The 144,179-nt window shown below is 39.3% G+C and overlaps 1 protein-coding gene across 3 annotated transcripts; it reads right to left on the reverse strand.

Moving 5' to 3' along the window:
- Window positions 1-1,374: 1,374 nt before the first annotated feature.
- SLC25A13 (solute carrier family 25 member 13) lies at window positions 1,375-101,475 on the reverse strand. Of its 3 annotated transcripts, XM_061468531.1 has the most exons (19): window positions 101,372-101,455; window positions 99,142-99,156; window positions 77,226-77,279; window positions 73,443-73,585; window positions 67,046-67,161; window positions 51,415-51,554; window positions 44,737-44,883; window positions 43,046-43,184; window positions 42,127-42,220; window positions 41,869-41,953; window positions 39,629-39,713; window positions 39,021-39,179; window positions 32,078-32,130; window positions 30,953-31,033; window positions 18,556-18,696; window positions 7,540-7,678; window positions 3,668-3,826; window positions 3,498-3,588; window positions 1,375-2,592 (listed from the first exon to the last, which is right to left on the reverse strand). In XM_061468531.1, the coding sequence occupies exons 1-19, from the start codon at window positions 101,381-101,383 to the stop codon at window positions 2,403-2,405; spliced, it is 2,043 nt and encodes a 680-aa protein (XP_061324515.1). In that variant the 5' UTR covers window positions 101,384-101,455; the 3' UTR covers window positions 1,375-2,402. The 3 variants fall into 3 exon arrangements, with proteins under 3 accessions (XP_061324515.1, XP_061324517.1, XP_061324516.1); XM_061468533.1 differs by lacking the exon at window positions 99,142-99,156 and having other exon boundaries at window positions 101,372-101,475; XM_061468532.1 differs by lacking the exons at window positions 99,142-99,156; window positions 101,372-101,455 and adding an exon at window positions 95,342-95,383.
- Window positions 101,476-144,179: the final 42,704 nt, after the last annotated feature.

Below are 144,179 nucleotides of genomic sequence, written 5' to 3' on the forward strand. Positions count from 1 at the left end.
ACTGAGCTCTGATTTCTTTTGTCAAACACAAGCAACAGTCTTTATCACACAAGCCAAGAAGTTGTGCAAGTCTGACAATAACCCAGCTCCAGTCCCTGTCCTGTTGGTGGCTGCGAGGCGCCAGCTGCGCTGCAGTCCGGCAGCATTGGAGAGTGCTCTGGCCAGGATGGCCGGTGTCCTGCTCTGACTGGGAGGGAGCAGCTGCTGTTGAACCTATGCTCATGGCCAGGAACCTCCTGTCTCAGGACAGGGAGGATGTGCGGCATCCCCAGATGTGCGGCACAGCACTCTCATGTCTTCCCTGAGCTGCTGACTTTCCACAGAAACCCCTGACAAGGCACATTAGGCAAAAGTGAGGGAAGAAGTGTAAAACCAGCTCTTAAATAGCCTGAAATCTCAGGTGTCACGCACAGGCATCTCCCAGTCAGAAAGTTTAACTTTTATGACAAGCCAAAACCAAAAATCTGACAGTTAATTCTGGAGTAATACAAGGGTCAGCTTTTTTCCCCCATTTCTGAAATGAAGGAGCTGTCATCTGGGGAGATTCAGATATACTGGGCTGGGAAGTAGAAGCCAGCATCTGTCAGAGCCTGGCACAGCCTCTGCACACTGGCTTAGACAGACCCAAGATGCAGCTGCAGGCAGATGTCATCTTCTCCCCTCGCACTCATGTACTGCAGATGCTAGTCCTGCCACAATTCCATTTCACTTGTAACTTTAAAATGCAAATCGGCCCAAGAGAATCATTTTCATGATGAGACAAACACAAATAGAGGAACAGAGTGATTTCCACTTCAGTATTTCTATAAGTCATAGTACAACAACTCGACACCGCATACCTCACTCATTCTTCTGCAAAGACGCTGCGTCTATCCACTCCCTCAGTTTATAGTCACTGTTGAAGGCACCCACCACTCACCCCAAGAAGACAAGCAAGATCAAATTCTTCCTGGTCGTAAGAGGTATCCGAGGAGACACCCAGCAGTGTTTTCAACTGACCAGGTAGTCAGACTCTTCGTAACACATCAACCTCCCCCCAGAAGTAAAGGTCACAGAGTCACAGAATTGTTAAGGCTGGAACAGACCTCTGGAGATCATCTATTCAACCCCCTGCCAAGCAGGGTCAACATATCACACCTTAGCCCAATCCTGGCTTTTGACTGAGGAGAGGTTTCTTTTTTTCAGTGTCACCTACACCAACAGATGTCTTTTCTACAGAGGGGAACTCGGGAATTTGTTCTCAAGCTGCAGGTGTTTTTGTAGGCTACATGTTCCAAACATTAACTTCATCTTAACCTAACTTTGTAATTGAAGTTGAACAAGACATTTGATGTACTATGCTATTTCTGTAACAGAATACCTACCATGTGTGCATCTGTTTGAAAGGTTTATTTCTATCTTCATAAATACATAATTTTCTAAACACTGTGCAAGGCACCAAAAAATTAAGTAAAATCTTTTCTGTTAGAGTATTTTAATCTCTTTAAACTCAATGAAGTAAATAAGAATCTGAAACCACCTATTTGCCAATTACAAGCCAGCAGTTAAGGCAGGTACCATTGATACAGTGCATGAATTTTCTATTGCAGTTATTTAAACAAGCAGCGTTTTACTATAGAAGTGCATATACAAACTGAATTCCAAACACCAGCAACCCAAGATAGGCACCTAGTTATGAAATTTCCTTGTACGTGTAGTAGAATGCCAAAAGTTCTGCCATAAAGTGCAAAGACTATGGAGAATAACACTTTCTTTTGAGCATTTTGATACCAGTAACATAATACAACGGCTAAACATTTATAAATGTGGTTTCCATTACAAAAACATGTTCCACATAAAAGCTTCATAATACAATCCAGAAACAGACCTTGTGCGTGTACATATTTGAAAAGTCAAAGCTGTACTGGCATACTTAGGTACCGGGTATATATTTGCTGACCTCTACAGACACACACTGAGTTTATCACTGATTTCCATGTACAGTTGAAACCATTCCACTCTGAGCACCGTGATATCCACTGAGTTCTTCCATCTGAGTGATGATGTGCGACATCCGCCCTGGTGATCTGCAGTGGAGCACTGTCTATAAAATGATCTGGTTCACAGCTCTCACCCAGCCCTCCCTAGCAAACAGAACCTAAAATTAGTGTCTTCCCAATGCAAGCACATGTCAGATGTGGACAAATACATTCATGGTCCCAAACTTAAAACAACTGGTAAGAATTTCACAGTGATCTGGTTAAGGAAGCACAAAGACAAATGATTACATTTCAGATGAAAATTATCTTAAAACTCAAATGAAGCTAAACTGTTACATGATGAGAAGCTAAAGGAATAAAGTATTTACCAATTAGAAAAGTGGCTCTTTCCCAACTAATAACAAAAAACCTACGGCAATAAACTTAGGGTCCTACTGCTGCAGCAGCCTTTGAGGTAGGTGGTGATGGCTTAAATCGAGGTAGGTAAAGTCCAAACTTGTTTTCAATCCCTGCAAAAGTGGCAACTGCCAATTTATAACCACCAACATGGTCAGGGTTAGGAGCAGGGAGCGTGATCCTAGATTTAGGAACTGGCTCTGATCCAGCTGGTTTTCTGCAAAATAGTAAAAATAATAAATTAATTTCCGTGGAGTAAAATCAGTGCCCACAAAAAATCTCCTCCATAAACTAAGCTGAATGGGACATCTGAGTGTACCTCCCAGTAAGTAATTAAATTAAATGCTAAAATGCAATGAGAAATACCCTGGTTTAAAACCTTTCATTACAATTAGGCACCTTCATGTTGATCGAGTATGGTCAGATCTAGGTAAAATTTGTACTGCATTAAGCAAAAGTGCAATGTAGGGGAGCAGGGGTTTGTACGTCTCTGCTGCAGTGCACAACCAATCCAGGAACCCAGTAGAGTTTAAGTAATTTTTGTGGTGGCTTTCAAATTACCGTCCCCAAAGATTCATAAATGGCCTGAAGCTGCTCTCGGGATCACACTGAACAGCAATATCATCAACAAAGACAGGAAGCAGAACTGAAGCTCCAGTAAACAGGTTTTGGTCTTGATAACACCTGTAGACTTTTTTGGATCTCAAATGCCCTGCCTAATGAGGGGCACAGCTCCTCCCCCAAACTAATGAGGACTAATGCAGAGCATATCCTGACCTGGCAGGCATCACAAAGGAAGTAGGGAAAAATTGCCAGCTTATGTTTCCCCTGCAGTTAAATCCTCAGCCCATTATTTAGCCTCTCACTGTCTCTGTTTACACTAGTACAGGTCCTCAACTTGAAATGGTGACGTAAAACACCGCAATGTTTTGCTGTGAAGCATGTACTGGAATATCATCCTCACCTCCACAAGTGTAGTGGCTTAAACAGTATTTACAAAGCCTTTGCCACATGTCCTCTGTAATAGCAAGACCCTGACTTTGACAAGCTGAGGAGCACCAAGACTCACAGTACCAAGCACAGCCTCAGGGTACCAGGCAGATTCAGACACCACATACTTACACTCCTCCGAAGTCCACATAAAACCATCTCTGCAGTAGCTCATAAGTCACCAGAGTTACACCAAACTGAGGAGAAGATCGAAACACACGAGCTTGAAAGAAAATAAAAGAGGTCCTCAGTGACAAAACCCACAACTGGAAATCCCTTTGTAACCAAAGCTCTTTACACACCTCCTGCTCCTTTCCACAGAGCCTTCGGACCTTCCTCTCGAAGAATCTTGGCAAAGCAGTCCACCACGCCGCTGTAGGTAGTCTGTCCTGCCCGGGCAGCCACCTGCAGTCTTGTTTTGATGACGTCTGCAGGGGTCACCAGGGAGGCTGCCGGCATACCTGCACAACACAGAAACCATCAGCGGGCATTCACCGACTTGCCACATACGCTACACGTCATTCACCCAGGGGTATCCCTGCCTTTCATTCTTATGTCAGGAGAATCCAGCCACACTGAGTTAAGCAGAAGCTGAGAAGGAGAACGAGCAACAAGAGGCAGTCACTGTGGATGTGGCTTCATCCAAAAGGAGCTTCTCCTAAAGGAACAGCCATATCTATCACATGCTTCCTGCCGAGCTGGGAGGCACTGGCTGGGTTTTTCAGTGCTAACCATAAACTTGCATAGTCAATAAGCACAAAGTTTTTGGAGGTGAGGTCGATCTTCCCCTTTCCTTTTCATGCCTCTCTGTGGCTTCCGGCATTCCGGCTGCACACTGTGCTAGAATTGCCTGCGCACACACACACATACCCCAACCCCTCACACAGCAATGTCACCGAGAACCAGATAATGCTGTGCATGCTCAGCAAGGCATGAGAGCGAAGGTTTAAAGAAAGGGTCATTCTTCTCATTAGGCATGGCAGACTGCTCGGCTGCAAAGCCACAGCTCAGATTCTCAGCAGAACACTTGGAGGAAGATTTAAATTTACACTGGCAGATAATCAACTGACAGCAAGAAAATACAAAATTGCCAATGGGTGGTATTTCTAAAACCATCTCTAGCCCAACAGGGGCTGCCCATGTTTAGAACTGAAAAAAAAGAAGCCAAAAGAAAAAATAAAGCACCAGGACTGTACCCAGAAGACACTGTCTCTTATGGTTTTATTACTTTTCCATTCTGCATCTGTTCCAAACCAACTTGGTCAGATGTAGATGCATAAATCTTCTTTGCTCTTTTTTTTTTTTAGTCTTAATAATTCTGTACCAATGTCTGTCCAAACCAGCATGGTCTGGCTTCAAGCACCAGAGCACCCTTCCTGCAGGCTGCTCTGAGAAATGTAAGCGTGTGCAGATCAACAAATAAGAACTCCTCCCCCTCCTCTCCCGGACCCCCCAAAATAACTCACATGCTGAACTTGCACAGCGGTCAGCCTGGCAGGCAAGTGCTAAAACCTGGCAAAGGTTTCTGAACTCCAGAAACACTGAAATTCCCTTCTGCTTAGCCTTACCCACACCAGGATACTGGTTGACTCTTCAATTTAAAGCCGGACTTTTGTCCTTCAAAAGCCAACCGGTGTTTTCAAGGAAAACCAAAGGACACACTTAGAAACTATTCTGTTCACTACATGTTGACTTTCGTCTCCTTATTCCTCATTCCTTATTACTGAGGATACGTTGCAGTTAAAAATGTTTTAATTCCTATTTTTAGGAGCTACGTGTACGGAAGACTTTACAGACCAACAGGAATTTACAGGTCACTGCCATGAGAAGCTTAGAATCACAGTAAGAAAAATGGCAGAGCAGGAGCTGACAATAAAAAAGAAGAGCAAGGGGAGGAAGTTAATGGAGGCAATAGGAAGATACAGCGAATCAATGAGAGATCCTGTAGCTGATGTTAGAATCACCTCAGAAAATGCCGTGTCACAATAGGTTGAGACATCCAGCTAACAGTGGGAAACCAGAAGCTAGATGACATGCATGTTGTATGTGTCCTTAACAGCAATGAAAAGGAAGAAAATACACTCAACACAAGCAACGCCCACTGGCAGAGGATGCAGGTGCACATCTGAGCACGGCCAGCTTGAATATCCCAGCAGCAGGGGCTGTGGAAAGGAGGAGTTTCCCACGCCCAGACAGAGCTCACGCACACCTCTGAAGTCCATTGACCAGGCGAGATCCTCGGCCAGAGCAAAGACATCAGCCCAGGGACCAAGCCAGCGTTTCAGAGGTGATGAGGCTTTTGGTTCATCTTCCCCTTGACTTTCTCGTGACCAAACAACGCACACATACACCCCCACCATGCTTCACTTGTACCCAATAAAATAAATTCCTTGGTTTTGTAAACAGTACGATGAGTTTTGTATCTTTAACACTGTAATTTGTTCATGAGAGTTAACCTCGGATGGGATTCACAGGAAGCACTGGATAAAATTCACATTAGAGCTAGTTTGGTAAGCCATATCAGCAACAATAAAGACTGCTTCTGTGCCTGAACTTCAAAGGGATGGTTATCTCAGTCTGCAATCACCTGACAATGGCTAGAAAGAGAAAAATAGGAAAATCTAAGAAATGACTTGGCTTAAAAATGCCATCTTATGTTTCAAGTCTGTAAATATGATCTGAAGTTCAAAAATAGTTTTGTTCCATTAAAATGGGTGAGAAATAAGCTGGCTCTAAGCTCCTGTTGGGGGCTTGGAGGCTGGCTCTGGTTTGGGGTGGGGGAGGGGACAGGACAAGGGGTTTTTAGGCAGCAGTCTTTGAACACGGTTGGTTTTCCTAGCGTCAGGTCGATTCCTCTGGACTATGAGCTACTGAATACAGAGTTCTGTGCTTCAACAACACAAACCAACTGACCTTAGCTCTATTCTAAGCCCTGATACTGGCTATAAAAGGCCCCTGCTCCTTAAGAGACACAGCCCTGTGTATCTTGCCCACTAGCAGTTTCCCCCGGGAGAAGAAAGCTTAAATCAAATGAGAACACATAACTCAAACATCTCTCTATGCTGGATTTATGCCACTCCATCATTTTCCTCATCTGGCAGGTCACAGCAGCCTGTCAAGGGATCATGCTGGAGAACTCAGCTGCTGCTTGGAGAGACCAAGCAGCCCCCAAAGAACACAATAGAAATACCTGCAGATGGGACCCTCCTGCTTGCTACACGCTCCCACAAGGGTCCTGATGCACAAATTTTTCAATCCCATTTGCTTCCTAAGGGGAAAACCATGGGCACAGCAGGAGCAGGACTCTCAAGCTGCACATTCCAGAAGGCAGCTACCAAATGGTGGTCCCCTTTGGGAGCAGCAGCTGGGTGCCATGCCAGGAAGCATCTATGCAGCAGATGCAAAGTCAAGAAAAGGGTACAAAGAGTGTCTGTGTCTTTTCCCTTAGGCTCTGGTGCACTCAAGTTAAATGCATCTGTGACAAGTTAAGCATGATTTTGCTCTCCTATCTGCTGTGTAGCAAACTAAACCAAGTAAGTGCTCAAGATCACACTGGTACCTTTGTCGCATCTGAGTATGCCAGGACTCAGCAACCCGTGGCACAGCAGAAATGTTTTCAAGCTTCTCTGTTTTAGTATTTAAAAAACTGGTAAGGGTAAAATTCTCACGAAACCAAGTAATTGCATGGGATACTGTAGGTAGCAAGTAACTGTCATCATTTTGTCACGTTATGTCATGTACTCAGAGAGCTGTACTGCTAGCATGGCTTTTAGACTCCATGCACCAAAATTCAAGATTCCTTTGATCAAAGAATTTCACAAATGCCATGATTTTATTTATAAACCTTTTGAAAAAAACTTTCACATGTCAGTCAGACATAGCCAAAACCAGCACAGTAGCTTCATGAGGAACGATGTTATATGATAGCAAAACATCAGCACTTACATCTTTCCCTTTCTTTTGACTCCTGAATGTTATGATTATACCAGGATCTGACAGTATATTTTTAACCTCAGCTCAATCTACAGCATGGAAGCTTGCTGCTATTTGAGCACAAGATTGCAAAATTCAGTACAACTGCATATAGTTCTGAGCTTTTCCAAGTTCTCACTGCTGTAACTATTGCACTGCAGGTGCAATACAGTGCCATGCAGAAAAAAATTTGGGCACTTACCAGCTATTGATCCAGCCAAGAGCAGATTTCCAGGGCTAACCCTCCCATCTTCATTTGCAAATGAAGCTTTCAAATGAGCATAACAAGGGAAGTAAATGGCAGAGAAGGGGATATCACGCAAAAAACACGCCTTAGCACCCTGCGTTGAAAAAGAGGACAAGTTTGGAGAATGATTAAATTTAACACAGTAAACTGAGTATCAGAGAACAGAGCAATATTGCAATTTTTTGTTTTGTTGCAAAGGGCTTATAGAAAAAGCAATTTATCCTCTCAAAATTTTGAGAGATTCATGTATTTCACCCTCTTGAGGAAAGCCTGTGTATTGTTTCTTGGTTCAGTAATTTCTGTCATTGTATTTATCTTGTCTACTTGTTCTCCCTCACTCCCTAGTATTGTAGTTATTTGCTGGTAACAGAGAAAATGTCATGTGTCGGAGTAAACTCTGATAACACCTTTGCAGAGTGTTAAATAGCTGACACTGCAGGCATGCACCTGTAGTGGACGTTCAGGATGTGTCTGAAGTAGACTGAGCCACAGGACAGGTCTGTCCCCTTTCATTCCCACTTACAATAAATACTTCAGGGAAAATAGCGCCCTGTCCATGTATTTACACAGGCATTGCAATTGAAAATGCAACAAGTATTGTAGGAAAGAGGGAAGCAAGAGAGAGGAGGGCCATAACACTAACCCTTTCATAGAACACTAACAGGATCGTTTACTTGTGATTTTTAAATTACAAGTTATCTGGGATACAGTTTGTTTCAAGCAAGTTTCAGCTCTTACTGTTAAATTTGCCTTACTACCAATTTGTCTAAGTGGTAGAAACAGCCAGTAATGTTACAAGTAATACAGCTGGTCTCAAGTCTAAGAGGGTTGCAAACTGGCAAGGGAAGTTTTGGGGTCGTAGCAAACCATCAGCTGATTTCCAAGCAGGGAGAAAAGCAGAAAAGCCACTGGGGAAGGTCAACCAAAACAAAATACCAGAAAATATCCATGCTCCAACAGCAGAAGGGACTTGCAGTCTACCCTTCCTCAATGTGGTGATCCAGAGGACACCAGAGCCTGAGCACGCCAGGACTGAGACCAGCAGGAAGGCCCAAACAGGAGGTGGCTTTGGAAAATGGGTAAAATCGTTCAAGCTTGAGAAAGAAATGATTCATGAATGAGCCTAAGCCTCTTCTCTTTGAAGCACGGTGAAACTGCTTGAGGTTCATCCACAGCCCTCCTGGGGTGCCCTCGTTACTGTACTTTTCTTGCACACAGGTCTAAAGGGGCATGGCTCAGTGCCAAACATTTCACAGGGGACATACTAATAGCCACAGAATTCAATTAGATCTTATGATATGCCTGGATGTATCTGGAAGCCTAGCTTGTACTATAATACCAGTTTAAACATAGAGCTTATCCAAGTTGGATGCTGGTTATCAAGCAAAGACACAAGAGCTGCAAGGTGCCAGAAAAACTGCCTTTCAGCGAAGCAAGGCAGGGGTGGGCGAGCAGGATATGTGACAGGAAAACCAGGTCTTGCCAGACAGCTCTCAAGAGATGCTAATAAGCACACTCTGCAGTCAGAGAATGCCTCTGAGGAAATACAGATTTATCAAAAACCAGCCATTAGATCTTCTAGTCAGACCTTCCGTGTGTCACAGAGTCAGTCACCCAACATGCTGAGCACAACCTGCCCTGCTCCAGCCCCGGCTGCTCTTCACTGCGCTTCCCGACTTATTTCTTGACATTTTCAGATGGAGAACTGACTGCCTCCCCTGACAGTCTGTTCGGAGGTTAATGAGTCCTGCTGTTCAGACCCTTTGCCTTGTGGCTCTGCTGGATTTGTCTGATGTATGCTGCCAGTTGCTGGTTCTCATTATGTCTTTCTAGATACACTAAGGAAAATGCCATAAAGGAACTCAAAGCGCTGCTGCTGCAGCCGCTCTGCTATGTACCCACGCCAAATGCGGTTATCAGCCACAGGACAAAGCGATGCTGGGCTGGATTCTCTTCTCAAAATTACCTGCAAAGCCCATACACTTTATCTGGAGGGCACACAGAACGTGAATCTTTTGTATTCACCAGAGACACGAGAATTCTGGCCTCTCCTGCCCAACAGAAACCCATTTTACAGTTTACCTTTAACCTTCACATAAAAAGAGAAGACTAGGGTTTAACTGAATTCTGCATGAAAAAAAAAACACTTTTGAATGATCAAATGTCTGCACTGTATTCACCTCGCAGAAAAATAATGAAACTCACTAACGAAACATTCACAGACCAACATGGTTTCTTCAAAGATATATTTTTAGAGTATGCTTTCACTCAGAGCAAATCTCCTCACTGCCTTTGCCCTCAGGACACATTACTTTTATTTTCTTTGCAATGCTGTCATTAAACACTGAGCACATTTTTTTTCCTCTGCATTTTTTTCATACTCTGAAATATCTTAACATAGTTAAAATAACTTACAGGAATCAGCAAACTCCAAATGCAAGCAACTCTTAACTCGAGCCAAGCTACTACTATTCTTCCCCCTTCATTAAAAGGCTCTTTTTCATGGGCAGAAATGGCATATTCTTAATATCACCAATAATATATGTTCAAGCACACAGAGAGGGAGGGATGTCCATCAACTTAGTTGGCTCAGTGTAAACAAAACCTGGATCAAAACTTGGATCCACTTTAATAATAACCCAGCTTGGCTCCCGTCCAGCATCGCAACAGTCTAAAGTTTCCCCCCATCGTTCCGTTTAAAGTCTGGGAAAGCATGTTTAAAAGCAGGCCTCATTTAACTTCAAGTTAATCATCCGCAACCAGCCTAGGCCAATTAGGAAGGCTTAGGGAGATTGGCCACAGTATCTTGAAAAGCAAAAGAAACATTTATTTTACTTCTCGCACCTTTTTGATGTGGACAACGTGCTGAAAGCCAAAAGGAGTTTTAATCAGTCCCCAGAAAGCTGTAAGGATCATCCGCCCCACGTTTATTCTGGCAGCCAAGGTGCAGACCTGCCAGGCATGAAATTGTTGGGAGATCCTACACACCGTGACATGCGCCTCCCTCACACAACAGCCAGTTGGCTCCCATCTTCAATCTCTTTAATAACCTTAAAGCTCTTAATCTCGGATAGTATCTCACTGAATAAACCAATGGAGGGAAAAAAAACCCTGATTGTCAACGATTCTGATAAATAAACCCAAGTCAGTGCCGGGGCAGGTTCTTTAGCATGCTAATTCCTGCTTATACCAGCTCTACCTGCAAATAAGGCTCTAAACAAACTATTTCTACTACAAGGGGAAGGTAATTATACTGACAAAGGCACCTCTGTGTCGGGTTGGGCAGAAGGAGCCGGCAGGTCTGGGAGACGCAGGCTTAACCTAGTCTCCTGCAGTGAATGCACATTGTCTAGTGCAGGGGGAAAAATGCCAGACTGAGGGGACCTAGCAGCATTCAAGACAACAGTGGTGCACCTTGTCTGAGAGGGTTATTTAATGCTTCTGGCACCTGTACTTACAGCCACCCCCTTTTTCTCCTTTACAGGTTTAGAATTTATTTGGCATGTATAATTGTTATTTTGATCCTATAGCTACAAACAATAGGCAGCATGTCATTTCTTGATCATTTTGCATTCTTCTTGGGTTTTACTACAGACTCAACCCTTTGGAATCAGAGCCCTAACAGCACCTAACAGGTTTTGTAACAGTCAGTCAAATATTACTGGCATTTGCTTTCAAGGGCTGTAATTTTTTATACTGTAAAATGACATTGCCTTTAAAGCTGCTATAGGGTTTTATTCAACTATATTTATACCAACCAAAATATGAAACTGATTTAGCGTATCAAGTTAGAGGAATAAACTGCCTGATTTTAAATGCTGCGCCAGAAACTCAGACTCAGTTTGCAGATAAAAAATACTGCACTTCCTAGCTGAAAGGCCCTTTTTCTCGGTTTTCAAAGAAAATTTCTGAAGAGCAGGTTCTCACATATGAGAACAGTCACAAATAGTCACAGTGGATGCAAATTAATGCAACCCAAACCTTTTACTAGTGCATTTCCTATGTTTATCATCCTGCTGTAAGCCCACAACTTCAAGAGGTGAAATACCTCAGCTGTTATCAATGCTCGGTATACATCCTGTCACCAGAGATTACACCTTCCAGGTCAACACACCAGAAGCGCGTTTATGAAGGTGTCAAACAAATGAAGAGACTTTTGGAAGCTTTTCCACTAGTTTTGGAAATGCAAATTGTGTTGGCAATATCAGCCACAGCACAAATCTGAGCTAAATACCTTCTAGCGATTGTAATCATTACTACAACCAACATATCCTTGTATCCTTTCCCTGAAGTATCATATACTAATGTATTATTTACCTTCTTCTTGGGATCACACAGTAACTTTGTTGTGCAAAATTATGCTCTGGCACTGTCTGTTATACTGTAAAGCACTATTCAGAATGATTACTTATAGAAGGATTAACATTTTATTAAACACTTTATGGCAGATATTTTATGGATATGAGTTTCTATGAGGTACAAAATAAGTAGCTGTACTTAGAGTACATATTTACATTAGCACTTTAAAGATGTCTTTCAAAACCAACACAATATAAATTCAACTGTCTTTAACGGGACTTTACGCATATTACTCTGTAAGACAGGCAGGAGACAGAAAATGTATTAGCTTATCTTGTACAATTACTTCAACATTCAACTGTGACCAGAAACTAAACGAAACATATTAAAACCACTGAAAACCAGAAATGTATCTTTTCCCATTTGTGCCAACACAAATGACATTTTGCATTAGGTTAAATTGTATTTTCCCTGCCTGGGATATGTTGTTTCTCTATTTTTAAGAATAGCTGTCATCTACAGAACATCTGTAGCTAAAGAAGAATTTACTAGTCTTAAGCTTGCATGCACTGGTGCTTTCACAGCAACAATTACTGGCAGAAAGACGACAAATAGAGGAAACAAATTCCTTCTGCAAAAGTGCTGGTTTGTGCCTCCCCAAAGAAGCAGCTGGGGCTTGAGAAGTACAGTGTTTTAAAATACTTATTTACACAAGTAGTTCAGAATTTTTGACAAAGGCTGAAAAAAAATATTTGCTTTCTAGCTTTAAAGAACTACAGGGGTTCCAGCCAGCAGTTAGCTTAACGAGCTGTACGTGTCAAATCATTTTATTGCTGGAATTCACATGTATTTCATTTCTAAGCTGCAGATCATTACAGAATTGCCAGTATCTGAACACCCAGTGAAGGGACAGTGAGTCTAGGAGGAAGCTCTGACTTTTAATTGTTGTGCTTACTATGACCCTTCTGTTTCTCCGGACCTACTGGTCTTTAGTTCTTGGTGGGGAAGGAAGAGAATCTAAACTATCTGACCTAGACCTCTATGCATCGTGATAGCAATTTTCCCCTAAATAAATACTCTTTGAGATAAAGAGGTACACCAAGGTAACACTGATCTTCAAGGACAGCCTCCTCAAAGCACTAGGATGTTCCAATTCACTGCGCAGAAAACTGAGCAACCATGTCAAAAGGCCAGCATGGATGAACAAGAAACTCATGATTGAGCTCAAATGCGGAAAATAAAAAGGAAGAAAAGGTGGGCATGGCCTACGCAAGAGAAATACAGAACCACTGCCTGGGCATGCAGCAATTGAGTTAAAAAAGCCAAGGGTCACCTGGAGCTTGACCCAGTAAGGGATGGAAAGGGGGAGTAGAAGGGGCTTCTGTAAGCACATGAGCAGCAAAAGGACAACTAAATAAATTGTGAGGCTGTTGCTCCATGGGGGCAGGAAATCACTTTTGCCTTGCTTTTTACTAGTAAAATCTGCCCTCAGGCCTCTCAGCTCCATGAGCTTACCAGAAAAGTCTGCAGGAGCACAGCATTACCTATAGACAGAGCACTTAAGCCATGTGCACATAGACAATCTGTGAGACCAGAACATATACCTTCAGTGAAGCTCAGATAGCTGGCTGATGTCATTGTGAGGCTGTTATTACCTTCAAAAGGTCGTCTCCCAAGGGGGTTCTGATGACTGGAAAAACATCACACCCATCTTGAAGAAGAGCAAGAAGGAAGATCTGGGAAACTAGAAGCAGTTTGGGCACACCTATGTCCCTAGGAGCTTTATGGAGCAAATGCTCCTGGAAGCCATTTCCAAGCATATGAAGGGCAAGAGATAGGTAAGGAAGAGCCTATATGGATTTACCAAATTGCAGCTGACCACCCTGTTTGCCAGACTTGTGGATGAGAGTTCAGCAATGGATGTTGTACACCTTGACTACAAGAAAGGATTCTGAGATTGCACATGAGCTGGACTCTCAGATTAGTGGATGATACTGCACTGGGAGAGTAGATAGTGTGCTATAGGGCAGGGCTGCTACTCAGAGACGTCTGCACAGGATGGAGAAACAGGTTGACAAGAACATCATTAAATTCAAATCAGCTAATGCAAAGTCCTGCATCTGGATTGGAAAGGCCCCTTGCAACAATACAGGCTGAGGCTGAGTGATCATCAGGTCTGCAAGTAGAGTGGAACACAGAGCAGAGATCTATCTCGGCAGAGTACTACTGTTTTGTGTCACTAGCACAATTAGAGCAATACGTTAACATGCCAATGAATGACTCAAATATTAATCTCACTAATTCAAAGGGGCATCAAAATTATGCAAGCCAGCTTCTCAGTGAACATCAAAGAGCTACTCATTTGGACTAGAATACCAGGATAATTATGATCATAATCAATAAAAGATTCATTCAGCTGGATGCAAAAAGGGTTTACACAGCATTTCCTTTTTTAATTTGTTGGCATGAGACAAGATTTATTTGTCTGTGCCTTGGTTTTCTCCGTTAATGCAAGACAGGAACACTGAAATTACCTATATAGGGTTGTGGGGGCATTTTATTTTAAAATCCACAGAAAGTGCTTCATAGGTGGAAATTAATGCAAAATATAAGAACTCAAACAAGCAGTGGACCTTGTTAAGACATGCAGGAATTTGCCTCATGAAGCTAAGATCGACATATGCAATTCTTTGCGTCTTCTGGCTGCAGTTATAGTTAATGAAAATGCATTCTTCCTCACTGACTACTTGCGGATTTTCACCTGAATTTCAACATTAAAGATTCACAGGAACTAAGCAGAGCATGCCAGGCTGATCTATGGTGCTAAGAACAGCCGTCATGATGATTTATTTGTGAACTGTGGAAAGAAAATTTTCACTGCAGTCCTTGCAAAACTGTAAGTGAAACAACACAAAAGCAGAGTGAGAGAAACAGAAAAGCCAGTGTGCCACAGACTGCATGACTAATCCTGATCTAAGAGGTTTGTAACTTACCAATACAGGAGTAAACTCACATTGATGAGCAAGGGAAACACTTAAGCCCTACTATGAGCTTGCAGACTGACTGGTAATGTTCTCATTCATCACAAAAAAAGAGCTGCTTAAAAATATCTGTATTTTAAAAAATTATCATTATGGTAATATTAGTCACAAGGTCACATTACATTTTCTGAGCTCCACTCCATCTTCCTGTTAAATATGTGATATCCCTCCACTGATTCTATCTCTGTAATAATGCTATTTTCTCTGCTTCTGGCAGTACAGACAAATCACTGATCTTTGCTCAACCATTATGTTGAGGGAATCCCTTTTCTTCCCATCTCAGAGCAAGATCTTTAAGGAAATTCTGTAAGCAACAGAGGATCCTGTCCCTCTCATATTATCCTGCCCTACTCAGCCTCATCTAGACAGTGGCCATCCTCATCTTTTCCAGGGACACAGCACTACAGGCACTCAATATCCGTTAATCCAGTCATGAGAAGTTAATTATTTGGCTAGTCATTGGTGGAAACTGCTATACAAACCTTCAGTCAACCCTTCCTACAGCAGTTTTACATGGATTTTTAAGAAGTCAAGTGAAAAAGGAGGAACATTATGGAATTGAAGAAAAACTTATAGAGTAGTTAAGGTTTTGTTGGTTTTGTTTTCAACCACAAAAGAAATAAAAAAAAAAAAAATCAGGCCATACCAAACAGAAAAATAGAAAACAGAAAATTTTGTTATCAACTATTAAATTAAATATTGATTTACATTTTTTTAAAAACAATTTAAGGAAAACTTAGGGAAAAAAAGGCATCCATTTATTTCAAATGAAAATTACTGAATTGAAACATCTAGAATTTTGCTTTCAACACTTGCAAAAGTAAATCAGTTGGTCCAAAATCATGGCTAAAATAGGCCAGTGTTTAAACAGCTGGACTACTCACATGAAGAACCATTAAGCCTATAAATGCCAAGATTCACAAATAAAACTGTTTTCTAAAACAAGTACCTATTCTTGTTCTTATGCAGCAGCATGTCTTACTTAGATCTACTAAAGCAAGTACATTCAGGGCTTGAGAGACAAGCCTGTGTCCTGAGACACAAAAGACAAAGCTAAAACAAAGATTAAAGATGCAAATGAGAGCTGTTCGTGTTAAGAGTGAACAGCATGAAAAGCACTGAGATAAGACACAAAATCCTCATTCCTGTTTTATGGTTTTAAACCTATGACTCACTATGAGTAAAAGCATTCCAATGTACCAAGAGATTTCAGTTCTCATTAGTAGAACATTTATTATTATTTGATGCTCACTTGATCATTATGCTCACTTAATTTACTAGAAGCACCACCAGAGATGGTAGCACATACCAAACCTAGTTTTGCCTGAAATTCGTTTCAGACCATTGACTCCTCTGGGTAGCCTTTACTGGTGTTGGTGACTTTTATGCAATCAGTTATTCATCCCTGCCTAGCCTTACCAGCACCACCAGCTTCACCACAAGCATTCAGGAGAGGACTGTCTTTGTGCTAACGCTGCTGCTCCACAAGCATCTCAGGGGAGCACAAAACTTTATTTCTGATACAGACTGATGAGTTTGCCATGCTATGAAGCCATTCCTCCCTTTGCCTGGGTACAACCATCCTGAGGAGCTACAGAGTGAGTTCAAAATAAGCCATAATGAAGAGGAGTCTTTAGTTTTAATGAGTTTCTTGTTACAAATCATTATGTGACTGCACCAACTCTCTTGCTGGCATATGGGAAAGGGAGTAGATAGGATTGCCATTTGCAATTGGGCACAAGCCTTCTGACATTGCCTGTGTTGTGCTGCGTGGATGACTGTGACTGCCAGGTTAAATTCTCTAGTTTTGTCAAATCAGTCAAGTTTTTGTAGGCAATGAATCCAAACTGAACATAAAAAAGGACATGTACACAAAGAGCAGGGTGGAGGGGTGAGAGGCACACAGAGACAACAGAAGAGTAAAACCAAAACGAAACCTTTCTGTGGCTTTTCTTGTGGAGGTAAATGGACTTAATGAATGAACCAAACCGTGTAGCATGTGAATAAATAACTGCCTGTTTCAATGCAACACATTGCTGTAACCAGCTCCTGTTCAGCTATATTCCTTACAAATACTCACTGAGTTTCTACTCTACGAAACAGAAATAATTCATAATATAATCCAAGACATGAATGCCATTTAAAAATGGAAAACTGTAGCAAGTTCTGCTCAGCCACCAAGAGCAGTTATTCATGGGGGGAAACAAATCTAAAAAATGCTAACTTTAGTAAACTAGTTCATCAAGCTTTCTTATTTTATGTTCCATTTTTACTGGCCCAAGTAAAAATCAGTAGCTGCCCTCCACTCCTGCACAGCCTCAGGGATGCAGACTGTTTACCATATCCATGTTTTCAGTTGTAAATGTTGACCTGATCAACACTATAATGCCATTTACCAGGAGTTTACACAATAGCATCAGCTTCAGTAAAACACCTAAAAAATTAGCAAGTCAATTTAAAGGGAAAACCAACTCCTCATTAAATCCTATTCAGACCTGCAAGTTCTCTCCAGGCCAAAAGATACATACATCTACTTGTGAGTAGGCTTCCTCTTTGTAATGTTAACAGAACAATTCAAAAGGACTGGATGCTTAAAAATGGAGATGGAATTTCAATATTGTGGAGGAGAGGGATGAAACTTATTTGGTGTTTTTTGAAGAATCTTCAATTTACAGATGCACTGGTGTAAATAAGAAATAGAGGAATACTGACTGCTGCACTGAAAATACTGACACAAACAAGTGATGTGAAAGCTTCCTCCCAAGAAGCAGGCTGCAGAACGTGGACGAACACCACATGGTACTCTGCAGTATATGGCATTTATTATAGTTTTTGCTTCAATACTGCATGTAATGGCTATCTCAGACTACTCCAAGACTTTTCATACTCCCCTGTATCTTGTCTCCTTCATCTCAAAGTACAAGGCAGTACGTTAATCCTTTAAATTACCTGCAGCATGCATCTTATTAAACAGAAGATGTTTCTAATCCTGCTGCAGCCATTAAACCTAACTTTATTTCTACATATTTATGTATCTATGTGAGGACAGTAATGTAGAAAGCAGAATTGTAGAGTTTGTAGTATATATTCATAAAAGCAGCTTTTTCTGATATTATTTGTGGCAATATTCTTCTAAAGTAACAAGAAGCAGCTTGCTTTAGGAGTTTATTTTTATGCGGGGCTCCCACTGTCTGTATTTCTTCATTACTACTGTGCTGCAATTAATTCCCATCACCAAATTAACAATGACATCTGGGAAAACTGCTGAACCAAACACATAAGAGAAAAAGCACAGCTCCAAAACTGTAAGCTCTATATCATGAAGCAGATGAAAAATACGTTTATTTTTACACCAGGCAGAATATCAGAATTGCCAAACTAATCCTCAGAGAACAATACTTACACCTGCTGCAGTGAGAAAAGAAATCATAGTAAGATTCACAAAAAATCACATGCTTAAAACCAGACATTTTCTTCCCTCAGAAATGAAAACTGAAGATACAATTAGGCAGAATTTTTTTAAAGTACAATTATGTCCATCTATGAAAGTTTGTGAGAACAATGAAATGATACTTTGATTTGAAATATTCAGAATTAGCTTTTAGTTCATATATATACATAAAATCCATACCTTGTAGAGACCAAAGAAGCCTAAGTCCCGTAATACACTGAGGGCACTAACTCGTGGACCAGTAGTAATTTCTCCAGCCACCTGTAATCGAATCTTGACAATTTCCAGGGGATTGGTAAAGATCACTTGAGAACCTCCAGCCTGAAATAGAAGTGGAAGGCAATACATTAATGTGCGACATTATTCGTAGCCTACATCCTGGTACATTTAAGAGAAGACATTTTAAATCCTGCTGTAGTTGGTTAAGCTATTAGCAGACAGAAGTTTTAGTGTATTAGAGGTTGATGAACTGCAGTTCACCCCCACCATGAGATGACTGGTCAGGGAAAACAGAGAGGAAGCAGGTGTGACACCCAGGACAGTCAGCCACTGCGGGACACTGCAGTACATAAGACAGACACCAGGTCAACTCTTGCTGCAAGAATACATTCACCAAGACAAAGTTACACAATCCTGACAAGCCAAGAACACTGTAAAGCAAGTAACAAAGTGAAAGGCAAAATTAGTAACTTAGTAAAGAAACTGAGATGTGCATGCCAGTACACAGAAAGTGAAAACATACTATTGAAGAGCAAAAGTCTGGCAGAAGCGTTTTTAATTTCGGCATGACTTCATAAAACAAAGAACACATGGATTCCAAAGACCAGAACGTCAGATATACTGTACCTTTTTAAAAACCCAACCCCAGTTCAGTGCCATTAAATGCTGTCTGATTCAAGAGTCTGAGCTCATCATTATTTGTGCACCAGGTAATAAAGAAAAGAAGGTCTACAGACTGAAGGATTGTATTAATCAAGAACCACTAAATGTTGTTAATGTGTCAGTCTCCATTTGTTGGGAAGACATCATTCAATCAATTTTGAAAGTTACACCTAAAACACAACAGTGGCAATCATTTCAGACTCCCCACCAGTTCCCATAAGGTATATCTCACAATATGTAATACACGGCATAACTTTTCTGCTCCACTAACAGATCCCGAGTTAAAAATTTAAAACAAGGAAAAAAGGTAACATAAAAGTTACCTAAGTGTATTCAAAACATACTCATTCAAACATCATCTGGCCCAAATTCAACAGACTGTCATTCTAACTTCTCTTAATTTCTTAATTACGTGGCCCAACAGCTATGCCCTTCTCTAGGTTCTGAAATCACACAAACTATTCAAAGGGCAACCCTCACCCTCCCCACCACAAAACAGTGAGGTTTTATCTAGAAGGTAATGACTAAAATGAAACGAGTTGCATGTAAAAGCACTTGCATCTAGCCATGTCTAGTATGTAAGCACTATGTGCACATCTTTTTTAAATTATCCAAATGTTCAAAGAATTAATCATAGCTCAGATTAACTATCATTCAAAATCAAAAATATGTGCAGTAATATGGTTTAAATGATATGCTGAAGAAACAGCAAATCGCACGAACAACTATTCCTGCCTACCACTTAGACTGAGCATACACAGTGTGGTTACAAATTAAAGTCTTTACATAACCCCCAAAATATCCCAAATGTTTCCTATTTTGACCAGAAAAAGCATGCTCTTGTGTAACTCAACTGGGTTTGACTTTCAAATTGGCATAATTTAATTTAACTGCTTTTACCAAACCAGAATTCTGGTACGTATAAAACTGCTATTCTTGTTGCCATCAGAAATTAGACTGATAAATTATTTGGCACATATGCTGACTTTAGTTTTGAACTGAAACTGAAACATATTAAGCAAGCATTCAAAATAAAAACTTGTTTCTTTCACTTCTCCTTATGGTGAATTACAAATGCCTATAAAATAAACATTTTGCTCTATATAATACAAATATTAAGCATTCACACGTCATCACACATATTCTCCTCTTAAAAGGAAAAAATCCCAATTGCAGGTGATAATGTTCATTTGCAAGTTTGCTATACCAGAGCCCTCCTCCGAAACACACTTCTTACAAGGTACTACCAAGTGATCTATGTTAGAACAAATAAACTACTTTTCCTCAGTATGATATTCTTGAAGTTCATTGTGCCATGACTCCATGGGAAGTGTTCCTTCAATTTTCACTACGGGAAAACCATATTAAAATTTAAAAGATGACAACAAAATTAAGTTTAATGTATTATTATTACTGTTACTATTATTAATATTAATGCACCAGAACACTGAGCAATTTAAAAATCTATTAAAATGGTTTTTAACATTTAAATCTATAAAAATGTTTAAGTGAATGCCATATTTAAAGAATGGAAATAGAAACATCTATCTGATTTTAGAGAATAAAGGCAAATAATTTCTGAATTCAAACAGTACTTCAGGTGCTAGCACATATAAATGCTTATGTCTACATACCCAACCTGGCCACATCAACACTTGCAGCATTAGGTGTTTGTGGCTCTGGGTAAATCATACAAGACTTCCTCTTGAAAAATGCAGATGCTATTATTTACCTACTTTATACAATCAAGCTTGCTGCATTCAAATTTTTAAAACGCCTGAGACCTGCATGCACCAGGCATTACTAGAAAGGCGGCCAGTTTTGCTGCCCACAAAGAAGTTTTGAAGAAAGACACTGGAAATTTCCAATGAAGTCTTTCCATGGAACTGTCCAGGTGTTACTGCGGAACTCCCTCAACAACCTTAGTCATCCTCTGAGTTTGATCAAAGATATACTCCAAAAATCAAATTGTGAATAACTGAAAGCGATGAGCCAGACAATACCTGACAGAGGGTCTCAGTAGGAGGGTTTCTACCACCTGCCTGCTTTGTGATGGGACAAGAAAGCAACTTTATCAGCCCGTGCAAAGGCAGTTCTAGCAGTAACAAGTATAGTTGCCTGGTGGGGAGCTTTTATCACTCTATTATTTAACCATCTGCGCTGGTAACTGCAGCTCCTTACTCTTAAAATGGGGGGGGAAGCAAACCAGAGATGGCTACTATACTCTCTAATGAAATGATTTCTTGCTTATCTAGTACTGGTAACTCCTATTGTGTTACTCATCATCATAGCATCCAAGTGTCTCATAAATATTAATAGTATTTCCTCCCAGTGCTCCTGTGAGGAAAGTACAATGCCTCTGGTTTTACAAGAAGGGGATTTGAAGTAAAGGGGTTAATTGTACACCCAGTGCACATGTCCCCCTAGCTGAAACACACACAACTTTTAAGAGTCTCATGATATCCTGATCTCCAAATCAGTAGCTTGAATCACAACAGCATAGCTTCTCCCTTTTTTCTGAGTATTCGCATAGTGAATGCAATGAAAGAAACCTCATCAACCTATCTTTTTTCCAGCCTGTTCAAGGTGCTGGTATAAATGTTACTGAAAGAAACAGACAAACCATCATCAGCACATCATACCATCCTGCTCATTCATTCTATCTGGCCAAAAGATGACTTTTGCAGCTGAAAGTGTATCTCATTTTAGAATCCTGAAATATGCTCCCGAAGGTCTGAATTTAAAAACTACTCTTTCTGGCCAGAATAAACAGTGTAAGTTGAGGCTGCTCAAGCTTAATGATTACTCCACTAAGTGTCACAAAAATCAACTTTGTCAACTGTTTAATACAGATAGTTTCCAGTAACAGCAATTTTTGTATACTTTAGCTACAAACCCAAACAGCCTCAAACCTAAATCCCGTATCATCTCTTCCAATCATTTTTTAAGGAAACAAATGATCTGGCTATAAAAGCAAATCTATTACTTTTCAGTTATCATCATGTGATTAAAATAAAAACTGCAATTTTGAGCTATTTATAGGAATAGATACCTAGAGGTACTGCAGAGATAATTATTTGTAAGGGCCCACAAAGGGCTCGTATGATTCTGAAAGAATTTAACATTTGACCTAATCACAAGCACTTATGTCCTTGTTTGATATAAAACAAGAAAACAAATGGGAAACACCTCTGTCATCCAAAAACTCCTCATAGACACACAGCTAGAAACGGGCATACCTGTAAGAGTTCAATGTGCTTTAACAAATGAACAGCTGGCAATGCACCCACCCACTTGAATTTTTAAAACCAAGCTGGGTTGTTTGGATTTTTTCCTCATTTTCGCAGTTCTTCAACTCTGCACTTGGTATGATATCACCCAACACCTCTCGATGGCAGTATAGTCTTGTACAGTAATACAGTACTATCACATGCCTCCTAATTTCGTACTTTACTGAACGGAAGGGAGAAGTAGAAATCATTGAGGTGGCTTTTTCTTTTCTTTTTTTTTTTTTTGTCCATGGGGAAATAAAACCCACTCTGTAGTGAAAAAAAAACAAACAAACCCCTAGTTTAGTAACAACCACTTAACAACACTCCAGTTTAAGAACTCAGAATGTTTTCTGTTTCTTCATGTGTTCAAATAATTTTGTAACAAACTTTACTGGAAAATAAACAAATTTTCACCCACCCACCCCCCCCCACATTACACTAAGACACAAAAATTCCTGTTCTTTTTAATGTAACGACATTTTGTGCACTTACGAGATTAGATACGTAATGAGTGTACCAGACCCAGCTCTCCCAAGGCTTTCACAACTCCATTTGAAAGCTTCAGTGCAGGTTCTAAAGACAATACAGCTTGTAATTCAGGAAGAAAATTCTGTGTTTTCCATCCCAGAAGAGAGTACTACATTCTTTTCCTTTCACCATTATTGTCCATCAGATGTTCTTGTGCTTTTAATTAACCTTATTACCTACTTCAAATCAAAGCCTTTTTCCTGTTCTCAGCTAAGAGAATTTAGGGTCAGCCTAGATCTCTCTTCTCCATCCCATCCAACTTGTCACACATCACCTTTTAAGGTTTCATGGATGGAGAAAGGATTACTACTGCTGTTAGAGTGTTAATATTTCCCAACAATATCACCCAGGGATAGCCATTATGGCAACCATTAAAATACATAAGCAACGTATTACACAATTATCCAAAATCAACCTCTGCAAAAGAAACTGTCCACAGTGCCTTGGTTACTCATTCAATTTACAAAAAGCCAAGCAGGTGCAAGTTTCAAAATTTTTAGTCAACTCTTTATCACGTTCAGTCATTATACACTGTCCCAGGCCTTTACTCCTTGCCAGTTGCAGCTTGTTTACCTGTGCATTTGCTAGCATCCATTAATCCTAATTGAAGTCAAGGTTCCTTAAGTGCTAAGCACTGTGCAGACACAAAGTATTGTTCCATGTCATAAAAAAAAAAAATAAAAAAAATCTAAACGAAAAATGCAAAAATAAAAGAATTACCATCCTCACTGTGTAATAAAGGGCAACTTACAAACAGGACTATTCAGTGATTTACCACAAAATCACATGCTAACTCTACAACAGAACAAGGCTTAGAAGCCAGATTTATGGAGTGCCACTGCAGTGCTTTAAACTACCTCTGAAAGTCTTGATGTGTGTATGGCAAAAGATCCCAAGAGCATCAGATGAATTATGCTGAGCTGCTGCCTGTTACCACGAGAGCTACCGAGTAACAGACATCTGTCCAAAGTGACTGTTTTACAGATTTCAAAGGTGACAACCTCAATTATGTGGCACTGCACGTCAAGGGCAAAGCATACTGGGTTCTCAGAAGCTTGATTCTATATTACCTTTTTTTCCAAATAAAGCCAGGCTTCAAAAATCCAGACAAGCCATCTCGTGCTATTTTGTGTTGTCTCATCTACGTTCATATCAATACAGGATTCTGGTAATGCTCTTTAGCAATGGGAGTTCATATAGTAAATACCTTTTCTTCAGATCACAAGGAGATTTCCTGAGCCCTCAATCATCTGCTTTTCACTACCCTGACCAGGCTAGCACAGAAACAGCTTTCATGCTGCTCAGGCAGAACTGTGGTTTTCTCCAGCTAATCTCTTTTGCCTTCCGAGGACAGGCTTCTCTTGGTCTGCCTAAGGTTTTACTTTGGGCAGTGAATGCTACTAGAATCGCAGAGTCCTGTTAGTGTCCAAGTATACATAAAATTCAAAGCAAGCTCCCTCAAATGTTCATGTAAATGTGCTCATAAATAGAACTGCAATTAGTCTGAACAGGAGTATATTCCTGCTACTGCTTCAGACAGGTTTCCAAGACTCAGATACAAGTTTTGACGATTGTCCTGCAACAGTGTATTAATGACCTGGCTAAACAGAAACAAACACCAGTATGGTTTGGTTATAAGCATTGACCAAGTTTGCAGTGGGAAAAAAATTAAAACTGTGGATTTCATATTTTCCACGTTAAAGGTAATTCAGTTCTCAGAAGCCTAGCCAAAAAATCAAAGTGGAGCCTACTTGATTGGCATTATAAAAGCAATTAAGTTGCAGACCTGTCAAATATGTTAACGTTTGGCTCTGTCTGCTCTACTTGTCTATTTTGACTAGTTGTAGAATCATTTAATGATTTACAGACCTTTCAAGTCTTAAGGCATGGTAGCTGTATTAAAACTGTGGCCCATTATTTCTTGATCACATCATAAATTACTGTGACATCATAAATATCTTCCCTTTTCTCACAGAAAGCTAGATTGTAATTCCTGATTTGAGTTTGAAGCTTTGTTTTTTTGGATTGTTTTTTTTTTTAACCTGCACTGGTAAGCACTAAAATACTTTATTGCCAGTAAAAGAAAGGGTAATAGGAGAAAGGGATGCGTAATAAAACATAATTATTAAAACAAATATATGTTTTATACTGTAATGTATACAACTATAAAATTTTGCAGTCGTTATTTCTAATAGGGAAAACAAAGAATAGATTTCAAATGGAAAGACTATTAAGTATGTCTGTTGGAAAAAAAATGGACTTTAAGAGCTCAGAATTGTTCGGTTCTTCAAACAGAAACATATCAACCTAAACCTACTCATCGCCATTTAGTTTGAAAAATTCTCCCTCCCCCCCCCCCCCCCCCCCATCTCTCATTTTTCAGGGGAGAAAGAAAGGAAAAGGAAACAAAAGGGGAAAGTACCTCTAATTTGTTATGGGAGAACACCTTTGGAAAAAATTAAAATGAAAAAGAAAAATTCAAAATAGAGTGAAATCATGTTCTGCACAACTCCTCACTGCTTTCAGGAAAGGCCAGTTTAAACAGGTATGACTGGTGAAAATTTCAGCAAACTATTTTTTAAAACATCCAAACCTGCAAGGAAATATGGGGTGAGGTCAAAGAAAAGCAGGAACTCTACACCAGGAACTTCCCCACCCTTTGGTACAACCTCTTGGAAGGGCTATCATGTTACTGTATGTTGCTTTCCAAAACTTCACTATAAGGTTTAAATCGAAGATTAGCTGAAAATTAATCAGAGACAATGAAAACAGAGCAGTGCTGAAGTACTACAGGCTTGGAAACGTGAAGTCAAATCTAAGTCCAGATCTAGCCTGGGATTTTTGTGACAAAAGTTTACAATTAGTTTAAAGTATTTTCAGTATGTTAAAAATAGCTATGATTACAGTGGTTCAGAAGACTACACTGTAAAAATGACTAATTAATTATAGTATATTCAGTTACATTATAGTAATTATATTAAACAGACTTTAAATCTAATTAATTTATTTAACAACATCTATTTTATGTAAAAAGAAAATAGCCTTAAATTTAATCAAGGAAAAAAACGTATTAGGAGCTTTTGAACTTTTCCTCAAACAAGAAATGTGAATGTTGGGCTTTTACACATGCAGGAAGAATTCTCCTTGAAAGTAATGGAAGTTAGATTCCCTGACTACAGGGAGAACAGACCTCTGAGAATAAATCTGTTAAGTGTTCAAAAGATGTATGCATTTGCTTTCAAATATAATATGAGCAATCATCAAGACGACCATCATTACTTAACTATCTCAATAAACTATACCAAAACTTTTCTTTCTGATAGCAACTGTTACTTTTTTCTTTTTTTTTTTTCCCAGATACACCTGCATTGATTCCACCCCCCCCACCCACCCCCCACCCCCACCCCCCCCCCAACGCTCAGTTTCACTTTCCCTACTGCTTCGCCTCCCTTGCCAAACAGAACAGAATTTTCTTACATTTAGGTTTCTGAATAATGAAAACAAGAATGACACCTTCAGTCTCCTTTAGTCTACAACTTCGAAATGTCTGCACTTTTGCAAGAGATGTAAGAAGTATGGGAACTGCAGTCCATACACCCTCTACCTGTATTTTAATGCCAGAGAGAAAATGCAGCTCAGATGTGGACTTATCTTTATTACTTTATGAAACATAAATGTTGTAAGTAGCTCAATAGAACTGTTTGCACTGGATCAGTTATTTGGCACAATTGATCTGGAATTTCACATCATATTCCTTTGTAAAAATTAATTCTGGACAGGATTTTGCACCTTCTAGATGAACTCAATCTTAACCATATCTAAATTTTCTGTTCCATAGCAGGGTTGAGGTTGTCCAAGCTGATCCAATATGTTTTAACTTTATTATGATTACTATAAAGTCTCCAGAAATATGCCTAAAATTGCCTTGACAATTCAAATAAAAGCAGATCTGTACAGGGTCTGTAATTGTACTGTGCTACATGATTTAAACTGGCTAATAGTGAGCACACACTGAGCATCTGGGAAGAAAAGGACTGTGTATGCTCGGAAAGGGGAGGGAAAATACAAGGAAAGGTTAATAAACCAAAACGGTTTTCTCTCTTCTTGCTGAAAATAAAGCCTTTGATTTACCTATAGAATTGTATTAATATATGCAGACAGGGCAAAATACCATATAGCTATTTCTTTTAGTCACACTGTAATACTTCCTCTGGTTTCCTTTGTATTTGGTGTTTTATGATCACTCTTTATTTTGCATTTTTGCATCTCTTTCCCTGTTAACTTCCAGACACACAACGTTCTCTTTTCAATTAAATGTGAAGCTGTTTTATTTAAGGAACTAAGCAACATGACCATCTCACCTAAAAGCTTAGTGTTAAAGGCAACACATCAAAACCCTAAAAATAACATTTATGTCACTTTTACAAACAGAGTTTACAATTTGTTAATATAGCTCAAAATAAAAAGAATAATGGCCACTGCTGTATCAAAAAAGAAAAAAAAAATCAGGTTATTTTTAACAGAAGCTTTCTGTGAATTAAGTTTAAAAGAAGCAAGCAGCTAAACTCAGTATGACTAGTGACTGTTTTGTATTTACAATATAAAAAAATAAAAAGACCATGAAGAAAGGTTACAGAAACCTCAAGATTATTACCACTGTACAAGAAAATGTTTCAAGTTGTACTTACAGCTTACCCAAGAGCATCCTTTTATTAAGGAATCCGTGAAGATAAGTTAACAGCATTAGCAGAAATCAAACCTAGCACATTTGTGCACTTTTTCATTAAAGGAGGTTAAGTCAGATTTGTGGTTTAGACACTCGGCAGATCCCAGGTCTACAGCATCATTACGTTATGTCTTGGAACTGAAGCTTTTTAGTAGTCTAATAATAAGAAGAACTATATAGGATTCGCATGAGTGATGAGAAACCTAAATGCCCAGCAGAGACCAAAGTTCATGGTGGGTGTCAGGCATTGTGCAAATCGGGAAGTTATATATATATTTATGGGTAACAAATACCACAGTCACTAGGAAAATTTCTTACAAAGGGGATAGAAACTGTGAGTTAGTAATTTACATAGCAACCCTCCTTAAGAGTCTGGATAAAAATATAAAGGTTACACCTTAAATTATATTCAGGGGGGTCTTCAAAAAAATAAATCTCAACCAATCTATCACTTTCATCTTTATATAATAAAAAGCTATGAAACAGGCTGTTAACTGAACTAAGTGCCAAAAGGTCAGGAAGTAAAAGATCTATTTTCTTCTTTTCTTCTTTTTTTTTTTTTTTTTTTGAGGAGAGAAAACAGTTTACAAAACAGAAAAAGGCTTGTTCAATGAAACAATCAGCTTTAGTTACAAGTGCAAAAGTCAGCCATGTGTACTAATTCTCAGTAATTATGATGCAAAGCTAACTCCTTGGGGACTTAAAAGTCAACGCCTGGCAGTGGTTGGGCAAACAGTGGAGTGGAGCTACACAGGTGAAACTGACCCCTTCAAAGCCCTTTGTGTTACTGAACAACCCAAACCATCCAAGTATCTGCTTGTTCTCCCTTTCTTAGGTATTAACACTATGCTGTACTCACAGGACTGGTATTTAAAACATTAAAATCTAGCGCACATCCCAGCACACAGCCCTTGCATAAGCAATGATACACTCCAAGGAAACAGAATCGCACAAGGAAAATTTAACATCTGTGTTTCTAACACAATCACAGCTGAGAATAAGACGTGGAGAGCAGAAAGGTGATAGGGCAGGTGTCTTTTACGAAATTCATCTTAGTTGGCTGCCCCTTTTTAGACTCTAACACATCATGCACTCCTGTCTTCTTGCCTCCCACACATGCGATTACCACATCGTGAAATGAGGTAAAAATCCAAGACTGAAAATTCTCAAAAGCATTCAACGGTGTCCTTATTGTTTCCACGGTGAAATTGCAGGTTTCATGTTGGCTTAAACAGGGACAAGAAGTTAGGCCAATACAAGGCTGAAAGCTATAGGAAAATGCATGTCTTTCATGCATGTATTTACACCATGAGAGAAAAATTCACTCCAAAACATTCGGCACCACTTGTAATGGGAGTCTCTGTTGCTAGTCTGAATTGGGTTTAAAATTACAAAAAAAACCCCAAACCACCAAAATTCACAACAAAAAAAAACCAAACAAACAACCCCCAAAAAAACCAAAGACCACCTGCAGAAAAGACAAGTTGCAACCTATCTACCTGGCACTAGACTATGCCCTTAAGTGGAACACTGCAGTTAAAAGAAAACTCAGGGCATTCTGCCACCGCACGTCTACTGCTACAACTTTATGCAGCATCTCGTTGTTAACATATATATTTCAAATACCAAATAGGACAAGCCAACATTTACAGCACATTTAAAATATGTCTCAAACCACCTATCTCTTAAAGCAGACTCTTAGTTTACAATGAACTACTGGCAAAAAGCTTGCTGCAGCATTCTCATGAATGACAGCTCTCTGTAAAGAGTGCTTTTCGTACTGCATTAAAAAATTCACAGCAGTCTGTAAAATAAAAACTCTAGATCAAATGACATTTTAAATGAAAATTTTGCTGAATTCTCTATGGCTGCTATGTTCATAAGACATTTTATTAGTGTAAGGGGCAAACACTTTTTACTCTGCAAGCGCTTTATTGCATTTTTCCTTCATTTACAACATGCTTTTTATTTAGGGCTTTAGAGACCCACATTCTTCTCTCCCTCCCCTTCTTTTTTTTTCTCCCCTGAATGCTCCTAAAGTTACAGAACAAGGGGATCCTACCTGGCAGTCTACAACAGGTCAGTGATCAAACAGAAGGAGCAGTGAGACAGCAGCCAAATCCTGCCCCATCTCCTGAGAATTACAGAAAGCCAGGGCTTCTCAGCCTGCAAGGCAACCAAGCCACTGCACCCTGAGGCTCAGATAATCGTAGTACGTGCTCTGCAAGCACAGACAGCACAAGTCTCCGCACCTACTGAGGTTAAGACACAAGCATTTGTTTTTAAGTTGCTGCTCACTGTAGTTTCTAACATAGGTAGAAGCTGCTTGAAAATGTGAGCTCATCAGTCTTATGACAGCAGAAACAAAGATAGATTGAAAATATACCAACATTGCTCTGCCCCAGTGATCAAAGCCAGTTTAAATAAACAGTGTTCTTTATCTGTAAAGTGCACTGGTCTTTGAACAACTATTCATTTTACCCAAAGTATTTACATTTGCTTGAACAAAATCAATACACCAGATAAAGTAAGCTGTAATATGAACAGACAGAACTAGACCAAACTGTGAAGTATTATCACTTACCCAGTAGTATGCCAGTTGTTCATTAAGATACTACTTTGTGCAAGCAAAACACTCTTAAAAACTTAGTGGGTTTTAAATACAGCCTACATTCAGGAATGCATGATGTACTGAGTTAAGATTACACAGCCTACGTCTGCTACGAACTCAAAGAAGCATGAGTAGTTTTTGCCATTTCAAAAATCCAGTATCACTGCAAAAAGTGGAAATTAGTGAGTGCAATAACATATCAGGAAAGAAGTGACGTGGCAGAGTGGGTGCCACAAAGCAGTAAGTAATGATTAACTTCTGGAAAGGTTAGCATGAATCCTCTTTAGGCCATAAGCTACAGCCAACATGAATAAAGACATTCTTTAAGGAAACAACTCTAAGCTGTGAGAATTATATAGCACAGTTAAAAGGCACGATGCACAGAAACATTTACCCTTTCATCAAGCATGGCTGGCCTATCTAGGAAAGAACTGAGATGCTCTAGAAGAGTCTGCTCTTGAACAGGATCTGTGGTTAAACAGAAGCCTTAGTCCACATAGTTTATCTTACACTCAGCACTTTCATGAATCTCAGATGAAGGAAATGAAAGATACTTACACAGCCACCAGCAAGAATTTCTGCAGCCAGTGGGACAGAGCCATCTTTAGTCATGAACTTATCTCTCACAAAATCATTAACCTTTAAAAAAACAAACATTTATGAAAGCTGATAAATTAAAAGGTTGGAGAAAACACTCATTAGCTGCAAATTCTGTGCAACTGAAAATGCAAATACATCCATGAAGCTTCCAAACTCATACGCCAAACATATCTTAGATCTTAAATGAAATACTGTAAAGCTATGTTTTTCTTTTTAACAAAGATTTGCATCTTAATTATAAATATTTACTATTGAAAAAAGACACCAATCACTAATTAAATAAAATCATTATATAAAAATTAATGATAAAATCGGATTATAGAAAAGCTCACTGTGTTTACAAATTTAAATGCAATTTCAAATTGGTATCAGAATGTTCAATAATAAATTTTAACACAACAGTAATTAAATTAGTAGTATTAAGTACCTTTCTTTTTTTTAAATACATACTCCTAGCATTGGTGAATACTAGCTTACAGGCTAATAAAAAATACACTAAAATGGGTTATAAGAAATTCTTCAGTGCCTTAAAATCATTCAAGAAATTGCAGAATTACAGAAGTAAAACATTTAGGGGGAAAAAAAATGCATGCAACAAGTTCCTTTCTTACTGACATTTCACTACATGCTTATAGTATATCCTGTTGTGCTAAAATTAAACATACAGGACCACATGGAGATACAAAACCAAAAGTTCTCCAAGTCCAATTAATAATTATTCATTTTTGCTAAGAAGTGAAACCAAAGCCTGCACTACTTACAAACAAGCAGATGAGCTGAACAAGTTGAATAAGCTTGTTAAATTTCGGAGTGAGTCCAAAAATAAGTTTTCTATAAGATTCTTAAAATGCATTTGTATATATATATTTGCACATGAATTGTATGCCATTTTTGATGTTCACAAGTCAGACATAAACAGTTGCTTTGTGTTTTTTGCAATTAAGTTTGTATCAAGCAAAAATGATGGAATACACTCTGCTATGTTGCTGACACATTAAGGATAAAAATTGTTAACGTGGTAATTGCAATTAGGTACACTTTACAATGTGGAGAAATGTGAAAACCATCTATTTGCAAACTTACAGTAAGTTTTATGGCCTTCTCTGGTGCTACTCCTAACAGCTGCGGTAACAGACCTGTAACACGGAAACAGAAAATTCAATACATTAAGCAACTTGGTATTAACTAAACAAATCGACAAATAAATGTAGAGATCAGCACCTAGAAATGGGCAATTTTTACAGCAATTTTGTGTTATTAAATTTAATGAGAGTACTTAAACATTCCATTTTGAGAACCAACTTTGTGCTACTACTTCAGGTGCTACTGATGCCTGTATGTATTTGTTTCGGTTTTTAAAGCTTTTTTAAATCATAATATCAGTTCACTTTATGCCTAAACACTAATACAGATTTGCCAACTTTGTTACAGTATTCTGTCATAAACTAACATTTATTTTCTGCTTTATCACACAAAAATTAAGACTTTCTTATTAATTTTGTGAGATACATGATGACTCCAAAAATCACAAGTCTAATAACTTTTTCTGGTAAAAGCAATGGCATTAGATGGCAGGACCCAAAGGGACTGTAATCCAAATAATGCAAAACATTCAAACATGTGTGACTGAACTCTTGAAGTCTTTGCCCAGCTAACTTACTAGTTCTTAAACAAAGGAAATTATGCTGCTTTCTTCCCAGGTATGGAATTTCCTATTTGATTTTGTTAGCAGTGATGCACTACAGAACTGGAAGTAGCAGGAATCTGACTGTCGGCTTCACTTGCTTGAAGTGAACAGTGTGAACTGTCAGTATTTCGTAAACTTTTGGATGCCACAGCTTTAAAGTATGCAAAGCTTACAAACTATCTGGGGCTTGAATGGTGTTGCAGGCATTCATCAGCATAATGAAATTAGGACACCATTCGGAAATGCAAGAAAATCACCGCAGCTATTCCTGGTGCAGACCCCCTTTGTTTTAGTAGCTCAGGCAGTACATTTGGGTGCTTCCTACAAAGCCTGACATTTTTACCTCTCCACAGTTTTATTTTTTGGGGAAAAACAATATTTAAGGTTCCAACTCTAAAAGCTAACTTGCCAAAATGGCATTTTCCCAAAGAGCTCAGTTCAGAATAACAAAGGCAAAACTGTACGTGCACTGTGTACGTGTATTCCTCCATCCTGCTACCATCCATCAGCTTTACTGGTTACTACTGATGCTTTTAATAAGGAAATCATGTTGGAGAATAGCACCATTTGGCTTGCGGTAGCAGGAGGGCCAGCCCTATTTATATATTAACGCCTCTAAAATTTTGCACCTGTACTAGCATTTTTGGTTTTCAAGCTTCAAAAAGAGTAATACAGCTGATGTACATACACAGAACTAACATTTACCCAAGACAACTATGTTGCATTGTGATCATATGGCTGAATATTCAAAGAAAAGAATAAAGTAACACAAAGTTCATACACAGTTGCTCAAAATAAACAAACAAAAAGAATCCGCAGAGTAAGTTAAATTGCAAAATTTTAATTTCTTAAGCCATTTTAGCTCACAGATGACTTGAATCCAGACTTCAATGAAAAACTATTAAGACAGAACTGTGTAACTAAATACATTTTCTGCAGCACTAAGACAATACAAGGATATACAATGAGTAGGATTTTTCCAGTTTTAGCCTTATACAGGCAAAATTATCTTTCTCACTGCTATGATATTTACATCTTGCCATAAGACATCTGGCTTTGTATAATTAGAGACTGATACATAGATTTTATACAGATAATTTATATATATATATATGTATATATACAGACACTATGGCTAATGAATCTGTATCTTCAGGGATTAAAAAACCCATTCCATTTACAAGTGCACTACCTGATCCTAAGCCTAATGCAGTAGAATTAGAGCAGGTCTGTAAGCAGGTAAGTAATTTCAAGGAACCTGGAGATCATTAATTTAAAATCCCATATATAAACATATTACTAAACCTAAGCTATACATAACATGACTTTGAAGTTATATCAAATAAATTACAGAAAAAGACATTTTAAAATATCAAGATATAAAATTATAAAAATAGTCCAGTTGAAGCTCTGTATGAACCTGCAGTTTTGGAAGCAACATAAGCAGGACAAATCAGTTCATTAACACTAGACTGACCTGAAGATGGCCTTTTTACTAGTTTTCATTTTTCAGCTGCTAAGACACTGCATTTGTAAAGATACATATAAAACTGCAGGAAAACCACGTTTATCTTGGCACAAGTTATTTTTTTCCCATCTGGTCCATTCCTTTTGCACTCAAATCTGAATGGGACAACTCAAAACTTTCCATAAAACTTCAATGTAGAAAAGAAAGATTAAATAGAATAGGTAGAAGTTAAAACCCCATTGATTTTTTTTTAAATTATAAAATCAAAACCCAACTGAACAACCAAAAACCCAGAGCAATTTCCTCTTTGACTCTACTTCATACACAATTTTATAGTACAGAAGTGCTTTGTAAGTTTAATTGCAGATAATGCTCTATACGTCTACTGCAAGATAGCATACAGTATTCTAAAAAAGGCAACATTAATTTTAATACTACATTTTAAAGCCTTGCCAAACACCAGCTAGGCCTTCTGCCTCCAGAAGCTTAGGAAGGTAGAGGGACTTTGTTTGCTCTCATACCTATGTAATAAAGCTTTTTGCAAGTGGTACCGGTGCATTTTATATGTTATGACCACCAGAACTAAATTCTTTTTTCTTTACTGTTTTGATGGAAGCCCTGAAACACTGTTGAAAGATGTCTGAACATGATAAAGATGATAAGTTTTGGAAGAAAGAAAGCACATAAGGGGACACATAGGAAAATGTCATTTTCCTTTTGGGGTTATCCTGACACTCTGGGAATTTTCAGTGTTACTGTGCATTAGCAGATCAGCAATATGACACACACAGAGATGTAGGACAGGCTTCGAAATGTCTGATAGTGTCTTAAAAATGTATGCCTCTTACAACATCAGAGAATAACATTTTGTACATAGGCATCCTGCTACTATAGTACATTGCAAACATGTTATTCAACCCATTTTTATACATCCAAGGCTTTTCAGTAGCAATTACCATGTACCTCTTCATAGCTGACATATTGTTGCAGTTATAGAACTCTATGGAAAAGTAAAGGTATATGTGAGAGAGAGCACCAAGAGCTGCATTCAGTTTGCAATGTCATACAAGTTACGTGCTGAAAGCAGGCTAATACATGGTGAACATACACGCAATAGCTCCTCCAGCCCAGCTGTAGCCATGGCACCAAGAAAAAAAAAGAAATCTTATCTAGCCAAAGTATTTTTTCAGATGTGTAACAGTGAAATTTCAGTTTCACACTGTGTAACAGATGTGTCTGAAGGAGTTGTTCTCAGTCTAGGTAAAATATTTCAAACCATGTGAACACCTGATAGAAAGGAGGTAGTGGAATACTGCCAAATTTTTCTCTTACAGGATTCACACAAGAGACTGGACAACTATCGTCAGGTGCCATTCAAGCACAGCACTCTCAGACTGGAAATCAGGTATTTCTTGAAGATTTTCTGCTTTGACAGAACTCTGGGTAGGAGTAAGCTCCATTCTACAAAAATGGTACTTCATTGCATAGTTCTGGAGGAAAGTTTCTGCCACTGTCTTGTTGTATCATTAGCATGGGAGTGCATCTGTAATAATGAAAAGCTGGATGATGAATGAATGATTAAAATCTAAGATTAGATGGCATCTGGAGTCACTGCAGTGCTAGAAGAACAATTGGAAGATATAAAATGAGCAAGTTCCTCAATAGTTAATGATCACAGATGACAGTCTTCTACAGCATTTCCTGTGTTTCCCATCCTCTAGGAGAGTGACATTAACAACATGACTACTGAGCAATTTAATGAGCTGTATTTTATGTCTGGTACTTGCATTTCTCACAAAATTTCTATCCAGTATAGACGAAATAATCTCTATTAGAGGCACTGCTTAAGACTGTGAAGCATTTAGTGACTTGTCAGGTGGACTTCTGATTAAAGTAACAAATGTAGGTGACCTTATCAGTCAAAAGAGATGTTGACAAATCACAACTTCCAAAATTGTTTTTTATATTTGCATATATGTAAATACCTGTGAGTTTCTAAGTATGTATTTCAGGTATAAATGTAGACGCAACAGTAAATTACAGGTATATAAGATGAGTATTCTTTTCAGCCATGCTGAGAAACAGACAAATGAAAAATTTATCTCAGATGTACAGTCTTAAAAAAATAAATCCAAGAACACAGCATTCCAATAATGAACAATTATAAAGATTCTACAGAGGCTTATATCATGTTTATTTTATTGGTTGTTTTTTTTAAATCAAAGTATCTTTTCAATGGAAACACTGACTACCCTTAGAACCAAACTGACACTAAACAAAATTTAGTGCTCTCTTTATATCCACAAGATGGTGTAATTTATCCTTATCTGAGAAGGTGGTTGAGAACACGGTGGTTTTGCCCTTTTCAAGTTTGGAATAAAATAATAATACAAAAAAGAAAAATCGGTTCACTTCACTGGATGGAAATACGTGCCTTGCATTAAAATATCATCTGAAATGGCTGAGTTCAGAGCAGGGTTTATAATTTCTGCTTGCTTTCTTGCAGTGTATCATGACAAAGAGACCACTGCTCCAAATGTTTCTACTGTATTTTTTTTAAAGGTTTTACATTACTGTTCAGCTAAGCAGGAGAACTCTTACTAGCCCCTCCTCCAGCGGTGACAAAACCCCACATTTACTTAACTCTGAACACACCACAGTGTAAGAAAGAGTATCAGTTACCCGTGAGCAGAAAAAATTAATGTACTCTGTAGTTTGCCTTACCTAGTGTAACATTTAAGACCAGAATGAAATGATTCTTGCAATTAGATTTACTACATTAAACTGGGTCAAGTAAACTAGTCGATAAAATGTTCCTTTCAGATTTTCTTATCCTCTGAAGCTTAACCAGAAACCTTCATTCTGCACTCAGTTGCTCAGCCTTCTCCAACGTCATCTCCTTAGAGAGCAAGCAACAGTTCGGATTTACAGAACTGCACAGAGGAAACTCCACATTTTTAAGGAGTTTTTCTTATTTGACGCTTTAAAAAGAGAAGCTAAATCAGGGTGCCCTTTAAGTAGAGAATCTGCAGAAACACAGGTCTCAATTTGCCTCTGAAATGATGGTATTCTATGCTGTTATGCGATTTCTACTACATAATCCAGAAATTAGATTATTGCCCTGGGTTTAGAAGTTCAGTTCCACCAAGCTGTCTGAGTTTTCACTATGCAGTACTCCTTGGAAGACTGAAAAGCAGTAAAGGGGATTGGGAACAGAAGGACATGCTATACCGATGAAGGTTCCTAAAGGTCCCCCAATTTAGACATGAAAAAAATCCCTCCAAAAACATGACAAGCAAATGGAATTAAGAATATGCATTTAAGACTACTCCGAGAGGTTTTTTTTTCCAGGTGAAAAAATTACTGTTTCAGAGGTTCAATATGACAAAAGAAGCTAACAGCGGAATTCTGCATATTTATTCTTTCAGGATCCCTGAAGAAGCAGACATGCTTTTGCAGGGAATAAATTTCATTCTATAACTGTGACTTCTTATGATTCTGATTGTATAGATCTTTACAGAATAGAAACCATGTCAACACTCCTTATCAAATTATTACTCAAAAAATTGCCTCAAACTCAGTCAATAATAACAGAGCCTTCCCATCTCCAATAATGATGAAATAATTACAGTCTGTATTTTGCAGAGAAGCTATTTAGGCAACCTCTAGTAACTCAGGTCATATGTTAAAGAATGCACATCTATCACACTACTTTGTTTTAATGCTGTTTCACACAGTCTTAACTTTTTTTTTTTTTTGAGGTGCACATAGCTTTGCCAGATCATAACAACATTTCACTGAAATCCTACATTCTCAACTGCTTTCAGCAATTTATTTCTCCCATTACAATATTCTGATTTTCAAAAGTTAAGTAAAGTTTCAAAGCAAGATGGCCAAAAATGAAATAAGTAACACAAGTTTCAAATCCTCCCCAGTGAATTTAGCAGAGGGGAGTAAGAGATCTCAATAACTGGGATAATAGAAATATAATTTCCTTTATCTCTCTGACAGAGAAGAACTGCAGTCTTATGTCGCAGTTCATGATTATTTCTGACTACTTCTGTGTTACCTGAACGCACACCGTTGATGCCCTAACTGGGACAGGAACATAATAAAAGCTACCATCTACCTGCAGGCACTTATCCAAGATACCCAAGTGAGGATGATTTACATACTGAACACAGTAAATGAGCTTTTGGAACCTCCTCCCTTGGCTACAAATGGAACCTGGAACAGCTAACTTCATAACCTGAGTGTATTGGTTACTTATATAAATGTAAGTGGGCTGAAACCCAGCTAATCTCTCTGGCTGACTCAACAGTGAAAAGCTAAGAAGAGGTATACATGAAACTTGATAAAGATGACTATTCCCAATGATTAGTGAAGCACATGCAACTGGTTCAGAGAGACCTTTCTGTCACAAAAGGTATCAGAAAAAGAGTTCTGGTTAATAACAAGGTACCATATATTCTCTGTGGTTTTATGCTTTTAAATAGAAAGAAAACAGGCAAGAAAGAACACCGAAACAAAAACAATGATGATCTAACTTCGTACCACACAGGACAGAACATCCTTGATACTAAGGACTACTGAGGAAATAAAAACTTGACGAACAGTGTATTTCTGCTGTAGGAAATTACTATTATTGCCCAATTGCAGATGAGAAAAGGACAGAGAGATCCTACTGAAATGTTCTCATTACAATGAAGTTTTATTTATCAAGTTTGCAAGACCTGCACCTATAACAGAGTATAAACAAAAACACAAACAAGGCAAAATTGAAGTCTTAAAAAAAAATGCTTAAAATTCCAGAGTCCCACTGAACTCTTACTAGTATCTTATCATTAATATATACCGCCTTTTAAACTTACCTCTATAAAGCCCAAAGAAACCTTCATAACGTAGCACTTTCTTGAAGCAATCAAAGCTGTTTTTATACATAAGTTCTCCCACAAAAGAGCCTGTAGAGCGCTGGTTTTGCATTCGAGTTTTTACCAAATCAATTGGGTAGACAGCAGTGGCTCCAACAGCTGCAAATAAAAATCAAGCTCTAACAAAACATGATTTTTCATCTGCAAGGTTTGACTGCAACTTTTATCTTCCACATATACATCTCAAGTACCAGTTGTATGCTTTTTCTCCACAATATATTCTGGATACATTGAACTATCTCCCACAGTTCTAACAAAAAGCATTTCTCTGGCCATACCTTATTATTAATCTGATTCTTCTGAAACTGGTTTGGGGACAAATCAGACAGGAACACCACCTGAAAACTCCAATGTCTCATAAATTACAAAACTCTTGCAGACCACATGACCCTTCCACTTACAGTTATCCCATCCCTTAGACATGGCTCGAAGGGGAAGACTGAGAAGCCTTCCACACTGAAGTGAAAGGCAGAAGGGGAAGAAGAGCAGAAAAGAAGAAAAAACCCAAACAGTGAAGATGAATATTCTTTTCCTCAGCCAAGACTAACCTCCAGCAACTGAACCAAGGGCAAACCTGTATGCTGATTCTGCAATCTGGATGAGAATAGGTCGAGACACATCACCTGGAGCTTTCTGTCAAGGCAGGATTTAAAACAAAAGGAAAGACAAAAATAATCAGAACATCGTATTTCACAAGAGAACATCTCATGAACAGATAGATACAAGTACACAGACACCTGGAAAAAAATCCCACAATACAATGGAGATTTTGCTTTCAATTACTATTTCTTTTCCACTGGTTTCTAAGAGCCTTATACTGTAGCCTCTTCAGACTGGAATATCAAAGAAAATAAAGACTTATACTACAACTAAATTATACAGCTCCAAAATCAATAGTCTAAGTGTGCATATGAGGGCACACATATTGCATCTTAAGTAATTAATTTTCTACAGCTAAAAGCAACTCCAGTTTGGAATTTCTTTCTACTGTCACCAGAATCAGGTATAGCTATTACTTCTCAAGCTATCAAAACAAGTATGCAAGCACTGTTCATACAAATTAGCTAAAGGGAAATAAGGTTTCACAAAGCACCCCCACAATTTCATTTTGCTCACAGTCTATAAGATTCAATCTGATGAAAAATATATTTCAGAAGAGCTCCCAATTTAAAATCGCTATCTAACGAAAGAAAAGAATTAGGAAAACAGAAGTTCTGCAGGGTTGTTAAGCCTTCCATAGTTACTATCACTTTTTGTAATACTTCTCTTTTTGGGGGGGGGGGGGGATATTACAAGGTAAAAATATTTATACAATTTTTTCCTGAAAATCTGTTTAGCTCTTAGCTAATATTCCAGTGTAGGTGGAGTTGGTCAGAAAGTCTTTTTAGTCTCGAGCAGCTGATATTAAAAAGGAACTGGATGGCGACATATGAATGGACACATATGTAGAAGAAATAGTAAGATTCAAGTAGGTTTATATGTCCTAGCCTCTTACAATGGCGTAAATCATACTAGCAAAGACAATGGCCTCAAAGCAAAAACTGAAGAAGCTGCTACTTTCAGCACCGCATTTTTGGCTACATTTTACTGCCACCTATTGTAACTTATGATACTTGATATTCAGTCCAATGTAAACGCTTTTAACTCATTTAGGAGTCTTCTAGGAATAGATGGTGAGCTTTTGGGAGCCAACTCATTTGAGTTCATCCCAGCACAGTCAACATTTAGTCGCTGCTCAAATAAACAGAAAACCACCACCCTAGATACTGTCTTAGAGCAGTGCTGAGGGTGTTCACATGTAGGGGAGGGAGAAGAAGAAAGAGAAACAGAAGAGACTCATGTGTACACACACACACAGAGGCCTGGCTTATGGCCTGGTAGTCCTAAAAATGTAGCCTGCATCAACTCATTGTGGTCAAACTGGCGTCTCTGCACAGACCCAGAGCAGGAAAAAAAAATCCCTAAGTCTCACAAGACACAAAGTTAAGGCTGCCCTAAAATAGAGACAGAGAAAGAGAAACAGAGGGTTAGTTTTAAACCCATCTGTATAGAAACTTGTGTCAATGAGAATATAAGATATGCAAAAACAATATGAAAACTAAAAAATCAACAGGTTTGACATTTAAAGAACACTCCTATTTCTTTTCCCTCAAACACAAGTTCATTTGCTGTTATACCATCAAAAGTCAATATTAATTTGTTCTTTGAAATGCAGAGAATATTAATGCTTTTATATATTTTGATGCTTACATATATATACACTTTTAACAGTGAGACTGTGAAGGTAGACTAAACATAAAAATCTCTCCTATACTGATATTCAGCAGAGCATAAGGCAAAGCAAAGAGTACTCTGAAGCCAGGAACATGCCTGTGTGTTCAGAACAAGAGCAGCCATCTAATAGGCTAGATGCTGAATTTACTATCCATATCTGAAACAGGAAGTCTTCTTTCCTCATTAAAAAGAACAGAGTGAACAGAATCACAAAACAGAAAACCTTAATTCAGTATACATCTAATATTTACTGAATGAGTAGATGACACTCATACATATTTTATCTTTCCAAAGTAAATTACATTTAACCTGTCAAAAGGCAGCTCGAAAAAGGGGCACAGAGAGCAGATGGAGAGCACATGACACAAGTTAAAAATAAATTCTAACAAAGTTTTCCTCACAGATATTCCAGAATACAAGAGAAAAGCAAGTTATCTGGCAACACAGGACAGTGGCTGTTTATTTACCTGGCACTGGAAACCAATAATAGCATCACACTGGCTTCTGTCCTTACCTGCCTCTGAGCCTCAGCCAGGTTATAGGGCAATGTCCCTTCCTCCAAAGGAGCAATTCTTTCAATATCAGCTAATGTCATGCGCCTGGGGAAATAGATTCAGCTTAACATTTGCTTAGAGATGAGTATACAGATCACAAGAAGTTACCAGCACATGGCCACTACATTACACTCCCCTGTTCCCCAACACCACCTCCCACCCCTTCCAAGAGGAGAGGAGGAAAGGCAAGAGAGGAGGATGGATAATTCTCCACTTACCCCCGTGGCTCATACAGATCTGCTAACTGAAACAAGATGTCAACTTCCATGGGTGTAACCTGACCAAATTTCTGAGCTGCCAGAACAAACTCCTCTGCAACAGAATAAAAATACAGAAAAGAAAAACTAATCAAACCAGAACAAATAATCCGGAGCACCCCAGAGTTGCCTTATATTTTAGTATAAAAATATATGTATATTAGTATGATGAGGGAAGGAGAAGGGGAATATGGGTGACCCACCACTACATAAATGTATGTTTTAAATGGTCTATCCTTCATGCAAGTAAGTACAACTCTCTGGTCTTAAAGCTTAACACTATCAGCAGGATTTAGGATATTTGACATACGGTATCAATCAGTCGCAGGTCAAAGGGAAAAAAAAATACTAAAAAGCAGGCAGAAAAAAAACCAAAACAGGAGTCAAGAGACGTGGAATTTTTCATGCACAGTCCCAGTAGGCTACATTAATGAAACTTTGGCATTGCAGAGGGAATTCTCTATAAAAGTGGTTAGATACAGCAGATAACACCTTGTTCCAAGCTTGTAGATCAGCTTACTGTGCCGCCAATACAAGTTTATGGAATTCTTCAACTACCCTTCAAGGTCACTTTAATAGGCTGCCAATTTGGCAGGAGTCCTAGGAAGTTTTTTAAACTTTTAAATATCTTTACATACTTTCCTCACCCTGCCCCCACCGCCAGTTTACTGGGACCTTTTTCTGATTGAAACAAAATGGAAAACCTGGAGGGTGGACTCCAACAGGAGTGTACAAAACTGAGTGGCCTACCAAGGAACGCTAATGAGGCAGGCTTTCTCCCCCTCTCATTGATTTAAAAGCACACAGATGAGGTCTTTCCCTCCACCCACCCCAATCAAAGTCCCAAGGAAACTTCCAGACTGCAAACATTTCTACCAACCCTTAGTGACTTCCACATCTTTTCTATTCCCAGCCAGAGTACTGTAGATCTTTCTAATGAGCTCCATGTTGTTAAGGAGAGAATTAAATCCATTAAAATAGGAAAAGCTGACCTGATGGGAAGTGGTACCTCCAGCAGCCTACAGTAGAGACAGTAAAAGAAGAAAAGAGAAAGGAGACTGTTACAAGACTAAGAAAAATCCTTAAATAAAGGTTTCTAAACAATATTATTTTACAAGAGCAACAGTAGCACGGGCTGGCTTTAAAAAAAAAATATTGCAAAATAAAGAAAACTATGAAAGATTCTTATGTTACCGAAACTAATCATGATCAGAATGTAAAACTCTCTCCACCCTACAAACCTAAACAACCACATATGCAGGATTATAACAACATAACTAGTAGTAATTTACAAAGTTCAAGTTTCAGTACTGCTTCAGTTGGAAATGTTTCATAAGTCGGCTTATTTCTAGTAATGAGGAAATCTACTTCTACATGTAAAGTGTATTACTATACAGAAAATTTCCACAAAATCAAAACATATTCTGAAAAGGTCAAATGAAACATTTAAATTCACAGGCATTTCAAGACATGGAAAACCAGCAGTAATCTCTCAGGCTTATATTGGGCAGTGAACTAAAATGGGAACAATAAGATTCAAACAGTTATTCATTCTCAAATGAGAACTGAGCCTAAACCTTCATTTTAAAGTGGTGTTTGGTCTACGCACAGAAAAATTATTGGGTCAATTCCCTATTTAAAGTATAAGATCGGTGATGAAAGAAATATCTGAAAACAATGCATAAGCTTGCCAAAACCTAACTGACCTGGAGGGAGAATCAAAAATCTTATCTCATATTTTGTGAGAGAGCATACAATCCAGTAAATCTGATAACAAGACTGAGGAGAGAATCAAGGAAGAAAGTATCAGATCCCACTGTCAGTCCCTGAGTCTTCTGGCTATGCTTTTTGCTGTATATATCTTCCAATATTCTGTCCAGGCTTTGCAGTTCTCATCACATCACACATCTCCCTGGAATTCTCCCTTGCAAGTCAAAGCAGAACAGATTTCTTTAAACCTGGATATGGCCAGACAGTGGATTACTTGGAAAGTGCTGCTACAAGTTGCAACTGTTGCCAAAACCAAATGTACCTCTTTTTCTTCCAGTGAAATTGCAGAATTGTAGTATTTAATTTGGTTTATGCAGTTCAAGCTGAAAAAAAGTACACTCAACTGTAACAACTATCAGTTAATATACAGTGAATGTCCTTTGGTGATGTTCCAGTTCATACACTGTCCCAGGTTCTCAGAAATTACCCTCAGGAGCTTAGAACTGACATTACAAAGCAGGACAGCAGGACCTTTGAGGATGACTTCCTAAGTGGGATGCAATGGCATTTTGACATATTTGACACAGTTTCCTATGACGGAATGACTGGAAATAGACAAACTACATTTGTAGGCCATTATTTTTCAGTCCATCTTCATGCTTTGTCCTTTGTCACAGCAGACCAGGAACACTGAGGATACATATTCTCCAGTAAGGGTTAACTTTCATACATGTAAATAATAAATGCTGAACTTAAATCCATGCATCCATACACTAGATTACGTGCCACATACAGTGGTTGAGGTATATAGAAAAGGCATCCCACATCCATATACCAAGTTGGAATACCAGAACTACTCACAGCTACTAGGCATTCTTCCACAAATGGTGTCAGCATGTGTGGCCGGATAGTGACCATAATGTCCCTGAAGTCCATAGCTGTGACTCTTCCAGACTGAGCATTGTCTCTCTGCACAAAAGCTTGTTTAGCATGTTCTAACTGTATCTCCTGAAGACACATGGGGGAAAAAAAAAGTTAGCTTCAAAATCATCACCTTCATAGTTACATTTTATATTCCTAAAAGATACCTCATACACAAAACACAACTACATGTAATCTAATTTTAATTGGATATTGTATGCGTAAGTTTCAGACTTTCCTGTCAGTGGCATATTCTATCACTGAGTTCAGTATCTAGGACAACTATCGTGATTTCTTTGTTGTCTGGACATTAGATCATGCAATTCATTTAACTGAAAAATAGAGGACATGTATCAACACACCAGTGCAGGTAATCCCCACTCATGAACATTAAAGTGTTCCATGATGTGCATCATACAGTTTATTGCATGAGTCAGAGCAGGTCAAAATACTTTGTGTAAAAGCGTTTGCTACTCCCTGAACGAAGACAATGCAATGACCAGAGATTTTCATGTAGAGACCCACTAATCTTGAAAGCATTCCCTCAAAAGCATCCTCAGCATCCTCATTTAAAACATAAAGTTATTTGTCTACAAAAGACACCAGCAGTTTAATTTAGAACTCCTTGTATTGTGACTGATTAAAGATCAGTTCTCAATATTTCAGCAGTAGTAACAGGCAGAGATCAATCATAAGCATTATTTGATGCAACCACCTGATAATCTCATTTTGTGATTCAAATGTACCCCTGAGAGAAGAGGGAAGAAAAAAGGCATTTAATCTCTCAAAACTGTATCTTTTTCTACTGTGGCCTTCACCCTTTCTTCATAAATTACTGTTAGACTGCTTTCTTCTTATTTTTCATTTAAAAGGAACAATCCTGCACAGATAGTAACTTGGTAATACATGTAGGTCTTTTGTTCAGTTCTATAGGTTTGCAAAAACCAGAAATAGCTTTTGGTGATGATGCAGTTAGACTTCCCAATCTATATTTCTCTGCTGAATGAAGGAAAACAAATCATTGCCATGTCCTCCCTTTAAATTTCAAAGCTTATAAAAACTTCTTCACAGAAATACAGCGCTTAGTCTGAGTACATACTCATAATCAAATCAGTTATTCAGAAAATGGAATCAGAGCAAATGTATATCAGCAATCCTAAGCAAGTCCTGCAGTGCATCGTGACGCTTTCTGTTATTTCCATTATATTTGCAAATATATGCTTTAGAAATCATATTAAGCCAAGACTCAGGCTAGTCAAGAATCACCAGCACAATGTATTCACATATAAGTTGGTATTTATCTCACAGCAGCATCAAAGGGAATAGAGAGTGGAGGGAGAAAGGAAAATAAAGCTGGTGTAGGATTACACCTGTCGGAGGCCTGCAGCCACCATACCTCCTTCTGCTCATTCAGCTCATGCCAAAGCCATGGATGCACAGCTTTTTTCATTTCAGCCTCCTGACCTCTCCAATTTTAATCCTAATTTCTAACAAAAACACTGTACCCTGAACTGAAAGGCATGATGAAAACCTCCTAATATATTAGGCAGAAGGAAGAAAGGGGTGGCGTGGAAAGGACTGACCAATGTTTCAAAACTGCATTTCACTCACAGAATTACTTTTTTTTAAATGAGAAATGCTTGTGGGGGTTATAATTTGAAGTGTTACAATTTCAGTTCTGTCACGTTTCCTTTACATTACAGCCCCCTACATGGAGGTGTTACAATTCAGCAGTAATTCACTGTGGCTGGATGCAGCCATGTAAGCTTATGCTTCACTCCAATTGTGACTGTAATTTCAACAGAAATTTGGAAGCGAGCAATTTTGGGAGGTCTACAATGGGAAGAGCACATGAAGACAGAAACACTTTGTCAGCCTGAGGCAGGCAGCTACTCGGGAGGCAGAGAACTCTGAAGAGGAATCAGGTACGATAACTCTTGTATTCCTAAACACTCACACCCGGCAGGTGGAAATGTATGAACAAATAAATTTAATTTAGCAGAAGGATTACACGGGAAACTATGAACATTGCTTTCTTCTCTCATTCACTTTAACCACTAAAACTGCTTCCAGCATTGTGCTGGCAGAATCCAGCACTAAAACACAGTAGAAAACCTGGACACCACTTGCAGAAGTCCCATCTGTTCCCATCTGTGTACACCCGTCAGCGAGTTTGGAGGTGCACATACCGCTGGTGGGACCTTGGCTGACAGCAATGCCTCAGCCTCAGAGCAAAGCAGGGCTCATGTTCCAGAGAGATACGTTAAGCGCATGTTTCTTGTCATCACCAGCTAATTGCAAAAAGGCTGTTAGTACTACAGCTGAGCACAAGCCAAAACAACCCATCCCCTGCTTGCTAATGTGATTCCTTTCAATCTTCTTCATACATGTGGAATCCACTAGAGAGAAGAATTACCCCACTTGGTTAAACACATGGTCAAAGACTCAGTGCTTCCATTTGCCCATGTTCATGTCAGATAGGAAAGAGCCACTTAGCTGTAGATAGGCAGCAAGACAAAACTGAATAGGATGATGTCAGTTCTGGAACTCCCTCTTTGTACCTCCTCCTTAGTACAGAAATTAAATGGTTTAGGCATACTGCAAATAGATAGAGAAGATTCATCCCACCTTCTCAGAAACAGAGCGTCTTTTTAGGACAGTTATTTTGAGCTGTGCTATGCATTTTCCGGTGCACCGAGCAGAAAAAAGCACAGGGACCTTCAACCACATGGTATTGCCAAACCATGACAGCAACATGGCATACAAGACCATGAGGACCATTACATGGTAAGATGTTCAGTCTCAAAACTAAATTTCACCTATAAAGTCTGTCACAGAAAAAAGACATCACTTCTCTAATCGCTGTACATTGCATAACAACGTAATAAATTCCTAAACTGTTTAACTCAAAAGAAAGGTTATCTATTCCCTCAGTCTCCAAGTGTGAAAGTTAAGACATCTCACAGCATGACTAACTACATTTCAAAATAAGGCTCACTAGCTACTAGCAATTTATCACGGAAATCTTTATGAGATCTTCTAACATTGCCTACACTGTGTATATGCAGCTAATACAGAAAATACCACCTTAAAAATAAACAAAAAAAACATAAAGCCAGTTGTGGTGTTCAGAGATGTTATCTGACTTGCAATAATTTTTATATTTTCACCTATTTCAGTCCAATATTGTTTACCTAGACAGATTAAAGAAATACAAGCCTCACTGCAATACACATTACACTTCCTAAAGAATCTTCTCCAATTAGAGTTTCTATAAACTTATACATACTTGGAAAACAAGCTCCTCCTTGATGCTGGAAGTCCAGAATTCCTCCAGGTAGGTAAGACTTTGTGAAAAATTAATTTGCACATCATGGCAGGCATGCTGGCACCACAATTTTCATGAAATTATTTCCTATCTAGAGATTTTAGCTCGGCTTTCACTTACAGCTCATTAAAAGCTTCTTTATTTTCCCCTTAGACAAAAATAGATGTTTGGGTTCCATCCCAATGGATCCACAAGTCATCAGATACAGCATAATCCTTTCCACTGGAGTAGATCCTGGGGTTCAATTAGAAAGAGTACTACTTCATCAACTAATATTTTGGGCACAAATGAATTCCCAGACAATGCAGAAATGGATTTACCAGTCCCACATATAAGCATATGTTTAAATTTATCCTGCAGAATAGATTTTACATGCTGAGAAAGGGGCCAGTGTTGCGCTTTGTGAGACAGACTTGCCACTTAAGTGATGACAGAACACGGTCATATCCAAACAGATAAAATTGTGGAGATATATGAGCTAATTTTAAACTAGCAAAATGATAAGGAGGGTAAACAACACAGCTTGAGCTTTGAGCTGATGCAAATAGATTGTTAACTGTATTAAAGCCAAGCAGTTTGGAGGCTATACTTTTGGGCATCTCTGTTACTGTACACAAAAAAAAACTGCTGGTAGGATATAAGTATTCAGAATCCCATATAAACTCTTCTTACTTGAAGCCAGAAGAGTTCCATCTTGTGCGTGGATAAAATATACTACTGTTATTTTTCCACGTACCTTTCAGCTTTGCCAGAAGTGATGATTAGCCCAGATGCTGCGACAGATAATGAATATGTAAAAACTCTGTGTGGCGTAATAGGACCCAACGTGAATGAATTTGAATCTAGCTGGATTATTTCATTAAAAGTTGCAAATTGCATTGTACTTACAAAGCAGTACCTGAAGCGCCTTACAGAACCATCTGGTCCATGTTAAGTGCAATGTAAAGAGCATTCACACATCAGGAATGCAGAAAGGTAATTCGGTATCCGCTGTGGTCTCCTGCTGTCTAAGGTCCAAGGTCTAGACATCAGACCAAGGAGGCTGACTCATGCACAGGCAGAATGTCAGAAGGAAAGGCTGAGTACCAAAGGTTACAGAGCTTAAAGGAAGATTTCTATGCCTGTGAACATTAACTCTCCAGTTTGGGCCAAGTGTCATTTCTGTGCCCAAACTTCAGTATCTGTAACGCATTGCTGCAAGGGAAGAATCAGCAGGGAAACCTGGGTGCATCAAAGATTTACAGTTCTAGAAAGTGGATAAACAGATGTACCCAATTACTGTGACAGACTGAGCATCCTAACAGACTGTACTGATAGCAGACAGCTTCAGCAGTCTTAGGACAATCCACTTATGGGAAAGTTCTTGCTGTCTGCACCAATGGTGAGAGCATTTTTATTAGCAGCCTTAGAACTTTTTCTGAATGCATCTCACCTCTCTAGAGGACACCCAGAATCATCACTCTTATTCTCCGGATTTATGCTCTTCCTCCTTCTATAGATCATCACCAAAAGGGGTGCCTGGCTCACAAGGACCACTGATGTGCTCCAGCATCTTTTATTCTGCAAGGCAGCTAGCTAAGATTCACTTTTGCAGTAGAGCCAATTGAAAAATAAAACCAAAACAACAAAGAAAAAGAGGCAGGGGCAAGACACACCAAAAACAAATACAATTCTCCCCAGAATATGATCACATCCAAGAAAAGTCATTTAAGACAAGAAAAGAGGGATACCCCTCCACAAGGATGAGAAAGCCTGGTAGTTAGGACTCATCTCCAAAATCAGGAAACTCCTGTCTCAGCTCTTGCTTTTCTTAATTTAAAAAAAAAAAAAAACAAAAAAAAAAACACCATGAAAGAACCCAAAGACACAAAGAAAGAACTCAATCTTTCACAGGCCAAGCCATGAGGCTACAGGCTCTTTGAGGTCTGTGGTTTTAATCCCTTTCACTGTTCTCCCCCCCCCCCCTTTTTTTTTTGTGAAAAACTGTCCTTTTCATTCTGGATTTTATTTCAGGTTTTCCTCAGATCTCTAAACAGACAGACACATGAGGCAAATAGGAGTGGTAGTCTGTTAAAACTGTGATTTTAATCCACCAAAATCAGGATACATAACCAGAGCTTATTCTGTTATTGCAAGGAGATCCTAGAACACCAGAACATGCAGTCAGAGGCATTTTTTCCTAATCTAGTAACACATTTACTTGTTTTATCCAAACCTGGTTCTAGTTCACTATTCTTCAGCTACTTAGGAGTTACAATAGTCAATACAAAACCTAAGGGAATACAGTTTAATCATGTGATACCTGACGTCCTCTTCATACCAAGTTAATTAGGCTGTTCTACAAAGTCAATTTGAAACATTTGTCTCAATAGCATTATCTTAATTATTCCTCATCAAAATGATACCACCTCCTACTGTGAACTAACATACTTGTGTAAACAAGAAAAAAAGAAACCTTGCAGTCTTCAAGCAGGTTCCCATTTTAAAACTCTCTAGTGTAAATACTAATACAAGCATTAAGTATTCAGAAGGAATACAAATAAGAAACTCACGTGTTTCACCACTTCAAGAACCACTTTTTCTACTGAAGACTATTTTTTACAGTACTGCTGAAATGCAGATAAACTACTTTTTTTTATTAGCACAATATTTTACGTTTTGTAGCAAAGAACCCCAACGTATGAATAGCCAAGAATTCCTTGCAAAAGAAAGATAGTATTTTATTCTCTATATACCACAAGCGAGGCTAAGTAGCATTTCTCTATCTGAGATACTCTTAATTCAAAAAAGGTCAAAAGTAAAGAAGTACGTGTAAAGGGCTTACAGCAAAGCATCTTTATTGGATATCACTGAAGTAAACACATGTTTGGTAAACATGCTGCTTACAGACAGAATTATTTCTTAATACCAGTCTGACAACTGGGTTCAAAATGCTCAGTACTGTCATGTAACGTTCTTTGAATCATGGATTTAAATATACAGGAGATTTTCAGAATTAGAGGTCTAGGTTTTTAATTTCATGTCTGTTTATACAACACTTTAGAAAAGATCACCTCCTGTACACAGCTGCCAAAAACAAAGAAGTAAAAACCCAGCTAGCCTGAATCAGCAGTTTTACCATAAGCATATTGTATTTAACAACACACTATTATCCAGCACTCTGACTGTAAAAGACTACACTTGGTCTATCTTTTAACTTCCCTACCAGCGTGGTACTTGACAGGTTTGAAATAGTTTCATTCTTACATCCTTCTTATTGTTCTTGACAAACTGTATTGTATTAGACCCACCAGTAAAAACTGGGTGAACTCTGGGTATGTTAGGTGTCTTTTTCTATCCTTTCCAAAATGCAGCTGTACGAACTCTGAATTCCAGTTAAAAGGAATGTGCTGATGAATCGTGGTCTGGCCAAAAACTTGCTTAGCATCCTCTGGGAAGAAAAGAAAAACGTTCATTTAATAATGAAATAAAATAACCACAAAAGACAAGCATATAAACAAATATGACATTTTCTAGCAGGAAAGTAAATATTGTTCACATAAATTAATAACATACCATAAAGCAAACCTAATTTTTTTCCTTACCAAAATCATCATAAAGTTTCGAACACCCTCACAGTCTCTGAATAATCTTTGTGATTTTTATACTCAAAGCATTTGCCTAGAAGAGACTCTAGATACTTGAAGTTTCCAATTCAAGCAAGAAAAGACTAAAATTAAAAGTCAGCTTATAGAAACAAGACTAAAGCTAACCAATTTCCAGCATAATCTTTCCAAGCTGCTAACAATGAAAGTTTTGTGTGACTATAATTCAGGCTGTTGTCATTATTCCCAGAGTTTTCCACGTTCAAACAAATCAACTACAAAAATACCAGAATTTCAAGATCTGCTTTTCTGTAGTTGGCGCACTGACATGCAGGACAGAGAACAGGGGGACATAGCAGGCAGGAACACAAACTTATCACCTCCTCCAGCACTAAGCAGAATTTAACCCTAGACCTCTGCTACAAGGAGAAGGGCAGTGCAACAAGTTTGTTTAATCGCAACAAAATGCAAGCTTCATAGTTTAGTAGCCATAACTGGGCAACGGCCTGCCAGAGGTTTTGGTAATACATGGCATTTTTGGTAAAGAAACAACTATTTGAAACACACCAAGTTATACAATCATTAGTAAGTACCATACATTGCTGGAACTGGACAGTACATATTTTAACTAATGGAAACAGCAACAAGACCTGAGGAAGTACCCGTCTCACATGATAGTGCCCGCTTCAATGTGACAGTCTGTCTCAGCCAAAAAAACTCAGCAGGGAACTTCTGAAGACAGGGTTCCCAACTGCTACAAGCCTTCCTAATTGGTGTACAAATCTCTAGCAATGCCAGCCAAGAGCCAGTTCTTGTCTCCTGCTAGTTCCTGCGGGCTCGGAGAGCTGGTTCCCAGGGCACACTCCCTACCCACAGGCAGGGCCAGGAGCTGGTCTCCTGCTCCCTTCACGCTTTGTGGAATAAAGACCAGAAGCCCAAACCCCAAGCTCTTGTCTGTCTCTGTGAGCAGCAGAGCTGGAAGCCAGTTCCCAAGCATGGCTGGTGCCTGGGGTCAAAGAAATCACAGGAACTTTGTGTCTGGCTGTGTTCAGAACAAGCTGGGAGCCACCTTGCTGGAGCCAGCCTCTGCCTACCAGGCAGGCCTGGGAGCTGCCTTCCAGCTCACCCCACTGCCACAAGTGAGGGTGGGAGCCAACTCCTTGGGGCCATGAGGTCCCGTCTCCTGCATAAGTTTTGTTCCGGCTTCTGGCTCAGGCCATGCCAGCCAGGCACAGCAACTGGGAAGATGGCAGGAAGTACCCTAGTGAATGAAGGATAAAGACATAGGAAAAAACGGTGAGGAGGTGAGGTGAAAGGGTAAGTGTCCTTCTGCACAGACACAAAAACACTGCAGCTTGCGTACAGCCACCACAACAGCTTGTTCTAAAGCAAGGGGTGCTTCACAGAGAGAGCAGAGATGATACTGCAGACCTCTTCCCATCCCTCAACGCAGTCAGTAATTTCATCTTTAAAAACATAGCCCCCACTGATCCCAAGGAATCAGCGGTGAAAAGACAAGCTGGATTTAATTTACAAAGACTGACCCCAGTTAACACCAAATTAATAAAATTCAGAACTTCAAGTCCTAATGTCCTATGAGAATTTTCTCCAGGCAACATCAGTGGCCCCATGACAGCATTGTTCATTCATGTCTTCATGCTCCATCACAGCCGGCTTGGATCTTGTCTGCCAGCATTTTCCAGAAGCAAAATTCTGCTCTCAAGGCAATAGCAGGTAAAGCCAATTGGTTCAGGGTGAGGTTCTGTCCCTCTACTGATAGTCTTGTATTTAGCATGCTTCCTACTGACACAGCTCAAGGCACCTTGTCACGTGTCATATGCAGTTTCTGCTTTCTGCCAGACTTCCTTCAAAGAAGGCAACCACCGTGAAGAAGACAAGCCTGTCTTATGCACAAACAGAAGAAAATAAAGGCTGTCTCTTCCTGGTAAGAACCATTCTGTTTCTCCAGAGGAATGAAGATATTCCCTGGATAACTCTGGTACCTGTCTCTTGCACAGAAATCAGATGCTCATGTTTCTTTACCTTTCATCCCACCTACAGAATTTCCCCAGAGCAAGATACTGATATTACTTGGAAGAGACCAGGAACGAGTCACTGTTTACCAAAATCTATGTTTGGTTTGACTCCAGACCTGTCTTTTTGAAAGAGAAAAGGCACTTTCTTACTTGATACAAGGAAAGAAATAGGAAAATCTCAGCTAGCTAGTATAAAAGCAGCCTCAAATTCCTTTTGATCAAGGCAGGCTCCTCACAATATTCACTTGTTAACATATGAAAGGTATGGAGTGTCATCTGATTGTACTTCTGTAATTCTATTTTAACTCCTTATCATACACTAGCTACCTTGAAGGAACAAATGCATCTCGATCCTCCAACTCTGTGCTTTGTAAATCCTCCTTAGTTGGGGCACAAAATAAAAATTCCAGCTCATGAAAATCAAACATCAAGAAGTTAAAAGAATGGCAATTTCAGAATATCAGACAAAATAAGATGTTTAATTACTGGCGTTACAAATAGCAAAAGAACCCACAGCAATGATACTTAAAACCTTATCAAGCCCGCTAGGAATACAGTCAAGTCTATATCCAGGGCGTTTGCGTTCCCTTGTCTATTTTAGAGATTAAAAGGCACATGCATGCCTCAGAAGTTCATGTAAGGACATATACCCCTCTGAACAGTTCAAGCAGAGATGTACACTTAATTTTTGCTATGACTTGGAAATGGCCAAGTCCATTAGTATAGGCTACCCCATTAGTATAGGTATGTCGCACAACAGTAAGAGAACTCCCTATACTACTTGACCTTCTCAAAATCATACTGTTTATTGATGTCAGTATGACTTGGTAACTAATAACAGATGTTTTTCTGACAAAGCACATGTTGGATTAGACAGTGCAGGCAGCTGACTGGAAGACTATTGTGCTTCTATTGATTCTTTGATGGCATAAGACAAGGTATCCTGTCTGCCACTGTCTTTTTACACATACGCTGTACTTCCTTTTTACAACTATTTATGGTTCACAAACTTCTACACATGCTCAGTAGACAGTTTTTCCTCTTTCCTTGCTAGGTCTCATCACCCATTCATCTACCACAATGTCACTGACTCAGTCTCATCTGTAGTCAGATTGCCAGATTCAGACATTAAAGATCATTTTAGCCTGTGATTTAACCACCAAAAGGTATTCAATTATGCACTAGAACTAACTCCAAGTTGTAGTTCAGCTCTAACAGTATCATCCCCTAATTATCTAAGTCCAGTATTAAAATGAAAAATGGACAATTTTAAAATGCAGTTTTGCCTTAAACCTGCAGCTGAAGTTCCATGGCTACCCACAAGTCACTGAACTAAACACAGTAAAACAGAGAAGCAGCAATATCCTTCCGCAGCAGGAGTTATTTTGTTTGCTTAGACCTTTCTTTAAAGGAATCAGTTTCAGTTACAGAATAATTTGTGATGGAAAGGACATCTGGACACCATCTGGTCCAACCTACTGCCAAAGAAGGTCCAACCAGGTCAGGCTGTTCAGGGCCATGGCCACCTAAGGCTTGAGCATCTCCAACAACAGAGATTCCACAATCTCTCTGGGCAACTGTGGTTTGATCCTAAACTGGTACTTAATCAAAATATCTGATCTAGTTGAAGATGTCCCTACTCACTGTAGTGAGGTAGGACTAGACAGGATTAGATGACCTTTGAAGGTCCCTTCCAACCCAAACTATTCTATGATTCTATAAAATGGAAGCTTCTGAATCTATATTAAAACACTAATGTTTCATGTTTAGTTTTAAAAAGACAAAATGTTAATGCTCCAGTGTCTGAAGCCATAAGAGCACAAGATCAAAATCTAGCAAAAGATATAACCATTTTTATGTTGCACTGTTTGAACCAGAGCTGTTGGAAAGCAAAACAAACAACAGGCTGAAGACTTCAAATACTATTTTTTTTAAATCCATGCTGTCATTTCTGTCAATCTTTAAAAAAATGAAACTTTGAAATTCAATTTTAAAATAAACTGCAAGGTTCTAAAACAAATAATTGTTTGTCCTGTGCTACCTCTAATTAAGAAACAGATACCTTGTCATTGGTTTCTGATCCCTGTACAAAAAAGTTGATCTATTTTCCCTCCAGGTGAACTACCTGCTGGTTCACAGTGGAGGTATTTGGTCTTTGGAGTCCTGGGGGCTTTCTTCTCTCCAGTGTAGTGATTGCTTATGCTTAAATGCTTACTGTACAAACAAGTATACTGCATTCACATTTCCATGCTGTGATTAAGAATTATAATAGAAATAACGCTTTGGAAATAAATAAAATACTTTGGAAATACTTAGAAATAAAATGCTTTGGAAAAACTACAGGGCACTCCTGACCTAAGAAAGACCACCAGTATTCCCCAGGTAAGAATTAACTATTTGGAAATTTGAAATTTTAAAAGAAAAAACTGAAAGTCATTATCCCACTACATTTTACATTCAAGAAAGTCACTTGACAGAACAAGCTACTAAAACCTTTAATAGGAACAGTCCATAAATACCTTCTCCATTACATCTGAAATTCTTTCAAACTATTTGCACAAGTACATAATTTTTCCACGCCATGTCATCATGAACTCAAACAAAGTTAATACTTTCTCAATGTAGAGCTAGAAAAAAGTCATCATTTACACATTGCCCTTACAAAACAGCTGCGACAGTTTTGGAGAATAGCTGTCATTGTAGGCTCTATTCTACACAAGTTGTATGCTCTATACACTCTATGTATGTTATACCTTTACAAAATAAGTGACTTCTGCATGGTATAGAAAACCTGAACCAAAACCCTGGGCCTTGAGAAAAAAATATTTTACCCAGCTGGTATCAGTAATAGCAACTTCTGTAAAGAACACAGGGCACCTTCTGTAAAGAGGAAAACAAAAGACAAATTTGAAAAGACATGAATTACCATAAGTTAGTAAGAGTTCCACATGCACCAGTAACTTTTTCAAACCCTTCTGGAAGTAACTGCTTCCATATTCATCACACTTAAGGCCCTGAAGAGGAACAGGAGTATTATAGCTACAACTTGAATTAAACTAAACAAAATTAATGCAAAGAGTGTGGAATAGGTACTTTAGTATAAAGAGATAAGGTTTTTAAAACCTGAATATGCAAATCCCTGTCATTTTGCTCAGACAAAAGGTAGTACCTTTATAAAACCATATTTTGTTAATGGTTAAGCACCTCTATTCATGCATTTGGAAACAGTTTCCTTTAAAGGGCTGTAATAAAAAGTGTAATTTTTTACAAAATCACTTAAAATAAATTCTGCACAGAAGAAAAGCAAAGTAGGAAGCCCAGTCGGTCAAATGAAATTATTGATGAGAGTAGCTGTTTCATCACCATGACTAGGAAACCCCAGCACCTTGCCAACTGCCAATTAAGACATGACCTAAAGCTCAGTGGAGATGAGCACAGAATGATTTCACAGGCTTTGATCCTCATTGCCCATTTAAGCCAACTCCACATTTTCCATAAGCTTCATGACCCTCAGTGCACCACCAGGCTCTGTAGCCTCTTCCCCATGACCCACCCATGAGCAAGGTCCAGGCGAACAGCTGCAGGAGAAACAGCTAGGAGAAGCCTCATCTCAGGTCCTTGATCTTCCCTGCCTGAGCCATGCTGTAGGGTTTTCCTGCATCCCGGTGCCCACAAACCCCCAACTTAACTTCCCAGCCTCAGCTTGAACCTGCCTTGTCCCTGTGGACTTGTCTGGCTGATCCTGGTCACTGCACCAGACCTTTCTTCTGTCCTTACTCAGGGAGTGTGGGACTGCACCCCTCGCCAGCGAGATCTGTACCTATGCCCTGGCCTCTTGGTACCCTTGCTCAGCTGGAGGCCCACCTGCATGGTGGAGCAGCCAGGCCCTGCTGCTCCTGGCCACAGAAAAAGTACAATAAACTTGTACAAAAGCATGTGTATACACAGGCATGTGCATATATATGTCAAAAATACTCAAAATGCTCATTTTGTATTATCTTGTTCTACTGGAATTGCTGGGGTTTTTCCAGTGTTTGGGTTGGTGCTTTCTTTTTGTTGTTTGTTTGGAGTTTTTGGTTTGTTGGGGTTTTTTCATTTACTCTTGAGACCATCAGATGCACAGCTAGTTTATTTCCATCATGCTAAAGTCTGGCACTAAGTGTTCCATATTTTGGAAAACATATGTCAAGATCATATCTGTTCAGCTAAGATGTGGAAAGATGGGTAGTCCAAATAGTTGGTTGGGTAGTCCATTCACCCCCGTTCACTCAGGTGAGGTACAACACTCTGGAAGTACAAGCGCTACAGTGGCCTCCTTCAACTCCCTCCAGCTTTGCCAAGGAAACAAGTTGAAATACTTCATAAATTAAATAACTGTAAATTAAATAACACATTGGAAAGCTTCATTACTAAGGACTGCAAAGGAAAGGTACTCCCTCTTAACTTCCCTCAACAAAACAAGAGCACAAAAGGCTATCACAGACAACTTTTCCACAGGTTAGAAACCCTGAAATAACATTACTGCTATATTTTCACTGCCTCTTAAGTCCTTGCAAAACATGGACCACAACCTATTCTGCAATTCTGATTTTAAATAAATAAACAAATTGATTAAATTAGGTTCCTTCCTTCTTAAAATATTATGAGGAAAGTATCTGGTAGAACGTTCAAACTGAAGCTGGCAGAGTAGAAACGGAGCACATAATTTGAAAATAGGATTGTATTACACGACTCAAAAAGGGTGGGGGTTAATTGGAAAAAAAGATAGCAGCCCTGGTCAGTGCAATTTATCTCCACACTATTGTGTGGTACCACTACTGTTCTTAAACAGATTCATTCCAAACAGTGCAAAACCCTCCCTTAGTGCACCCAATCCATTTAGACTAATATCAGTTTCATCTGCACCTGAAAAATGTGGCTGCACATACACACTTGCATATAAACACCCCAAAGTCCCCTGTAATTCACTTCATTTGGTAACTTTGTGTACATACGTGTGCATGTGTAAGTGGTAGCTTATGTTTTCATAGGACTAGTTACTCCAAATTCAGAGAAAATCCCCAAAGACAAAATTAAATTCAAATAATAAAAATGGTAATTTTAACCAATTTAACTACATTGAGCTAGTCCAGCTGTGGATGAGTGCTGAACTGTAATGGACAAGCAGGGGTTTCCACTGCTTAACATAAGCCAGTGCTGTTTGTGTGTAACCAAAGCTGTCACATCAAATTCAATGCCTCCATTTCCATGTGGGTAAGTGAAATCACATCATCTGGACTCATTTCTGTTATTCCTATCATGGAGATGTTAAAAACGTTGGACTTTCAGAATCCAGACTGACTCAACACCTTTTTTTTACACTGGCAAAGGCTAATTTCACAGTAATTGTCCAGGAATACAAATTTACGTAAGAATTCACGATTGTTTCCTACAGCAGTTTAACACACCAAGCAAAGGGATAAAAGCAAACTCCTGGCTCAGAGAAATTATCCCAAACTTTACACTTTACTTTCCAGTACAGACTTGAGAGCTCTATTTCTTTAACAGCTATTTTGCTAGATAGATGGTATTTAAAAAAGAAAAAATTCTTGCAAAGCATTAACATGCATTTTCCCCCACTTAAATACTTCAATTTCAAATGCACCACAAAATGTACTCCCACAACAGTACTGTATTAGTATAAAACTATTTTAGTTCAATTAAAATGTCTAACTATCTACCCCCAAAACTACCTAAACTGTAATTTTCACTTTCAGCACTTCCAACGTGTTATCAGTTTTGTTTTCTTTTATCAGCTTATCGAATCAGGTTCTGCACTCCAAATGTTGGAAAAAAATAGTCATTAACTGCTAGGTAACAGCAGATTTTCCAATTTAGAAAACTAAATTACACACACAGCAGAATTACATGTATTTTGCTACCTGAAATTTCATACTAAAATTTGTAATAACAAAACACTTCCCTAGCTCTTAGGGCCTGCTGAAGTTTTTACCTTCTAATCTGTAATTCCAGGACAATTTGAATAGAGGATGGGGAAAAAAACAATAAAATAAAAATAAAGCTTGAAGTGGTATACTGCTGCTGCCACAATTAAATATATTCTGGTGTGGAAGCTTCTGGTTCCTCCCCAAATGCTGCCTAGTAATCATGTTGGGCTTTTTTTTTTCCCCAACAGGACATGAAAGATGGCTAACCCTCAGCCTACTCTTAACCAAAGAGTGACCTCATAGTTGAAATCTACTCTCAAATGGCTTTTCCTCACCTTTTCCATACCTATTGTTTTTCTTTTAAAGCAGCATGAAGTAGCAGCACAAAGCACAATATTTTAGTCATCTGAGCATGTAGCATTCTTGAATTATCCCACCAACTGGAAGTGCTGTTACCTCTGTCTTTTAAAATTAGAGCCATTATAGTCAATCGTGCAAACCTAGAGTTAGCCTTTCATAAAAAGTGCATTTTTGACCAACTGAACTGGAACAGCTTCTGAGCGGTTCTTCAGATCTCTGACACAGTACCATACAACACATGCATGCCAATCTGAAATTGGTGTGATTCTACATTCAGTTGCTCAGAAAATACTGCTCATAAGTCATGAGAAAAGTTTCAGAAATCAGGGTGGTTCTTTCTGTAGTACAAACTAATCATTTAAAGAAGTGCAATAAAGCTGCACCTAATATCAAAACACAGATGCATTAACAATGGTTTTTCACCTCCAGGTAACATACTAACATCTGGAGCACATCAATGGAAAGCAAAAGGTTACGATACTTCTTCAGATGCACCCATAAAATGAATTGGTTGACTTGTCACTATTCCCCAGGCAGAAAAGTAACTGTTCTGCAACAGCCCCAGGGGCGTGCTGGCACTCTTAGAGGCAACCACAGCAGGGCAGAGAAGCAGGAGGCTGAAGTCTCTCACTTAGAAGGGCTACTTCCATTCAGATGGGAACCACATCCCTTTTGTGGCTGGAAGAAGCAACAGACACTGGGTAGCACCTGCTGTACACAGAGGTGAGACGAAAACCAGTATTGCTAACCAATATTTTCAGATGTCATAAGTAGACTTCAAAGATGACAACAACCAAAAAAATCTCCCAAAGCTCCCAGCAAACCATAAAGTGCAGTGCGAATTCTGACAAAAGTTCAGTATGCATTCACTCCCTTTAGGAGAGAGGCACTGGCTACTGAACAAGAATTCATTTGGTTGTAACTTCATTGCCCTCTCCAAACTTTTCAACACAGACAGAGCAATCTTGCAGATCAATTTTACGTTAATGAAAACATTACCACAGAGAATATGCGTGTGTCTTCCATGACAAGCTTCAAGTTTCACCCCCTGCTGAAAATGTTATTATGGGGGTTTTTTATCCTCTTACCTTCCTCCTGCTCTGGTTGGCTGTGCTCTTGTCAATTCTAAAAATGAATTCACTTCCTCTTGACATATCTGTACCACTCAATTCAGCTTGGCTCTGATTTTTGACTGAGATATCCGAGCACTTCTGTTACCTCTGCTAAAATATAGCAAATACCCCACAAAAAAAAGCAAGCTCCTTCCAAGACTACTATGAATCTAAGCAGTTAAGACTCTGGATCCAAGCTTGCCTGCTGCTTCTGTCCTCCTTGGATGTAAGGGGAAATAACAATTTATACATGCAATATTACACACTTGCCTTACCAAAAAAGTTTTCATCATTTTTCCAAGATGCAATCCCTTAAAAATATTACCAATTTAGCTGTGGATAACTGTAATTGCAGCTACTGGCAACAGCCTTACATTTCTTTATTACCTTTCCTGGCCTCCTTAGAAGTGAGCAACAAACTGCCAGAGCCCGAAGACCACAGGTTTGGAAGGCACTAGGCCCCATGAGGGCATAAACACTAAAGTTACCCCTTTTGCCCTGAAGAATAATAAAGAACCCTGATCATTTCCACCAAGGTAAACAGCATAGCCTGGCTTGTGAAAATAAAATACCGCTTCTATTTTCTCCATATAAGACAGCTGGGGGTTGATGCACACAATGTGCAGGGAAAGGCTGATGGTATGGAGTTTTCTCTGCCTGGAGAAGGGTCGGCTAAAGGAGGACCTCACTGCTGTCTACAACTACCCAATGGAAAGGTGAAGGGAAGACAGAGATGCACAATGGCAATGGAGATGCAAAAGAGGCAACGGATGCAAGCTGGAATATGGACAATCCCAACTAGGCATCAGGCAATTATTCTTCACTGTAACAGTGGCAGAACACTGGAAGATGATCACAGAGGCCACTGATGGCTGCCACAGTCCCCTCTAGTCTGAACTGTTTGATGATTCCTTGATCATTCCTTGGGTTTTGGTAATGATCAAGAGACTTGTACAGCCTTGAACCCGATGTCTGTCAGTAAGCAATTCCGATTTAAAGACACAAACAAAAAATCAAACCAAACCCAACAACAAAGAACAAACCGAGATACCAGACACCTCAGCCATATTTTCTAGACCAACTGAAACACGACTGTGCAAAAGGATGGAGCTTCACCTATTATTTAAAATGAAAAATGACCTTGTGGCTGAACCGGCTTTGTTTTACTTAAGATGCCTTCATGAAAGTCTGCTTGGTTACATAACATCTTAGTTAAAAGAAAAAAAAAGAACCAAAACAAAACAAGCTTGCCCAGCCGACATGTGTCTAGAAATGGAATTACCCAAAGACAGTAGCAAGAAAATTTCACAAATAATTTTCAAGAGAATAAATATAGTAACAAGTCTACCTTTAATCATCTTTTAATTAAAACTGGCCATTACTTGTGTGAAACCCAGTACAAGCAACAACAAATATCAGAAACTAAACAAATTTTGCATTTGTAATGTTGTTGTTGGGATCATCATATCTAGGCAACTCTCATTTATAAACCAACAAATGCTTCACTGTACAGCTGTAAGCTAACAGATAACTAGCTACAAACAGCTTCTAACCAATTTCAACCAGCAATGGAAATTCCACTGAAAAAAATGTTGAATATTGAAGTTTATCAAGTGATCAAAGCTTACAGCCTTAGCAATTTATTTTGGTAGTTCAAATCTAGCTTTTCCTTGCTCTGCATGGTATTGAATGTACCAGGGTGGGCATTACTAATCTAGTTGTTGTGCAAGAAAAAGAAAAGGAAATACAGATCCCATATGAAGAGTCATACCATACCAAGCAATGACAGGCAAAGCATAAAATAAATAATCCTCTCTAACAAAAGCAGGTACTAGCTCACATAGTCTGAACCTAATCCTTTGGTCAAGAAAGCAATTGTGAGACTCCTGTAATAACTCTCTGCAGTATCAGAGCTTGTCATAGAGGAAAAACTCTGAAGTTCATCACAATAGCTGTATAGTTTTTTAAACCTCTGTTAAGTGCTATGAGCTTTTAGAAAGTTTACAAACAAGTACTCAGGCAATTCAAATATCAGACAAGCAAACAAGAGTACTTAGTATGATGTATCCTTCATTAATGTGTTTATCTAAGAACTGTACTGATACAATTAATAACAGAGGCAGAGAGCCAAAATAGCTGCTGTCTACATGTTAATAAAGTTGTTTTTCAGACAAAAGCAGAAAACATTGCTGGATTCTGCAGATGTTAAGCTAAACAAACAACAACTTTGGTTTGGGGTTCCCCGTTCCCTTCAGTTTTTGCTGGGTTTGGGGGGGTTTGTTTTCCTTTTACATTTATTTTTACTTATTTTTCAATTAAAGGACAACTTGTTTTAAAGCATACTCTTATTTCTCAAAGCAGCATGGCACAGCATCCATTTTGAAAAGGCTCCAGGTTGAATTAGGGGACCTTTAAAAAAAAAAAAAAGCCAACAAACAAAACCAAAACCAGAACAACAAACACTATACCACAGTTATATTTTGTAACTATAAGAGCAAAAATTTCTGTCTGGTTGGAAATTCTACTTTAAAACAAAACAGAATAGAAAATCTTTAATGCCAGGTTCTGCTTCCATGGCAGTTGATAGCACAGACTCAGGCAACCACATCTCTTTTTACGCCTTTCATTTCTCTGTGAGCAAGACCAACATGATCAACACTTATTTTGCCCTTCACTGGAGCTGTGAGAGCTGGTGTAAGAATAGGAAAGTCCTGGTCCCTGGATATCGCCACTGCGTTATTCACAGCTCAGAACTGTTAGCTTCCATGATTTCATTTACCCATTTGAAATTAGAGATGGAGGTTAAGATGACTTAGTTTTTAAACACTGACGTTTTTACCCAACCATCTCACCTTTTTCTAAATGCCATCTAGTAAAGAATTTCAAAGGGTTCTGCTTCTTTAATGAGGCATTAAAATACAGTCATACGACAAAAAAAGCAACTCTACTAAGTCTCTTAAACCCCTGGACTTACATTATCAGCTTTTATGTGCCTGTCAACACTCAACAGTAAGAAAGCAATGGTTTGCTCTTTGCCTCGAATTTAAAAGCCAGCTAAACTTCCTCTCGCTTTCCTGCTGAGAGCTTTAACTCCTTGCAAACTGTCAAAGCTTTGACACTTCAGCAGCAGGTAAATCTACGACATGATGCAGCAGCCAGGTGTAGTCTCAATCAGCCGCTGGCCACTAATTTACTAGTGGCCATTTCATTCACTTTGAAAAGCAATAAACTGGAATACACCCTCCTCCACATTCCCACATCACTTGCGGATCAGCTCTTTTCTACAGATACGAGTTCTGTCAAAGAACCAGGTACAGTTAACTTTCAGCGTGAAAGAAACGAAACATCTCAAATTGTAGAGATGTTAACATATGGCTAAAAAGCAAAGGTACTTCTAACCCAGAAGATAAGGTAAGTGAAGCATGTTCAATGGAATGTAAGTACAAAGAATTAAATACTGAAACTTCTTTATCCAGAACATTTCTCTAAACATCCACAGCCTGATGTGGCATTCAGTATAATAGCTCATTGAGGTTAAGCCCGTTATTAATTTCTTACAAAGGTGCCAAGTTAAGTGCACCTGCGGAAGAGTAAGATTTGGATTGTTTGCTGAGCAGAAAATGTGAAGTTCACAGCTGGGAAGCCCTATATTCCATTTGGTATCAGCTAAAATATTTGTACCGCTATCTCAGTATACAGGAAAACAATGACTGCACAGATAAGCCATGCCATTTCTCTGCAACAATAAAATGAGATACAGACTTACAATGGGATCCTTGAGATACTACACTTAGCAGTATAGTGAAAAACAATCCTTTCCCTTTTCTTCTGCTCCTTTCACACTGTAATTCCACAGTATACAAAACCCCTATTTAAGTCTCCTAACCTTGATAAGGACTTGATCCCACTCTCATTCAAGTCAATGGAAAAAGATCTCATAATTAACCTCAAAGATGCATGACTGAGGCACTGAGTGGCAAAGTTACAGGATAGCATTGTAATAACTTATTTGTGAAAATACTAGGGCTTTTTTTTCATATGGGGGGAAGCATTCTTTTCTTATGTGATAGAAAATGGAAATCAGCTTTGTCTAAAGGTCAACTGCTTCTGCTGAGAATGCATAAGTGAGACAGCTCTCCCATCCTCCCCACTCCTGGCGTTTGCTGGGGTGGTAGCTACAAGGTACTATACAGAAGTTACAAATGCATTTATGCTTTCAAAGGGGGAGAGGAAGGAACTAAAAAAGCTATCTGAAGTTTTGCCAATGTTGGCATGTCTCCTCCTTCAAATATCTTAAATACAGCCTGGCATAGGAGTTTCTCTCACTAGAAGGACTTCAATGAATCTCAAATGCCAAAAAAATCCCTTGAATCACTGCGTTGAACCCCAAGGGAAGCATTTGCCAGCAGGAAAAATAGGAACAAGAATGCCAAGAGTTAAAAAGTTAAGTCGGACTGATTCAGCATTCAGATCAAACGACTACACTTCTTCCTAGATTATTAACGGGCGCTCCAAGCAACCGGAGGCTCTGACACAGACAAGAACCTGCACATCACAGGCATTCCAGGAACCCTGGTTTGTCTGCACTGGAACAAAACCTCTGCAAAATATGCGCACACTCCTGATTTAAAAGCATGCCATCTCTCGTTGCCTCTCTGTTCACACGCATGACTGTTAGGCATAAAATACTTCCTTCATCTAGGTTACGATCAGCAGAACTTCTTCCTGAAATTCTTTTAAATCTTTTAGCATCCATAGTAATTTTTAGAAAGCTGTTCTAACAAGTAATACTTCACACAAAAAGCACATCTTTCATAAAGCTCAAAGGCAACTAAAATAATGAGAAACCAAAACAGTCACATGAAGGGACAGCAAGTCTTCTCACCAGCCACAACTTCAAATACAGATTTTGGAGATGGTGGATGGAATACAATGAAGCTTCAAGCAATGGTAAAGGGATCTTGTCAGGTCATATGGTAAAAGCTTCTTTAACTGAGCATAAAACATGTGGGGAATTCTAGCAAAAGACGAAGGACACATGAACCACACATTTCAGAGAGACAAAAGAGTCAAAGTCACCTAACTTTCCTTTTACTTACAACTGTTTAATAACCAACTAATAAGACATACGGATAACAGTGTCCAAATATAGCAGGTTAGAATCAGCAATTCTATTCAGTGTAGGTACTTAGACAGAAAAAAATATCCTTCCTACTTTTTGAAGTGCAAGCTCAATATCTGAAGTTATTCAAAACTGCTAATTTGTGAATCCTTCTTTCAAACAGAATGGCACCTATCATTATGCAGGTCCCAGATAGTCCTCCAGGTATTAAGAGCTGTCTCTACACTATCTAGAAATAAACAGTCCCCATAATCAAGTTTTAAACTGGCATATTTCCCACGCTGTAAGTGCAAACCCCACACTTTCAATGCACAGCTGAATTCGGGTTTGTGGAGGTGATTAATAATGAATTTATACTGTAAAATCTCACAGAAGAAAGTTTTAAGCCCTAAAATGAAGCCAATTTGAAATATAGCCAATTTAAACAAAAAATAATTCATGGTAATTTCAGACTCAACATTCACCCAAACCTTCTGGCAACTTTCTTGCGGTTTTAGAATCACTTCCTACAGTCACCTTTGACTGCTGTTCTGAAGACCTGCACAAGCATGCTGGGGAAGAGAAGTGGCCAGCTGTCCAAAGAAAACCATGAGGATGACTATGACCTTGACTTTGTATTGTACACATGTAAATGATTAAAAAAGCTTAGGCAGAAAGTTGCTTGGCACTAGTGTAGTTCCCCTACCAATCGCTGTGTTTCCTGCAGTAACAGAAGGTGAAATAGATTTTGGCATAAGTAGGATTTTTAAATTAAGAGTGCATATTTAAGAACAGTCTTACCAAAAGTAACTTCTCCTTTGCCAGTCTTGTCAAACAGCTGAAAGGCTACTATGAACAAAGCATCTGGAGCACACAGGACTGATTCAAATGCCACAAACTCTTGAAAGGATATCAACCTAAGGAATGAAGGAAAAAAAAACAAGAACTATGAAACTGCTTGCTTGAAAAAAACTGAAATACAATACAGCATAGATTATACAACAGAAGTAAGACCATAACTACAATGTGCACAATAGGGATTAAGATTTATCCTAAAATGCCCTATCATCAATGCTGTCAGGAGGCCTTTATATCACTAGATGGAAAGGACTTTGTTGAACACGGAACTATTCCTCTCAGCAAGTCACAACAGAACATAAAATAAGCAAAGCGTTCAGCGTGGCTACTCACCTCAGCTTTCATGTCTAACTGAACTGCCCTCTGGGGGAGCCTACCTCCCTCCGCACCCAATAAAGATATGAGTAACTTCCTTCAAGACTCAGTACTTAAGGCTTTTGGAAGCAAATCCATTCAAGACCTACATGCTGCCACTCACTTCAGAAGGAACTGATCACAATGTGTTATCTGTTTCCTAGAAACTTATTAGTCATCCATCACAGCTCTCCTCTAGTCCTGCATGTTGACTCACAAATTTCAAGCAGTAGTCTGCATGCTCTTCCTCAGCCCAAGAGCACTTTATTCAAATTCATTTTTATAGCCAGGTTCCCAATACACAGGCACAGTAGCAGAGCACAGATAAAAGCAGATGTGCCCTTCCTTAAGTTAGTTAATAAGCAAAAATACATGAGACAACTTAGCATTGTTTCCAGCAGACGATTTGATACAGCAAACACCCTAAGCAGTTCTAACTTCTTAGAGTCACACCCAAGGATTCAAATGGAGAATAAACTTCCATTCTGAAAAAGGCAAAAGCCAACCATTCATTCTTCTGTTTTGCTACTTCTTTAATGTCTAGGTTGTCGAGTTTAAAACCGTCTTCAAATGTGTGGCTGCAAGGCCTGCTGGCAGTCTGGGAGGTTTAAGATTGCCCTCCCTGAAGGCTGCTTTTTATCAGTGTACCAAGCGCATAGTTTTAATGGGTTCACATGGCAGTAGCTTGGGAACAAAGTTTCATTTCTGAGAAGCACAAAATTCAGTGTAACAAATGTCAGGAAACACACATGAAACAGTTTTATTAGAAACTAACTCTATCCTCGGAACTTTGACTCAGAAAAAAAAAAAAACAAACCTTGCAGCTGGTTCTTCAATTCAGTATGCAGCAACACAGAAGAACAAAGTGCTTGAATAGGTTGGAAAAGACACTCACTCCATCAAGTTATGACGACCCATGACTACACAGCAATTTCAAGACTGACTGTCTTAAGGGAATTAATTTCAAGTCACACAGAAATGTGCTTGCTGCAAGTCAGCAGCCAAACAGCCACAGGGTAACAGAGGCTGATTTCCATGAAGAACATGAAAACATGAGATGATGAACAAAAGAGAGCATTAAAAAAAAACAAACATGGCACAGAAAAGGCCAAAAAGCTGTTCTACTTTACTTCCCTCAATATATATGCACTAAATAAAAGTAAACAAAAGCACATATAGAGTCAGAAATAGTCTAACAAATAATTAGCTCTGGGAATTTGCCACCAGAGGTTATTATATAGTGTGAGAAATAAATAAAAAGAAACCTCCTTAGGTATTCTTAATATTAAACTCACAACTCGTGATGCCAGTAAACATATAAGCATGACTTAAGCTTTACTGGCAAGGACAACAGTGAGTTGTTACATATGCACGTTAGCACAAGGGCAGGCCATTGAGTCGTTTATTTTAAACTCCTTGGCAGTTCTCAGTACTCCCCACTGTTAAGACACAGATACTCAGCCTTCAAATGGAAGAAAACTTCCATCTCTCCTAAGCCAAAAGAAATTTTAAAAGATACATTTCCTTCAATTTTAAACTAATATATCAAAAGCTACTTAACACTTACGCATATTTATTGTTACTATGTGACTAAGAGCTTATAAAAGCTCACCGATTATTACTGGTTACATACCTGACAACTTCCACAACAGCAAACAGACACAAGCACTGAGTTCTATAAAGTCCACACAGAACAAAACAGACAGCAGGCAACAAAACTCTAGAATACGACTGTTTAGAATTAAAAATGTAAAATATCTGCCAACATAATTTTGATAAAACCACATTTTGTGTGGAACAACAACCAGCATATGTCCTTATCAACAGACCCCAACATAGGGATGAAAGCACAGAAAAGATACAGTGCCTATCCCAGCAGAATCCAGCAGCACACTAAGAATATATTCCATGTTATTAGGCCTGGATTTGATTAAACTCTTTGTACTAACACTGCTTCAATATTTTATACTTGAAGCATTCTTTGTTAGCACTTGCAAGTAATAACCCCCACTAATAAGTCAGATAAAAAGAACCCCATATCCATTTTAAAAAAACATTATTCATAGTACTAGGAAGATTAAAAGTGTACAAATTGTGTAGTTCTAGCCAGGCTGTTAAAGAAGAGACATTAATATCTGCTGTGCCAGCTGAATTCAAATTAACCCAATTTTTACATGTTAATTAAACCAGCTATTTTCTTCTTATTGTATTTTTGCTCCCTAAGTAGACTAGCCTGCTAGTGATTCCCAACAGATCTATTCTAACAACGACGTATTCATTTACTTCTATTATGACCATACAATACAGTAACTGAGCAGTAATTTTTCACAGTCAATTACACATGTGATTCTTAATGCTTAAAGATGCTGAAATAATGTGTACTACATAGCCATATGCTCACTTCTCTATACTGCACAAGGGTAGTTGCCTGGGTAACACATTTTCTCTCCAGTTTAGCATCACCATTTTGGGTTTTGCACAACCCTTCTCTGAATATCATTAGGTGTCATTAAACAGCACATATTAACATGGACTTCAATATACTACTTAGGAGTTATTTTATCTACCTAAACAAATGCTCATTTATGTTACAAAAGCAGGGAAAAACCTAGTGATTTTAATGGCACAAAGAAGGGGAAGCAAAAATGTTTACAAAATTTTACTTCAGTCTTGAAGATATCCTACCCAACTGGTAAAAGTCTTCCTTCACCTTTACATCCTCATTATCAGTGCAAGTATTGCATGATTTATTCAGGAAGGCTGGAATCTTGATATTTTAAAAACGTCCACACATGAGAGCTACAGACCAAACACAGTAACTGGGTATGGTGCAGCAAAACCACTATTTACTACTCTCTCCTTTCTTCCATGCTGCTTCTTTTGGTGCTCACACCCATGCTATCTAGGCAGCAGGTAGACAAAAAGCATTCCCACCAGAGAAAGTCTGCATGTAGCCATGCAGAGGAAAAAAAGCCATTACATGCTGTAATAATACATACAAATGCAATGACGAAGAGGTTTCTGCAGAATCCACACATATGTTTTAACTGTATCAGCAATTTAAACACGGTAACATAATGGGACACAAATTGAAGTTACATCTATTACTTTACACTACAACCTAGGTAAACTAAGTATAGTGTTAATTGGTGCATTAGAAGATAAATTTATATCCAATAGTAACAGAAAATGCTAGCATTTCCAAATGTTTTTTTGAGTAGCTTGTCCTAAAAATAAAGCACACAGTATTTCTCAGTAGAGTGTTAGTTACTTTAGTTCAAACAGATTAAGTGCAGTAAATACTTATTTTTGTTAGACTGAAAAACAGTATGTTACAGTAAGCAGGATGGAAAATGCTTGGCCTGTTGCTGATAGGCCTTGAGAAAAGCACTGTATTTTGGGGGAGTTTCTGATCCAGCTGAAGCCAAGTAAAGCCTTTTTTTTTTTTTTAACTAAAACTAGGAATTAGAAACTTAAGACCAGGAACTAGTAAAGGATTTTAAGCCTCCTTCATACAAACTACAGCCACATGAAAATCTATGTTATTACCCATCAACTATTTTGACAGGCTTCTCCAGCCATCAGCAGGAAAAGCATTTCTTTTTCTCAAAGGAAGCCTGAGATTGTACATAACAGCTATAGTTCTTTACACTTCACAGTCAGGATTCCTTCAGCTCTGGGGAAAGCAACTCTGCCCATGTATTTGCTCTGCTGATGAGTCAGAAGTTCTTGTGCTGTCTGCCTTTCACCAATGTAATTTACCCATGTTAGTATCTCTCACTGACTACACTTAGCACCTATACCTAACTTCTCACCAAAATTAGAAGGAATTGAAAAGTATTTGTAAAAGTGCTAGGAACAACTCTAGTGATTCTGGGTTCAGACCCTTTCACTGAAAAGTGGTTGTGCTTACCAGTCATGAAGAACAGATGCTTCTTCAAAGTAAAACAGGGATCCAAGACAGTGGATAAATGCTTCTAGAAATATCCTAGCAGTACTTTCAGAACCAAACTACTTTAAGCCATTAACGCTGTAACAAAATTGTCACTGCTCTTGCAAGCTACCTTCTATTTTATGCTAGAAATAAAGGTAAATTATTGAACAGACTCTCATGACCTTAAACACGTGTAAGTCTCTAAATACATACATACCAGCCGACTAAAAACAAACACTGACAAAAGCAGTTCCGTACCTCACTTTAAAACTAGGAGCTGTGGACTGCCAAGTTGGAAAGAATTCAATAGGAGACCAGTAGATCCAATTGCCATCCCTAGATTTCATGCCAGGAACCAAAAAGTGATTGACCCTTGCTTTACACAATCACCCTGCAAATTACTTTATACACCACTAGAACAAAGTACCTGCCTGGCCACATGGCAAAAAAAAGCTACAATGGGAGAGAGATGATGCTAATCCCTCTCTGAACTTTCCCATTCTTTCAAGTATTAGTGAAGCAGCTAAACAAGAAGAGAGCCTGAATACCAGAAGAGACTCTCCAAAGACACACTAGGAACATGCAGTTCCCTGTCACTGCACAGTCTGCACTGCAGAAACAGTCCTTACCCATGGCAGAAAGTATCAATTAGAAGCCTCAACACTACACCGCAAAACTCCTACAAGATCACGCCAAGTTATGAAACCCCAACTTGTCAACAAGTTCACATAGGCTACAGTTTTACATTTCACTCTTCCTAACACCAGCTTCTGCTTGTGAAGGAGATCCAAATCACAAGGTATGGATTATACTCTCAATCCTTTTATTACAAAATGGATTTGAAGCCATGCAATTTGGAAAATGCCATTTTTGCAGGCATCAAACCAAGGGAAGAAATCTGAGAAATGCTTAACATTTTCAGTCAAGCGTTCTCTGAAGCCACCACTTTCTTGCTGCCATTATGTCACTGTTATCAATATAACCTCCTACATAAATCTTTTACCAGGTGTAACAATCATCACATTAACTCACCTGCAAGGTTTAAGGTGCCCAGCTGTCAGTTACATGAGGCTAGCTGAGCAGCTGTGCCCTCATTTAGAAAAGAGAGTGCAGAAACTATTGGAAAAGTTCTCAGTTATGCATGCATCTGTTCCCTAGGAAGCCTGCATTCTCTAGTCATGCTTTATTTATCTTACATTTTAACTCTCTGCAACCACCAATATGAGTCACACCTGAAGTTTTCTGGTTTCTAAAACTGCCACAACTACAGACTTTAAGTCCGTAGCTAATTATTCTAAAGTTTCTCTAAAGATACTTTAAAGGCAGGGTTAAAAAAATGCATTCATAAGGGTGAAAAGACAGCTTGCCTGGGCAAGTACCAAAAGCAAAAGCTAGGATTTCATTAAAGAAGTGGGGAGGAAGATGGAGGGGTAGCTAATCTTGCCTATTGGCAAAGTCAGCTTTTCAAATGCAAACCATGTGCAACCAACTTCACTGCTGTCTTCCCAAAATTGCAAAGTGGCTCCCTAAATACCTTATGTGCTCCTCCTCCCTCCTAAGGGAAAAAACAGGCAAAAACCCTTAACAGTGCTACAGCAAAACAAAGCAGGGGCACTTTATTGGATGACCTCTTCCTACACCATCTAAACTTATTTTGGATTGCTATTTGAATGCGCCTGTGACAGATATACAAAGTAAACAGAGACAGAAAGACTGACAGAAGGAAAGAAAAGCAGCAGTTAGGGGAGCCAGCCAACAAACATGAAAAGTTCAGTGAATTAAAAATACATAGTAGACAGAAAAAGCTTTGCTCAGCTAAGTGGCACCTGCAGCCCAAAACCTTGTTTCTACTCTTTCCACTTAAAGGATACTGTATTCCTTTATGTATCTGTGGGGGGAGGTGAGGACCTGGGAACCAACCCAAAACAAAACAAAACCCAACCCCACCACCCTTCTGGGATCAGACTTTTCTAGAAGAATGGTTTTGTGTTTTTCACATGAACAACAGAAAAACATAAGGAGAAAAAAAGAAAACCACAAAAAAACACTTACCCATCTTTTGTCTGATCCACCACACCTGCAAGGAGCTGTACAGTGCTTGCATTAGGCAAACCGTCTCCAATTATCTTCAGGTACCGTGTGACAAAGTCATTAGGAGACATGAAGAATTCGCCATTCTTCTCCACACTTGCATACTGTTAAATGAATACAATATTTAGTGCCTCAAATACATCCTTCTCAAGGCATTTATTACCACCACCATAGTTTCCAATCAGGAGCAGGCTTATGTTACAGTAGATGACAGTCCTGTTCTGAAGAACCTACAGCCACTACACCCAAACAGGAAGGAGTAAGTGGGGAACACTCAAGCAGCTGAAGTCTTGACTTCCTAGCCAGAAGAGTGGCAGATATATTATTTTTTGTTTAGCATGTCAACAATTTCTTCATGGCAGTCTAGAAACGCTCCAGTACCAAATGCTTTTCTGAAGTAGAACAAGCACACGCGCATTTGAAAACATGGATTTGGCATCTCAGGCTCACTGGAAGACTGACAGCAACAGGATACTCCAGCATGTCTTATTTGTATGAAATAATTCCTTTGTGTAACCATTCTACCTTGGGATGAGAAAGCCAGTTTAGACACTGCAGCGCTAGTGGAGTCAACGATCCCACAAAACTATCCACCTGGGGGTGCTGTTTTGGAGGAACACAGCATCACCTTCAGCTACAACTGATCCCTAGTAAAGGAGAATCTACAGATACTCCTCCTTGGTTGTACTGCTGAAAGGAGGCCAGAGAACAGCATTTTTGCAGAAAAATGTAATAGCAAACAAGACCTTTGACAGCTCAGCACACTGCAGAAACAACAAAAGAGGTCCAACACCTTACCAAACACTCCTGGCATACATTATTCCTGCTTTATACCATAGCTAATGGCACACTACTCCAGAAAACAGCTATCCACAGACCCAAGCACGTTTGCTGCCAAGGGAAGCCTCCAGTAACATGTTACATATCAAGGAAAAAGCATTTTAAGATATTTTTAATGCATAAATAAATGAAACTGCGTTTCATACCACCCTTACACTGACTCCTCAGTCATTGTTCAAATTTAAAGCCTTCTCTTCTTGTACAGGGTAAATCTGAAATCAACCCAGAAATGCTTTTTAATTAATCAAAGAAAAAAGATAAGGACAATAATTAAGAGGAAGAAAACCCAGGCAACATTTGCAGAACCATGTGTTAGTTTTAAGGGAAACGGGTCTGTCTTGGGATGACAGATGTGCACTGAGCACAGGGAAACAACTGCTAATTTCTTTTTTTTTTCCTAGGGCAAGGTAGGATGATAAACCATTGTTGCAGCCCCCCACAAAGCATTATCTACATTGAAGTAGTAAATAAATTAGATGCCTATTGCTATTTTGTAGTGTGAGGGAAGGAAACTGCCAGTTTTCATTTCACACTGCCACACTGGTGCCTGCAGAGTACCGTTATACCTGCTGTAGGTATATAACTCTCAGAGGGATGCCAAAGTGTAACAGTAAGTAGAATATTTTCTTCCAGTGCTATATAAATAGAGACTTCAGATACAGCAATATCTTCCAAAAACAAAGCTTCAGAGAAAGCCCAAACAAAACATAACTTGCTCTGGCATCTATATATACTGGTTAGCATTTAAGAATTCCTATTTCAATAGGTGCTGCTTGTAACGCAAGCATTCTAGTTGATACTCTGCAAGGAATTTTGAACTGTATACTTTTATAAGAACTAGCACAGACCAATTGATTCCACTGTAATAATTTGCAAGGAGACAGAATCTTTCAGAATCCCAGTCTCTGAAACTTTTAACACAGCTGCTATTGAGAAACAAATCAAATAAGTCAGCCAGCCTATGCTTCTATATTTCATTTTTTTCATGCAGGCTAACCCCCTGCTAGGGCACTCAATAACAGAAAACAGCACAAGGTTTCAGTGTCCCCCTGTTTCTTGTCATTGTGATTTACTCAAGTGTATTTGAAATCCAATCACGTACTCTATACTACATATAGAAAATGACCTTGGAAAATGTCAGCTTGATCACTTTGACTAAAATCTAATCTCTTAAGGGTTATGGTAGAAGACTTAGAAAAAGTAGAGTTACTCTTGGAAATTATCATAACAAAAAGAGAAAAACATCAATTCTATTGGTTTTGGAGAAGAGACATTTTAAAAATGGTTCTTCACAACTGTATTTTTCCCCACTTTGGCAATTATACCCACAGAGAACTTGATATTATACAATAGTACTTAATGGCTTTTTGGTAACTTATTTACATACACTTTAGATAGTCAAGCATTAACCAGTTCAACCCCATTTTAAGATAAGATTTGCAAACATTTTATTGTGGGTTTGATGTACTAAATATTCTAAGTTGACTGTAACCACCTGTATTTAAACTGACAGGTTCACAGAGAGTACCATTCCTACCTGGCAATCATATTTTTTAATTCTTAACTGAAGTAGAAATCTTCAGAAACACAAGTGAGGTGAATACCCACAGGCAGGTAGGAAACAATTTTCACACTATTCTCAGCAAGCCATCGAACCAACCAACCAAGCCCCACCACAATTGAGCACTGCCTCATATTGTAAAAAGGGACCAGGCTTCTCTCTACTGTGTTTATGCACTTCCTCAATGCTACCGTCTTCTTGGGTCAGCAGTCTATTCCCTGTCTGCCTTTCTTGCTGCCTTGCTCCTGATCTTCATGCGTTTACCTCAGAAATTACCCCATTCTTTTTCAAGTCTTTCTGCTCTCCTGACAGATACATGTTCCAGGACTTAGTAAGTTAAATCCTGGCTTTCTCAACTGAAAATCTGATTTCGGAGCTATAAATACTGACAGTATATGATAAAACTATAAATACTGGCAACATACATAGCGACACCTACACATATTGTTAATAATAGCTCACAAGGGACAATGGAAAACATGCAAAAAGTACACTGAGAGTGGGGCATGAAGCTGGAAAGGGAGGGTGGAGGGAGGAACTTGGAAAAGTAGGAGCTCTCTTAAGGAACAAAACACCTTCATAGATATAATACAGATGCAACAGCACCCTGTAGCACTGTGGCACTCACCTCATATACACTCTCCAAGCCCACCAATATCTATACTCTTTTTTCATACCAGACTACCAAACGAATACAGACACTGTATTAGTAAATCTTAGGAAGGCTAGGAATATTTCAATTCCTTAATTTAGGGATTTAAATTTAGGAAATGGGTCAAAAGCCAATTTCGAGCAAAATACTTCAGCACCCTTCTCTCAAGTATACAAGCAAGTACTGGAGTCATTTCTTTACTTGAATACTTCTACAGCAGGCCAACACAGGCGCAATTTTAGTTAAATTATAAATGCAGCCACCACTTCACAAGGTGATCCTCCCAACACTTCTACTATTCAGAGAAGCAGAGATAACCCTGAAGGAAGGAAAGAAGGAAGAAAGGATGGGAGAAAAAAGTTTACCAAGTGGTCTAACAGCAAGGTGTCTACATGAACATCTTACCACATGTACGAACAATATTGAAACTCCCACCACATTCTCTGAACAATGAGTTTTTTTTCTAAGATAGTAATACTTCTTCTGAGTCAATACAATAATCACTCAGGAATGTATCTGATTTCTTGGTGAGCATTGTTCAATTCTGATAATGGTATTTAAGTCTAACATGGTAATAATACAGTGACTGATTAATGGTTGGAAAAGCTATCAAGAGTTGTATGCTGCAATAACAGAGCAAAAGATATGAAAAATTTAAGCAGAAGGAATAAAATATTTACTTTATACATACCTTCAAAAATATTGTTTTCAACTCAGCTGGATCAGCTCTCTTGGTTTGAGCCACCTACAAGTAAATACAATTACATCAATATGCATAATTTATACAAAAGATGTCAAAGTGTCATTTAAAAGGAAGCATTCAAACAACAGAACAAGTGATGAAAATAAACGATCACCTTAGATAAATTAGGTACTGCTTTAGCTGGCCATGCTTATTTTATTCATTTCACATTTACATTGTTATTCAACATCTTTGTTGTAACTGCTTCTCTTATGCAACCCTGCAATTCTTAAACAAGCACACATTAACAAGTCACAAAGACATTCAAGTATCAAATCTTTCCAACATACCTCTCTGCTGGGATTCCGCATTATACCATTTTTACCATATGGATTTTTATACTTCCAGCATCTTTCATCTAAGGATTTCAGAGTACCATATGCAGCCCCCAACTGATAGATGGCAAGAATAAAATACTCACAAATTCTTCCAAAAAAGCAACTTCCTAAAAGTCTGAATTTCAATGTAATTATTTGGTTGATTGGTACTTCTGCCTCCTACTTGCAATATTTTAAACTATCTAAACTTACAGTGCAGACCCTTTTGATGAGGTAAATTTAGAAAGCACATCATTTAGATTCTTCTGCAGATCAGACAACTAGCCAGTTCCAGCTAAAATCTAAGTTACACTTAGCACCACAAACCCAAAGTAATTAATTTTTTTCCCCAAAAAAAAATACTGAATTAAGAAATATTCTATATTCACTATGGAGTAAGCCCATCAGTACTTTCTTTGTTGGCATACCATGCCTTCCATTTGCTGCTTTTGCCATTAAGTAAATTCATTCCCTCAGTCTGTGCCTGCTATAGTTTCCCTTTCCTCCTTCAGGATTCTTTGATAAAATCGTGTTTGCCAACATAGTAACAATCATCTGATAAGTCAATTCAGCACATCAATCTAATTTCTTAAAAAAACTACTTTGCAAGCAAACCTGCATCTTAAAGAAAACTTGTAAAAATTACTCTGTAATGGAGAATAAACAGCCATAGGGCAAGACGTAAAATCTTACCCTCTCCTAAGAACTAAACATCAGAAACATTGTCAATAAAACATGACTCCTACTTCTCTGCACTCTCCAGAGCAATGGTAGACCATAACAGGTGAATGTGACTGCAAGCACATTTCTAGTAGCACACTAGAGTACTGCAGGAAATGGTAGGAAACTGTTCAAGTCTTTACAACAGCATCATATTCTCACATGTACCAAAGAATCTTTAGTAAGCTTTTCCTCACTCTAAATGGGTCATTTAAAAACTAAAAAAGGAAAAAAAAAGACAACATTCCCTCCAGAAAAAACCCAGAGTGTTTTTAGAATTTTAGAATTTAGAAATTTTAGAAGCTTGGGTTTGTTTTTTCTTTTTAAAAGGGAAAAACCCCACCTGAAGTTATACTAGGACTCAACTGACAGAGTCCACAGCTGGAGCTCCAATTCTGTGTTTGTGCAGAAATCTGAGAGGAGGCAGTTGCAAAAAATCAAAGTGTAATTGTGAACCTGGGAATCTGAAAAAGTGTATTTTCTAAAGTACAAGCTGTCCTAAATGCAACCACTGTGTAGTAACCAGAGATTTAATTTAAACCCATTTGTAAAAATCTGCCACTCTAGAACAATTGGGAACTTTGCGGAAAGAAAAATACCCCAAAATTTCTATACTGCTGCAATTCAGAATCTTGCCACTATATAGGCAAACAAAAGATGCTCCAAAGACCTTTAGCCTTTAAAAATATATCAGCATCACACTTCATCTGCCTTAAAGTTTAAATTTTATCCTGTCCCAGAAATCTAAGCCTAAAGAAACCAGGGATGAGACGAACAAAGGAAAAGAGTACATGCTGGTAACTGAACTTACTCTTTTTCCTTTGGTTTCACTGACATTAACAATCTTGAGAAACTTTGGAGACAAAATGTGCTCAGAGCCCAGCTGCCATTTTTCAGCCTCCTTTTGACTATAGGGGCCTTCTCATGGCTTTTTTACGGTAAGATTCTTTCAAACCATACACTGAAATATATTGAAGCTGGCCAGGTCAATGAATGCATTGAGGTACTGCAGACAGGCATCAAAAGCAGCAGCTGTGGACCATGGCTTCCCTCCATTTCCCACAGTCTATTTCCATACTCTTCCATTTCCCAGGACACAGGAGAGGAACGAAATGGTTAGCACCATGTTAACTGACTTGTCCATGTGTCATCCACCAATCTCCATTTTGAAAGGCTTGCTTGACTCCAGTTAAGGAAAAGAGCTTCTATTAGGTTATGTTACACATTCTGGAGGACTGATGATCATGCAGCCACACAGAGCTAACAGGAGAAGTACGTAATTTAGCCTTTCATCCACCCCCAGCTGTGGGCAAAGGTGAAGATGCACACACAGACACAAGAACCGATCCCGATGACAAGCAATACTAGCAGATTCCTCTTCTGGTAAAGGTCAAAATATTGCTTTCAATACCATTCTGAAAAGTGTTCCCACTTATGTTAGCAGCTGAAGGTGGGCCAAGTAACCTGATGCCAACAAGACTGCAAGTCAACAGGTAGTATGCCTGCTGACAAGCAACCCACAGACACAAGCTGCTTCTCCTGTCAGTCAACTCAGGTGATATTTACTGATTTTCATACAACTGGGCTTAGGTGATATTTTCTTACTAGAAACAGTTCTCCATTTTTTACTTTATCTTATCTCTAAAGACAAAAACCAGCCTGAGGTAAAACCAATATGAGCTGGTAGGCATGGGTTGTGTGAAGACACGTTTCAGAAAGCAGATCTGAGGGAAATATGTTACTGCTCTTTACAAAGAGATGATTTGTAACAGACACTAACACTTCAAAAAAAACACCAGTAACCTTCATTAAGTAAGGTTCAGTGAAGAAAGCTCTCCAACAAACAACATGTATTAAAAAAAACCCACAAAAAATAGAGACAACAGGGAGTACAGAAACTAAAGTGCAGGATTATAACAAGGTCAGGACATGCTATGGAAAAGACTGGGATAATGTACAGAAGATGTCAGCAGGGATTTTCATTCCTAAGGTAGATACTTGAAAGTTAGCCAACATACTAGGTGTATATGTGCATTATAATGTATCTGAAGAACAAGTCAGCACAGGCAATATAAGAACTGAATTTTAAAATGTTGAATCCCTCCCATTAGCAATGATGTTCAGCAAAGGGAGACAGAGGGTGCACAAAGAAAGGCAAAGCTCTGTAAAAGTGAGGGACAGTAAAATATGGGTTGATTTGCACGCTGGAGCTCTTCATATCTTTAAACTCCCTTGCACCTTGATCTTAATTTCAGCCCATTTTCTCCAGCAGAACTCTTTTCTCCTTGTTGACTTATGCTCAATTTATACTGACATGCATTTTCAGTTATCATTTTCATCCTCAACAACAAATGCGAAATGACTCTTCCCAGAAAAATTTAACTTTACAACAAAACACAAAAAAACAGAATCTACAGGGAATCAAAGAAAATTATATTACATTTCCAATCAACTCTATTAATATATTTGTCATACACAATACAGAAACAACAGGTTGTCAGATGGTAAGTGGTATCAAAAGGTACAAAAGAACGAACAAAGCAGTGAGTGTGCTCCACCCAGTAAAGAACAACAGCATGAGTGGGCATGAGAGAAAAAAGGCAGTAGGAAAATTAGAATAAATGCCAATATAGCATTAACCTAATGGCAAATATAAAATGTCTGACATTCTCACCTGATTGTAAAGACTTACTTAGTAGCCACCACTTGGATAGAGCAGAAAGGTGACTGGGATCCAGGAATACTTGGGATTTGCTACAGTATTTCAGAAGGTTTATTGGGACAACAGCAAGTCCCAATCAAAGATAAAGAGGTAAATATTTCTTATATTGTTTATTCCTCATTAATCTGAACAGAGCTCAAGTGAGAAGGTGAAAGCTGACAGAGGTACATATGTCCCCCTCTACCTCACTGCCTGTAAAAACCCCTGACAGCAAGCTGGTAAAATGCTGGAGAGTAGCCCTCCTCCAAGTAGAGAACTGGGACTGTGGTAGGACTGTCTCACTGCCAGGCACTGGTGAGCTCAGTCTGCTTAATTCTAGAGAACACTATCTACAGGAACATAGAAAGAGAGAAAATGTTTTATTACAATTGATCACAAGCTCTAGTAGCTTCATGAAGGGGGCCTATAGGGATGCTGGGGAGGGACTCTTCATTAGGGACTGTAGTGATAGGACAAGGAGTAATGGGTTAAAACTTAAACAGGGGAAGTTTAGATTGGATATAAGAAGGAAATTCTTTCCTGTTAGGGTGGTGAGGCACTGGAATACCCAGGGAGGTTGTGAATGCTCCATCCCTGGCAGTGTTCAAGACCAGGTTGGACGATGCCTTGGGTGATACGGTTTAGTGTGAGGTGTCTCTGCCTATGGCAGGGGGGTTGGAACTTGATGATCTTAAAGTTCTTTCCAACCCTAACTATTCTGTGATTCTATGATTCTATGTTGAAATTCAGATTATTTTTTAAAAGTTCTTCCATTCCTAAACATAACTAAAGAACACAATGTATATGACACCATTAAAAGACTTCAAGTCAAGATTGAAAACTCATGTCTTCTAGAGGTATTCTTTAGTCTCATCACAAGTTATTGAGTCCACCTGTAACACAAAAACAGATGTGGCCCAGTTTATGTAAAAGGTCAGATTAGATCATCGTAATGATTCCTTCTGGCTAAAAGTATACATATACACTCAAAATGTGCAACTCCAAAGGAGATCAAACCAGGGCCTGACCTTACATTCTTGTTTAAGTGACTGACTGGAATATTGGAAAGCAATTAAAGTGCAGTTGCTGGCTGCACTCCAGTTTGCACTGCAATACAAACTTGCTTACTTAGATGAGAATTGCCCTTCTTCCATATTTACAATAATACTACCACAAACATACACAACCATTCTTCTAACCTAACAACTCCCCATGGTCATTTTCCATCATTGCATACAGCATCAGAAGTTATAACAGTTCTGCACCAACACCTGCCCAGGCCACTGCCTCCTGTTTCAGCTGCACAAATAACCATTTTTCATTAGCCCAACATGCTTCAACATATTCTCACCTCAGGAAAAGCACTGCTGTTCCTTCTGCTTGACAGAATCCAAGTGAAAGAACTTGACTGTGGTCTGCAGTGGAAAACCAACTACAGAGAACTCAGGATCATGGGGAAGTTTGCAAGCAAGTTGTGGATCAGCTCACCAAACAGGGAATCAAGCAACTGCCAGGAGAGCTGGCATAGAATGTAGATCAAAATGACCTTCTTGCCAGACCTCCCTAACTGTAAGCTGAGTATTTCTCCCAGGACAACATAATCAGATGGCATTTGGCATACCTACCTAAGGCTTAGGGTAAGAAGCACTGTAAAAGAAGTTGTTAACTACTAAGCAGGTACACTCAGTCCTACCAGTCTGCACACATCCAGCCTTGAGAACCATTTATTTACTAGGAACAGTTCTCATCCTGAGTTGAACATTATATTTTGCAAAAGTAACCCTCCCCTAAGTAGCAGTTACTGCATTCCTTTGTCTAATAACACCTAACTAAGCTAAGAAATGTTACTAACACTAATCAACAGTCTTCTCAGATCCTACAGCCCAATTCAGTGCACAAAGATACAGAATGAACACAACTGAAGCCAGACAGTTGTTATGAGTCTACCCCACACAATGCTGAAGCGGAACAAACTTTGCTAGCTAACAGAAACAGCAAATCCCAAGCAAAAGTATTCACATCCATCTTCACTCTGTCACAATTATAGATCTCCAGGCAATTCCCAGTCTGGCTTCTGCACCATGGTAAGTGGAAGCCTCACTTCCCCCAAGTGCATCAAAGCTAACAGACATACTTTATTGGGCAATTACCTGCTAGCTTTGATCCTGCTTTCAAAGTCCCAAAGCAAATGCAGCTGTCTTGTTCGTAAGACAGTTCTCACACAAGGAGATTCCCTATAAATTATACCATTTTTGCGCAGAAACTGATCACAAACACATAGGAAAATGCTTGTCCAGTTTGCACAATGCTTCCAAGCACGCAGAGAAACCAAGGTGGGAGCAGTATATATCTTAAGGAAAACTACCACAAGAATTTCCAAAGACAGCTAATTAATGCTAAAATACATTTAGACTGCATACTTCTACAAATTTCCTACTTAAAGACCTGGAAAACAGAAGGACCAGACCATAAAACTAGCCTGATGATAAGGTAAAAGTAGCTAGGCATTGCCATTGCTCAGCAAAATTGTTTAACAAGAGTCATACTGTGACCAATACTATCCACTCCAAACTTTAAGCATGTATTAGAAGATGCAGTTAGGAATAAAGTGGACTATTAGTTCATAGTAAGTCTCTGGACTAGGACACAGAAGCAACTGCTGTCATTCCTACAACAGAACATGATGTACTACACTACAGCGAGAAACTGAACCTGAAAATCAACTCTTTGTGAAAACCAGAAATTTCTCTTTCACTTTTTCATGTTGCCATCAGAAATACCAGAAAAAGGTCAGCTTTTCCATTCATTCACTTTCTTTACCTATCTATGATAAAGTGCTACAGTACTCTGACTGTACCAGTCTATATTCTTCCTCAAAGTAATATTCCCTACTGTTTCACAGCTCCTCTACAACACATTGTTACTCAGATGATGTTCAGGACTGTGATCCAAAGATACACAAGCAAGTTACTTTGCGATGGCGATCATATAATACTAACATACCCCAATGTATCTCGGCAAACCAGAGCTCACCACTCACTTTCAGAAATGCAGTAATCACACATAAGACATATTAGGGGCTCTTCAATAAAACAGTTTATTTCCAAATGAGCTGCTGAAGTGAATGATCAAATGACATTTCCATTAACTCATGGATATTTTTCAAAAAAAAACCCTCCTGCTCACCATAAATGGATGGGATGACAGATGCTAACACTCTTACTTTGTTCTCCCTCTTGCTTCCTTACACCTTTCAGAAACAAAGGCATACCTAATCATGATGAATGTTGACCTGCTGAAACATATTTAGCAGCTACCTCACCCCAGTTTATCGATGCTCCCTTTTGATTCTCTCAGCGTTTGTTATGTTACAAACAGTGATACTGTACAACCAATGCATAGATCATAAGCTCAAGATACCAACTTCCTCACATTTGTCTTCCAAAAATAGTCACCCCAGCGCTGGCAATTTGCCTTCTAGAGCTAAATTTCTGGCTTACATCTGGCAGGAAAATAGTCACCTCATCCAAAGAAGCAAAGGATAGGAAAATTCTCCAGTGTAACAGCAAGATCAAAAGCAGTTCAGGAGAAGTGGCAGACTATTAGAGCATCACTAATTTTACCTGGCACCCAATGTTATTAGCACAAAACATGTATTTGGACCAGGATTAAGCAACAGGTAAGCCACAATTAAGACAGAAGGCTGTCTAACAGCATGGTTCTCACAAGGTGGCACCTTCAAGAAGCATCATCTCACAGCTGTGCAGAGCATGAGTGAGCTCTGGGAGAGCCATCACTGAATGGAACATAAAAGTTACAAGGCTCTCCAAAGTCCCCACACTCCTGGTGCTCAAGGTTCCAAGACACCTTGAACAGTGTTACAAAAGGTTTCACCATGATTCCTGGATGTCAATGCAATGGAAGTTACCCTGTGGCACAAGGTCCCAGTGAGTGAGCAGGATCATTTGCAGCAATAAATAAAAACCTGCTACCCTCTGAAGAAAGCAAACCTGGAGCAGTGCCATACAGGGATATCATAACAGAACGTTCTGCTCTTAAAACAGCTACTAATTCTGTGATAAGGTAAAAAAAAAAAAAAGAAATTATATGGATGTGCAATCCATGCCTGTAAATTGTGGAAAGGTCTGCCTCAAACTCTTGCTAGAGTAACTGCTGCTATTTGCAACTTCATGCTTGTGAATAAGCAAGGAAAAGAAATGTGCTGGAGAAAAGTTCCTATACATTACATGTCTTGACTAATAATTGCGTGACAGGAATTATGTAGGAATAACTTGACAGTCAAACCTATTTTGTTTTCATGTTGTGCTTTCTTCTTTGAACACAGAAGTTCACTTTTCAAGATCCTATTTATACTCAAATCCATCTATTCAACTCTATTCAAAATGCTACACCTCAGCAGCTCAGAGAACTGGGAAGGATGTGGGAGGGGGCATAAATCCTTATAGTGTGCAAGGATCCAATTCTACTACCTTAAAAAGAACACAGAGACAACTGCAGAATGGAAACAGCATCACACACACAAAGCAAACTTAGTAGAAGCTATAAATGATGAGACTCAAAAAAAATCTTAAGACCTGTGGTGAGGAACCCTTCCTCAAAGCTAACGAAAATTACAGCAGAAATCCATCACATACTTGGGCAAATAATAACACCATGCTACTTAATAAGGAAAAAGATAATTTTTCTATTTTATTTTATTTTTCAGCTGCACAGCACTCAGCACAGTTGAATATTGGGTCATGAGGTGCATGGGCATACTATGCAAAAGCTAAAGTAGTCAAAGTAACTATCCACCTTTCCCAGATAACCATGATTTTCCCAGTCAACCTGACTATGGAAAAACTAGACTTTCACATAACAAAGTATCTGTCTCCCCCTTGAAAATTTTTACCTGTCATCTCAAAATACATATGCCAAAATATGAGTTTGCAAACATACTCTTGCCTGCAGACAATGTTATCACTGTTTGTCTGACTGCCATCATATGCGTTTCAGTTTAAAATTACTAGTTCATCACTCTGCAGACAGGGCAATTACAAAGTAAAGGCAGTTTAACATTTTATTTTACAATTCAAAGGTCAGTAAACAAATGTTTTGTGGGTAAATTTTAGCAGATTACACAGTTGTCACAGGCCACTGTGAGCACATGACCTTCACAGAATCATAGAATGGGTTGGGTTGGAAAGGACCTTAAAGATCACCCAGTTCCGATTCCCTGCCGTGGGCTCCTTCCACTAGACCAGGGTGCTCAAACCCCGTTCAACCTGGCTTTAATCTTTGTTAAGGACCCAAACAGAAAGCTGAACCTATCAAAAAGGGTACTTGGAAATAATTCACAGTTTCATATGGGAATGTCAAATAATCTAATGGAGATCTAAATCATTTATGTAAGGCAGTGACTGTAATACTAAAGGTTTACCTGCCACTGACTTGCTGCAACTAGTCAAAATTGTTAAAGAGTTCACAATAACTCTCCGTGATTCGCACAGTTGTAAGATACCTGACAACAATAATTAAAACCTTCTCATCTTCTTCAGAAACTGCAGAAACATTTCCAGCATTTTAATACATTTTAATGAGAAACCATTCTGATTTTAGTTTGAATGATTTGGGCTTCTCATCTGTGAGTCTATTCCGCTACATATATTTGCACAAAGCAATAACAGTTTCATTAAAACATTAAATTTACTCCTACTGCATTTCCTTCAAAATATCTTTGTGAGATCATTTGGCTGCAGTGGAAACGATGATGATGTCAAACTGAGCATTCTGATTTAAAGATAGGAATTAAGAAAAAAAAGTATCTCTAAAATTACATTCAGGTAGGCACCCTTAGCAGAGGGGAAAACAGAATTAAATATAATTCCTCCCCCACCTCCCGGAAAGGTACTTCCATCTTCTTTGGGGGCACTGCAGTTAAACCAAGATCTAAAAATACCAGATTAACCAAATGCAGAGCAGAGTTTAAGATACTACAGGAATTCTGGCACTATTCTTTCAATATCTAACCAGGAGTTCTTCCATTTAATTCCTTGGATACTTGGAATAATGTCAGCACCCTGACCTGAATTCAGAGCAATACATCTGTCATCCCACAGTATGCCACTGGTATCAGTTGACAATGTAGTTCACTTTTTGTCATCAATCTTCCAAAACAATTAAATTCCATAAACTTTTTCCTGACCAGTTGATCCAGCCCTTTGAAATGCACAAAAGATAATGCTGTGCCTCATGAAAACTCTGGACAATCTATCAGTGGTTACTCTTCACAGCTTTCACAACCTCTGCCAGCCCAGAAAGTCTTCAAACAGCAATGAGAAAAGCCAGGAGACCTCACACTAATTTTCATGACACATCCCTTTGTTTAATCAAACTGTGGGTCACACACAACACAAAGTACACCAAGGCTTTCAAAGCCATAAAAGAACTGTAGACTCCCATTCTGTATAAAAGTTTCTAAGAACACTGAAGGAAAATAGTGAATTTTTGTGCATACTTTGCTAAGCTCCTTCCATCATTTTCAAAAGCTCATTGCCCTCTTTCCACCTTACCCCACCCATCCACAAGAAAAAGGGAAAAAGCTGGTTTACTATCTTTAATTTGTCAATGGCATACAGAATAAGGAAGTAATAAGTGCTATTTTAATTCTACATTATTTGGGTTAAATATTTAAACACTTGAGAATTAAGTGGGTTTGGGCTATTCTCATAACTGAGATACTGAATCTGTAAGTTACATGCAATAGAATACCAAAAGCAAATTGCAAGAGGTTTACAGCTGCTATCATAGAATGGTTTGGGTTGGAAAAGACCTTAAGATCATCTAGTTCCAGCCCTCTGCCATAGGCAAGGACACCTCATATTACACCGTGTCGCCCAAGGCTCTGTCCAGCACTGGCCTTGAATGCTGCTAGGGATGGAGCATTTACTACCTCTCTGGACAACTTGTTCCAGTGCCTCATTTTCTTTACTGTGAGAAGAGAGAAGCCCAAAACTTTTGTAGCACAGTGTTTACAATGCAGAAAAGCCTGAATCCACTGCTTCACACCAGTCAGTCTTGAAAGAAAAGATGCAGACCGAGTAACTGATTTGGGCGTGTGAACAGAGTAAAAGCATTTGTAGGAAGTTTGTTGTTGTCATGTTTTTCTTCCTTTTAAATAGCATCAACATGGGACTAATTCATGATCTTTACAAAGTAGTTTCCAGTTAGACTGACACACAATGGCACACAGCATTAGACAGGTGAAGTGACAGGAAGGAGGAAGGCTGACTTGATGTCAGTGACAAAAACTATTTTAATGGAAATGTGAAATTATTCAAAAATTTCTTCCCCTAAACACGTGAAGATTTCTCTAGTCAGATTCAGACTGCACAATGGGCTGAGAGCAGGAATCAACCAGACACAGTATTTTTACATACCACAGTTTTTTCTAATGGCTTTTCATACTCAGTGCCTCACTTAAGGGCTTCTTCTGCTAAAGATTTGTTAAATCAGTGATGTTCCATCAAACAGTAGTTGTCAAACATGATAAAAACCTACAATAATAAAATACGTGACCAAGAGGTTTTAGTAGCCTGGGTTCCAGGGCAGACTGGAAATGGTTCATACTCCCAAGGCAAAGAAAGATGACAATAATAATGAACAGCCTGCTGTTAGTTCAGTAATACTAATTTTCAGACCTCTTTTCTGCTATCCTAAAATCAGACCTATCTATCAGGTCATGGGATGGATGGATGAGACAGGAAAGTCACTTAACAAAGCATACATGACAACACTAGACTGCTACTGCAGAAAATACCTTTAAATTGAGTCCTGTAAATAGGGAGCCTCCTGCCCTGGTAGTGATACAGGACAACATCCTAGTCTCTTTCACACACCGGTCCAGAGACTCAACTAAGAAGGTGTAGTGGGCATCTGGCATACATGAATTGCAGAAAAAAACCCACAAAGCAACACCAGAAACACACAAAAGTTGGAAGAAACATTAAGGCAGGAGATCTCCCTTCTCAATGTAGGAAACCACCATGTGTGCACACATTTGAACACAGACCTCCAAACTAGAGCTGCATGCACTGACACAGAATATCTGTGTCAGGATCCTACCAATGGCCTTTTATGTTTTAGAGATGTTATCTGCATTTTGATTAATACCTATCAGTCCTTGACAAAAGATATAGTCAGATGCCGCTCAAGCTACTCCAACACTGAATAATTTGCTCTGATTTATTCCTTAAAAACTATTCTATTTTACCACTTCACTTAGATGAAGTGAGCACATTTGCTAACTTCCTAGAATTAAACATCCATTGAGTGAGGCAAAACCCCAAAACCCCAAATAAGTGATAAGTCTATTGCCTGAGAGAGTTCAGGCAAGTTGGGATAAGAAATAGCAACATAAATATGAAGACAATTAGAATTTCTTCCTCCTACTGGCTGGATGATTGGCATTTGGCTCGGGATCATCCTTGTGAGAGCATCCTCCCCTGTTGACTAGGAGCACTTTTAGGCAGCATGCAAACGCCATCAGGAAAAAGGCAGAAAAATGTGTGCTCTTCTATGACTCTATATTCTGAAATCTACAGACATTTTCCCCAGTGCACAAAGAAAGAAAAACAAAGAACAGAATGCTAGTTGTTGTTCTCTCCTCATCTCCTTGCAAAGCTAGCACTAGAAAGAAAAAAAGACTCCAACCTGCCAAGGAACCTTCTTTGAACCTTCCATTTCCTGTTAAGTTTAAACATATTCTCTTTGACAGAAATGAAACTGGGCTCTAGGAAGGAACATTTCTAAACCCTCAGTAAATAAAGATCAGGTAGTATTCACCTACAGAAACCGAAATATGTTAAAAGATAAATACAAAACTGTGCATGAAGCTGGAAAAATCTGTGGTCAATGGCATTCACTACAATAATCTGAATTCCAGTAAATCAATTTCACTTACGAAGGAAGTACCAACAAGATTACAGTGGCACAAATGAAGAGAGAGGAAGAATAAACTCTACTGGGGAAATAACAAATGGAATTCTCATCCTTCTCCTGAAGTTTTCAGATAAAAAAAAATTTGTTCAACTATATCAGAAGCATTCAGAGTTTGATCCCCTACACTTCCCACCCTGTACAGGTCCACAACCGCTCAGAAATGTTGTTTTAAATTTGCTCAGCAGATGTTTAGCTCAACAGCCAAGGTTTTAACACTTCAGAGCACTAATTACATAAAGGCATATGAAGGAAGAGGGGGGAAAAAGTCTACTTCTACCCGTTTATAAGGTTGTCTAATAACTGTGGTCATCTAGTTACATGACACTTTCTTCCATATCTCTGGAATTAAGGTTGCTCTTTGCAATTCTTCAATTGCCCTAATCATCAAGGATATAAAAATCATAGCTGTAAAAAGCACATGTATTACTCTTCTGATAGGTTCCCATAATTGCAAAAATAGCCTCTAAAAGCCTTGAAATTTTTATACTCATGAGATTTATTTTTTTTAAACTAGAGTTTAAGAGTTTGAGAGTGTATTATCTTCACATGGGATTGACTTACGGTGGGACCTGAAGACTGGAAAAAAATTAAAGACTACTGCTAATACCCTTCAAGTAAAACTATTTTCTTAATATTTCTGTTTTGAACAGAACACATAATCAAGTTCCAGCTATATAAATTGTAGCTAATCTCAGCTAATGATAGTTCAACAGATAACTACAACTCTAGGATTATCATTGCTGGTTTACCAGAATTTAGACCTTGGCAGGTGAATTTAATTCTGTATTCTGGCAGCTTTTAGAAAACAGGATAAGCTAGTCTAGAAGCATTTAATGCACTTATTTAAAAAGGTCAGGTTTTGAAAGACTCTTCTTCAATTTACAATGCATCAGTCATCATCTGCCTCCCTGACCAGTCTGTTTTGCTGTCAGACATTCCTGTCTCAGATACCCAAGAGAGATGCTGAAGTAGTACATTCATCTGCTTCCTGTGAATCACTGCACTTCACAAATAAGGTGATCCTCCATGTCTGAATAAAGACACACCTGCGCATTTCTCCCCACATTACATCAAATCTAATTAATCTAGCAGTATGCTGCATTGTCAACATCTTTTTTCACTCTTTGCACCTATTTTTAATCAAAGAGAAGTAACAATAATTAAAACAGCACTAATATGACTGGGAAGTCTTCACCTGCCATAAGGACAGTTTGTGGAGCAAGAATTAACAGTTTCAAGAACTGTTATCTGTCCTATTTGCTGCAATTACAACTACCCAAAATATTAATGGTAAGAATGACAAAAGTGTGGAAAGACTAAGGAGACAAAAATCTGGAACATCTACTGAAAACAGGAGGCTATTTGGACACTAGTTGACTGACAGCTTGGGTGAGAACCAAAATTCTCAGCTTTCACAGCAAACACTGTGGCGTAACTATGCCCTACCTAAAACAAAACGAAGCTCTAACTGATGGCAAGGCCCAGATTCCCAAAAAGTCTACATCTAAATTCAGTAAACTCAAGCAATGGTGCTTGAGAAGAATCACAAACTGTGAGGCTGAATCACAAACTGAAAGGCTGCTGTGGGGACAAAACACTCTTTATCCCACATGCAGGAGATGTGGAGAGTAAAGAAAATGTGCCACTTAAGAATGGAAACGTATTTTAGAATAAAGCAATCACAAGTTGCAGTAATACTATTTATCACGATAACCTTAAATTGGATAAATTTTGGAAATATGATATTTGAGTTTAAAAAAAAAACAAACCACACAGTAAGGACTCCTATAAAAGGTCCAGCTGCCTGTTCTCAAAGGGATATTAACTTCCCCCCAGCTCTGGTCCAAAGTCTTTGAGACTGAGTCTCCTGCTGAAGGGATAAATAAAGCAACAACATTATTTGTGCTAACATGGACTGGCTGGTAGGGAGCAAGACTGACGTGATGTGGAAGTCACAGCCATAAAGGCAAAAGTAACCTTAACACAAATGCATGAAATGAATTTGTAACTAGGCTCTTCATTTTTCTCTTTATACATTTTAATATGGATAATTCATAAAATGCCATATTGCTGAACAATTCACATGTGCCATCAGTAATACAAAATCTACCAATCTAAGAATAAAATCATAAGGATTACTGCATCATGTGCAAGGTTCCATCATCTTCACCATTAATGTCACTCCCCTTTACTCTCCCACATTTTTAAAGGGAGAAAAATGCCTCTGAGTTAGGATTTCACCAGCTGCCTGACTCCTGCAGCCTAAGACTGCAGTCATCTTCTGTGTGTGGTGTTTAGCTATAATTCATCAGCACCGCTAGAAAAACATGTAGGGACCAGCCAGGCTAATCAGAGCAAATGCAACCATAAACTTGCCTAAAACAAGAGGCAGTTATTCCTTCTACAGCAAAGTCAGTTCACATTTGAATGCATAAATAAGCCAATCAGAGACATATCTTCCAAAAACCAGAAACAACACAACACTAAATCATTTGCAAGGGCAGTCTGATTTTTTTATTTCTGCTTCCATGGAAAATTCACATCACAGTTTGCCTTTCAAAAACGCTTCCATCAGTACAGTTACTTGGCTACATAGAGAAAATGGGACAAAAGACTTTCAAAGAATTTAATATAAATACTTAAGAGGAAAATGGTGACATAGTTTTCTTGGTGTTTCAGTTCCATTTTTTACTTTCCTGCTTCTGAACATTTACACTGACTGTTGCCCACTGGTATTTAAATAACTAGTGGGTGTATCAGTTGACCAATTACTTCTATGACAACCTCACAATTTTGCCTATGCAAAACTTACAGTTACATCCCCATGGCTACACTCTTGCACCATGCCTCTTACATTTAGGGAAAAAGCTCTAGCATCTCTGTGGTTATAGCACCATGAGACAAGCACGAAGGGCTCTCAGTGAACAAACCACCTGATCCACAGCAAACAGCACACCTAATTCTGGTAAAAAAAAATTTCTTCTCATTTCTCTGCTGAGCAGTGGAAAATGCACAAATATCTATAAATGCAAGGCAGTAAATGGTTCTACAGTTGTCATACAAGACAACCCTTTGCACATTTCCAGCTTAAGGCATTTCTGTGCTCAGTGCTACATTAGAGCATGCCATCCACATAACTTTATGGTGCTTTGCTGGAAAAGCAGCATATTATTACTGTTATAGTTTCATATTAGGGAACTGATATGATTTAAAGAAAGCAAAACCAATTTAAGTATATATATTATAAAAAAGAAAAAAAAAAGCTGGTCTACTTCTTGCCAAGTCAGTTAACTACCCTAAGTACTCACTCCAGCACCATTACATTACCCTACTACTGCTACTGAATGTTTACTATTATCCATGTTGAATCACAGCTTCAGGTCTACCACTGGCTTTTAAAAATCACAGTAACCTGGTTCAGGAAACAAACAGGTATCTCTCCATGTCAACCCAACCAATAAAACAGCTACAGAAAGTTCAGCCAAGAGACAATCAGCCCAGTATCATTAGGAAGGCAAAACAGGCAAAGAACCAGTCACAGACGCCTGGTCCAGCCTACATTTGGACCCCCAAAAAGAACTGTCATCCTCCTAAAACTATGAAAGCAATGATGATACTAAGAAGATATAAGAATTATTTTTAAAAGAGTTGGCTGTCTGGGCACAAGTCTGCCACTCTCAGTGCACTCTATATAAATAAAAAGTATGTTTGTGTATTTGCAAACTCCACTTTGCTCGGCCTCCAAGGGTCAGACCCATCAGCACGCTCCATTACCTCAGTCACAGCATGATGCAAGAGACAATCCTTGTATTAGCAGAAAGGTACATGCAATTTAAGATTTACAGGATGCCAGAAGTCCCACCAAGGTGCATATCCAGAACAGCCACAGGCCTGGCTCAGCATGTACAGACAGTTCAGGCCCACTGATCAGGCATCCTCACTCAGCCCAGCAACCATGAATGCAACACATCTAATGTGCATTGGCTTAGCTGTAGCAAGCATCAAGCACCACAACCCTCTGAAACTGTGGCATGTAGATGTAACATGCATGCAAAATACATAAACACCACTGAATCCAAAAAATCCAAATCTTCCCCCCTCCCAGATAGGTGCCCTAATTCTTAGCAACAGAACTGGGTTCTGGCCCACTCCTCTTTTTGCCTTAGTCCTTGTATTGCTAACTACAACAGAGATTAAGCCTTGCTGTTTGAAGATCCTCCTGGGACACCCCCAGCTTTTTCATTTCCCATTGGCTGACTTAGATGCTCCCTAGTCAGCACACTGGCTGTTGTGGTATCTGTTCCAGGCCACCTCAGACAGGTTTCCTAATTCTACTTACAAAGCCAAGTGGATAAAAGTTAGGCAGGGAGATGTTCATCTAGAGAACACCAAAAAACTCTTATTCGCCTAAACTCCAGGCTCTGGTTTTCACATGGCCAAAAGTAAGCCACGGAGTAAGGCAGATCTTCAAGGAGACCCAAAAAGTGAACTTACTGGTCAGTACAGAAACAGTTCTTGCAGGTTGCCTAGGCATGCAAGACATCGGAAGCATATGAACCCAGCAGCTGAGGTTGGGCACCCCACAACTATCCAACCAGAGTAGTCTGATCAGGCCTGTGGCAAACTCTGTTCCTTCTGTCTCTTCTCCAAACATAGTTTGGTGTACACATGTTCACTCCTCCACTCTTGGATGTTTCTTTTTTGACTACTTTAGAGAAGAAGAAAAATTCCAACAACCCACTCCTTATGGGCAATTTCATCTTTTAACACAGTGGATTTTGCGCAGGCCAAGTAACGTTTTTGGTAAAGAGTATAACTGCAATTGAATGTTTCTAAGGTACTGTAAATAGCATGAAATTATTTTAAAATGTTATGAAAACGGACAGTGTTCCTTTAAGTGTTTTAACCAACCTTAAGTTGAAATTGCTTTATTCCAAAGCAATGGAAGATAGAGTGTTTTTATAAAGACCTCTTATCTCCCTGCAAATGACTGATTTACAGATACTTGCCAAAAAGAGAAGTCACCAGAAAAAAATGTAACCTTACATTTTACTATCCTTAGTTATCGCTAGTTATCTACCACCATAAAATATCATGTTTCTGAATATCGTGCTGTAGCTGAAGCGAAGTAGCATGATTATCAGAGTCACAGTAGTGCCCAGAGGCTTCATGCAAGTTCAGGTTTGGCACCATACAAACATACAGGCTCTATTCAGTATGATGATGCCATTCTATAGCCAAAGCAGAAGCAATTCCACAGGTCAAAAGCAAAAATTAAGCTAAGCAGCATATTCATGCCATCTTCCAGGAAATACAGTACCACATACCTCCTTCTCATAGTCCTTGGACAACATAGATAAATAAAATAGATACTGGCCTAAACAAGCTGGTCAGAAGACACACTGTTATCATTCAGGGCTGTAAGCTTGTCTACATTATAGAATCAGGGAGAGCGCCTTTAACATATCATTTGAAGCACACTTGGAAGAGCTTCTCTAACATCCTGGAACACAAAGCTGCATAGAAGGAGAAATTCACTTCCCGAAGCAGTAAGATCCAGGTAACTTTAAATGCTTTCCCATGGACATCACAACAGACGAGATGCATGTAAGGATATACACATAAGTGCTGGGTCCAGTAACACTCTGCTAGAGCTAGACATGAAGTGAGGTCATCCAGCAAATCCTCTTACAGGGACATCATAATGGAAAAGAGCAAGTTTCAAAAAACTGTAACAACCACTGGCAGCTGCAACACGTGATCCCATCAGTACCTCTCTAACATACTAAGACATAAACCAACCTCTTTGACCACCTCCTCTTGCCCCTACCTTGCTCTGACAATGAAGGGAGGAGGAAGGGGGGGTGGAAGCAGCACAAGGAAATATATAAACTCAGTTGAGGCAAAACCTCCAGTGTAATAACTCAGTGTTCACTGCAGAAGAGCGCTGTATGGATTTTTTCCACAATAGTTGCTCCATGAGTGTTTTCCCTGGAATTATTCTTGACACTGGGCCCCTTAATTTGCTGTGCACCTCATGGCACTAGGACTCAAGTAGTCCTCCTAGGGGTACATGTCATAAGAAAAGACCTGTGCAGTAAAAGAAACAGAATGAAACCAAACACACAAACAATTGTGTGATTTGTTTGGACAAAGGGAAGAGGAATAAATTATCTGCTTTCTCCTCTGTTTCAGTTACAGACAGCATGCGTACTACTTTGCACTTAGAAAAGGTCTTAAGTTATCAGCACTCACAGAAATACAGTGTCCCTTTAACAGGCAAATTCTAGTCTCTTAAGAAGTCAAGATGCAGTAATAAGTCATAAGCAGCATAAATACATGTTTTTTTCTGAGGGGGAAAGTGGAAAAAAAGAGTTTTATGATACATAAGGTGTCTTAAGAATTTACACACTCATGTGCAGTTCCAAAACTACACATCAATGAGTGATGTGTGTAACTACACATCACTTTCCACATGGATCTTATGTGGTGCTATCACACCACAAAAAAATTACTGTGGTGCCATTAAGTGTCATGATTCTATTCATTCTAGAGTACACAAATTCATTGATGCTTCAGGGAAATAGATTGCTCTCTCCTTACTCACCAACCACTTCCCCCATAATTTTGATCTCACCGAGCAGCTGGAACCTGTCCATAAGGGACTCTACTCCTCTCATGGACACAGTAGCCCATCACAACCCTAAGATCCCTCACCTGTTCCTTTCTGAGGACTCAACAAATCCACATGCAATGAAATGCAATGCAATTCTTCTCTTCCAATTTGCTGGAGGAAGGGAAGAATGGCATCATGGAGAGCAAGAGTGAATTCAGGCTATTCTCAGGCACCCCCACCCTACTGATAGCACAGGGGAGAGGAGCACGGGAGGAGACGAATGAAGAGGCATGATGGAGCTGTAAGATGCACAAAGGGACACACCGGGTGTGAATGGAAGCAAAATAATCAAGGTGGCATGGTTGCACCAGCATCTAACAGTTCTGGCATTGTTTGAAATCATATTCACCTAGAATTGAACTGCCATGGTGTTTGTATTTCAGCTATTGCTTATCCAGACCTCATTAATTCACACCATTCAGTGCAGGAATTGGATCATTTTGGACACAAAAAGGCCCACAGAGCCAGGGGCAGTGGCATCAATATTTCATCAAACTCTAATTCATTCAAGGTGATGCCTCTTGCAGGACTGGGTTGTTTAGTGGGAAATGTCTGACTACATTAACACCAAGACATACAAGGAACCTGTGATGGCGACAAACTATTTTTGATATTTAAAGTTTAGGATTTTATAGGTAAATATGGCAGCAACCAGAAAGAATATATAATTGATACAGCTTTCTTAGGAAATAGCCCCAGAAAAACACAAGCACAAAGAGAACTAAAAAAAAAAAATTGTTAAATATAAAAAACCTGCAAAACAGATATTCTTTACTTTGCATTAGAAACATTCCAAATATTACCATGTAAGTAAAATCCGCAACAAATTTCTTCGTGTTACCCTACTGACATATTTTTGACAGGCATTTGTTCTTCAGAAAACTTACACATGCACTTAAAATTAAACATGCAAGTAGTCCCACCAGGTACTGATGTAAGGTTCATGCCTTCATTTGAGCAGTCATGCTACAACTAGATTTTTCACATGTAGTGTCGGTGTTCACTTTGTTCATAAGACAACAATCTCAAAATAACTCATACATTCTGAGTAATAGAGGTAACCAGTATGTGCCCAATGGATAAAAGTTCACACATGCACAATTACATTAGAAATCAGAGATATTCCACAGTATTTAAATATCAACTCATATATGAGTACTATGCAGTTCAAGACAAGTGTCAAAATTTATTCATACGCTGTCCATAGCAGAGATGAAGTTTAATGGAGTACAAGTGCTTCCAAGCTAAATCCACTGCTTTTACACAGTTTCCAATTGTTTATCTACTTTAATCTATCTATCTATTGAAATTATTTAAGTTTGGAATTTTCATTAATGCAATTTTTAACTGTTCTGAATGTAGCTCAGTGGTTATGAAAGACAAAGTTTAAGTATAATATATATGCAAGCTCCAATCATAAATAACCATTTCTGATCGTAAGTTGAACAGACAAAAGTAGCACCATGGTAAAGGTAAAATTTGCTGTGGAAAGAGGTCTCCTTGAGAAGTACCTTAGAACTTCCACTGAAAATAAGTTTATATTTTACCAAGCAGCAGGACTTTAGAAAGATAGCAAATCACACTTGGCACATGCATAAGGTAACAGCTATACCCAGAACTGTGTAGCAGTACATGGACCAAAGGTAGCTTACATTCACACAACAGTCACAGTTAATTTTTCTGTAAAATACACAGCAGATGAATACCAAGGGCATTAACTAGACTATGTAACTTCTCTTTACAAGTATCTGGATAATGGGCAGAGAAAACTTTATGATTACATTGTTAAAATGTAGTCACACTCAAAATGAAGAACTAGAGCATGACACACTACATAGAACATAATTATTGCTCTGTACATTCATTACCATAAAGGCTTTCCACATAGCCTGTTTTCCCTGCAATTCAGAGAAAGAAGCCAGTACCTAGGATGGTAATTTAGTTACCAATGGGGTAAAAATTTACTGCAACATCTCAGCTGTGTTTTTACTGGCAATTTGTGCAAATATAATTTACGGTGCAATTTTCACAAAACACTTTCAGAAAATGTTTTCAAAGATTAAGAAAATATACTGATGTGCACTACACACTGTTTAAAACGTTGTATAAATTGCAAGACACTGAGTAACATACAACAAAGAAAATAAAATGGCATTGTTGGGGAACTTTAAAGATTCCATACGTAAACATTTTGCCCATTTCTTGATACTTGAGTGCTTAACTATGCGGCCTTAACAGTATCCCGTTTGGGTTTTCCTTCTGACAGACTGAACTCCTGGAGTCTGCTTAAAATGTCAGCATTTGAAATCTTGCAAGTGAAGCACAATTACATTCAATCCCAAAGACTCAAATGTCTAAAATGTTATAATAAAAAAATTAAAGGTAGCAGTCATGCAGGATACTGACAAGGAAAAGGTACTGAAAGGATTTTAGAAAAATCATTCGACTCACCAGTCCATTGTTTGGCTGAGGTGAAAAAGGCAAACATTACTGAGATGCATCAGTGGGGAAGTTAGAACACAAATCAAGGCCCGTGCCTGCAAGCACATGTGAATAACTTCAGGCCCAGAAACTCTTTACATGGCAAAGTTATTCATATGTGTGCTTGCAGAACCTGAGCTCAGACTCAGTTATCAGAGTACAAAATGCTACTTACATTTTGCCAGTGACTTCAATAAAAATAGAAATTCATCAGTGTTTAACAGCAACTCTTTCACCTCAGGAAGATAAAAACCCTTGAAGTCTCACAAGGTAACTTAATAATTAATCCATTCTAGCTGCTCCTAGTTCTGCTTTTTTTTTTTTTTAACATAAGTCTCTCAAAACACGTTCAAGCCTGCAGCTAGAAGCCTTCTTTTGAAGCTATGAGGGCTGTAAACACTGCAGTACAAAGCACTGTATCTCCATCTTGCAATGCACCAAGGATGCTCATGACACTAGTGACAACCCATTACTCTCTTCATCGGGTATTTCTCTGCCAAGCCTGACATAATCAGAAACCTACGATATTCAATTCAGTTCCTCCTTAACTGTGAGCCTTTCCAACATATGCTTGTATAGATTCTGGTGATTTGAGCTGTGTCATAAGCCAAGCCAAAAGAAGGACACCATGCAACCATGTATCATAGTGCACACATTTCTACCTGATTAGACAAACATTTATCACATGTACCACATTTTTAAAGCATATGTGACTAGTGTGGATTCAAATGCATTGCAGATTAAGAACTGCTGCTTGGAGAGGAAAAGATGAATAACAGGTTCATAAATTCAGTGAATGGAAGACTTTTAAGTCTTTTAGCAACGATAGTTTGGTAAGATGCAACTGATGTGCTGTGTGCATGAACCAGTGGGCAATCCAAAAGAAAAAAAAAAAAATCAACAAAGCTAGTCAGGGCAATTAAGATTTATAAATAATAAACATAATATTTGGGGATGACTGTTTCATATACCCTAGCAAAGAGGAATCCCATATTGCCCAGCCCATTAAAACAGCACGCATTCCCAATTACCCAAGTTATTAGTGAGGTAGGTGCTGACAGCAGCTCTGTCATGGACTCACCGAGACAGCAGAATGCATGACTGCTCACACCAAGCACACGTGAAGCTTTGCGTTTTTTAGGGAAGTTTTATGATGTTTTCTTGATGCAAGTCTCATCACTGACTCCAACAAGACCAGGATATGGCTCAATTTAAGTCTCAGTATTCAATAAATGAAAGCCTAGTAGTAAGTTTTGAAACACCAAAACCACACAGAATTTTATCTGCCATTAGAAGTGGAATACCTAACTTTTCATATGGCTTTGATCCAACTAAAGGCTAATTTTATTTTTTTTTCTGAGGTGGAAGTGTGTTATTAAACAACTGATTATAAAGTATTTCAATTAATTTATCCTTCTGAAACAGCAGAAAACCCTAACAGGTATCAGACAGGAGAGCATTAAGAAGCAATACTTTTTGGAAATTATAACTGAATGTGAAAACAGAAGGTAAAAACAGGTATATGGGGAAATGGGAGAAAAAGCAAAAGTGGACCATCATGCTAAGACCTGCAAGGGCGCCAACATCACTACCTATGGCGAGCCCCATGAGGTCCTGACCTGCCAGCCGCTGTACTAAGGACCTGCATCCTCTCCTCAAAAAAATAGGTGTGCACATAACACATACGGATATATATGTTTATACATGTCTATACTGTGTAAGTATGTGTCCAGAGGGGCCTTCACCGAGGCACGGCTGGGCCTAACAGCGCTCGGAGGAGCTGCCGGCAGGACAGCGTGGGGGCCGCACCGGTGAGGGCCGCCCGGCCCGGCGGGACCAGCTACCTTGCACCCCGCAGGCAGCACCCGCGAACGGTGCATGGCGAGAGAAGCGCAGGCCCGCTCCCCGCGGCTGGCAGGTGGGGATCTCCGCGCTGCCCGGCACCCTACCCGGCCCGGCCCGGGCGCCCCTCGGCCCTGCAGCCCACCCGTCTTCTGCCTCCTCCTCCGGGGCCGCGGCGCCGCGAGGAGGAGCAGGCGCCACCCGCCGGGTTTCGCCAAGGACAGGCCCGAGGTCAAACGCGGCGGCCGCCTGCCTGCCTCCCGCCGCGGCCCCTTCCCCGCCGCCAACGGCCGCGCTGGCGCACGCCGGGAGCTCGCCGCCCGCGCCGCCTCCCCGCCCGCCGCCGGCGGTGACTTACCTTGGCAGCCATGCTGTGCCCGGCGCGGCCACCCCCTTCCCGTCCCTTCCCTTCCTCCCCTCCCCTCCCTTCCGACCGCGGCAGGCAGCTTCCCCGCCTGCGCACCAGCCCGCCAGCGCCGGCCGTCACCGCTCTCCCAGGCACGGCCCATTGGCTGCACCTCTCCCGGGCCGGCTGCGGCCCGCGTGATCGCCCGTCCCGGCACGGCCAGGCCCCGCGGCGGGTAGCGGGTCTGCGGTCAGCGGGGCGAGGCGCCGGGAGGTGCGGCCTCAGACAGCAGCCGGCTGATGCCGTTTCGGGGCGGGCATTGCTTCTGCCCGGTGAGGGACACCCGATTTGCCTCGTGTCTTCTCCTCAGCTTATGGATGGTGGCCTGGCATCCTCCGGGTCACCCCAAGGGCACGCGGAGCCCTGAGGGACTCTGCAGCCCCTCTGGCTGCTGGAGAGACCCAAGTGACCGTGTTACCTATTACTGACTTCTATTATTTACACGAGGAAATGCCTCCGGACACCTGGGCAAGCAGTGGAAGGATGGGAAACGCCTTCACAGAGGTGATGCTGGTGTTGCACCCCTCAGCAAATCCTGCCCAGAGCTGTGTACCTCTGTGCAAGTCAGACTGCTGTTTGAGGGATCTTTTATCCAATTGCTGTATCCCAAGGCTTCGTTCTAGGATGTCCCAAGAATGAGCCATACTTTCAATGCTGGTTTAGGTCCTAACCCAGTGTGAACGTGACACGTAAGCAGCCCCACTAGAGTCCACAGCTGTACCCAGGGTGACCACAAGTATGGCACACTCAGCCTCACAGACAGTCTGCAGACTTGTCTACAGACAGCCTGTCTGCGCGTGTTTGGCAGCATACCACTTGGCACACAGGCTGTGACCAGGGCCCTCCCGATGCCCACTGTGACTGGCCTCAGAGCTTCTGGCTCTTTAGGGGATTTTAGGCTGACCTGAGGTTGGTAGTGCGGACTTGTGCATGTAACTAAAGGGTACTTACAAGAGTAGCTTAGGGGTGAGGTTTTGTGTTTATAATGGGGTATTGAGTTAGTCATAGCTTTGAGGTAGATCTTCCAGCATTTTCACTAAAGAGAGTATCGTAAACATATTAAAAAGGTGAAGGATCTCCAAGACAGATCTGTTACATTATAAATCAGAAGAGTTAACTCTTTAATTGTTTTTAATTGTTTAGAGGGAGACAGTATAGAAATGGTGCAGATTCATAAATGCATCTGCCCACTATAAATCTTTGCAGGATGGGTCTTTTTATGTTTGCTTTCAATCCAATGATTAAATAACATGACGGTTTTCAGCAATTTGTATAGTCTTCTCATGTTCCTTGAAAGTTTCTTCCATCACTTGCAAGGCCTCCTTCAATTTTAATCAGCCTTCCAATCTGCTTCTTGTAAAAACCCTCCCACTCACTGCATTCTCTTCTGTTTTCTACCTGCCCCACATCCATGTGCCTGCTGCATGTGCACAGCTGTTCCCTGAGACAGCACAGCCTTTTTCTTCTTGCTGCATCTCCCTGACCCAGAAAACAGTCATTAGAGCAAAGCAGACTTGGAGCCTTCCTCCAACCACACCTTTTCAAATGAACACGAAAAACAGATTATGTAGTGCCTATCTGCAAACTAGATAAGTAAATACTGTCACCTTGTCATAAATGAATAGATAATAGCAGTCCATTTATAAACAACAGAAAACAATCTTGGATTATTTTAATAATACCACTAAGAAGAGAAAAATGACAGGGAGAAAATAGCATAAGAATTGTCTTAGAATACAAACACAACATTCTGTGGCTATACAGAAGCCAGGATATTTAGATATGAGGCTGAAAGTCTGTCCTATTGAGCTTTATTTTTGTGCAAACAGGCTTCAATGGGATTTTTTTTTCCTCGCATATTAATACTGCTAAGAAAATCAGTACAGTTTAGAGCCCAGTCCAACCTGACCTTGACCGTTTCCAGGGATGGGTATCTACTACCTGTTTGAGCAACCTGTTCCAGCGTTTCACCACCCTCACTGTAAAAACTTTTTTCCTTATATCTAGTCTGAATCTACCCATCAGGTTGGATGGGGCTCTGAGCAGCCTGGTCTAGTTGAAGATGTCCCTGCCTACTGCAGGGAGAGTGGACTAGATGACCTTTAGACATCCCTTCCTGTATTAAGTCTGAATCAGCTTAATTTCCCAGTCTTCAAGAGCTCCAGCTGCCCCAAGTCCTGCCTTCAGCAGTGCCTTGGTCCTGGCAAGGACCTTAGCCATTGACTAGCTTACATGAAAACCTGAGTGCAATCAGCATAAAGGGTTTGGCCTGGCAGGTCTTTGACCATGTCCAGGTTCTTTATCTTCATAGAAAAGGCAGTGAAGACTACTGTTCACTTTTAAAATGGCATGCAATATGACTGCGGTGGATTACAGCACTCTCTTTGGCTACATAAGCAACTTGTTTTCAAAGTCCGCTGTTGGCTGAGGTTAGGTTCAGGCCCATGTATCATACTCCTTTCAGTATGTGTTAACCACAAAGCCGTAGACTGCTCTGGGGAATAAGGGAGGAACATTTTTCATTCTTTCTAGTGAAGCTGTGTCATTGTGCAGAGGAGAATCCAAGAACAGCTGGACTGGAGAGAAGCATGACTTTTTTATGTTAAACTGCAAGGGGATGAGTTTAAAATTCTGAGTCAGTTTTCATTACGAAACATATAAACATTTCTTGGAGAAGTTAGGAGGTTGTGTCTCCTCAACCAACATCTTTGTCTTACACATAACACTCAGAAAACTGAGTGCACTTTCATTCCAGGACTCCCCTCTGCAATGAGAAATGACCTAGAGTTAGCTCCTCCTTGTGCCGTCTTCTTGTTTGTAAATGTGAGAACAGGTTTTGCAGGACAACCTGTAGTTTATTACCAAAATAAGCCACAACCTAGTATCTGGACACTGTCATTGAGGTGAAAAATCAGGCTTTTGACTATTTTCATGTAGAAGAGAGAAAGATAGCTGATTCACAGCTTGTTGTTTTAACTATTAGGGTACTGTATAGCAAAGCAACTGTATCTCAGTAGGTACGTACGATCTTTGTTGAGCTTATTAAAGATTAGCCTGGGGAGACTGACAGCCTGGGGCTCATGATTTTTAGCCTTCATAAAAGACTGATAAAGGATCAGAATTTTTCTGTTGACTAGTATAAGGAAGAGCTCAGAGTACTAGCAATTTTGGGTCTTGTTCTGACATTCATAACTCCTATGATTTCTCTTACAATGATCTGGATTCTGCACTGACAGATGTCTGAAATGTAGGCATTGCAGTATGTAGCTTAAAGGCAAGAAAATGTCTTCCTGGATCTGGAACGGTCTGAGGACATCTGGAGAGATCTGGAAAGAACTGGATCTGGAATGATCTGAATGCACCTTGTACCTTGGTGAAAGGTTGAGGTAAAGCAAAGACTGACCCAAGACCCACAAGACTTACGATAGTACCCAAATTATTGAGCTGTTTTCCTCAGTATACCTTCTGTCTGCCCCACAACATAGTAACTGTCTTCCAGGGAGCTTTTTTGTGTTATATGGATAGCGTGCTCTATGATAACTTACCATAAAACTTGCACCAAGTATGTCTTCCTATAAGTGTAGCTTATTGTACAAATAAACTAGTGGCCAGTGGGAAAGAGCTGAATGTTTGAAAGAAATGAGCACAAGGTTTTCATAAGCAGATTTTATTTAAATAGTCCTTAAAACTCTGTTGACTCCTCTCCCTCAGTGAAGCCTCTAGGAAAGGCATGAATTAGCATTCCCTTCCTTAGGTCAAGGGTTTGGTTAGGGTTTTCTGTTGTTCTGTGTTTTTGTGTTTAGATTGGGGGGGAAGTTCTTTGGGGTTTTTTTTTGTTCATTTTTAATAAAGGATGTCTGGCTGATGTGAGTTAGCCCATCAGTTCTAGTGAATCGTAGCCAAGAATTTGTGCTCACACAGTAGGCCTAACCCTGAGAATTTCTCTAATAAAATAAAGCATGACTCAGTCTGGATGGATCATTTGCAATTCTTCTTTCTCTGTTTGAAGCACAATCACAACAGATCATGATTTCCTCAAATATATTTGCTGGTTTTCTATTATTTTATAACATTGACAATTGTAATTGTTTCATTTTTTGCCTTTAACTTATTGCACATATTTGCAATTTAAACCCTGTTTATCTGTGATTGCAGAGGTCAGCCAAACATGATCTTGTTTCCTGTTCCTTAGAACATAAGGTTTTTTCAAGTACTTTCACATGCATGACTAAAATTCATTTTCCAGTGAAAAACGAAACGGGTTGTTTAAATAGTTCACAGAAAAGTGAGCATAAAAGCAGCATGTAGAAGTATGAATTCATTTTGAAATCCATACAAATGGTAGCATATTTTCATGGCTTTCCCATCTCAAAGTACGACACTATCCCCCACTGTGTGTATTACGTCTTCAGGAGAGTAGAATTCACAAAGTTGAAAGGAGACAGCTGTGATTCTGTCTTATGGATGATAATAGCATTTACACAGACATTGCTGTTAAAATGGAACAGTTGAAAGCGCTTCACCAGGTCTGTGTTTTAGAAATGAATCTGAAATAACTCAGGAAATATTGATGCTGATGATGAATAGAGGGTTAATTCTTCCACTGGGGTAGATCAGTATAGCGGGTAGATCTGTTGCAATTTACATTGGTAAAGCCCAAAAAATAGAGGGGATACATGCCAAACAAAAGATGCTATATTTATTTCATAAGTGAAAAATACTTCATAACTCAGGCACACCATTGGCATGAATAAGTTATGAAAAATCTTCACAGCCAAAAGAACATAATCATCCTTCATGTATAACAGATTTGTTTATTCTGTAAAGATTCATTTCAGCTGATTAATTATCAGTATCTGCTGATGGTGGAGGTAACAAGCCACCTCTGATGAGAGAATCATTTTAGGACATGCTCAGAATATTTTATCACCTAGCACAAGTTGTGTATGCTTAGAATATTTATCACACTGTGTACTAATAGTGTCACATTTTTAAAGCTAAGTACTGAATGTAAATGGTATTACAGAAACAGGAGTTACCAATATTTTTCTTGGTTTGTCTTTAATAAGGGTAGTACAAAAAAATAAACCACAATAACAGTTATGTTTGCATGTCAAGTGCTGAACTGTGCTGCTGCATTAAATCATTGTTATTCTGAACCGGTAAAAGATTTGCATAAGTGCAAATGCCAGCTCCTAACAATACCATCAGAATTGTTTCTGCTTACACCAGATCCAGTTTGTACCAGCCACTTTGCACGCTCACTGGCCATTATTCACAGACGGAAGTTGACAAGATGGAAGTTTATCAAGGGGTAAATGACCTTTTTCTTGCAATTTTATTTGTTAAGTAAACAAAATTGCCACACAAAGTTAAAATGCCAAAAGACGAGTTAGAGCTTCTCAATTCTGAAGCACTTATGAAGAGAAAAAAAAATTAATAAATCTGTCAATCATTGCAAAATAAAAAGCAAGGGTAGATCAGATTTTCAACACAGTATATTAATTTGCTATCTATAAAGTTAACCTAGTCACCAAAATGCCAGGAATATGAAGCATTATCCATAACAAGATAGACTGAAATCTGTTAATAAATCCATTTGCCTGAATGTTGGTATATTTGAATAGACACACTACTTTCACTAGACTTTACTCATAGAAGAAAAGAGGCATCATTTACTAGTGTAATAGTGTGTCTGTAAAGTGTAGGTATGAATATCTGCACACACTGATCATACATTGTGAGCAAGAGGTCAGCTGGATTTTAATTAGCCAAGACTTTGCAGGAAGTAATAGAACCTCTGCAAAGTTTTGTGCAAAGTTTTGTACAAAGTACTGATTTTCTCTTAGCTTCAACAAACTTATGTGTGTCAAAATACAAATATTTGCTCATCTTGAAACTCACTGTTTTCTTTCATTCTCTAACCAAAACTCATCATTTTTTGTTTTCCACAGAGATACAACATTTGTTAGCTAATAGCTATTAGTACACATTTCCAGAGGACCCACAATGAGCTAATCTTTTTCCATTGCTGAAGAAAGATGGTCTAGTTTAAAATCCCATAAAGTCAGCTGAAGTTTTCCCTCCATTTCAGTGCTTTGCTTAGACTCTAAGGATGTCACCCACCTAGGTGTTTACAGCTCTAGTTACCAGTGTGTGACAGCTATTGGTATTTGCATTGTTAAAACAAGCAGAATAAAGACAAAAGTTCAAAAGGTTTTTAATGACTTACAAGACTGAAAGCATTGATAGCAAGTGTTTGCCTACAGAAGATGATACCTTCTAATTGCTCAGAGCACTTGTTTTTAATTTCATTACCAAGAAAAGCTGATCACATTGCTTTTGTAAGTGTCTGATCAAAAGTCAGCTGTTGGCCAGTTTCAACCAGGCCTGAAAAGTAGCAGTCTCAGAGGGTTTTGTAAAAGAAACAGCAACCTGGTAAAGAATAAAGACTTCTTACTGCATCTGCTGAAGGACAGACTACACATCTCTTAATAAGCTCCAAAGAATCCATATCCAAAGAGGGCCTAAGAAAGCCTAACCACAGGGGAAGAAGTCAGCCCAAATACTCTTTAAACTCCAGAAGAATCCACAGGAAATCAGACTTTCTGGGCTCCTCTGCTTGAATAGCTGCTTGTTTGGTAGATTGTTTCCTCTTTTCTCTTCATTTGGTTTGTTGTTGTTTTCAGTTTGGTTGGAACCAGCCTTGGAGAGGTGGGAAGAAACCATCTGGATCTATGGTTTCATGCTTCAGGCATAATATTTCAAGATGTGCCATATGATCAGTGGTGACTTAATAAAAATATGTCTTGCAGCTTTTGTGTTCAGTGGCTTAGAGCTTTTCCAGCCAGATGTCCACACTCTACATATCAAAAGGAGATTTTAGAGGCTTTCGGCTAAGTTCCTGAAAGTTGACCCGAGACAGATGTTTTGATTGTTTAGTCCACTATTTCTGTGCATAGCAAGATTTAAACAACAAATACAGAAAATCCACTGCTATGCTTACTGAAATCAATAGGAAAATTCCCTCCCCAGAATATGATTTATCCTCTATTAGCGATTGTGGGTGATATATGTGGCAGAGAAGAATTCATTCAGCTCTTCTTTTCCACTGCTTCTACTGCAGTAACAGATGTGAGTCACCAAAGTGTCCTTTTCCAGGGAAAGAGAGAAAAACTTGCAAAAGGGAAAAAGTGTTCATCTCTACCATGGTAAGGAGAACCACTTTTCCATTACTGCTTTGCTTGTTTATATCAATATAGAACGGCTTAAAGTGCCCATCATTGAAATGTTCATCACCCGGTGAGGGAATCCATTAATTTAGTCTTCTGTAGGAGCATCACAAAAGTAGTCATAAAATGCACTGGAGTCCTATGTACTTTCTTCTTCTTCTCGTATTTTCCTTTCAGTGCAGAGCATGTGCAATCACTGCAAGGCTCATTACTAGATCCAGCCAGATAACGCAAATAGGTAGTGTATATTGACTGAGAGAACACATGAAACTTTTGCTGAACCCTCAGCCACAACACAGATACTAAAATGATAACCAGCACAGAAGAGCTACAGGTTGGTTATTCTTCCATAAGAGACTGGCACTTTCTTTGAGTGTGGATCTACTCACTTGCATTTTGCCTCTTTAAGAACATAGCAGTTGCACCTGAAGAACATTTGGAACTTCAGAAGAGTATTCATGACTATTTAATTGTATGGCTTGTTGGGGAGTTGTGGCTTTAGGAGACTCCTGAAGAAGCCTCTAATGTTATATTGCTCAGAAACTTATACAGAATAGCACTTAGCAGCTGGAACTCTGATACTGAATGAAATACATCTGTCAGACTTCTTGAGTCTAGGTGGTTGCAAAATGCAATGCTTATCTCTCACTCTGTGAAGCTTGTATTGGTTCCGAAGAAGCTCCTAGGTATATACTGAAGATTCTGGCCTTGTTTATTTAGTATTTGACCTTAAAAACTAAGCAAACTAACAACCTTCTCTGTATTCCTTTGTTGTACTTGATATCAAGTAGGAGACCCATATCCTGAAAAGGCTGGGCATGAGCAGAAAATAACCTTCAGCTCCAGCACATACTCTCCTTTTTATTCTGAAAGGCCTGAGTTTGCTAACCTGCAGTGCCTGTTGCAGAGCCTGTTGTTCAATACTTTTTGGACAAGAACTGAGGAGATAAGTTCTTATCATTTTTTGTGGGATTGTCTATATAATTTTGCATTGGCATATTTTAAGTGAAGCTTAATGAAACAAATCTTTTGAGAGTCTTATTAGTCCAAGTTGAAGTATTATATCTGGAGGAAAGAAATATTCCACGAGTGATTAAGTTGAGCTTGAGCATCTAAGATACCACTCTATATTTCAGTGAGGAACTTCAGATACTTAGGTCGAGCATCCCAATAGTTAAGCTTTCAATTTTCCTTCAGGCAGATCTATATTCTTGCTGCTAAAATGAAAGTTACTCACTTTGGTGCAACCAAGTTTGAAATGCATATGTAAATCATTAACACAATCATTACGTGGTCTAAGGTTGATATATGGAATCTGTTAATCATTACTTGTCAGCTACTTTCTGCATATCAGAGGGGATTCTAAGTACTCCTGCCAGCTTTTCAGAGGTCAGTACCTCCGCCTCTCTTTGCATAACTAACCTGTATCCAGCTTCTGTTAGAGGGTCTGAAATGTCTAGTCAGGTCTTTTCGTAACCTGCCTCGTACTACAGAAAGAGATAGATACCCTAAATTCTCTGTCTCAGATCCATTAAATGATTGGGAATGTGATCCCAAAGCTGTTTTTTTTTCATTAATAGAGTCTGGCGGCATTGCAACTCCATAGAAGCGTCCCTATACAGCTCTGCAGGCATTCAGGGTGATGTATGCACTCCTGTCCTTACCTGGCCTGTTTCTGTTAGAGCAGAGCAGCTTAGTTCATAGTTCAGCCAAGGTTTTACAGGCCAGGGATTAGCACTGCCTCAGAGGGCTTGATCCATCGTGGACTTTGGACACTGAACAGATTTTCACACAATGTGGTACATGACAGCTTGTGAAAGCTTCAGAAATACCTGCAGAAGGAAATTGCAGTGCCCCCCCCCCCCCGGTTGCTTGGTGGCTGCTGATTTTATTTATTCCTAACTCATTTTGCTCTGGTGCAGGAAATATCTTGGTCTTTCCCCAACAGCTCCTCTTTATGAAACTCCATATCTGACCAATTGCCTTTTTCTTCTTGGTGCCAGTTTCATTATTCCTGCCTCTGAGCGGCCTTCCCCACTCACTTCTGATCCTGGTATTTGCAACCTCATTCCTCTTCAGTTGATCTGGTTTCCTTAGCCCAGTGATTGAAGTCCTTTGCCATTCCCTTTACATCTTTTCAATGACTCCTCTCCTTCAGACTCAGTTTTCTTACCTCAAACTCTGCTGCTGTTTCCCAACACATCGGCTCTGAGTTGTTTCTTTTGTTCCCTAAATGAGCCATTTATCCTCTGTTGTTTACTGGAAGCAGAAAAGAAACTCTCTAATTTCAGTTTGGATCTCAAGTGCTGCGTTAGCCAACAACAGCAAAGAACAATCATTCCATGGAAATGCAGAGAGCCTACATCCTTCCCCTGCAGGCTCAATGTAGAACAAATATTTTAAGAATTTAGCTACCAACCCTGACCAAACCATTAATGCCGATCTGCAGATTTCACATTTTCCAAAGTTTTCAAAATCTTGTCCAAATTAAGTCGTTTTACTGGCATGTGGTACTAAAGCACATCCTTAATACAAGCATTAAATGTGTATTAGTTTTCGTGCATGTATTCCAAAGTATGGTGGATGCCACAGGTAACTTTCTGAAAATTCCATACCATTGAAAACACATTCTTTGCATCTTGTTCTTCAAAATGACTGCATCGGTTTCTCTAAAACTCTAAAAAACTCAACGGTAAGCCAGCCAGTTGCCATGGAATATTGTGGCCCAGAGTGATGGGTTAATCTGTAAGCAATAGAAAACAAGATCTTATAACGGAAAATGCCATAAAAACATCTATATTTTAGCTCCAATTGTATGATGCATAAGTTATTTGTATAATCTTTTTTTTTTTTTTTTGCTTTATTGCATTCTTTTCGGTTTTTGAGACACAGAATGTAAGTAGGTACAATTAGAAACAGTACAACAGCAGAAAAATAAGTGTGATTGCTTGTTGTATCAAAGGGCTAGATGAGAGATTCCACTTGCTTTGAAGAAAAGGACAGGTTACACAAAGTAGCTCAGAGAAAGAGCAGTTTTCTTGTGGTTTTTTTTGTTTTGTCAGAATTAAAATGCTTTGTACGTTCAGTCTTCTAGAAAAGTAAATGACTTCACAGAATGGGCTGTGTAGACAGTCTTGACATCCCTTGAAACAATCATTGATCAGACACTGTAAAGTCTCAAACAGAGGTACATTTGTCCTTAGAGAATGACAGAAAATTAAAACACATTAAGAATATTTACTTAGCAAGACAGAACCAAAGATTCTGAAGCAAAATGGTTTTTGAGATAGTTGTAGAAGTACTCATGTAATAATCAAAAGCTTTCCAACTAGAAATGGGATTTGTACAAATCACTAGTTTCTTTGTTGCCTTTTGCTTCAGCTGGCATCCAGTTGTATTGATGTAGTTGTTCTTAATTTCGAACTAATTGTAGATGTAGGGTGCAAATGGGTTACAAACCTATATTTGCAAATGCAAAAGAGGTATCAATTCTACACTTCTGGGGGAAATAAAAAACACTTACTTGAATACAACTTCTGATGTTAAAGTTATGATCCCAGATTTAAAAACAAAATCTCATGGACTGCATGTGCTATTTCAACACTGATGTTTTAGCAGTGTTATGTAGGGATACAATGTTTCTCAATGGTTTTATCACAGAATTCATTCCTCATGATGATCAGTACCCTAAAGCATAATTAGCTTTGTGGTTGAAAGTGGCGTAGTCCTGAATTTAAAAGTTAGTGTTAGAAAGAATCACAGATCCCACCTTTAGGTTTGCACAATCCTTTTGCTGAATAAGTAAAAATAAAAATAGATTGCATTGACAATACACACCATTTTTAGTTGGAACTGACATTTCACTGTGCTGCAATGTATTCCTACAGTTCTCTGGAGTGGAAATCACATATACAACTGTTTTCATTTGATGCCTGGGAAGAATTCTGAGTTCAAGCTGCAGCAGCCAGGCTGTTTAGCTGGAGGTCGAGGTAAAAGATTTTGAATAGATGCACAAAAAAATTATAGTTAAAAGCTGCTGCTGTTGAAGAACAAAGTTAGCCAAGAATAAAAAGAATAAACCAAAGGCTGACCTGAAAGGTTTGATTTCTTAATTACAGATTATAAATTGTTAATGTTCACTACTCCTCAAGAAACAAAACAAATAGTGCTCTTATTTTAACCTGAAGGCATCCTTAACTGTAAATTGTAGTTCTCATTAACGCAAAGCAAATGCAAAAGTATTCTTCCATTACAGATATCTATTGATAGTTCTGAGAAAATCAGTTTATCTTCAGTGCATCACCTTCAGTGAAAAGGACCACTTTTCAAGCTGAAGGACATCCTGAATACTTTTCTTTTTCTTCTGTTTTTCTGCAACCGTTTCTGTATAGCTGTGATATTTTTAAGCTGCAGATCTCCAGTGTTGTTTTCCAAGGGAAGCTATTTTCATGGCCTGAGTGAGTGAACTGTGCAAAACAGTCCACAGAGCAGGAAAAGGAGAATGAGCATCGGAAGGAAAACAACCACAGCTATGAACAACAATTGCAATGAATGAACTGGGGGAGTCTGAGGTTTTGTGACTCTCTCAAACTAGCCTTTAGAAAGCAAAAGTGGATTCAGGTCACAAACATGTTTACTCACTGGGACAGTTTTGCGATGTGTGTTTTCCTTAAGGTCCCAGGCAGGCAATTTCTGCCAAAGGGTGTATGACAGCATAAGCAATGCTTAGAATTTCGGATTTAAAGATACGCACAGCAAGACTTTGTTAAGGAAACAACTCATTCTCCAGAGCAGATCTAGTGGCCTTGATTCATGTGAATTAACATCCTTCTGAAACCAACAGGATTATTTGCTGGAGTGGAAAAGACTCTAAAATAAAATGAGACATTGATCCAAAACCTGTATACAGCCTACAGCTTTAAGTAAAGCTGATATTTGCCCACACTGTATGTTCTGGCATTTATAGTAGTTGACCACTAGCTATGAAAATGCCGTGACAGGGGTATCCACTTCATCTTCACTCATATGTCCTTCACTCATGTCATACCATAGTCGTAACCGATTCAGGAAGCAGTTTTCAGAAGTGTGTCTCCTCAACTGAATAACCACAAATTCCAGCATCTCTCTGATGATTTGCTGTGAGCTTTGCTTAGACAAATCCACATTCATATAAAGGATCATGTCTGCTTGTCTAAAAGCTGTCTGTTGTAAATCCTAGAAAGTGGAGATAGCAATGACTATTTAAGCCATTTGCATCCAAAGGATGGGACCATCCTATTCAGTTTCTTAGTGGTTTGTCTAGTCCAGCTGGAATGGATTCGAGTGATACAGATGTCAACATTTACCTTAGAAACTGGTAAGAAATTCTGCTATTAAGAATATATTCATAATATTACACCTAAATTTTCTTTTGTTTATATCTGCATTTCTTTTGCCTGTTTCCAGCTATGGCTAGCTGAAACAAGACCACAGGGATTCCTTTTTGAAGTAGAAAAAGGGGGAAGAGGACATGTGCATGAAGGAAATGGTGGGGAGATCCCTTCAGAAGGTTAAGAACTTGACTCCTTAGGGTCTATGGGAAACAGGAGTGATGGTGAGCAGGAGGAATGTATTTTAAATGCTGGTCTGTGTACTTCCTCTCTCTCTGTAAAGGCTTTCTCACTTTGTGAGATTAAAAGAAATGCAGAAAATCGTTGTGAAAAGGTACCTGCTCCTTTTAGCCCACTCCATCTCATGTAGAGTCCTTAGACTGCTTTCAGCATCCTGCTAGAAACATCAAAGTCTGCCAGGGAGAAAACAGAAAGCAGAAGCAAACAACATGGAAGGTTGTTAAGAATGAAAGCAGATAATAGTCCATATAATATATCTGGAATTATAGCAGTAAACCATTCTGGCATTTCTGATACAGTTGTACTTGTTGATATGTGACTGTGGATATCATATCATATTTGATTTCCATCATGTCAGTCGCAAAACACTGATCCAGAAAAGCAAGCAAAAGTCAAGGTGTTAGAGGACTGAAAAGAGTCTGAAGGGACAATGAAAACAACTGAAGGTATTCATTTCACAAAGGAGATGGTTGTTATATTGTAAGAAAAGGATTGTTGCAGAAAAAAACATGATTTGGTAGTCTCTTCTTTCTAAAAAATGCAAGAGCATATTGACTTTCAAAGAAATTGAAAGGTAATAAATCTAAAACTACAAAAAGAGATGCCCTTTTCCATTGCACATAATTGCATTTTGGAACACACCACTACAAAATGCTGCTGCATTAAAGTACTCAGTAAAAGTCCAAATGGATTATTATTTTTTGTTATGAATACTAAAGATCCCATCCTGTTACGTTTAGTAGAATAAAACTGTTGAGCTCACAATTTGTGTTTGAATTTTAGAAAATGCTGCTGGAGCCAAGAGAAGATAACTTCTCTCCAGTGAATTTTTCTTTCTGGGTTTTTGTTTTTGTTTTTAACTTAAAATTGTGTTCTGTAGGTAATTTTTATTATGATTTGAAAGAATTACTACTTTTGTGTAATAAGAATACTGTATTGCCTGAGACAGAAAGACTGTTGCTGTGCATACATCCTGAAATAAGTTCTCTTTTTACATTGCGTCATCATTTTTTCCCTTCTTTTGGATGCTTTGTTCATCAGATAAGTTACCTCTTTACTTTTGGGGTTGATTGCAAATACTTGCATTACTTCAAAAGACCTGTTAACTTTATGATCTCTTTGATTTCACTTTTTCCTAAAGGCCATGAGTTTCTAAGCATTTCAGTGCTCCAGTCTAGGTTGTCAGGTGTTCTTTGCTACTGGTGTTCTCTTTCATTCCTTTTAGATTAGCAGCAGTGACTCCAGCAGAGACTGGGCCTTCACTGTTAGGTGTGATATAATCAATCAGTAGGATTTTAAAATGTGATTATTTATTTATTTAAAAGACAAAAATATGTATGTAATTTATAAATTATAAATTCTGCCTCATCTAAAAAAATATTAGAGATCTGCTTGTCATTTTTTTTATCTTTGGAAATAACTCTGAAACAACTTCTGTGGAGTGTTTGGCCCTTTGGTCACAGTTTTTGTTCCATTTATCTTGGGTTTGAGCCATGCTGATGAGACAGGGGTGTTGTTCCACTTGCATCAACATTGGAAAATACCGACTGTATTGCTTCTGATGTCCAAGTTGGTTTGTTGGGAACAAGTAGCGTCTTCTCTGCTGGTAATACACTACACTATGTGAGAATAGCCTTTATGCCAATATAAAAGGGATTTCATTCAATGGAATTATCAATAGGCAATTATTAGTCATGTTCAGTAATGATGAATTGTTGTAATATAACCATTTTAGGCACATGTTGGCCCTTCTATCATCACATCATGTGAAACTATTGTAGCCATGTGGCTTTGCAGCACTGGTTTGGCTTGTTGCCTCCCTGGCTTGAAGAAGCCTCAGCTTCTGCTTTTCTCTATTTAGAAGGTGCACTCAGTTCTCAAAGGTGCTCAGGTCTATGGAATGTCAGACTGGCTTCACAGCACAGTCCAGCTACCCTTTCACACATAAGATCTTGAAGGCAATGACAAAATGCATGGCCATGGTGGCCAGAAGAATCCACATCTGTAGTCCACTGAGGTCAGCTGAGGTCATTTAGAATCAAATCTAGGGCTGACAGAGTTTTTATAAACTTTAGAAGGAATAATGAAGTTTTCCACAAAAGCCCAGAATCCACTTTCACTGTAAAATAACAAAAAGTATATTATATAGCTGACATTTTAATGGACTTACTATTTTGGACGCAAGGATGAAAATGATGCAGTTCTTCCATTTTCCCTTTTTCTAGACTTGCATCGGTTACACTGTGGTAACCAGCAGACCAGAGACTTTTCTGTGTAAAGTGATGAGCATTCAAAGACCTACCACATGAAGTCCCGGTTCTGCAATCAGTCACATGGGGAGAGCTTCCCATGTGTCCCAGAGCCCCACTACAGCCAACAGAAACATCAAAGATCAGTTTTGAATGTATAAGTGCAGAAAGTGAGGCAGATTTACTTTGAAATTTTCCTTTCCTCTAAATGCAAACATATTTTATATTTCTTTTTTCATTCATCTCTTTAATTTCTACTATTGTTATTTATCTAAGATGTAGAAAAGCTTCTAAAATACAACATAAGAGAAGTGAAATAAAAATGTATTTTAATTCCTAATATGGAGGATTATAATTATGTGATTCTATGATTTTTTTTTCCTTCCCTGATGTTTTCCAGAATGTGCTATAAAAATAAAAACTTACCACTGTCTCCTGGCATGTGGTAACATGGTACTGGCTTGCTTTATTTTTCTTTTCCGGCCAATTCAAAGTCACTATTTTGAAAAATCAAAGTCTTTTTATTTATCTTCCTCTGGATCACTTTGTCCGGAATAAGTGTCCAACATCAACAAAGAAGAGACGTAGTAACTTAGTGTGTCCCTTTGTTCCCCCAGTGAAAAATGACAGCACTATACATCTTTGCTCCCACTGGCTGCATGACTCTCAGACATCAGCATACCAGCGATTTTGGAGTAACTTTCTCAACACAGTTCATATTTATCCAGACTAATTTATGTGCAACAGAGGACTCTTACAGTAAAGGAAGTAGAGCTCCTGAATAAACCAGCATCTCCTCTCCTACAGAAAGCTGGAAAGACGAGTTAGCAGAGACATTTTTTATCAATGTTAGCTTATAGAAAATAACATAAAAATAAATTTTTTATTGATATCTTCCTGCTGGCAAGGTGTGGAAAATCATGTCATTTCAGACACTTGAAAAATGCACATGTATTATGATAAATAACTTCCACAAAAAAGTAAGGAAAAACAAAGCAATGACCAGTGAGTGAAAGATAATATGGTATAAATGCCATACCTCATGATATATATGTCACCGTGTGACCCCTTAGAAGACAAGACCTTCTTCATCTGAGTGCCTGAGAGGTCTAGTCTTAATGACTGCTCACATTACTGAGATACCCTAAGCCCAGAGAGCTGGTTGGGCTTTTGCAGTGAGTACACGTGCCCATTCTCAAAAATAGGTGTCTGCCCCAAAGAACTTCCAGTTTCCAAAGGTCTTAATTTGCTATCATGGAGAGGGCTTGAAATTCAAACACTTGATTAAGTCATTAGCAATTATACTGTAAGAGGTTTTGTAGTAATTGTAACATACAAATAAGCCTTTAGGCTTTAAGTATATGATGTTTTTATTATACTGTAACTAGTTTACCATTATGTTTCCTTGTGACGGATTATTTTCTTCCCTTAGGGACACAGCCATCACTAACGTTTCCATTATGCTAATATTCCAAGGGGCACTTATTGATATTGACATCACAACCTTTTTGAAAAAAGTACCATTAATTTTCCTAGAATGAGTTAATTTTTTATACCATTAGCATGTCAATTACTTGAGTCTCCATTGATTACCCAGTTCCTGTGGATACTGCTGTCTGTCACTGCTGCTGAGCACTGATCACTATTCAAGACCCTGTCATACCATAGAATATTTTTGTAAAACCAAGCTGGTTTGCTTCAGACACACAAGACCTAGGAATTCAAAAGCCCAACCCCAGTCTCCAAGACCTAAAAAAACCACATAGCTGAGCTCAGATATGGAAAACCCTGTAAACCAAACAACCAGCTCAGTGTACACAGCAAGCCAAAAAGTCTTCCACATACAGAGCCAGGGCAGCAGCTGAGAGTGGCTGTTGCTAAACAGGACAGCGTGCAGGCAGGAGCTGCTTAAGCTAGCAAGAAGCAGGCAAGAGTGCATAAGACAAAACAGGGCTTAGCAAGGCAGTGATGGAGTCAGTGACTTGCTCCGCAACGTATATATTGTCAAGATGCTTCTTGTTTTGTCCTCGGTGCTCGTGGAGCAGGAGCTCTGCGGGAAGAAGTTGGCATGAGGACAGCAAGAAGTCTTGAGTGGAGGTGTTCCCCAGGCATACACCAGCATGGTCAGGAAGAGCTTCTTGCAGTTGCAGTACAAATAACTCACAGAAACAGTTAATTTTGCCAGCTTCCTCACCTGCCTGGCCAGAAGCTGAGCTCCAGGATGATCTCGCAGTATTTTCTGGTATTGGTGGTCACCTGGGGCTAGGAAGCCTGAGGGGGCAAATGAAGAATAAGATGTCTAGCATGTGTGAATGCAGAGGAGGCAAAAGGAAGAGAGTAGAGAGCTGGATTAAACACTGCCTGTTACAATGAAAAGTCTTGGATGAGAACTGTTGCCATTATTAAAAATTAATGTGATTATTTGAACAAGTTATGTCTTTGAGAGCGGTCATAGGAGTAAGTTCCAAGCAGAAATGTCAGTAAGACTGTGAAACAATTTCCAAAAAAATACTGGTTCCCAAAGATTCCTTGTTAAGAGTTCCTTTAAACTAATTTGGACAAGACACATATAAGCAGGGAGGAAATAATGCATAAAATAATGAACATCATTTCTTACCTAGTAAAGCAACTGCCTAGAAAACAAAACAAAACCAACTTTAAGTGTGCCAGATTGAAAAGAAATGTACTGGGTTTAAGATCTCATTGGTGCCAGAGGTCAATATCTCTTTATACCAGGAAGATATATGCAATATTTAGATTCCTATTGTTTGTGTGGATTCTGCAGACCATCAGTGAGACGTTTTTCAAAATATAATAATTCCCTAAAAACTACAGCGTACATAATTTGCTGTGACCAGCACATAACTTTGCACAAATAACTGTCACATTAGCACAACAAATGCACTACTCTGTCAGATGTCAAAAGACTTTTGAGGAGCCATTCGTCCATTCATTTTTTGACCTGTGGCACTTATTTGCTCTACTTTTTTGACAAATTTTATTTAATAGCGTAAGAAAAAAAGTCAGTGCTCGTGTCCAAATTTCAGAGAAGGGCCAGAATATTAAGGTGGTTGTTTCATAGCAATTCCAGCACTCACCATTATGCAGTTTTCATTCCTAATACTTCCTGGGCTATTCCTCACTTAAGATTATTTTTAATGTAACATGAATTTTAACTGGGTAGAGTTAAGCCCAAACTACTCTGCTACAGATTTCCATTTGTGCCTGGGAGCTATATGTTTTTTTAATGTACTTACCTAGCATAAAATCTTGGTTAGCAGGGTAGCACCTTCAAGCCCCTTTCACAGATGAATAACTGAGGTCCATATACTGCAAGTAACGTTGCCAAAATTATGTAAGTTGTATCTTCAAAAGCAGGTTATAAACCCAAAAAGCAAATCTCAGAATTGTATGGGCTGTCGTCTCCTACTAAAATAATTGCGAATTAGCCTGGGACTATCTGAATATTGCAACCTTGTTAATTGAAAGTCACTAATATTATCACTTACAAGCTCAGAATCAGAAGAAAGCAGGCACCCAGTTCCTATAGTCAGACCACTGGCCCTTTCATTAGGCATTTATTTTACATATATACCGCTAAGGGAGATTTGTGTACTTCAGAATAGGTGTCTCCATGTCTTTTGCAGTACCTTAACACTGCTTAAGCATTTTAAGAAAACATAAAGATAAAAATTCAGGCCCGTATGTTCCTTAGGTGCCTCCAAGGTTAAGCTGTAGTTGAGCAGGAATTGGCAGGATTGCAGTCTCTGTCACGAGTACTTAAAACCTCCCTAAGTTCCATTTTAATCACATAAGCCTTTTTCTAGATCTAGGCTTAATGTCCAAATCCCTCTTGGAAATTTTATCCTAACACAATGTCCTGAGGTCATGCAGAAAACCTATGAGAGAAGGAACTGAAATTAAGTCCTCAGATAATGCTTTATCTCTCTGAATGTTTTCTAAAAAAAACCACTTGCTACATGTTGTAATATGCTAACGGTGATACTTGGTGCTCTAAACATATCAGGAAATCATTAGGAAGCTACCCATTTTCAGAGTAGATGCAAGATGCCTCTCAAAAAGGCATACAGACTTACATCCAAAGGCTTTTTGTCTGTAAGGAAGGCAGGACAATGCACAATCCCAGATCATTTAGGGCATATTTGCTTTGCATGAAAATCATGGTTAGAAGGTCAGATGGAATCAGGAGTGGATTTAGGATGTCTCAGCATGAGATATTCACTGTGGCTGTCAGAGCACAGTGGCAACTGTGAGTGAAAGGGAAGGTGAAAGGACTACCTGAAGGTGGCCAGCAATATTAAAGCAGATGATGACTCCCATGGTACACATACCGGAGGGAATATAGAGCAACATTGTTCCCTTTACCCTGAATAGGAGGCATGGCTGAACACGGAGAATGAGCAAAGTCACTTGCTGTAATTACAAAATATATTACATGTGGTTCATGTCTCCTTTCAACTAAATTAGTGTAGCATTCTTAATACCATATGCTAAAAATACATAAATGATATAGTCCTTCACCGAGGACAATATAAACATGGTACTTTACAGTTTTATGGTTAGGCAAGTTGAAAAGAAAACAATGGGAGTCTGGTGATGTAAATTGCTCCTGCCTTAGTGAGGTCAATGAATGGTGACAGTTGCAATGCTTGAAGATTTTCCTTCTCTTTCTAAATAATCTGTGTTTATGAAAACAGTATCCTAGATCTGACAGTAGAAGCAGCTATCCCACTTAACACCAAGGAATTAGGATCAATTAATGCTGTGTCTGCATAAAGTTTAGTCTTCTAGTTAAATGTGAAATTGTTTCTAAAACATATCATCTGATGTCGTATGTTCAGTTAATGCAGAAAATACCATTACTGCACTTCAGTTTTGCCAAACCTTCATTAGGTCTGGATAAAAGCTGATGCCAAGTAATAAAATTATATAAATGCGAAACCAAAAAGGAGGTTACAAATAGTTTGGTTTTAACAAAAAGGGGAATGAATTTATTTTAATATTGTTTATTGAATAAAGCTTCCTAAAGTAACTTTTAAATGTAGCCTGTGGATTTTATACCTTTAATCTTTCTTACTTGCATCCTTTTCTTTCCAGTCCTGTGTATGAAGCCATAAACACTCTTTTATTAGAAGAGGAGGAGGGAACTAAAAAAAATGTGCAGTTAAAGAAGCCTTTGCATACTTGTTTACTCTCAGATCTCTGAAAAGTAGCTTTTAAAATAAAGCAGAAAAGATGGCTGTCTGACATGCAGGGAAGATTTATCATTCTTCAAATACATTTTAATGAATGTGAAGGGTTTTAAACTCTCTGACTGTACAGCTTGCTATTCCCTTTGAAAGTAGTTTAATTTCTATAAGCATGCAGCGGCTGCTGAGACTCTGAGACTGCTAAAACAATTACAAACATACCCTGACTTGCGATACTAGGGTAAAAGGTCTAATTTTATAAGGAAATCTGTTCCAGTATCTAAACTTTGCTTTTATTAGTTGCTTATTGCATGAGATCACAGGTCAATAGACTCAGGGACCAAAGTAAAGACTCCCTGCTCCACGCTTCGCCTACTATACTATTTGAAACTTCAAAAAGTTGCATACTTAGCACATCAAAGATTATTTTTTTAATACAGTACAGGTATATAATGGGGCTTTTGTGTTTTCTCCCGAAAGTTAATAAGCATCCTGAACTTTCAACATAAACAAAATCCTGACATTAATTCAGTTGGGCAAATTGAGCAAATCCAATGTTGTGACATGAAACAATCTCTTGTTCTCATCAGATGGAAATGAATATCCAGGTATTTTAGGTGCAGGAGCCTGAAAATGTCACAGGAATTTGTGCCTATGGAAAAATTTTGTGAGGAAATGCTATCAATAAAGAAAACCAATGGATTGATTTCATAATACACATGGTTTTATCATTTCCACTTGCTTTCAGATAGGCAGCAGCTCATACATTGTACCGGCCAGCATCCCAAACAGTGCATGCTTCTACCTGCAAAATCAGACAGGGCAGTTAGGAACAGTGAAGAGTATCTTATTGCACTGCCTCCGGTTTGATGATGGCACTTTATTATCCAGCTGACACGACATGTCATCGTGATATGGAGTGTACATGGCTTGATTGATCAAATGTGAAGAGACTTTCCTGAGAGACCAATAAAGTGCTGCAGCTCTGCATCCTCCAGTCCTCCAGTCCTCCTCCCAGCAATGACAGGCACTGGTAGCTGGAATCTTGAAGGCTGGTGAAAGAAAGAGTTCATGTGGACAGTTTGCAGTGGTAAAGGGACAGTGTGAATTTATCAGAACTGGTGATATAAGACAGCAGAAGTGCCTCTGCTTTGGCCTTAGCTAGTCTTGTAGTTTGAGGGGGAAAAGTTAACAAATGCTTCATGCCAAAGTTCACAGATACTCTGAGCCTGACCTTCCTGTACTACCCTGGCAATGCTAGATGGCCTTAAAATTATTTACTTGCTGTACAGTGCATCAGTGCAAAGTAGAACTGACTCACTACTGGACTTAGCACCCAACCTAAGGTCATTAATCCGAAGACCAAGGCAGGTGTTTAAGGCCACAGTAATGCAAATATGTGGTAGTAACAAAATAGACATCAGATAACTCAGTGTGTTGAGTCGTTCTGGATGAGAACAACTATAGGAACAATCAGAGAAAGGGAATCTACCATTCAAGCTAAAGAGAAATAATACTTTCACATTTTGGATCAAGGACCATACAAGCCATTGGCAAGACTAATAGAAAAATTGGCCAAAGTGAGGAAGTAAATAAAAACCAAAAAATAATTTAAGAGCAGGGAAGGAATCACTCATTAACTGATGTTCCTCATTAATGAACTGTTGTTCACTCATTAACTGACGTTCTATAAATATTTCTCTGTATCTCTCTCTTCTTCCTGCAAGGTGAGGCAAAGGATACTCTTTTAAAATTAAATCCCTCTTTTTTCTGACCCTGGCTGCTTCTTTCTTGTCCCCCATGAGTTTAGAAGAGCACTGTGAAATGATGAACCAGGTGGTGGAACTGGTGTGCCTAGATGTAGCCATGTCTTATGAATAGTTGGCTTTCACCTAAGTAATTCCCAGACCTTCCTGCAAAGGCAAGAGCTGGAAAGAGTATTCTCATCTCCAGACAGACAAAAAGGCAGAACTACTTTTGCCTGGAAGTGCTAGGGAAACTGGGAGCCTGTTACTGAAGTTAACCTGATGCCAAAAATTTAACAATATTAAAAACACAAAGAAGCAAGCATTGGACATTTATATGAACAGTATATTTCTGTAAAACTTTAATAGCAGGAAAATATTTTTTAATTAAGTAGCAAGAACTTCAGAATTGCATGCCGTTCCATAAATCATCCTTAACAAGCACAGCTGAGAGGTAAACTGCCTTAGGGACAAACTATGCTGTAAAACCTTATTGCAAGGATTTGGGCATCATCCTTTGAAGCAGATGGTACTGGTCCCTACTGCAGAGTTGATCTCACATGGCCATTCTTCAATTTCCAGCTACAAAGCCCAGCTGCATAGATGTTGGGATCACAAATGTGACCACATGCTAGAAATATTCCAAGTGTGTATCCAACTGTTCACACCTCCAGTACACTCAGGATTAAGCATATCTAAAAGTGAGCTTGTAGGAGAAATTTAAATACAGGAAAACTGGTGACCACACTTTCAAAAGGGAGGTTGTACACTTACTTTTTTACCAGTGGATATGTGGCCTCCCCCCAGTGCCTTGTAAAGTCACCTCCCAAATACAGCCTAAAAGCTCAGTTGTGCTTCTCATCAACACCAGTTCACCAGTGCTGAGCTTTAACAAAGCAGGTTGCTCTTGCAGCATGTAAAATGGGGTTTTGTGACCCCAAGAAGATCTCTGTAACACACACACACAGATATTCAGAAAGAATGTCACTAACATTGTTGGCAGATTTGACAGAAATTTGGGTTTCCTGACCCTGCTGCCACAAATATTCACTGCTTCCTGATGTCCTCCATAAGTAGGTTTCCCTCTGAATTGTTTCATTAAAATTCCCAACTGTCAGAAGAAGGGGGAAAAAAGAAGCCAATGAAAAAATAAATGCAGCATAGTGATAACAGACAAAGGAAGCACAGGTTTGGGCAATGAAATGGTTAATTAGGAAACAGTCACCAGCAAAAGATCTCTGAAGCTACAGCGAGCTCAAGAATGACTTCTTTCTGAGGGATGAAATTAAGTTGTGTTAGACCATCACTTTGATTTTACTGATGTAAGTAAGGAGGAGGTATTATCATTTTCATAGTAGGGTTGATCTACTGAATTGCATATTGCTGATCTGTCACTCAAAATGACAACAGAGACAAGGGACCTTCTTTGATCTCAAGACAGTTGAGGTTTCAGACAGGAGTCCACAGGGACGACAAAGTTAATTTTTCTGACCCTGAACCTCAGAACATCCACAGCAAAGGGAAGGGGATATTACAGAGTGTATTTGTAAGTCATCAGTGAAGGCCATTGATTTGCCTCCGAATAGCTATTACGATAAGAATCTGTTAAAGCTTAGAAGCCAATTACCAATTACATTATTACCATTACATCACGGTTTAACTTCATTTACCAACAGCTTAAAAATAAAACAGATAATTCTTCACAAAGGTTAGGCTGGCCATATCTTCAGCTCATTTATACCAACATCTCTCCTTTAAGTTCACTGCAGTTATTCTGATTTACAACATTTGACGATGCAGCTGTCTAACTGTACAACATTGCAGAGGATACGTGAAAACATAGGGGCTTATTCAAAATCCAAAGTAAACACTTTTTCCACAGATACTTGGACGATAAAGAGTAAATGAGATTGTTTGGATTTACCAAGGCATTCCATTTAAAACAGTTGGTCAGTTTAGCCTTGGATCCCAATTCAAAACATCAGGAGTCACTATGAAGTTTTCCGTTCTGCTGGCATTTGCAAGCAAATATTTATACGAGAGCCTCTTGAAGTGTGAATGTATTACTGACAGCACATAAAATAAAATAGAAACTACCTGAACTCTTGACAGTTGGTTTTTTTCAGCTAAGTTTGCAGAATATTTTTAACCTCTGGGATCTTAACTGTCAATTTGATTTTTATAATGTAAATAGCAAACAATGGAAGAAGTGCACAGCCCTGGGTTTCCACACAGGATGTGGAAACCTGTTTATTCCCTGACCGCTGACATTTTCTATTTACCTACTAGCACAAATTAGTAATTGTAAGCATGTACAATCACTCTCATTTACATGTAAGCTTTTACAATTGCAATATCCAAACAGGTTTTCCTTAGCCCAGTGCTTACTCGCAGAGACTTACATCCAAGATCCAGCTCCAAAGGTGAGCAGCTGGGGCTAAGTCAACACCAAATCACTGTTTCTGTTCACCTCTTGTTAAATGGTAGGACGCCAGTGCTTGGAGAAAAGGGACCTCTTGAAAGCACAGAGGAGCAGCTGTGGCTCATGCAGAGAAGGTGTGGAAGAGGAAGAGACTGTGGAGGTGCATGCACTGTTTATAGGGCTGCTGCACTTGCCCAGGCTCCCTGCAGCATCCCTGCCCGGTCCACCTTTCCTCTGGGTTGTGTGCTGATGGTCACTGAGAAGCAATGGGGATTCTGCTGAAAGGCCGCTTTGCAGAAATAACGAGGAGAGGAAGTCTGTGCAGAAAATCATGCAAGAGAAACTGTGAAAAACATTGAAACGGGATAAAAAAGCAAAGTACTACCATGATGCTGCATATTTCTGTGCCTTTATTATTTCTTGACCATTTATTCCAGGACTGTAAGGATATGCTATTTTGAACCAAATGAGCAAGCACATTCTCTCAATTCCAAAACGCACTTCGCTAAGCCATCGCTACACAAATTCAGAGTGAGAAAGCAAAAGCTCTGCAAACGAAGAAGCCTTTTTCTGCAAACTGTGCCTGTGCCGTGGCTATCCTAAAATTGTGGAGAACCTTCAAAAGGACAAATGCTGAGCCCCTGAAGTTCCCACTCATTTTTTGCTATACTTTCATTTTTATTTTTTTTTATAACTCTTTTCTTGAAATGAGCATCAGGCTGAGCTCTGCACTTTGCAGTCCTGCCCTCACACCTGATCAGCAAGAAGTTACCTCACCCAGCCCTTTGATTCCTCAGTGGATATAATCTACTCTATTTCCTCCTGGTCTCTTGTGCTGCCAGTAGCTGCACACAAATCCTTTACCTGTTTTTTCAGTGATCCCATTAGAAGTGTTTTGAATATAGTACAGATGCAGAACTTTTCATTCTTGGGGAGGTTAATAAACATCCCTGCTGCTGCTGTGAGCCAACCAGAGGGTATGAGCACCACATATCAGTAGGCCTATGGGCCATGGACCTTTTCCACTTCAGATTTCTGCAAAATAGAGAGCCCTTCACACACACTGGAGAAAGATCTTAGTAACTGGATGAAAATCATGTTTTGTTTTTCTCTCCAAGGAGTTTAGTCTCAAAGGTACTAAGACAACATTCACTTTTCTTCTGACTTTTAAGCAGGATAAAAGGCAGTATTTACAGCTTTTGCCATGAAGCCAGTGACAGACGTGAAAAAATAAACAGTCTCCGGTTGGTGATGAGACCTGGATGGATCCAGTCTGTGGATGGGATCAAGCAACCAAAAAGCTTCTTTACCACTATCCTGTTTTGCTGGAAGCCAAAAGCCACCATCCAGGTGGGAGGCCATGGCCCAGGGTGAGCAAGGGTACACAGGCAGTGTGAGGACGAGGTGTAGTGTCTCGGGAGGGGGTCCTGGCTGCTTGCCTCCAACAGCAGCCTCTGCCAGCTCATCCACAGAGCGGGCTTGGCAGTGGATTCAGGTGGTTATTCAGCTCTGTGTCTGGCTGGGGTAAAGATGCTGCAGTGACAAAAAGCCCAACTTGGCTTTGATAGTGATGTAAAGAGGAAATAGGAAAAGAAAAGGACAAAATGGTAAATGTTGCTTTAGCAGAGGGAAGAAATGCAGCGCAATGCACTCCACCTTGCATGGCAAACGTTCTTCAGCATCCCAAAAAGCAAAAAATCTTCCCTTTTCTCTTTCTTATCCTGTAGTCTAAGCACAAAAGATATTTGTGCCAATTATGTTATATGATAGTGCGCAACTTGCCAGTGAAGCTGCTTCTGATTTGAAAATACAGTTGGTGGGATTTTCAAAATCACTCAGTTCTGCTAGTGCTGTTCTCTCTGACACCAATGATGTTCGTCATTGTAACAAGAAGGACTCCTTTTTACTTCTGTGTGAGAACCAGTAAACCAGGAGTGAATACATTGACAAAGCCCAGCTGCTAATTCTTTGTGCACATTAGGTTTTTACTTAGCACTGAAGAGACATAGGCACTTCCTGCTGAAAGTGCCTGATCATTCTCCCCTGGTCAGCTGGCTGATTTCTTTGGGAAGACTACCCAGATTCATGTCAGTGGTTAAAGAAGACTTCTGTGTTGTTTTCATTCAGGCAAAGAGGCAAGGCTTAGAGCCCATGAAATTACTTCCATTGCTACATTAAATAAGAAACAATATTGCAATAAATGGGATCTAAACCTCTTTATTTCTTGATTCATCTCCAGAATGGAGGGTAGTGTTTGACCTCTGTAGTTACACCCAGTGTCTTTCATGATAAAAGCGGCTATTTCTACACTGCTTCCAGACAAGTATATGCTTGCTACATTCTGTTTTAACCCAGTACGGCCAAGAGTGAATGAGTTAAACACTCAAACAATATGAGATTTTCATTTGCCATGAAGTTTAGAATCATCTTTTTAAAATGGAACTTGAAGACTTGCAATGGAAATGTGTTATGATTTGACTTTTTAAAGTACTTAAAAATCCATGATAAGATTGAAAGAAATAGCAAGAGCATCAGCCCTCTTTTAATGTGTAGACTTCGGTGCAAACATATTGAAAAGCTAGGCTATTACGAAGAAAGTAAGCTCTTTGTCCTCCCAGCTTCCAGTTTTGCATTCTGTACATTTTGAAGTTTGAGCTTAAATTTACTTTTTACAGCTTTTCTTTTTGTAATAGATCACACCAAGCCTGAGTTAAATACTTTTGATCTTTATATGAATTTTGGATATATGCTGGGATATCTTTTCGGGAATTGAGAAAAGAGACATTTAACAAACATGTTTCATTGGTGTGACCCAGCAGTCCCATGTGCTTGCTTCACTTGCCATGCCTTCTCAGGACGTGCAAAGACATCTGATAAGATGCTTCCTTTGATCCAATGCTGCAGTGTAGTGAGGGAGGTCTTTCTGAGAGCTTTTTGTTGACTGTCCTATGATACGTCCACCTACATCACATTTTCCAGGGAGAGATCTCAGCCCTGTGGTTCTCCTGTTGCTCTTCTACCTCCTCCTGAGTGCTCCTGAACTTCAGAGCACATTACAAGCACATGGTTTTGGTTCAAGACTTGTTTGAGTTTGTAGTTCATTGATCAATCAGATTTTCTACCATTGATAACAGAGCAAAAAGGTCTTGTACAGTCACAGAGACTGATTTCTCTTTGCTTCCTTCCAAAACCTGCAGGAAAACATTAGGTGAAACAGGTCAGACAGACAGAATCCTACATGATGTGCTGGAAGTACTCAGCAGTACAAGCCTGCTAGCACTGCAGTGACCTGCTGCTCAGGGAAAGACAGAATGAGAAGCACTAGTGCTTCTGTGACACTGGTTCTGCGACAGAAACGCAGAACTGGTGGAGAGGTTGAGAAGAACAGATGGAAGAAAGAGAGCAGAAAAGGTCTGGGCAACATCTGGTGAATGCTGCCCAGGGGAGCTGTGATAGTCCTCGAGCGAGAAATGCTGAACAGAGCTTGTGAAGGGAAGAGGAACGAGGGCAGTGGCAGAGCTGAGTGTCCTGTCTGCGTGCACCAAAGGGTTACCATGGCTGGTTCAGGCAGGGAATTGGCAGAACAGGAGGAAGTTGCACTTTTCAAGGACTTGAAGGCAGGTCAAATGTAATCACACTAAGCCTGTAAAACTGTACAGCCTGGGAGAAGTAGCGCGATAATGGGGCACTTGCCTGCAGGGATGTTCCTTCTAAGGGATGCCAGCATGTGGCCCCAGACATGATAGGGTGCGCATTCCTAAACTAAGCACCATTTCCCCAGTGAAGGGTATCCCTTTGGTGCATAACCTCTGCACTTTCACATGTGGAGCCATCATCTTCTGAGGGCCCTTGGGCGGCTGTTTGGTGAGCCCAGAAATTTTGAGTGGGATTTGAGCCAGTGCTATTCACTTATTCTAGGAGGAGCCTCGTGTCTTCTGAATAACACATTTGTTGCTTCCTACAATGGCTGGCAAAGGGCTACAACTGAATAAATGAATAGAATTATATTTGATGAAATATGGTATGACTTCTCATCTCTGAATTGATCTTCTGTCCTTCTGAGTGGCTCTCCATGCATTTTTATAATCCCTGCACAGTGTTTGGATATTAGTGACAGACACTTTTGAAACATTTCTAGCTAAATCACAGCTGGAAGTCATGGCACCATGGTTCCACTTAATGAAGTGCCTATTCTTATTCATGAGAGACTATTGTTGAGATTAGCAGATTTAAAAAACTTCACTGCCACAATATCTGCTCACCAGAAATTTTCTTCTGAAAAATCTCATGACCCTCAGACATCATCTTAAAAGAATCCTGCTTACTTTGGAAAATCTCAGCAGATTCTCTTTGTATGTCCAGTTGGTGGGAACTAGCAAGTAGCAATAGGACTTCAAAAAGTCCTCCCTCAAAGATACCTTCCAAGGTCCTGCAAGGCAGTGTCATGGCCCTGGGCTGAGAGCTGTCTGTTGGAGAATCAAGGCTGCTCTGGAAGTTGATCTGTTCTAGGATACTGCAGCTGGGTTTTGTATTCCAGTAGCATGCTGAAGAAGACAAGCAGCACCAAGATCCTTTGGATGTCAACCCCAGGAACATGCTTAGGGAGCAATATCTGCATCCGCTTTGAAATAAAGTTTTTCTGTGGCATTTCTGGCTGATACCAACAGGAATACACACCATGTGCTTTCATCTCTAGCAGTCCTGAAAGAGCTGTTCAAACACCAATGAAATAGAGCCACTCATGCCATTTAAATATAGCAGGTAGTTTTTCTTCAGCAGCACTACATGAGAGTCCTTAGGAGAGGAAAAGAGAAATGACTTCCCATTTTGGAAGCAAAGGGTGAATCATTAGGGGTAGGAAGGGTATCATTAACCAGTTTGGGATATGTCCAGGGATATGTGTATGCAGTAAGTCACTTCACAGAGGCAAACACTGGCAAACTACAAGCAGGAGGGAAAAAAAGAGGAAGAAAAAAAGAAATAGCTGAAATATGGACTCAAATTATTGTTTTCACAATAATAAACCAGTGATCAATTTGGTACACAGGAGGATGAAGGATTTGGCACAGAGAAGAGAACAAATACCGACTTGTGGACATGAAGCCAACTCCAATCTTGCCTTCTGAGAAAAATCTTATGTAAGCTGAGCTCAGCACCTACAGGACAGCCAGCTATTCCAGAGAAAACCCAGCTCTCCCTGTACATACAAAACCTTTCTTTACTCAAGCATCCAAAAATGCAATCATCATGCTGTTGTCAGGAAAATGTGGTGCTGCTACTGTAGTAGCTAGGAAAGTCTTTATCCCCTGTGACACGTCAGCTGCATATACACTGGTTTATGTTATCATACATTCAAGTCAAATTCATTAAATCGTATAGTCATTTAGACTGTGTTTCAGCTTTGCCTGCTTAGCGAATCCCACAGTCAAGCGGTTGTGCGCATAGGCGATGGCAGAATGCCACTGCATTCCCACAAAGGGAAAAGCAGCTATTTTTAAAATGTGAGATTAAAAACTATGCATTGTAAATTTTAGTACCATTTAATTTATAATTTTTTTAAGTACGATGAGTGCAAATGTAAGAAAAGAATCCATATTGAAAGAAAAACTATGAATACATTTAAAACCCTTCTAAAATAAATATCTTCATGTGTGTATGCACAGACATACCCATATATATATAATATAGATGTATAAATAAAAGCATAGGTATTTCTCAGATTAAAGGCATCTGTGGTGAAGACTCTGGCTTCCTTCAAAGTTCTTAGTCGCTTGAACTTTTTTTCATGGCAAAATATTTCTGACATACCTAGAGTCTAATAAAGGTGTTTTCTAAACAAAAAGAATAGCTTTTGAATAGCTGAAGAGAATCTATAATATCTCTGACATTAAAGAAGCTCAGTTCAGAATCTGGAAATCACTGAGTTAGAGACATGGGTTTTTTTTAAAGCCATCATTTCTCTTTCAGAGTCAATACAGCTGCGGTGAAGCATGTAACTCAGATGTGTTCCTGAAATATCCAGGAATGCAAATACAGAAGGCTGGATGAGTGTCTGCAGTGTTATTCAGAGCAGTGCTGAACCAGCACTAACCCAAGTCATCAGTGTACCAGCATGTCCTACTTGCAACCCAGTGTGCAGGCAGTTTAAGCCTTCTGTAGTAAGCCCAGAGTGGTGCAGCATCAGACATTGAAATGTATCCTCTAATGAGGAGCTCATATAATTATGTTCTATAGAAGATAACAAGCAAGAGGAATCTTAATATGCCTTGAGAAATGGAGTCTGACTGACTATGAGTAGAAATAGTGAGATTTTTCATCTTGGTGTGCCTACAAGCATACTGACAGTGCAACCTAAATAATTTTCATTTCCATGTGCATTGTTAAATACAGGGTTAAGCATTGCTGCAGTGTCATTTCCAAGGTAGGACGCACACTGAAGTGCTCCGTGTCTCTCTTTGTCCTACTACTGCCATCTAGGGCAGGATGCAGGTTCCTAAGCCTAGTGCCAAGGGGATGCCTTAATAAGGTAGTCATGACATCTGCCTAAGTGTAGGAAAGTCATGCAACAAGTCTGCAGCAGGTTCCTAATAGTAGCGTTTGTTTTACAGTGTCTCTTTGCAACAAAGGGAAGGGGGGAACATGGGAAAAAGACTAATTTTGGAGAGAGCTTACAGCTAGTTTGCTTCTATACATTACAGTGCCACTGTCTGACTCCTTTCTGCTATGCAGAACTCTGAAGCCAGTACAATGCTGTGTTCCCCCTCCCCTCTGCAGTCCATAGGCCAAGGCTTCAATTGTTTCTTTCTAGTGAAGCCAAGGGGCCTAGCCAGAGATGAGCAGAGTCCAGTCTTGCCCAAGAACATGTCATCAGCTATTTGGGCAGAGGAGGTAGGACATTTCTGTGATTTATGGAGGTCAGGTGAGCCCTTCTTCAAATGAGGCATATGCCATCTTGCAGCAGGTAGCTGTCAGCAAGAGACAAAAATAAACAGCTTTTATCCAGGCACAAAAACTGTTGGTGCACTGGGAATCCAGTGTGGGCTTGATGTCCTGAGGGTGGCATAGCTGGACATCTGCATGGTCAATCCAGCAGACAGGAGGGCTGGGTTCCCTGCCTGTACCACAGAACTGAGAGTAAAGACTTAGTGTAAAGGCACAGAGGTGTAGGCTCAGATGAGCTGTCACAGGAGGTGCGTGCTGGTGGATGGAGGTGCTCATGGCAGGGAGCTCACAGCCACGGGATCAGGGAGCACCTGGAGGCACTGCACTCTCACTGTGCAAGCAAGGATGCGAAGGAGCACTACTCAGTGTAGATGAGTACCTCCCATACCTCTGTTTGTGTGAGGTTGTGTTTATGTATATATGCAATATATAGGCAGGGAATATGTCCTTAACTGTGTTCTTTGGGGTCAGAACAGCAGGGCTGCAAACACAATCCTCCTTCTCTTGTAACCAGTGGTGCAATCGGCTCTCAGCTGCATGGAGGTCAGAGACTAGGCTCCTGTGTAAGCTTAGTCTAATGAGGTTCTGATTAGCCTGATGCTAGCTGGGAAAGCCTGCAAGTTCGGATGGAAGTAGTGAATTCCCTGATAATATAACCTCTAAGAGAAGAAAAAAACAAAGTAAAGCGCAGCATCTGTTTCAATGAGAACAGAGATGCTACCAGGTATCTGTCAAGGACAAATTCAGAATTGTTTAGTGAGTGGAGAGAATGCTTATCAGAGCAATAATTTGGAGATGCAGATGAAATATGGACTTAATGTAACATTCCTGCAGAAGCAAAATTCTTTAAAACTGCAAAATTTATCATTTGTGGAATACCAGAACACTTGCAAATTAAGGGAACAAAACTATCCTCTTGGCTTAATAATGAATATGTATTTCTATAGGAGTATGTCTTATTTTGAAATAGCAACCCACAAGTCCACTGTCTGCAGCAGTTCTGTGATCTGTATGTGGTGCACTTGATGACACAAAAGATCTTTTCTCTGTATGGGAAGTACTGGGAATAATACTCTGTTATATATTCCACCAGAGCCATGCGTAACTGAGAATATCCATTGACGGCAGGCATGTTGACATGCAGACATTTCTTTCCCAGGCATGTGTGCTCTCATGTGCTTTTTACCAGCAGCCACAAAACAGGGCACCAAAATGACATCTCATTTTACAGCATGAAGTTCATTAAGCAATCAATGAGCACGGGGTGAGTCAGTGTACCTGGGAATTGTGGTTATCTCTGATATTCCCTCATCTCTAGCTCAGAACCCCCTTGTTCCCTAAAACTGCAACTTGAGGAACTCGTGGACGTTTAACAAAAGGATTCTGTGTGGGCTAAAAATAGAAAAATATCCCACGAGGCTGATGCTCCGTGCTGCCTACCAGCTTCAAGAGCTGGAGATGTTGAAGGGAAGTATGGGAACTGATGTGTCAGAAGATAACAGTGATGCAGGGAACTGTACCTTCGTAAGGATGGCCTTTGGGGAGAGGTCAGCATGAGTTAGCTTGGTCAGATAAAAACCTTGTTACTGAATGAAGCTTTTGACAGCCTGCATGGCCTGGAGTAACAGTGAAGAAATTCCAGAAAGAGCTTTTCACTAAAAGCAAAACCTCATCTCATTCGAAGCCAGGGATCCGCAAGGAGAAAGACGTGACCCAGAAGATGGTACAAGCTGCCACCATGCAGGATCATAGAAGTGCTCTGAATTATTTAACGCTGAAGCTGCCACCAGGTTTAAGCACTGTACGAAAGAGCAGAAAATAATGGATCCAGCCTCAAAGGCATTGCTGTTTTTTGTATTGTGTATTAATGTGCTCACAGTGGTTACCAGACAAATAAAACTGATACAGTTTCAGCCTGAAGGAGTTTTTTGTTAGACATATCACACTGCTTTAAATCACAAGTCAGGAGGGGGCTGGGAGGGAGAGGGATTTCAACAGACTCTGGGTAACGATAGCGTTATTCCCGCTATCTAGTACAATCGCTCCAAAATGATAATCTGGAAAATTTGTCAGGCTCTAGGACATCTAAGGCTGTCGTCACAGCTTCCATTTCAGTGAATTTATTCCTTCTGAAGAGATGGGAACTCAGGAAACTATTTTTCTCAACAGGAGGAAAAATTAAAATTAGCAGTAGCTGACCTGACAGCCAATAAAATAGCCAGGCGTCTTTACGGCTGCTAAGCTGACAGGTCAAACTGCTGTGTTGTAGCCGAGGATTTTAAAATGAAGAAGAGATAAAACTTTTGGGGAAAAAATATCCAAAGTGTAAGGGATTTGTTTTCTATTGTTCCCATTAAGTAAAATCTCATTGAAACACAATTTTCCTATACACAAAACAGTATCTGATACATTTTCCTAAAAAATGTATCTCTCAATGTTCTTCATTGCCTGAAATCTCATAGAACTTTTTTCTGGTATTAAGGGCACACTATTGGATTATTATCTATATCTATATCTAGATATATATCTAGATATATATACCTATATATCTATATAAATATATATACCTATAGATATTAATATCTAGGTTATCATCTAGGTTGGAGAAGAAAATTTCTTCTATTTTAAAAGAACAGCAAAAATTCATAGACAGATTTAGCATTCTGGGCATGAAGGAGTATCAGAAGTGACTGGGCTTTTCTGTGAAAAAAAATCTGCAAATATAACCAAAATAGAGGAAGGTTTTTGCAGAAAGTGATTTGCTAAAAATATGTCAAGAAAATATTTTTTAAAGCATACTTAGATGCTTTCTATTTCTCCTCAGAATCTGATTCTAGTAGCATGCTTTTTCCTGCAAAGTCACACACGGATTTTATCTGCGCATACTGCTAGCTATACCAACATACAAATATATTAAAATAATTGTAAGGTTAAGCAAATATACCAATAACCTAAGGATAAATAAATTGCAGCTATATCAACATTATCTCAAGCCGAAGCATGTGCACACTGAACTTTAGTAAACATAATAGCACTTAAAAATAAATTTGAGCAACTCAAGGTTAAAATAACCTGCTCAGGTGAATATCTGAAGAACCTGAATTGTCCTTACAGGCACCCCATTCAATCAGCATAATATTAAAACATTTTAGCAGCAATTGTTTTTGCCGCAATGACTTTGATTTTTAAAGATGTTGTCCTTCCAAAAAAAAAATGACTCACCTTCCTGATGCACTTACTCTGCCCTAGGTGTAATTTTCCCTTCATGTTTAGAAATGTATTTGTAAACAAGTAACAAATCCAGTCTTTCTTCACTATAAAAATGATGATTAACATTTCCTACAAAACAACCTCTTTGAAATCTAATAATGCCTTAATAGTTTGGGGGGGGAAGTAACAGAAGCTCAATTGTTTTAGGAGAAAAACCCACCCACAATGTCTTATTTTTAGTGAACCTATTTTTAGCATTCTAAAATTAGTGTTAGAATAACAAAGTAGTAAAGCAAGGTCCTAGTCTACTTCATTATCTTAATTATTAGCCTGACAGCCTAAGTGACTCGATTAAACATCAATGACAGAAGAGCTGAAGGGTTTAAAGGTCAATAAATACGGTGATAGGAATCCTTCTATGTACCCTTTTGCTACAGACTTCTGGGGTTTAAATGTTGACAAGCTAATTACTCTTCTTCCCTAATTAATCAAGCCGTTCTTGATCAGCTGGTTGGTGAACAGCTGATCACAATTGCTTATTTGGAAGTTCATAGAGGTCTAACACAACCTAAATTAAACTTGTAAATAGCAGAAATGGAAGCCAGATCCCAAGTACTTGACATTCTTCATTGAACTATTGTTGGAGAAAATTCTGTTTCCAAGTTTTTAAACCAGTTATGTCATTGAGCTGAATTCTGGGTCACAGTCACATGGGAATGAGCCACCTCACCCATCTCCATCCAGGTGGATAAGTCCTGTGAATACTAAGACTTAATATGGAAAGGGTCAAATGAAACATACCGTAACTTTCTCTGTTGCCTTCTTCCATCTCTTATAATCCCTCTGTTTTCCCCATTGAGTGAGGATCTCTGCAATTACTCTGAAAGATATAATCTAAATCCTCTCTGAATTTGGAGGTCTGCAGGTAGGAGAGGGCAGACAAAGGTGGCTCTGTTGCCTCCATGGTCAATGTATAACATATTCATAGGCCGGGTTAGAAAACACTGATCCTCACGGCATCCTGCTTTGGCTATGGTGTACCAAAGAACTACCCAGAGTGGAGGAAATCTCTCAGTCCTCTCATCCCTTTCCTGTTAGGGAAGGATTTGCAAAAAGTCCTGAAAGCTTTCATGGGAAGCATGAAGTCCCTTCAGCTCCCCACTAGCCTATTATTAACACTGTTTGCCTCCTATTCCTGCCATTAATGACCTTGCAACTACCGTTATCAAAAAGCAGTGTATTCTTTCATATAGATGTATGTCCTGTGGTGGCTTTTCAATAGCTCTGCTGGCCATTTGTGCTAGCTGCCCCTCTCTTAAATAAAGGGAATTTGAAATTATATTTACATACTAATGCAGATAAGAAGTAGAAAATGCAGCAGTCATAGAAAGAAAATGAGCCACATGTAATGGGAAGAGAGTTTTACATCAATTTCTCTAAGCTATAAGGCTACATGAGGGCTGGTAAACACAGGAAATAGAAAAGCAAAGCATATACCATGCAGAATGGGACAGGACATTCAGGCATTGACAGAAAAAACGGGATCCTGGGGATACATGGACAAAGCAATGCAGGGGATAAGATAAAAAACAGAGCAAACCCTGGACAAAAAGACCCTGGAAGGAATGAGGTAGGTAGGTAGGTAGGTAGGTAAGTAAGTATGTAGATAGATAGATAGATAGATAGATAGATAGATAGATAGATAGATAGATAGATAGATAGATAGGTAGATAGATAGATAGATAACAAGCAAAACTTTCCTCCCAGTCTCAGCCAAAATTAATTCTTCATCCTTGCCTATAGGCAGTGATTTAGGATGGAGGAGCATCCAGCTAAGTACTACAGGGGAAATCAGGCTAGAAAATGGTATATGTGCATGATAAGAAGAGTCCAAGGAACAGACTAGCACAAATAAAAGAAAAATTACGGTGTTAGCTTCACTGGAAAAGCTGGAGGACTCCACTGGGGCTGCTGAAAAGTGTTATTCTAATGGAGGGAGCTGTATACTAGGGTTTGATGGCATTGTCACCAGAAGTTGGCAAACTGCACTCCATCATCATGAATTATCCCTTCTGTTAATTAAAAGTTGTATAAGATTTTCATGCATATGACCACAGATAAGTGGGTTTTCCATATTTTTAAAATAACTTAGTTACCAAATATGGAAAAAACTGGCTCTCTGATTTCACGTAGATTTATTCCAGAATCTATGCAGCAATAATCTAGCGCTTGGAGATATGGGTGGCTGGGTGTAAACATCTCCTTAAATAATGTAAGCTCAATCTCTATCCCATGAAAGGACCCCTGAAACCTGATGACATGGCTGAGTGCTCAGATGTGGCAATACTTCTCCCCTCACAGCCATGGAGATAAAAGCTAAATTTTCCTGATATAGGGAACAGCAAACACAGAAAACCAGCAGTATTGTTGTAAATTGGAGCAACACTTCTGATCCCCCTACTGTTGCCTCCTGGCTGTGGGTGGCTGATGATGCTCCTCCTCCACAGCTGGACTGCAGCTCCTTGTCTGGACTTGGTTATTAGTCAGTTCACATTAACTCTGTCCATACTAATAAATTAAATAGTACTGAAGAATGTTTCCAGGCACTAGAAATCAATCATTCATCCTTTTAAATTGTCTTGGGGGGGAGGGACAGCTTAATAGCACGGACACAGGCCATCCCATGCCAGCCAGCCTCAGGGCCAGAACAGCCCTGGGCACATTGACTGGAGGTCCCCAGTCCGTGCCCCTTAGCCCCCACTGAAGCCCGAGTAGTCATACGTCTGGTGTGGAGCCTGAGGAGAGAGGTTGTCCCAGCCCTTTCTGCATAACTGTGCCTATGGGGCTCAGCCCATCCTGAGTTTGGAGTTATTTGAACTGTCAAGGTGGTGTCCTATTCACCTCAGTTGGGATGTTAAGGGTCAAAACTGACACCAGGAGGTCCCTGGGAGCCCCCAGCTCCTCAGTAACAGGTACCAGCTCCCCAGTCTGTTAATGCTTCAGAGCACTTGCAGTTCCATTCACGTACACTCGTATTGACCACTGCACAAATGTAAAACACATGGTTTGGACATGGAGAGTTCCAGCAGGATGGTCTTGGCGTTCACCCTGCTGGGAATGAGGGGCCATGGCTGCCATGGCTGCACTCTGCTGCCTTCAGCTGCTCTTTGTGCCTTCCTTCATCTCTAAGCCTCAGGCGCAACCTTTTAGGATAATGAAGTGAACATGCAGTAGACAAAGAAAACAGTAATTTTTCATGCAAAATGAAAGAAAGGGTATAGACTGGTGGAATTACGTGTTTGCTAAGGAATATGTGGTAGAGGTCTTCTTCAGTTCTCATACAAGGAAAATTCTGGTTTGTTGACTGTGCTAAATCACAGTGAAGCTCTACTCAAAAAACCTAGCTAAGCAGATGAAAATATATTAATAAGAAACCATAAGGGTCATTCTACTCATCTCTTGCAGTGTTCAGAGATGCAGATGTGCAAATCTACTTGTCAGAAAGAATTTTTGTCCCACATGTAACTGCCCCATAGATAGGGGAGTAAGGCAGTGACCCTCTGTATCGAGGCTGCCTCTTCCTCTCATGTAACATGGTGCAACTGTGTTCAGATCAAGACTCAGTTCCCTCTTGTGTAGGCTTGACCAGTGTATCACAGCTTATCAGGTGCAGGACCTGTGTCAGCAAGCTGCAGCAGCAAAATCTTACTGGTTTTTTATTTGTTTGGCTCAAAGATCAACAGCTGCTTTATTTCTTTCTCTCCTTGGCCATTCAAACACTGCTGAGAGGCTATGGCTGTGATTCCCATAAGTGCATTATCGTAACTTCTACAGCACAGCAGGAGCAATTATTCTACCCAAAGTTGCATCTCCTTCCACCTGGATATATATTTAAATATATGGCCAGAGGGGACCACCCCAGCAAAAAAGATATTTCTAATCTGAATATCAGATGCCTAAGCCTCATCCCTAGACACTTTAGAAAGTGTTTTGTTTTAACTGAAAATTGAGATGGGAACAGTCGTATTAGCAGAAGCTTAGCTCCTGTTGATACTGTAATTACTTTTACTGATCATTTCATTCACACGTGGCCTGCACTCAAGGACAGAAGTGTTATTCCCCCTGTTAAAGATGGGAAAGGTGGAGCAGGTAGCAGCATAATTCCTGGAAAGGAGCTGTGCAAGGGAAACCTAGACTATTTCAACTAAACCCAGCAAGCTAGTAACCCTGCTGCAAGTTCATGATAAACATGGTGAGTGAAACTGTTCCCTGGTGTTAACTCCTACCAGTTTTGCAACCAGAGAAGAATAATTTTTGTTACCATAGCCGCTCAGGGGTGCAAATTGTCAGTCTTTAAGGGTTAAAAAATAAATCAATAAAAAAGGGCTTCCCAACACACATTTTTTTCCAGCAATAGTATCACTTGCAGAATCACAGACCAAGCACAAAAAAAAATGAGTCCATTGAAAGAGTAGTGCACCAGTTTTTCTCTATACTGTTTTTGGAAGTGGGTATTTTGTAAGCAACAAATTCCATTATTGTTTTGACAGCACATGGACATTTAAAGTGTAGGAACTCTTGCGCTATTCAAAAATGTAAATTAACGCTTATTTTTTTGTTTGAATGGGAGAATCAGCTAATCAGACTCCTGCTGAAAGGGTATGAAAATCTTCAGGCAAAATATTGCCTCATGTTCTTAAGCCTGGATAGAAAAAAATAACCCCACATTCCATTTAACTGTCTACAATCAAACAAAAACTCCGTCCATTTTCTTCAAGAGCTGCTGCAAAGGAGCGTATGCAGCTGTACTAATAGTGACTAAAATTTTATTTGACAGCCAATAGGGTAATTAGTAAATTAAAGCTTGTTTGTTTTGATGTCTGATTTATTTGAGTGACATCAGGGTTTTCACTCTAAACTAACTTTTCTTATAATTCGTCACCCACTGGATTTTATTCTTTCAAGTCTATTCCTCTGGAACACAGCTCTGCTTCCTCCTGCTGCCGAAGACCAGCAGATGTAAATCAGATCTCGGTGGGCTTTTTTAATTTCTCACAGAAATCTTGTATTTGTCAGTTTGCTTAACATTAAAGACTTCAATGCAAAACCTGACTACAATATGTCAAGGGAAAGTCTACTTACTGAGGAAGTAAAGTTACATAATCTCATTTTCAATTACATTTCATTTAGGGCATATTCTCATCATCACCCGCTATTAAATACAAAGATTCTTGACAAGGAACTCCTTGAGGAAAACATGTCATGTTTAAGGATATATAGCACACATGTTTTGTAAAGGGCCAGAAACCTTGTTTAAAAAATCCTAACAGCTCAGTGCTTTAATTATCCTGGGAGGAGCTTCTGCAAATCTGACCTGCATATAGCTCCCGTTTAGGGAAAGCCTGGTGATTAAAGCTTGGATGCAATCTCCCCATCAGTGGGCCAAGCTTTCATACCATGTGTTAATGGCATCTTTAGAGTGGACATTCACAAGTCAAATGCCCTGTTAAGAGTTGGATGTGTTATATTCAAGATTAAAAGAAGCTAAAGGACACTTCAGACAATCCAACTTTTTGATGTTGTTTAAATGTTACAGGTTAAATTAGTGTTTGGTGCAGAACGGGAATATTTGCAGAGATGAACTTGACACAGTTTGTTATTGCTTTACACAAACTTGTCCTTGCACCTGTGGCAATGAAAGACTGTGCTAAATGGACGTATGCAAGAGATGTCACCTTATTATTCAAAACTAACTTGGCTTCCTTGAACGAAGCATCATCTCAGAAAATGCCTGCCCAAAACTGGAGACAGACTTGCCCGCTGGACAGGTCAGTTGTTATCATTGCCCGGCTAGTCTCACATTTTGTGCAGCACAGGACACTTGAGGAAGGAGAGTGCCTCGGAAAGGAGATAGTTTTCAGTCATTTCCCTCTGGGCTTTGCCAAGGGACAGCAAGGACGAGCCCTGCTGCCCTGGCTGAGGGGAAGTCAGTGAAGCAGCACCCTGTCCTGCAGGAGAAGACAGCGGGCAAAGCACAGGTGCTGACGGCTTTAAAGCCAAACTGAAACATGTATAAATTAAGCAAGCTTTTAAAGTACTTCAGACTAAATTAGTCTCTGGTGGAACTTTGCTGGTGTTTGTGGAGTAACGCCCTGGATGAATCGGGTTCTCTGGCATGAGAAATGAATGCTGCCTAACTTTAAATAGAGCATGAGCTGTTTGCAGCTGAGCCAGGCTTGTTTCCTCCTGGAAAAAATTTTCCTTGCAACCTTTGTACCTGGTGATTTTGTGTCCTTATAAATGGGCTGACTGAATGAGACAAAAAGTAGAGGGGTACCATGCTGCGTATACATGACAGGCAGACTAATTTAAAGTCCTAACTTATGAGCTGGGTTTTTCCAAGACCATAGATTTTCATTAGCTATTTGCTGTGTTAATAAGAGACAACCACAGCAACAAGCGGTACGAATGTTAGCTTTGAAACACAGAGCACCTCTTAAACCAACAGAACCAGCAATAAATGGTGTGTGTATATTTGCTCATTTGGCAAAGGTAGAAGTTCAATTATATCTTATGGCCAGTTGACATATACCTGACCAAATTCATCCCTAGGGCAACTCCACCAGCTTCAGAGGAGCTACTTGGGGAATGAATTTGCAATTTTTCTCTTAGTGCCACTTCATTCCAAATGTAATTATTTTTCCATGGACTATTTAATATGGTCCGTCTGATACGATACAGAAAAGGGACTGCAAAGACCTGCGTATTGTTTCTGGTTCTTTCTTACCATCTCTGCCGCAATTTTTATTAGCCATTTGCTACACACACTTTTTGGGAAGCAGGAACTGTTTCTTATTGTGTGTTTTATACTGCAATTCTTGTGCAGGTTTTTGCTTCATGAATGACTTCTACAACTAATCATATAAAATCTTGCAAGACATCAACAATGCCTGTTCATTGAAAGGATAACAAGCTAACCCAAGGAATGGTTAGCAGAATTAGTCCAATCTGCTCGCCTGTGTTAGATTTTGATCAGGTTGAGGTAGCTGGCCCTTCTCCACATCTATTGCCACATGGCGTCAGAGGATACAGATGAAACCAGCAGGTAATTCCACAGTTTCATTCTGGTTTTGCCTTCTTGCTTTAAAAAGTTGGATGCATCTCGGCAAGCATGGCAAAGTCCCATCTGGCTAAATCCTTCCTCATTCATTTTTCCTTTTGGCTGAGCCAGAAAATGCGTGCATATAAACCTCAATACACAAACATAACCTTACTGTAAAGCCCCAGGAGGGCATTTACTTACGTGTTACCACTTTCTTTGATCATATTCCACTGCAAGCCAGTAGATAATACATCTGCTTATGAGCAATGAGCTATTTGGTGAACTAAGGGTCTTTTTAGGAGATGGCTACTAAGACCCCAGCCATGGGAGGAGAGGTGGGTTTGCATCTCTGCAGATGCAGTGAGACCTGTGCAGCTCCCCATCAGTCAGACTGATAAAGGATGTCAGGAGTTGGATGTTTTTTCTTATTCACCTACCTTGCAGCACATGTCAAGGGGGTATGTTGGCAACCCAGGCAAGTATAGACCTACCAGTGAAATCATCACCACCCACTGTGGACCTCACCTGAAACTGGATAATCTGGTACCTTGTAATGTAATCAGAACAACTAGAGAGACAACAAACACCCTCCTTTTCTGAGAAGAGCAGCACCAGCATCCTTTCTCTGTAGGCACTTTATCTGTTGAGATATAAAAAGTCTAGTTGAGCTGCTGTTGTATGAAGGTGGGTCATTCGCTTTTGCCCCATGCTCTATGGCTAATGCTACTGTCACAGCTCTACCTCCTGCCGACATAGTGTTATTTCTCAAATTAAGCCCTTAGGCTGTGATTGGTGAAGATCATTGAACAAATCCACTAAATCTAATGGAACCAGTCTAACAGCCTGGAAGTAATTTGGGGGTTTTAAAATTAAAATTTTTCTATCAAAATAGTATAGCTTATTCAATTTCCATTGCAACTGAATGCATAAAAGCAGAAAGAAAAATGAAATTAAAATTTTTCTGTTATATACTCAGTTCTGCATGTTCAGTATATGCCATCTGTGGGGTCCTTCTTTATCCCTGGTGCCGTGTGGGTCC

This window comes from Pezoporus flaviventris, unplaced genomic scaffold (assembly GCF_033815535.1).
Source record: "Pezoporus flaviventris isolate CSIRO_AGI_PZ_B2104156 unplaced genomic scaffold, CSIRO_AGI_Pfla_v1 ptg000047l, whole genome shotgun sequence".
NCBI lineage: Eukaryota > Metazoa > Chordata > Aves > Psittaciformes > Psittacidae > Pezoporus > Pezoporus flaviventris.

What these genes read in the sequence shown, in the direction of transcription:
- SLC25A13 (XM_061468531.1), bottom strand. An exon ending in GTGGATCAGACAAAAGATGG is followed by an intron (nt 67,162 to 73,442) that starts GTAAGTGTTTTT and finishes TTCATTCCTTAG; the next exon opens with GTTGATATCCTTTCAAGAGT. An exon ending in TATGTGGACTTCGGAGGAGT is followed by an intron (nt 2,593 to 3,497) that starts GTAAGTATGTGG and finishes ACTATTTTGCAG; the next exon opens with AAAACCAGCTGGATCAGAGC.